General features: G+C 40.0%; 12 protein-coding genes and 3 pseudogenes across 15 annotated transcripts in view; 10 read left to right on the top strand and 5 right to left on the bottom strand.

Moving 5' to 3' along the window:
* The window catches only part of LOC110069137 (N-acetylneuraminate (7)9-O-acetyltransferase-like), an 18,638-nt gene extending 9,289 nt beyond the window's left edge, over positions 1-9,349 (bottom strand). Inside the window, exons 1-13 of the mRNA XM_020776607.2 lie at positions 9,109-9,349; positions 6,832-6,925; positions 5,358-5,481; positions 5,062-5,106; positions 4,572-4,634; positions 3,914-3,958; positions 3,115-3,160; positions 2,661-2,786; positions 2,038-2,128; positions 1,719-1,830; positions 1,399-1,523; positions 846-913; positions 122-254 (exon numbers count right to left, since the gene is read on the bottom strand). Of these exons, the coding sequence (XP_020632266.1) occupies positions 122-254; positions 846-913; positions 1,399-1,523; positions 1,719-1,830; positions 2,038-2,128; positions 2,661-2,786; positions 3,115-3,160; positions 3,914-3,958; positions 4,572-4,634; positions 5,062-5,106; positions 5,358-5,481; positions 6,832-6,925; positions 9,109-9,310 (1,274 nt within the window). The 5' untranslated portion in view covers positions 9,311-9,349. The remainder of the gene's footprint in view (positions 1-121; positions 255-845; positions 914-1,398; positions 1,524-1,718; positions 1,831-2,037; positions 2,129-2,660; positions 2,787-3,114; positions 3,161-3,913; positions 3,959-4,571; positions 4,635-5,061; positions 5,107-5,357; positions 5,482-6,831; positions 6,926-9,108) is intronic.
* A 1,313-nt stretch (positions 9,350-10,662) lies between these two features.
* Positions 10,663-24,824, bottom strand: LOC110069123 (uncharacterized). 2 transcript variants are annotated; one of them, XM_020776585.2, is made up of 8 exons: positions 24,745-24,824; positions 23,560-24,138; positions 17,895-18,191; positions 16,069-16,728; positions 14,762-14,974; positions 13,799-14,147; positions 13,085-13,191; positions 10,663-11,491 (listed from the first exon to the last, which is right to left on the bottom strand). In XM_020776585.2, exons 2-8 carry the CDS (start codon positions 23,882-23,884, stop codon positions 10,971-10,973), a joined length of 2,472 nt encoding a protein of 823 aa, XP_020632244.2. In that variant the 5' UTR covers positions 23,885-24,138; positions 24,745-24,824; the 3' UTR covers positions 10,663-10,970. The 2 variants fall into 2 exon arrangements, with proteins under 2 accessions (XP_020632244.2, XP_020632243.2); XM_020776584.2 differs by lacking the exon at positions 24,745-24,824 and adding an exon at positions 24,274-24,715.
* A 2,355-nt stretch (positions 24,825-27,179) lies between these two features.
* LOC110068993 (uncharacterized) lies at positions 27,180-38,669 on the bottom strand. 2 transcript variants are annotated; one of them, XM_089287835.1, is made up of 6 exons: positions 38,228-38,669; positions 36,449-36,741; positions 30,573-30,853; positions 30,270-30,439; positions 28,718-28,955; positions 27,180-27,844 (listed from the first exon to the last, which is right to left on the bottom strand). In XM_089287835.1, the coding sequence occupies exons 1-6, from the start codon at positions 38,327-38,329 to the stop codon at positions 27,696-27,698; spliced, it is 1,233 nt and encodes a 410-aa protein (XP_089143961.1). In that variant the 5' UTR covers positions 38,330-38,669; the 3' UTR covers positions 27,180-27,695. The 2 variants fall into 2 exon arrangements, with proteins under 2 accessions (XP_089143961.1, XP_089143962.1); XM_089287836.1 differs by lacking the exon at positions 38,228-38,669 and adding an exon at positions 37,324-37,462 and having other exon boundaries at positions 30,573-30,845; positions 36,441-36,741.
* Positions 31,206-32,953, bottom strand: LOC149113081 (uncharacterized; annotated as a pseudogene).
* A 10,751-nt stretch (positions 38,670-49,420) lies between the features above and the next one.
* On the top strand, positions 49,421-58,208 carry LOC149113080 (uncharacterized; annotated as a pseudogene).
* Positions 58,209-59,201: 993 nt separating this feature from the next.
* On the top strand, positions 59,202-68,411 carry LOC149113079 (uncharacterized). The gene is made up of 6 exons (XM_089287834.1): positions 59,202-59,444; positions 60,049-60,343; positions 60,895-61,173; positions 64,264-64,430; positions 65,613-65,850; positions 66,965-68,411. Exons 1-6 carry the CDS (start codon positions 59,340-59,342, stop codon positions 67,111-67,113), a joined length of 1,233 nt encoding a protein of 410 aa, XP_089143960.1. The 5' UTR covers positions 59,202-59,339; the 3' UTR covers positions 67,114-68,411.
* Positions 68,412-72,058: 3,647 nt separating this feature from the next.
* On the top strand, positions 72,059-74,602 carry LOC149113078 (tripartite motif-containing protein 2-like). Its single transcript, XM_089287832.1, has one exon. The coding sequence runs from the start codon at positions 72,948-72,950 to the stop codon at positions 74,574-74,576; it is 1,629 nt and encodes a 542-aa protein (XP_089143958.1). The 5' UTR covers positions 72,059-72,947; the 3' UTR covers positions 74,577-74,602.
* A 4,659-nt stretch (positions 74,603-79,261) lies between these two features.
* Positions 79,262-82,792, top strand: LOC149113077 (E3 ubiquitin-protein ligase TRIM45-like). The gene has a single exon (XM_089287831.1). The coding sequence runs from the start codon at positions 79,262-79,264 to the stop codon at positions 81,620-81,622; it is 2,361 nt and encodes a 786-aa protein (XP_089143957.1). The 3' UTR covers positions 81,623-82,792.
* Positions 82,793-83,543: 751 nt separating this feature from the next.
* LOC149113076 (islet cell autoantigen 1-like) lies at positions 83,544-93,469 on the top strand (annotated as a pseudogene). The gene is made up of 9 exons (XR_016206665.1): positions 83,544-83,658; positions 85,180-85,286; positions 86,023-86,251; positions 86,718-86,790; positions 87,679-87,802; positions 89,307-89,505; positions 89,938-90,537; positions 91,188-91,301; positions 92,444-93,469. The product of XR_016206665.1 is annotated as an islet cell autoantigen 1-like (transcript).
* A 2,192-nt stretch (positions 93,470-95,661) lies between these two features.
* LOC149113075 (uncharacterized) lies at positions 95,662-98,283 on the top strand (the record flags this gene model as incomplete). The annotated part of the gene is made up of 4 exons (XM_089288485.1): positions 95,662-95,899; positions 96,530-96,871; positions 97,468-97,647; positions 98,027-98,283. Coding segments are annotated over exons 1-4 (1,017 nt in total), but the record flags the coding sequence as incomplete, so codon positions are not given.
* Positions 98,284-98,443: 160 nt separating this feature from the next.
* LOC149113074 (uncharacterized) lies at positions 98,444-99,781 on the bottom strand. The gene is made up of 2 exons (XM_089288523.1): positions 99,435-99,781; positions 98,444-98,853 (listed from the first exon to the last, which is right to left on the bottom strand). The coding sequence occupies exons 1-2, from the start codon at positions 99,615-99,617 to the stop codon at positions 98,527-98,529; spliced, it is 510 nt and encodes a 169-aa protein (XP_089144649.1). The 5' UTR covers positions 99,618-99,781; the 3' UTR covers positions 98,444-98,526.
* Positions 99,782-116,863: 17,082 nt separating this feature from the next.
* On the top strand, positions 116,864-121,197 carry LOC110069090 (uncharacterized). Its single transcript, XM_089287833.1, has 6 exons — positions 116,864-117,180; positions 117,781-118,075; positions 118,424-118,702; positions 119,314-119,456; positions 119,885-120,122; positions 120,823-121,197. The coding sequence occupies exons 1-5, from the start codon at positions 117,076-117,078 to the stop codon at positions 120,005-120,007; spliced, it is 945 nt and encodes a 314-aa protein (XP_089143959.1). The 5' UTR covers positions 116,864-117,075; the 3' UTR covers positions 120,008-120,122; positions 120,823-121,197.
* Positions 121,198-121,912: 715 nt separating this feature from the next.
* Positions 121,913-130,432, top strand: LOC149113073 (uncharacterized). The gene is made up of 6 exons (XM_089287830.1): positions 121,913-122,236; positions 122,837-123,131; positions 123,693-123,971; positions 127,048-127,214; positions 128,396-128,633; positions 129,754-130,432. The coding sequence occupies exons 1-6, from the start codon at positions 122,132-122,134 to the stop codon at positions 129,900-129,902; spliced, it is 1,233 nt and encodes a 410-aa protein (XP_089143956.1). The 5' UTR covers positions 121,913-122,131; the 3' UTR covers positions 129,903-130,432.
* A 4,446-nt stretch (positions 130,433-134,878) lies between these two features.
* On the top strand, positions 134,879-138,159 carry LOC149113072 (tripartite motif-containing protein 2-like). The gene has a single exon (XM_089287829.1). The coding sequence runs from the start codon at positions 135,771-135,773 to the stop codon at positions 137,397-137,399; it is 1,629 nt and encodes a 542-aa protein (XP_089143955.1). The 5' UTR covers positions 134,879-135,770; the 3' UTR covers positions 137,400-138,159.
* A 3,942-nt stretch (positions 138,160-142,101) lies between these two features.
* Positions 142,102-142,394, top strand: part of LOC110068970 (E3 ubiquitin-protein ligase TRIM45-like) — a 3,500-nt gene continuing 3,207 nt past the window's right edge. Inside the window, exon 1 of the mRNA XM_089287828.1 lies at positions 142,102-142,394. This exon is cut by the window's right edge and continues 3,207 nt beyond it. Within this exon, the coding sequence (XP_089143954.1) occupies positions 142,184-142,394 (211 nt within the window). The 5' untranslated portion in view covers positions 142,102-142,183.

Raw genomic sequence — 142,394 nt, 5'->3', positions numbered from 1 at the left:
AAAATTTGACAGCACATGGAAACGGTGTTACCAGCTGATCAGATGGTTTTCTTTATCCCATCACTTGTCTATTTGATGATGCGTTGATATTGTAAGGAAATTTAAACGTTAAAGAACTGACCTGTCACAGAGGTAAAAGTAAAACATTATGAGGCCCATTTTGAACAAACTCTTCATAACAGGGTACATCCTGTCTGAATAGACCCAGCGTAATGAGGAACTGGGACGGCCTCCAGGTGTGGTTGGTTCAGCACCTGTAAATGACCAATACATTCAGATTGCATTACGTGGACAACGATTTCAGCCTCAAGAAAAAGGATTCAGTAACCTAGACATCTAAGTAGGCCAAGTTAATATAGGCTGAAAAACTGGTAGGCTCAGAGAGCCCTTCAAAATTAAAATCTGCGAGCCTAGAAAAACAACCACTAGCCACTCCAGGATATCAGGTGTGACTGCCACAACCCCTTAATTTTCATGTACTGTATGTCATTCTCTAGCTAGTGCGAACAGGCTCCCTAGTAGGGTATAGGGCAAAAGAAAATGGGCGAGTTGAGAATGATTGTATCAGATCTTCCTTCCCAGATCACACTTAGCTCATTTGCTTACAGATGATTTCCGTCTTTACCAATCAAGAGAGTCTCTTCAAAGACTAGTCAGCCATAAACAGACACAAACATCCCAATATCCCCTTGATTGTTCATCAATTCATGTCTTTGATATTCATCTATAAGACTAAGTTAACCTATCATTTTGAGGTTCCTTTATAAATTTGGAAGCTTAGTTAATTTGTACATGTATGATAAAAACAATGTCTTAAAATTCAGAGATGAAATATTCCTTCTTACCACCAGATCCTTTGGGTTCTGCTGGCCACAGATGTTGACAGACAAACATAATCAAAAACAGCACAATGCTGTCAAGAAAAATGAAAAGCAGAACATTGTCACCATACTACCACACAGTGTTCCAGATAAGTATGGGGTCTCAGGTCAAAAACCTGGCAAGGTCAGATACATGACCCAATAAATTAATAGAAAATGTATAGTGATTTGGTGGGAGCAGTGGGAATTGACCTGTTGGAATTCCTTATTGACACCCTGCATTGAAAAAATTATCTGGAACCCTGCTACCACAGTGTACAACATCAAGTAAAAACTGAAATTATTGTTGAGTAGGAGAGTGTCACTGAAATTATTGCAGCCATAAATTTAAAAGAACCAAGTGCAGTGCACTCTGTGCTAAGCAAGTCACTGAAATATAATGCTTAATATGTAAGTGTGGTTGTGAGAAACTTGTATAACCAGAAATTAATAAAACCTGCTCTGCCAGAAAGTGGACCACCCTAACTAAACTAGAATGTTCCACAATCACTTGGAAATAAAAACAGGCACATCTCACCATGTGATAAAAACTGCAAATGTGTTCCGCTGCAGATGTGTTAGTCTCGGTGCTGGCACACAACAGGTAGCATCAGATACTTGAAGATATTGATTACAGTAATAATTCAATATCAAATTCAGCTCCTAAAAGAGCAAGAATAAAATAAATAATTAACAACACAAAAAGGGTGGCAAAACTATTTGAACTGAACTTCTACTAATGGTAAAACTTTCCTCTACATAGTCAAACTGGTGCCTGGCCCTTTCCTGAAACCCCTGATATAGCTTTACTACATTGAGAAACTCAAATAATTTGTTTGTACATGAGTACATAACTACCAGGCTTGTTATTGATGGTCCATAGTGAAGTCCATCTGTTGATATCTCAGGCTTTTTCTCAGCTGCATGAAATGATGTCCACATCACAGTCACAGAGGAGTTTTCTTCCTGGCTACAGTAAAAGACAATTTTAATATTAAAATAATATATATATATATATTAAATAACTCAGTCCCTCGTTATGACATGTCAAATTTCTGTCTCTAAAGGACTTAGATGACCTAAAGAACAACTGCAGTGCACAACAGAAAAATTAACCTAAACTTGTTAAAACATTCGGTAGATGTTGAGTTTCATCTACATACATGACTGAACTTACAACATTTCTCCAGCAATAGAATTAAATAGTTCAATCTTTTCATTTGTAATCATTTTGCGTGCCTCATGGAGCTTTGATTCCACAACTGGCTCTGCAACAAGAATGATAAATTAAATTAAAAGGAGGTCTACATAACTGACTAACATAAATGTTGGTATCATGCTAGCATGACAAAGCAGTTTGCTTCTATGATCAAATTTCTAATCCTTGCAATTTTAGGGGTATCAAAGTCTAGACACTATTCACTTACAATACAATGACATCAGCTGTATTGTTGAACACTGAACCCTACATATTTGCCCAAAAACAGATATGGTCTGCTCAAAACTGATAAGACTGCTTTTCAACTAATCAGGGCAAAAACAAAACTAGCAAGAACACGACTGTGTTATCCAGAAGAGTATTCACAGGAGGGTGCATATCTTTTGACAAAAAATTGAGAAAGTTTGGTTGAAACCAAATGGATCAGTCTGGTCCAACCAGAAAATTTACAGACAAAAAGACTATACCTTACAGTACTCCTTCTTAATTTAAGTCCTCCACTTCAATTTATGGACCATAAAATGTTGTTTGAATTTAACATCTGATCCTCCAGGCAAAACTAATCAAAATTGTGTCAATACCTTGCTGAACCCAGACAATTACTGGAGAAGGTGGAAAAGGACTTGTTTTCTTGAGCAGCATTTGGCTTTCATTTCTTTTTTTGGCCACTAACGCCTCCATTGACCCTTTGACCTTTGTTAAATTATCTGTAAAATGAAAGTATCAGAGAGATTCTATAATACATGTACATTAATATTTTATAACTATTTATTCAATTATTATTTCCAACAATGAGAGATCTACAGCACTTCTTGTGATGGAATTGTATGACCACTGAGTCAGACATGATTTGTTAATTAAAGGCATTGCTTAGGTGCAGCCACCCAGTCTCTAATTTGTTGGCTAAAATCCTAAAGAAAGCATAGTCTTCCAAATGAAACTATTGTCTGAGCAGTACTTTTGAGTGGTACTGTTTATTATACTGCATAAGGAGGTTCATCTATCACTTTCTCATTTTAACTAAATCAAACTCACATCCATAATTCATGACTGCATCTAGTCCTTGGTGTTTTATAGTCCACTGAAACAAGCCAAAAAGAATAATAAGTAATAACAATCTGAAACAAGTCCACTGTATACACTACTAATAAATGCAGTCACAGGTTTAAGTAAAGAAGGAAGTGACTGTCACTGATTTAATGAGACCTTCATGGCATCTTAGACTTATACATCCAGTCCCAATATGTGTGAAAATTGTCCAGCTAGGGTGTGAAATAGACTGGATACAGAAAAAACTAAGGGTATTTAAAGCAGGTTCCGTTTTCTTCTTTGCTCAAAAATTTATAAGATGCAGTATTATTTGGTATTAAAGTCACACAATGTCTTAATTTCTAAAGGGCCCATAATTCAAAACACCCCATGAGTTGAGGGTACTTTTGCAACATCTGCCTCAAACATGTATTACAAATAAATGCTCTCTATTTTGATAAGGTTACTGTGCTCTTTGAGTGTTTGTAACAAATGTAATGACTTCATGTTTTTGAGTAGAAAATGACCTGTTTTATTTTCAGAAGGTTCAAAGCTTGCTATTTGGGCACTTCAGAGGTATCAAGGGTGAAATATAAATATCAAGGTGACCCTGTCCTGAAGGAATGCTTTTCAGAGAGTAACACTTAAAAGTTATAAAAATAATGATCTTGTTGCCATTCCTTGAGCTCACAAAATTTAGTATTAAGTGCCCATGTACTGTGCTTGTTCAAAGTTTTATTTTACAATTCATTTGAGGTTTTGTAGTCTGATATATAGTGTTATACAATAGTTACGGCAAACTTACTGTTCCACTTCCACTAATAATGAGATGAGGGCATTTGTTTGGATTCTACAGGAAAATGAAAGAGTGTGAGTCAATTATTGTTCTCATGGTATTATGTACTTAACAAATTAAAGTTTCAGCCCACTGTTCAGAGGCAAGACACTTAAAATTTATCATTCTCACAGTGCTGGATCCTAACAAAAATAAAATGAAAACCTGAAAAGATATTGAGGAAGGTTTGGGGGGTGGGGTGGGGGGGGGGAGGAGAAGAGGAGGGGAGAGGAGGCAAGGGATTAAGGTATGATGGATTAGCACACCATCAAGAAGTAACAGTAATGGCTCTTATTGAGCATTATGCTACAGTGCAACATTGATTTAACAAAGTCACTGTGATCTACCTTTTTATGTTCAACATTCACTAACATTACATCTGGTTAAAAAGAGCCATTACAAGACTGGTTTTGATAAAAAGTAACTTCTATCATCAATGATGTTTTTGAAAATGCATTGACAAAAGAAAGAAATTTTAAATCAATTTAATAGCAGCTACAACCTGCAATATTTATTTAATAATTTATTATCAAATCACTTCAAATTTAATTATAATTTGTTCTAAATTATATTTTGAAAATTGAATATAATTATTAATAATTAATTAAGTAATTAACATAATGATTACCTTGGTCCAATCATCATACAATCCCTTCATAGATAGATTGACCATTGGTTGCCAGTAGAATGACTGTAAGAACAAATTAAAACAACTTTTTGCTAGAATGCTTTCAATAGGAAGGTAAGATCTCTTAACTGTTGTCTTTAAATAAGAGAAAAAATATAATGAAAAAATACAACAACATCATAGTTGCTACATGACCTCTCAAACTCATTAATAATTCATCAAGTCTAAACAAAGGAAATCATGACTGTGACAGTGTTTGGATATCTGATCTTAATTAGCATAGATTTTTACCATTTAATTTTTCCATTTTCTCCTTAGTTATAGTTTCAATTGAGAAGATTTATCAAACACTCACAACAGTGTTTGACCACATTTCCAAACACCTCGAAGTTTGTCAAAAATACTCCGCTCCGCGTCATATTTTCAACTCTCTTCTTGGTGTTTGGAAATGTGGTCAAACACGGTCTTTCGTGTTTGATATATTACATACCACACTTGTATTGCTTGTCTTGTCACGATAAAACAAATCATGGTGCTGCAAAAAATAATTATAATATTATCTTGGATGTAAGTAAAGAGAGAGTAGGAACACAATGCTAACAGGAGCAAAAATAATGTACCCTATTTAAGAATCGGGAACCTTGACCATACCCTAAATCCCATAGAAGAAACCTATATAGCCAATATATGGAAGTAAACAATCCCTCTCCCCCTTCTGGCGCTGTCACACCTGCCTAGTTGTTTCAAGCACTAGTGTCAGATTTTTTTTTTTCTCTAAAAACTTACAGGTTTTTCTTCTTCCGTAACTGAATGCAAGCTAACCGTCTTTACCAGTTCATAGTACAAAGTTCTTGTTCTGGAATCTCCTATAAAGGCCACAGGGTGATTGTGTAAACAAGTCCTCATTTCACTGGAAGCAAACAAAGTTTATTTCACAGGCATGACTAGAAATTAAATGCGTAGCATTTTTCTATGTTGTGCATGTGGGCTAGCATACACTAAGTCCTCTTGATAGCCTGACTGAAAATTTGAATCAAGAACTTAAAATTTGAAGTACTACATGTACTGTATCTGTTGATCATGTAGAGTATTATACCATAAAATTCTAAATCAATTTATTAAATCCCTTGAAAATCTCAAATGCAATTTAACTCTTCCTAATAATACATGTATTACAGTTCACTCTTAAGGTCATTCCTCACATTTGCATTGCGCATCCTTCCTGCGCATAATTTATGGCGTCATTAGCGTGCGCTTGTGCACGCGCATATTGAAAACATGACAGATTTGCCTTGATATTGAGCTCTTTCAGTTGAAAAATGGCTCTAGCTCACCAACGAGCACGGGCACCCCAATTTTTTTCCAGTCATTGTAATCAACTAATCATAAGCTTCGCATGAGGAAAGACTGATCTAATTTCTATTGCTGAAAATTGAATAAATAAGAAAAATAGCAGATACACTGTGGTCTTTTCTATTTTACAGTCGGTAACCACGTCAAGAAATTTGGTTCAAATTTTTAATCAAGGATTTAGCTTTCTGTCTGAATCAAACTTAAAATGCTTATTTGTGTCCGACACAATGTATTGACTGTAGTGTAATGCGTTTTCTTATGAGTCTGGGCTCACAAAGATTTTACAATTACTGGGAATGCATTTTTATAATAAGCATTAAATAATGCCAAAATGGGGCATTTTCAATGCCTCACTGCTCCTTAATGAGCATGGGCACCCCCCTTTTTTATTTCAAAATTGAAGTTATCATATGACAAATATTCAGTGGACAAAGTTTGAACAAAAATCTATTGTCACTTTTATTTCAGAGGAATTACCTTAAATGATACCCAAAACTCCATCTGACTCCCCTTCTTGATAATACATATTCCTCCCCTCCCCCCCCCCCCGAGAAAAAGAGAACAGCCTACCAAAATTAATAATAAACCAGTTTTGTTTTTAACAATGGAATTATCCAATTGATTGCTTATATAGTAAATGTCCAATGTACAATGTGTAGTTTCAGAAAATATCTATACTTCTCCCACAGAAGGGATTTTTTTCTAAGACACTCCCACACCCCTTTGGAAATTGCAATTAAACTTCCCACATTTCTTCACATTTTTGGTCTTACAGACCCCCACCCCACCCCACAGACATATACACGTGCACAAAAACTATCACGCTGGCTTGAAATATTTGAAATCAAAAACAAAATTTAACTACAGCAACAACTTAGCCATAATGTATGACAAGTTCTTAACAGACCTTGATGTATATGAATGCATCATACAGCCATGAGGTTGCCAAAAGCTTCCCCTCCATCGACCAGACTGAAACATTCCAGGGCAAGTACTAGATCCTGTTTGCAAAAGATCAAATGTTGAGAATTTTTATCTTTTTGTTAAAAGCATAAAAATCAAACAGCACCTCATGAAAATACTCCTTACTGCATATTAATTCTCAAACGTTTGCAAGAACCTAAAACTTTAGAAATAGTGTAATTACTGGGTCATGAGAATATACAATGCCTAACTCATCATCATCCTCAACTTCATCATCATCATCATCATCATCATCATCATCATCATTTATTTGCCACACAAATACTTATTTGCCACATAAATACCACTTCCACTGCTACTGACACTGAAATCCAAAATAACATGTACATGACAGCTTGCAGGGCCATCATATATTAGGTTTTGATACATCTGTAGTTTTGATTTTCACATCCATAACAAACTTGTTACTTTATGGGTGAATCAACTACAGGCAAGTTCACTTGTAACATCAAGGGCCCATCAAACACACTTAGCCGTAACTGGTTCTCTGTGTTATGGCCCTTATTGACAGCCCTGTGAAGACATGGCAACCTAAAGGTGCAGTTACAATTGTAATGGTTTAACCATGTTAGAATCTGAATTGAGCAATCCAGGTTCAACACTAGGCTGGGTAACTTTGCTGTGTTCTTGGGGAGGATACTTAACTGTCATAGTGTCTCATATTCCAAGAGTATAAATGGGTAGTGACTGACAAACTATCAAGACAACATGACAAAATGTTGATGCCGAGGGGTATATAGCTCACAATGGACTAGCATCCCATCATGGGGAAGTGGCAAAGCTGCCAGTTACATCATTTTACAAAAATCAATCAGTGTGCAATCCCTTTGACCCAAGTGCAGTCTAATACTTCACCTTAGCTTTGAGCAAGCTAAGAAAAGGCCTGTCAACTTTTTTTTTTCTTTTTTTTCAATGGACCGGGGAGATGAGCAGTTCAACAAAACTGAAATATTTATTCTCCGGTTGCATCAGTGAACAGATCACTTCGCATGACCAGGAAATAAAATGAAAATACTGGAAAATAAAAGCCACCGACAATGTAACTAGTGGAGCCTTAAAGTGCCTATGAAGTAAAAAATAATTGCTGCTGATTTGAAAGGCTTTTCAAAGTAAAGACGGATGGCGTTTTCCTTTTTGGAATATCTTTTTTCGTTTTAGAGATATTCATGTTTTTGTATTATAAGTGATGACGTCATAGGTGGTTCCACTAAAACAGTTCAACACTCAATCAAGAATATCTCTAGAAATATTAAAGCAGTGTTCTTTAAACTTGGCACCTGAAATGTAAATCACAAAAGAATCAAAATGACACCCGTTGTGCCGTCACCATGACAACAGTTAAGCCGCTGGTCCTGTTTTAATTAAAACTAACATTACCAGATTTTATCTTAAACAAGGATCATCCACTCCCAACAATCTAATGGGGAGAGTTAAGACAATATGGGAATCACGTGTGTTCCGAGCAAGACCCTCTGTCCCTTTTCGAAGGGTTGCAAATTGGCATATTTGGTTTTTCACAGAAAGAGACTGGAACCAAAAGTGTTGCCATGGCAACAACACAGAAGGTGTCATTCTGTTTCTTTTGTGATGCACATTTGTGGTGCCAAGTTTGAAGAACACTGCTCCAATATTTCTAGAGATATTCTTGATTCAGTGTTTTACTGTTCAAGTGGAACCACCTATGACGTCATCACTTTCCTCATTTGCATAATACAAAAACGTAAATATCTCTAGAACGAAAAAAGATATTCCAAAAAGGGAAACGCCATTCTTCTTTACTTTGAAAAGCCTGTCAAATAAGCAGCAATTATTTTTTACTTCATAGTCACTTTAAAGTATACGTTTCTTTTCATTATTTTTTAAGAAGAAAATCGCTTAAGCAGCATAGAAAATGCGATCGAAAAAAATTAGTCAGCAATGCCAGGTGCTTAAAGATCTCTTTCTCATACAAAATTGCAGCCGTAAACCAATTAATTTTACAGCGCAAATTCGAAATGTTTACACAAATTTCGGCGACACGTGTCAAATGCTCTACAGTAAACAATATCAACAGATAGGATACCTCTCAAAATCTTATTTAGAATGTAAATGTCTTCTGAAGCAATTTAACTATTTCGATCATCGGTACTTAGCGAACAACCACTGCTATGGTCTGCTATGGCATGACGATGTTTCGGCCGGCCTGTCAGACAATACTTACCTTCTCGAATAACCCGTGCCAGATGAACACACACCAAACACAACACAATGAGAAAAGCCAGGGTTTTACAACATATTTCTGTCCTGGAAGTCGTAGGCTGTTGTTTTGAGGCTTCTTTTCCGCGTTCGTCCATTTCTTTGGGGTTTTTCTCAATATCAGAAAGATGCAAAGTCGCGCCGGTCCGCTCCGAATCCGCCGCCATCTTTTTAAGAAATGTCGTCACCAGGGTCTTTCAGTCCACGGTGAGGAGAAGTGCCCTGGACTGGGGCCGTTTCTAGGTCCCGGCAATTGGTCCCGGCCCGAAAAGTTTCGCACCAGGAAAGCCGTGGCAAAATCTCAAACCTTATGAATATAGAGCTGTTTTATTAACATATTCTTAATATAAACAAAGGTTCCATTCCGTACAGCAAGTTTCAGGCGTATACACCTCTCTGCCTTTAAATACCGATTAACTAAAAATGGCTTTTCGGGCCCGAAAAGTTTCCGGGACTTTCAAGAAACAGGCCCCTGGTCAGATTTCTTTCGCCAAAATTTTTAACTCGTGAGTTACGGGTTGTAGTGGGGGGAGTCAGATTATGCAAATCAGGGGTACAGCATTTCGCAATTTTACTGTTTTGCGGATGTATATATCGTTTGGCATGTCTAGGACAGTATTATGCTTTCGGGTGTGCGTCGTACGCGCCCAACGGTGAAGTAGATGCGGCAGCATTTTCACCGGTTTTAATTATCATAAAAACTTCATACCTAATATTTCTGAATTTAACTTTGTTTCCTTCTCACCGTAGTCAAGCCAGCGAGCGTGTGAGGGAGCGAGGACGAACACAGAGCGGGCAAAAAACTTTGATGTTATCCTAACTCACCTCCCAAACCTCTTGTGATCGAGCTCGTTCAATCCCTGGAGGCTTAAATAAATACTGCAACCTCGTTCCCAGGGCCTTTCGAGGTTGTTGGTACTGACCAAACGTCAACGCGGGGAAAAAAAATTGAAAATTGTCTAGGAATGAACGAGCGCCATTTCAAGATGGCAGGTGTGTGTTAAAGAGATATTCTTTTTATTAAGGAAAAGGAGAACCGAGTGTAGACAGACTGCAGATTAGAGTGAGCTGATTTTCGGTACGGGGTTGGGGTGGGTAGCCTGATTCTCAGACGGTCCAGGTCGTTCGTAGCCACGCAGAGAGAGTGCGAGGCCGCGAACGACCTGGACAGTCTGAGAATCAGGCTAAGGGGTGGGGGGTTGGGGAGCTTCAATTGGAACTATTCAGTATGTGTTATAACTGGTTCCGGAATCCGAGAAATCTCCAATAATAATTACTCAATCCAATTAGAAATAGAGAATATATCTGATGCTGCTGGTGAATAATTTCTATAATAGACAACATGTATATCTTCTTATGCAAATAAACACTATATATATAGGTCATCATTTACATTAGCATTATCTTTGCCATTGCTTCAAAAACTTTCTAAAAGCTTTTTCCGTGCAGCCTGCCATATTCGTACACTTTCGTCATAATAACTTCACTTATCAAATCTATAAGAAAAAACTCGAACATCTTCTTTAAACACGATAGTGGTATATCTTTTATTTACCGGATTGGAATTCGAGCAGCTTAGGTTAACAGTGTCCAATCTCCAATACCGGATAACATTTGAGCAGCGTGCTAATATCGCAGCCATTGAGATAACACAGATTACACTAAAAGTAACCTTGTTGTTAGCCTTGTGTTCCATATGCAGATTCCACTCTTGAAATAAAGTATAAAACCTCCTTCAGTTTTCCATAACATTACAAAAATTTCCGCTGTAGTGTATTTAGTTTTTGAAGTTCTTTTTTATATATAAAACACACGTCATTTTCGTTGTTAAAATTCATGTATATCAGGCGCAAAGTAAAACTTCTTTAAATCATCCCATTCAAATTCAGAATCGTATCTCTTTCCGCTAAAGAAAAGTTTTCTATCGTTCTCTGCGGTGAAAAATTGTTCACAGCCAGTGGCAGTTCCATTTAGCGTACACTGCACGTAGTAATCAATCCGATTGGACACGTAACCAAGGGGCCCAGGCCCCTGTGACAACAGGTAGAAGTGAAAGTCCCGTATGTCAAACATTGGTCCCAGTCTCCTTTCTGCGTTTTGCCGGATGTCTATAAAAGTCTGCTGACCTATCATGTACGCGGTCGCCTGGCCAGGACCGCTCTGGTAGCGTGTCACTTCTTTTCGCGCCACATCACTGTCGTCCCACGCGTAGTCGTCGAAGAGCTGAATGGCTTGGTCACGTGTCATGCCCTTGAAGTGAAGACCTGTATCCACAATAAGACGAAGTGCACGCCATATCTGCCATTTGAGCATTCCATAAAATCTGAGTGGACTGTGGACGTAAACATCTTAGAAAGAAAGAGATAAGTCAGAAAAAATTAATGTGAAACTCAGAGAACCGTGAACCATTCATATAAAATGTGTTCTGCCTACAAGTTCATTTTCGTGCAAATCAAACTCATTTTCATATGAAAGGTTTTGCACCAAGACTCGTTTTGAAACAGAGGCACAAGGTAACCCGGAAATGGCCTATTAGATGTGAGAAGCTAAATCGTAAATGGCAATGGTAATTAAGTTGGTTTGTGGTTTTCAAGTTTGCTTGCGTGTCGTGAACTTTATTGCAACTGGTCAGTTCATAAATGACCTGTCAGAATCAAATCAAAGTGTTACCATTTTTTGACTTGCACAGTAAAAATGTGACACCAGGGGTACTTGTTGACGTATTATGCCCCCCAGGGGGTGTAAAAGATTGATGATAATGATTTAATTTCACTCTGCTAAAACTGACTAAGGCTTATAGAGGAAGGAAAATATGCCTTCTTGCTTATCATACATTAGTCTTGAAGGGTTATAAGTGAGAAACCAGAAACGACAAGGGACCTCATACGATAAACGCTACCAGCGTAGGATCTACAAGAGATCTGATCAGCCAAAAAAATGTATGAAGACAAGCAATAGACTGCAAGGCTGATACTACGTGAAAAACGTTTCGGGACACCAACATGGCAAGAACCGATAAAGTAGGATCGCAACAGTGGACAGCTGTTTCGCCCTTCTTGGGGCTCGTCAGCACTGTGTAGCGAAGATATGTAACGCCAGCCCAACAGCCAACGCACATAAATTGCAAAATGACCCGTATTTTCGGACCGTAGGTCTTTTCAGATCCGATACGTTGCGTTTTTTAAGCATGGTACTGGTCATGCGGTTGAATGTTTAAATGTTTAGGCTGTCCTTGTCCAGCCACATTTATTCTTTTGCTTTTCGAGACACCAATCTTTACACTTTGTCTCCTTGCGCCCCGAAACACGTGATGTGGCAACGCGTGTTTCGGGGCGCAAGTGAGTTCAAAGTACGGAACTTGATATAGTGCACGGGTCATTTTGCAATTTATGTGCGTTGGCTGTTGGGATGGCGTTACATATCTTCGCTACACAGTGCTGACGAGCCCCAAGAAGGGCGAAACAGCTGTCCAGTGTTGCGATCCTACTTTATCGGTTCTTGTCATGTTGGTGTCTCGAAACGTTTTTCACGTTGTATCAGCCTTGCAGTCTATTGTTTGTCATACATACATACATACATACATACATACATACATACATACATACATACATACATACATACATACATACATACATACATACATACATACATACTTTATTTAACGTGGAAAAGTACACACTTAGCTCTTCGCTAGTTTCCAGGTGCTCCACGATTTAACTTAAGTAATGTGCAACATTATAAAAGCGTTAAAAAAAGGTATTTACATCAAGCTAATTTAAAAATCACTTAAAAAAAAAAACGAGCTAAAAGCGATAAAATATAATCAAAGTGTATTAAACATGAAAATAAGTGAGTTTGTGAATAACTTGCTTTGTAAAGGCAAGCAAGGTGAAATTTCGTGCTTCCATTTACCGGACAGGTACACTTGAATTATGTCTTACCCGTTTCTGCGGCAACGAGGGGATTCTCTGCGTACAGTGCCCACCCCTCAGAGAAAGCAATGTATCTGCTTTTGACCAACGCACTTACTATTGGACCGCACCAGTCCCTAGAAGGGCAAAACGTGGCAAACGTTACGTGACATCAAAGTTAATTCCTTCCAAAAAAGCATGATATATGCACGAGATCCAAATATTCAGTGGCCTGTATGGCCACCTGTGCAAGTCCTGAACGATTCAAGCGGTTTAATTGGTATAAGACTCACACAAGTCAGTGACACACTCGCCCAGCGGCTCGTGTGCCACTTTTTGGTTCTTACGACTTTTTGACGTCACCTGTGATCTATTACTGAACAGACTAGCCTCGCACGGCAACATGGAATCTATTTGTTGAATAGAAACTGTGTTTTAAAAGAAAGTACACGAAAAACTTAAAAGAAAAGCCGTTTTTGTAGGCCTAGCTGCTCATAAGGCTCGAAGTGTGCTTAGCCACACTTCACATAGGAACGTGACAAAAACATTCCCGCCAGTTCGAGTAAACGGGAAGGGATTGCCTCAATTCTAGGCTGCAGGTACCGTTTGAGTTGAAGACTATAGGCCGAGCTGAAATAGGAAAAAGATGCGGTGGAAAAAACCTAGCCAGGCGAGTCTCTAAAAGGTAATCAAAAAAATGTTCTATCGCTAAGTTTGAATATCTGCAATTAATATTTGACTCACAAGAAATTCTCCACGTGCCCCTGAGACTGCAAATGATGGCCCGGCCTGGCTTCGTGAGCGCTCGTTGTCCACTCGGAATACTTCGGGCCCATTCGGTCCAAGAAGAAAGGAATTCGGTACATGGCCGGCTGTTTGCAGCTGCGAAAACTCGAGGTGTAAGTCTGAGCTGAAGTGGTCGGCATAAAGTCAATTGCTATAGCAACAGGGCAAACCGGGGTGGTCTTTAAGGGTCCCAGAGGCCAGTGAAACATTCGTAAGAGTTTGGGCTCCAGTTGACTGAGAGTGCTGCGAGAAAATTCGAACCAGCGCTGCATGGCGGCATAGCGAACGGGACAGAATTCTCTTGCAGCTAAAATTTTAGAGAATAGTTGCATTGGTAAGACAGTAAACGGCGACTAATAATTATCAACTGCATATAGTGTGATATGAACGCCATGCAAATAAAAGCGAGAAGATACCCATGTCCTTTGCCAAGCTTCAAATTCATATAACGATAATTTAAATTAAAATTTAAAAATTCTAACCACGGCTTCAACTTGTTTTCAGTGTTTTCTCTAAATGTTCGCTCTGGTTAACTAGGCTAATCAGGATGGAGTTTAAAATAGAATTTTATATGTCATTTAAGAAACAGTTAAATTCTTCGCTCCCTAGGGGATCTCTTTCTAAATCAAAAACACAAAGGTGTTTTGAAAGTGGTCACGCAAACTTTAAAGGAGAATTTTCAGAAAATGTGTTTTCTGGCCAAACAAATGGTTCTATAAGGCTTTCACAGAGAGAGCCTATCAATAAATGACTTTGCCTGGTTTCACTTCTATCGTTAGAAAACTTCTGTATATGGAACTGTTGAGAGCTCACTCTTTGCCAAACAATTTGAGAAAGCAAAGAAAAGCACTATTTTATAAGAGGTATAAAATGCTGCATTAATGGCCCCATACCATGTTGCTGTTGGCGCCAATATCTTACCTTTTTCATTGCTGCACCACCTATGCGCTCTTTCGTCAGATTCGTTTCGAGGGAAGGGCTCTTCGTTGAAGTACATAGATGGTGAGTGGATAAGCTTTCGGAACGATTCCACAGCTTTCGTTTCGTTGTCAAGTCCAGTGATTGACTTAGCTATAGTCAAAGCTTGAGGATAGAGCCACTTCAACAATGACCAACCAAGCTGATGAACAGATTCTATGACCGTAAAAAATAAAAAAGATGTCAGAAAAATACCAATATTTGGTTCGCTATCAGATTAAAATCGAGTTTTAGAATTCACCGGCCGACCAACTGTTAGTCTTGACAGGAAAAACTATCACCATCGAAAATATAATACCTTAAAAGATAACTGCTAAACCTCAAAATAATAGATTACTATGGTAGACACTGCTGTTGTGATTATAATAAAAAAAACAATTGGATCAAGTATCATAAAGATTATATTGAGGGAGAATTTTAAAACAACTCCGAACTTGAAAAAATTTGGGCTATGTATTACTTTTAATCCGTGTTTTAACTCTTTAACACCCAAATTTTCACCAAAAAATGCTGTTTTAATCCCCAGTTTTTTTGGCTGCCATGACGCTAAATGGGCCTTACTTTTGCTCAGAAAGCTATCTTTTTTAACAAAGAGATAGATTTCCCTAGGATAAGTTACAAAAATGTACAATATTTTAATTTGGTGCTTGCGCACAAGCCAAAATTTGGTATAATGGGCCATTCTACCACCATTTTCGCACCAAAACTGCTAACGCTGTTTTTGAATTTGCTACGTTAGAATGTCGTCGATATCCAAAACCTTCTGTTGCGCGGATAGGTCTGTCCTAGCTCTGCTGTCTGCTTATCAAGACTATCTAGTGACATTTAAATTGATGACTTCACAATTGGTACAAAGAGCACGACCACTCAACGCCAGTATATGTGATCTTGGGCGGAAAAGGGTTAAGCTTGTTAGGTTTCCTCATAGTCAGCGTGCAAGAAAGCCAATCATTTAATTTGCTAGTGATTCTTGATTATCAAGAAATTCTAAGCCAAAGACTCATTTCAGGTTATACATTGCCCAAAAATTAACGCCTATTCTACTCTTGCCAACCGCTTCGAGATTTTCCCGCGCTCGTCAACAACTGCGCAACTTTTCCCGCGATTTTGTCGCTTCTTTATTTGATTTCATGGCCTTCGCATACAAGACTTTGCTACGAATTTTAAAAGAAGAGTAAACTCCGTTTTCTCTAGGCGTCACTGAAAGTAGCAAAGCAAATCAAAATGAAAACAAACGGGCCTTCACTTACCAGCCGTATGATTGGTTGTTGTAAAAAAACGCATAGTTCTCTCATACCCAGCCTTTCCATCGATCATTTCACCGCTGGGCAACTTCATAGTCGCGGGCTCAGACACATTAGGTACTCCGTTATAGTAGACATAACGCAACGGGCGATTGAAAAGACCGCTGGAAACATTACTAGGTACGCAGTGCTTCATGTGATCCGTCGCCAAGTATCGCAGCAAATTAACTAAAGGAACACCTACGTAGGTTATCAAGCTGTCCGCCATTGATTGGTCTAAAGATATATTATACTTCTTAAACCACAGTCTCGACGTGTTTTGAAATCGCAAGATAAACGCTTCAGTTAGAAATGGATTCGCAAACGATTCCATCATAATGTCTTCTTCTCGTAAGCTGTCTGAAATTTTTGGGTATCTTTGATTCAAGCAATCAAGTCCAACCCTACATTCTTCTACAGAACCAACCATTCCAACTTTGACTCCAAGCTCGATATTTTCTCGGTATCGCTTTATTCCTTTTCCAAAGCTTTTTAAAGCTTCAATGATGGCCTCCATATCTTCCACGGTCTCTGGAGACAACATCTTTAGAAACGCTCGAAAATGAAATGGCAATCGGACGATATTCTTCGTGTAACAGAATCTGTTGGGACCAAGCATCCATTGACCTACAAGACATCAAGGATGAGAAAATGACAAGGTTATTCTTTCCATCTACCTTAGATCAGTTTCCAAATAAAACATCATGAACATATCTCGTCTTTCGCAGTCTAGTTGTGTCAGTAACAGCACTAGTTTTCCTCGTCCTTGCCGTCATGATGGTATGGTAGTGGTGGCGATGCATGGTAATAGAGAATATCGTTCCGACTTTTAAACAATTATCTCCGTTACAAGCCATTGACGAATCTATGACCTCTACAAATCATTATCTCAGTATTCAATTAGCAAAATTCATTTCATTTTGTTTTGATCTACGCAATATTGCTTTTTCAATAATTAATCAAACCGATGTAACTTGATTGATAGTTATATCCTAACCTTGTTGTGTGTTCACGATAATCACTATTGTTTTAGTTTTAGTTTACAAAAGCTTTTTTATTATATAAAAGCCAGTGGTATACCGAGTGGTAACAAATTGACAAAAACGATATGATATCCTCGCATCATGTGTGAAGATATGATAGAACTAAAACTGGTGTATGCTCCGTGCTGTTGCACCCCCCCCCCCCAACCATCATCACCAGTTTAACTACCACTGCTACTGCCATTACCACCACAACCACCACTTTCACCGTCACTTCTATTTCCACTACCACCATCACTACTGCTACTGTCACCAGCTCAAGAGTAGCACAGTAGAATCAGTTGCCGTAGCAGTAACAGTAGCTGTAGCAGTTTCAATAGTAGTTGTTGCAAAAACAACAGTAGCAGTGGCAGTAGGATTCAGTGTGATAGCTGAAGTCGAAGTTGCAGCCGAAGCTGAAACAGCGGGAGTACCGACACGATTCGCTCGCCTTTAGCAACAATAAATCTACAATCATGAACAAAGGTCTTAGGACAAATTTGCACTCTTGGAACATTTGCCCACACGCCAGATGAGAATACAACTTTACCTGCCCAGCCTCTTCCCCCACCTCTCATACAATGTTGAAAACTGGTACCTGCAATTTCTCCGCAGTTTTAACATTATATTGGAACATGGGAACAGCAACGCTTCTTAAAAGAATAGCAGCGCCTTTTTAAACTTCAGTCAGTAAAACACAGATAATTCGTTGCATTACATCAGTATTCCAACGATTTTTGCCCATGACTGTAGTCTTCAGTTGATAATTACCTGAATAGTAGTCAAAGTCATACACATTGCCAAAACTATGTTCCAAGAAATGCTTCAATTCCGCCACTGCCTTTGCCTCTCTCGTCTTCAGAAGCACTGTATTAACACGCAGCTTGTTAAGCTCTTGTAACAGCAATTGCCCAGAGTCTGTGATGCTCTTGATGTTACTTGGTAAAGGATCAAAAGCTTTAAAGCTTTTCCTAACTTCGTCCGGTGATACTCGAGGTTTGTATGGCACTTCGTACGGGTGCAACTGGTAGAACGTCACCTTCAGTTTGTTTACAAATTTCAAGAGACCTGAAAAAAAAAAAAAAAAAATGTACCATGACAACAAAGTTTAATATACTGTCATTCACCATGCAATGGTTTTCTGATTGGCTGAGTCGCAGCCTGGCAACAACCAATCAGAGCAGCTAAATCATGACTGTGAAATATTCGGAGTGATTCGTTCGAACTCGAGGGAGGAAAAGAATGGTGTTCCCCATCTCAAGACTATTACATAAGGGTTCAATTGAGCTTCCACCCGTGACATTATCACTAGCATTTTTTAACTCAATAATATTGCTCAATTGTCGCCTTTCTAAACTAGATCTGTTACTCTATGGCTTATTTAACCTTTTGTCTTGTCCTTTCATTTTTCACTTTAATTAATCCGTCAGTTCGAGTTCTCCTTTCAACGTCGCATAAAATGACTCTTCACACTCCTATATATATCGAGACATCTTGATTCGTTTAACTTCCACCGCATAAATTCAAACTGATCTAAGTAACGTTACTATCCTGTCGTTGATTCCCTTTCTGTTAAAGCTATTTTGGTCTTCAATGTGTATGGTGAAAGAAATATCATAAATTGTATGACAGGGTCATGCATTGCTGGTCTCATTGTGTCAGTAGATGTTCAAAGATATTGATCATTCCACATATAGGAAAACAAAAGCTTTGACACTAAAAATTGCTTCTCCGTGTTTACTTTGTGAGTCAGTATAGCTAACTTTCCATTAGCAGCAGTAAAGTAAATAAGCCAATTAACGAACCGAGGGACTTAGAAAGGTGATAAGTTAAAGTTCAGGTTTAAGTTTCGATGGATCAGTCACTATAGAGATAGGCGAGATTACTAGCAGTATCACACACTGCTGAAGCACAGATCATGCATGAGAACAGAAATAAAAATCGTAAACTACAGGATACTGTCTTTAACTTTTTTTAGGTTAACTTCAACTCATTAGTCTCTACCACAAACTATCAAACTATCGATTTAACCGACAGTTAGGCTCTGCAATGCACACTGCTAAATTCTTATACTATAGCTTTAAGCGAAATCCACAGAATTTGGTAAGGAGAATGTGTATTTTCATTTGAGAAACAGGTGAATAAACCTTCCATTTAAAACATTTTTCGATGTTGTTAATCGTTTCATTTAAATCTTTTCCACATTTTATTTCTCCCATTTTCTTGCTAATTTCGCTCCGAAAATCCAGCTGCAAGTTGTTTTGCATGTTTTATTAACAAAACCATGCTGTAACTTTCATTACGTCATCTTAATTGACCAATCAGGTGTCTTACCTATAATAGTCTCGCAGTGCGAGCATGCGCTAAAATTAGATTGGAAAAATTACCCATGTGGTCTCCTGGATCATCGTCCCTAGTCTTCGCCAGAATATATTCTGATACGAAAAAATTGCAGTAGCCTGTATTATAACTGATTCTAGAGAATAATGTATCTCCAGCATCAAATTTTAAAGCTCTTTAGATACTTTGAGACATAGCTCTTAAAGTAAGCTATTTATGGAAAAAGTCCATTGTTAATAATATAAAACAATCATTCGTGACATTATAATGTTTTGAATAAAGGTCTAACACGATATCAGTGCTGTTACATTCTATGAAAACCGCAAAATGGCAGCTAGTGATTCAGCATACTTAAGTCAAAAGAACCGTGCCTATATATTAATTACAACGTTAAGGTCACTTAGAGATTGCTACAATTCTTTTCAAGTGCAATGAAGCTTCGAGAAACACTTGGCTTCCCTAATGAACTCGTTAATTAGAAGAAAAAGCAATCTCTTGGTTTGATAATGACTTCACGATAGCCATCAAGAGCACATGCCATTCGACATGACAAAGTTTTTTCTATGGAAAATGTACACTGATTTTATCGAGAAAGCTTGGCTTACATGGGTCTGTGGAAAAAGGAGCACGTACATTCTTTGAAGGTGTAGTCAAGTATATCGCTGGTCTTAAAACAACGACGACTTTCCACATGCAGTTCACTACCAACTCGTTCACTCTGTCAGCAAAGACTAACATCATTTCATTTTAACTGTGATTTTAAAATTTATAAATAAAACCTGTGTGTGACCATAATGAAAATGCAAAGAGGTACTTAAATGCCCCTCTATCCTTGTACTTCTTGTTTTTTTATATTTGGATAAACGAAATTTTACAGTGATTTTTGTTCATTTTGAACTTGGCCTCTCTTAGAAAGAAGCTTTTTAAAAGCCATAATATTCCAAGTACGCTGCGGTAGAGATATTTGAAGGGAAATAAGTCGGCTTCTCTATGTACGTGATATCCTTATCAAGTCGTTTATCGTGTTTGTTGATTATGAAATCAATATTCACGCCCCACAGTCGAGAGGATAACTTGGATGTCGGCACGCTTGGGCGTGATATCGGCCACACGGGATGGCTTAATGCTGTTTCGCTCAGTTGCACTGGACTTGCCTCTGCATCAAATTTGTATGAAACAATTTTAGACTTCTCTTGTTTAATGAAAGTTAGTTTAAACTCAAGAATTCTGTCACTACTTACCTTCTGAACCAGAATAAAGTTTTAGGATAAGAAATCGTGTTCAAGGCTATAACATCATAATTCTATGTTTGATGAAGGCCCTTGGAAGTTACTCTAACAAGAAAATGCTTTCTAAGAGTTTGTTCTTTATGTGAGAGTGTGCAACTTCATTTGAGCGGTACGGTTCGCGTTTACTTTAAACGTGAAAAATTTCCCCTATTTTTATGACAGATTTATTTACTCTTAATTTGTAAAACGAGAAACAGGACTGACTTTTCATTTGCTATTTGTGATATAACGTGGGCCTAAATAATGCTCCTACTCATATCGTGATTTTTCTGATCCGATGAATGGTCACGCCAAAATTGTCTTTAGTCTCGCCATCTAAAAGAAATTTTGATTTTACGTAAGGGCTCCAGTTTTTTCTGAATGTAATTCAAACTATGCACAGTGGTCTCGGCACTTGGGCCTCTTAAACTGTCCCGTATTTTACCATTATACCCCGTCACATTGGGCAAAAGTTCTCTTACTACTATTTTTAATGCTGAAACTTTAGAGACAGGTAGCAAAACTTTTCGGCTGTGTAAGATCTTCGTCAGTTCGTCTACCCAAGTTTTTATATGCCCTGGGCACCAAGATTGTATTGATATTCTCATCTGTAGGGAAAACTGTGTTCATTTTCGCTCCATGCTTTTTAAGAATGCAACATTGAAAGAAAAGACAGTCGATCAACTTTACTTTTTGAGGGAGATAAACACGAAACACTAAGAAGATGTGGCTCTTCATGAGTGTACACCGGTGTTAAGACTAAATTAAGAGTTAATATTTAAAATAGCCAAATGCAAACATAACAAAAAGCAATATCGTTCGATATCGTTAAAAATAGAACACGAAATTTTCGGCTTTGAGGAAATTATGTGACTGTAGATCTCAAGTCAAATTTTGTGAAAAATCACACCGAAATTTAAACTTTTAAACGCTCGCTGATTCGAGCTTTGATAATAGCGAGTGTCATTGAACTATTCTTACAGAAACGTTAAAATATTTGAGTTAATTAGATTACTCCGTTTCTCGCACGTTTTCACTGCGGGAATTGATCATTGATGCTAGCAGAAATTCAATAACGCTCGAGTTCAAGTATTTCTTTCTGTCCACAAACTCTTTTGACTAAGGCCGGGCCTGACAAAAAGTGAGTTTCCATCAATCTCTATCATTGACTTGTTGGGCGGATTTTTTTATTTGATATGATCTTATTTGACTTTTTTAATTAAGTCACGAAAACTCGGGATTAGTCGCAAATTCCGAAAATTGCGAGAAGCTGAGTCATACTCCATAAGGAGAAAAGATATTAAACGAATTCTTAATAGCAGACAACTTTCTTTTGAAAATAAGGACCTTTTCCTGATTATAATTATCCACTTTGGTCAGAATATATGTCAATGACTATAGAATGTTACTAATTTTCATTACTAATAACAAGCCTGTTTTACGCGATTTTGAGGTTTTGATATAAAAAGAACGCGGATTTGACGGTTTTTGCGCAGGAATCCTATTGGCCAAAAAACATGCTAGTGTCTGACCAGTGGCGTTGGATTGGGTGTTTCAGTGAATTAATTCGAGATTATCAAAACACGAATTCTCTGCTATACACTTGTTACGTGGATAATATAAAAAGCTGAGGACACCTGCGAAATAAATCTAGCCTGTTCTTAAAATCACTATTTTCATTTCAAATTTCAAAGAACGTCAATACAATCTTCCGTTTTAGGACAGTATGAGGCATTTTAATACCTTTTTCAATTCAAGATCTTAAAAGAGACTCACAAGTTTGAACCACGAACTAACTTTTTTCCTAAGAAGAATGAAAATTACAAGTTTTACTCAAAAGAGTATTTGGAATCGAAGTTACAATGTATCATGGATTTCGATGGCTGGTTTTCCCTTACGAGTATTATTTGACTGTTTGTAATGCCGTTGCTCTTTTCAAATTGCAAGGAAATTGTTCCTGCGTTCGCGAAAACTATCTGCGTAAGTATTATTTTCTGGTGCTTTTCCGTCCCTTATCATTTCGAATCGAAGAAAATGTTCACGATTCCAGTGGTAACAAGTGAGCACAAAAAAAATAGAGTGCGTTCTTGGATTCAAGCTGCAAAGGGCAGTCAAGTTCACATTTAATAATCAAGAAAACTCAACGAAACGAAATGTTGATGACTATATCTAATGATAAACTAATCACCGATTTGTTGACTTTTACTCTTAATTTTCCTGACGTTTTAATGACAACCAGCTATTAGCTCGAGGATACACGGAAAATCTGCATTTTTTATTGCCGTTTCGTAGAAGGCCGGAAGGCGCGGAGGAAATGTACACTTCCTTTCAAAAGGACAAAAGTTATTTAATTTCTGAAAGAATGATTTAGTTTTGATCATTGAACTTCCTTTCACAAAAATAGTTCTTGTGAAATTACTATAATTCTTGCAATCAAATGCAATCTCATAAAGACCACCTGAACCTCGTGTAAACATTTTTCTACCACATTTTTTTCATATAGAACGCTTTTTCTGAAGCCTTTAGAGATCTTAACAATTATATTAACACAAATAAGTGTTGTATTAATTTCGGGATAAGTTTCCAAAATCTCCCGTCTGACCTCTGACCACATAATTGACAAAAAACTACCTTACGCCTCTGTTAGAATGAAGATATAAACTGATCTTTTATTTGAATTGTAAAGCATCTAATCAATTGCTCGTAGAGTAGTCGTTCACGGTTGAAGAAACTCAGTCAGCTTAAATGGGTGGGCCGAAAGAGTTTCGCATCTATGTTTTAGCAGGTTTTAGCGCATGAAATCCAACAAGGAGGTAACATTTATGTACCTGATGCCTTGAACTCTGTTGAATAACTGCAGCTGTCGGTGAAATTCCTGGTCTTCGGTGTTATGATCGACTTTCCTTCACATTCCAATTTACTGTCGCCGTCCGGGCTCAGAGTGGAGTTCGTCTTATCCGATCTGTTCATTCGAAGCAAGGCGATTCCAATCACCAAACAAACTATCCCCATCACCGCCACAGTAGAAGCAAATACCAGAATTTTTCGCGATATCTGCCTTTCTTTCCGCAGCGCTGGGTCTTCCGAATGTTCCAAGCCCTCCGGAAAATGATTGCCTCGAAGGAACTGCAATTCATGGTTCATTGAGCTCATATCTACAGAGTGCGTTGCGCTTTCCAGCAGCGCTTGATCCTGCTGAGGAATTGTGGCTAAGATCTACAGGTTGAAGGAGCTGCAGCTCTGTTCAGCTCCCTCTGCGTCACAACGATCCTTTAATAACTGCTTGTAAAAATGGCATCGACCTAGGTCGAAGCGCTAGCTTCAGCAGTTTACGACTAATCCTTTGTCAAGCGTGACCAATAACTACCTCCAATGGTCATTGACTCAGTTGCTGTCAATTTTGTGCCCTGCAAAACAAATGAAACGAAGATTGAAGGGCCTACCGTATTCTTCGAACAAATCCTTACCAACAAGACAATTAACTTAATTGCACAATAGGCGGCACAGAAAACACACATGATGGGAAGCGAATTTAAGATCACCTTTTTCGCAAGGACAAATCGACGAAAAATCTTGTTGCGTTTAGTGGAAATCGCGCTTAGTGGAAATTTTTGTGAGAACAAGAGACTTACGTGCCGACCGTACGCTCGCGCGCGCTGAAAAACATCCGCTTAATAACATATTATCGAGCTATCTGCCGTAATGGCTCTACTGTCTATTTTGGTGCGGTGGTGCTAATATAATTTCGCAAATCTGGCAAAGAGAACTTCCACTGATTGTCTATGTCAGGCGACAAAAGCAAAAGCGCGACAAGATATTGGCTGGGGAGCTCATGTAAATTTTGTGTTCATTTAAATCCGAGGCAAAGATTGATTTCACGACGATAAAAAACCGCCCAGAAATATCGATGTTAATGCACACTTTTAAGCACTAAGACCAGCTCTAGACAGTTTCACGCGGAAGACACAAGAGTTCTCAGCAAAAATGGTAAAAATTCACTGAAAATAACTTACACTTGAACCTTGCGCGTTATTCCTTTGTGATCAGTGGCATTTATGCGAATTTGAAGTCCTTAAGGTTCATTCCGTTTTAATTGCTCGAAAACAAAAGCCTGACACATGTAAATTTGGACTTCAGAGGCCCTCGATACAATTGCCTTTATTGAAAAAAACACGCGAAAAGATAACATCTTCGAATGGGAAATAATTACTGCTTGCGCAAAGGGCCGAAATCTTGGATCAGTGCGTCACTAAAGTCTATAATTCAGATTTTCACACAGTTTAATTTCCTAAGGCTGACTTTTTAGCGGCAAAAAATTCAATAAAAATCAAAATTGCAAGGCTCTGTAAGAAACTGGAAAGCCATGTTGTGTATAGAAGAATATAAAAACAAACAGTTAATAAACGGTATGAAAGAAATTTGACATTGCAATGGTAGCGTCAACATAAGGTTTGTACGCACGTAATTTTCATTTTGTGCGCGTTTTTCAGTAATTAAACCTTTTACGTCAATCTCTCCGATTACAACACACAAAAATAAACTTTCATTGCTATCGATATTGTTTCATGATGTTATACACAAAGCAAAATAATTAACTTTACGCGCTACACAAGCCTTTGCCCGTAAATTAAACTACGCTTGAGTCTTGTTGCTGATCTCGACGCAACTCCGTAATTAGCGGCCAGTTTGAATAGCCACAAAGAAAATTCCGCAGCAAATATATAACAATTGTGTATTTTAAACTTACCTGCGGATATTAACTGGAGTTATTGGCCAAGTTTGACCAACATAATGTCAAAAATATATGTTGACTTATTAGCTTTTGAATGTTTTGTCTTAATCATCTTATATTTGTCATGAGCAAGTCAACAGCTTTCTGCGTACACGGCTGAAGATTTTGCGACGCAATCTGGCGCGTGTGGCAGAAAAACATCATTTATCTACAAACAAAAGCTTTGTAACCATTATCAGTCGACTCTCTGTACCATTTTAATACGAACTGGGATAAAAGTCACTGGAAAACTTGCGTTTCTACCTTGTTTCATTTCGCTTGAATCTTTCCCCGGTCTAGACAACAAATGATTTAATAGCGGAAAAGTAATTTTCTTCTGTAGCTAAATTCAACCTGTCTTTCTTGTGACATTAATTTCCTTTGTTAGACAAACGTGAAGCGAAACATGTTTAGGGTTTTGGTTGATGTTTTTTTTTTCTATATTTCGGAAGGAAATTAAGAGAGGTGTTTGATTTCTCAGATTGTTCGAATGCGGGTTATGTTTCATTTTCGTTGAGTTATTAAAATTGTTGTTTTAGCTTTTCTAATATATTTAGCCTCGAGTTAGGATTTGATAGTAGATCATCACACTTCTCTACATTTCCACAAACAATCCTTTCCTTCTACAGCGGTCAAACATTCTGCGCGTGCGCGGTTCCATCCGTCATTCCCGCCATTCTCGTCTCCAGAGGCCGCGCTCCTTTTGGTCAGCACCAAGAATCGAGACCTTTGGCCTTTGGCCCGACCCGGTTTTCTGAACATGCGCAGACTATTCGTTTCGTATTCTCAGCTAATCAGATTTGTTAGATTTGACGGATAGTCCGTGAATCGCGGACTTCCGGTGTTGGACCAGCCCAGAGGTCGCGATTCTTAGTGTTGACCAAAAAGAGCGCGACCTCTGGGGACGAAAATGCGTTCCCACCAAAAGTACCTCTTCATGTCTCAAATTTCCGAAAGTCTCCACTTTCATCAAGCCAAAAGTCGGTAAAGCAGTCACTGAAAATTTAAGCTTTATACACTGCATATATGCATTTAGAATTTGCCAATCCTAATTCATCTTGTTTATCGGCTCGTAATTTGATTCTCAATCCCGTTACTCGAGACTTCGTTCCTTGCTGCGCAAACTTGATGGACTGTTCACAGCTTTCCATTTTCCCATATTTTTATTCGATCGTTGAAAGCGCGGATTAAATCGCGAGAGAACTGGACGCCAGTGGAAAACAATAGCCTTGACTAGGTACGTAGCGGGTGGGGACGCTTCGCTCGCGTCCCACCCTCCCTCACTTTTTCCTTCGCGTGGGTTAAAAAAATAGAGAGGCTTTGAACAGTTTTCTAGCTTGCGAAACGAGTGACTCTCGAGAATTCCATTCCAGGCTTGAATTTGATTTGAGTTTCATCGCTGTGAATCCTTTCCGTAATTTTATATACGCTGTTTTCTCCGAAATATCAAAATTCTAACCTCTGATTCAGGTTTTCAGGACCCACAGGACCTGAAACTCGTTTGCCATTGACAGAGTAAGATTGTGAACTGAGAACGCTGTCGCTTTGTTTACCCTAACCCATAAAGTATTTACAATGTGAAATATAACCTTTGGTATATACAGGTTGAATTATGGGGAAATCACTGAGGATAAACACGACAAACGCTTTGTTTCTGTCAAAAAAATTACGCAGAAATGGCATTACAGTCATGTATTTATTAGATATTATCGAGTAAAGATATTGTTTCCCGACTCTTTAGTTGACTTAACCAGAAACAAGATACCGAACAGAGAAGCAAACAACTTCAGGGGGAGAATTCGTGAGGCCTTGGAAATTCTGTGCCAGTCCTCGACAAATTTGAATTTCCGGCCCTATACGGGGATGTTTTGGCGCCTAACTTGGTTCACCCAAGCTTCAACTTCACTTTAGTTTGCACTTACATTTTGAATTACAATATTAGCATAAAAAAGAAAAAAAACAGATACATATAAAACGATTAAAGGTGACAATGGTACATAGTTTGTGCATGGAGGCTAATAGGGTATATAACTCGAATGATTCAGAAGCAATCCTTAAAACAGCATGAGAAAAGTAAATGTGACGTAAAGCTGTGTAAAGCAGAACTTTATAGTAGCTTAACGCCAACATTACGCCAACTTAAATTTGCCTTTTCATGCTGCATGTGTAAATAGTCTTTTATTTTTTCATAGACTATGATTTTTCGATGATAATGAATGCATTCCTCATCGCGAGTAGCATGTAATACTCTGGAGAACTCAATAGCTCTTCCTCCAAACGACAGAAATATTCGTTTAGAATTTCCTTTTTCTGTTCAGGAGTGTAACGCTGGCCATCAAGGGCTGTCAAGGGAAAATAAAGTATGAGAAGGTGATAATTACTTGCACAGTGTACAATACAAGAAGTGTTTTTTTGTTCGTTGAGTTAGCAGATGCAACGAAAGAAGAGAAATCTGGCCTGAATCGTAGTATCCAAACGCTTTTTAGGTGGTTAGAGAAAAAAAGTAAATAGCCCATTTCTGAGTTACCTTGTGCCTGTGTTGTAAAACGAGTCCTCGTGCAAAATAATTCATATGTAATTGAGTTTGTTTTGTACAAACATTAACCTGTAGGGCGAACACATTATCATATGAATGGTTTCGCGCGAAGACTCATTTTGACACAGAGGCAAAAGGTAACTCCCATTCGCAAATGCTCTCCCGGCCGGGGCTCCCTACAATGGCTTATACTTTGTAGAGTACCCACCCCCAGGAAATGGCCTATTAAGCTCGCTCTATCCTAGCACGACCCAGGTGCAGCATTTTCAAGCAATGATGTCACTTTCATCCGATGAGTCAAACCGTGGAGCACTGAGAACTAGACGGATTGGTTCATTCCTTTGTCATCCGCCATCTTTGATTACTGTGGCAAGTGAGAATCTTGTAGTATCGGCCATCTGCTTGTATTTCTAGTTGTCACACTCTATTTTTTCAACGCATCTTTTTACAAGAATATTGTGGCTAAAAGTGGCAAAATTTTAAGAATATGTTAAAAATATTCCCATAGCCGAGATTTCGCTCAGAACATTTTTTTACGTGTTAATGGAAAATGACAAACAAATTATATCATAGATGTTTTCTTTGCACGTTTCGGTTTGTACTGATTACTTGAAATTCGAAGCGACTGTTTTTAGCACCGAAAGACTTTCTTATAGATCTAATTTAACATTCGACTTACTTGATAAAAACATGGAATTACTCCAAGCGCGAGTTTGTTCTGTCTTAAATCTCGCAGCTAATTTCGCGTCTCCGGTTTCCAGCAAAATCTTTGTTTCTGGAAATGGAAACTCTTTCATTTCCACCGAAACAAGTGTCAAGCCGGCTTTTCGGACTGGAGATTCGTCTGACACAAAAGGCTTTGTAAGTTCCTTCTGCGTTCTGAAATATTCCGGGAGCGTCATTTCCACAACTTCATTCTGCGGTAAGAAAACAATTCTGGTGTAAGCTACCAAGAATCTGCCTTAGGGACGGGCCATTATTTTTGAGGGAAGTGCGGGGGGGGGGGGGGTGGGGGGGGAGGTAGTTGGGAAATTTCCCAATAAAAATATGGCTAAACCTGCTAAAAAAAAAAAACTTGTAAGGGGAACCATGGGAAAAAAATCGAGCAAGTATTTCTACTCTCCACATCCTGTATTTGACTTTAAAAAATTCTAGCATAAGCTATTGCCCATCAAAAAGCCCCAAAATTTTACCAGGGGTAATATTGAACTTTAGAAAACAGCGCTAATAAAATACGCGCTGATTGGTTAAAAATCGTGTTTCTACTTAACAAATTGACGCCAGTTTTTTGTGCGTCTGTCCTCTTATTGATGATAAATTGCGTCATAACGTTGTCAAGGTGGCTGTTGAACCACGAGCCGCAGGTACATGTTTTCTATTTCTTAAATAACATGAACAAAAAGAAAAGTTTCTTTGTGAGAAAACATTACGACTAAAATAAAGAGGTTTAGAAAAACGTTGATCTTGATAATGATGATAGTAATGATGATGATGATGATGATAAAACTTTATCAACGTGTCAAACCATGCAGCCTGGGAGAAATCCATACTAAAAAGGAGACACAGGCTAATACAACATACAAAACTGAGAAGACTAAAATGTCTACACTTAAATATTAATAGTCTAAAATGTTTTAAAGATAAAGCTAAACATTGTAGGTAATGTATCGATAGCTGATCTAATGTAAAAAATCTATTAATTTTACTAAATAAGGTTTAAGAGTGTCATGTTGAGCAGAGAATACAACCCTTGCAGCCGGCTTCTGTGAACTTAGTTATATCTTTGCCACGAATGCGCCTTTTTAACTCATTTTAAAAAAGTGTTTTGGATGATCTGTCATCTGTAGACAGAATCACCCTGGGCGTTTTGATTGGCTTTAACATCATAAGAATTTTTGTTGTGGTCAATACTATCTAACTTTTGTTTGCCGGCTCGGAGGACGGTATAGTGAAAAACGGTGACCGAGGTTTGTCAAGTAGTCTTCAAGTCCAAGTTCAGAGTTTCTCACGAATACGGACCGACCCTAAGCCGTTAAATAACTTATTTATTTTTCCCTCTCCCTCTCAAATCACTTTGATAATTGTGGACCTTTTCCACACAGACATCGCGTGTGCGTTGCGGTGACCGCAGGGAGAGATGGGAAAATCCGGACCGCGCTTAGAACCAATCCGATTGCAGGATTCGTTACCAGGCCCTTCTCTTGGTGATCAATGCTATACTGTTATATTACCTGTGTGATGATGTTGTCTTTTGCCATGCCCTCCCAAACCTTGTACAGTGTACTGTACGATAGGAAACACAAAGGGGTATTTCTCTGAAAGTTGTTCCTTTTTTCAGTGTTGGTGACGTTACTGTTGTAATCTACTTCATCCACAGGAACAATCAGAGCCAGTCTTCCTCCTTTGATGTAGAAATCGAGAAAAAGGGTGGCGAGGAGTTAGTTCAGTAAAAGTTCCCTTATAAGAGCCTTGTTACACTTCAGTGGCAACTTTTATCGTTTATTGCACGTTTTCTCACAGTTCTTTTGCCTTACCTTTCGATAGTTCTCTTGCTCTCATCAACAGAAACCGTTCCCAGTCCTTTTCTGCTTGTTTACGGAACTTGCTTGTCTCATCAGGGACTTCAGATAAACAATGTAGGACTGCTTTTGTTAAGTTGCAAGGCTTTTGGCTCAGCCACTGAGCCGCAAAGCAGCAAAATCCGAAGTTAACAAACCCACTGGGAAAACACTGATCGTAGAAGTTGGTTCCCGTCGCAGATACAAAAACATTTGAGAAATCGGCGAGGTAGCTGGATGGAGCTGGAAGTAAACCTATAAACAAAGCAGATGCTTGGATTGCAATTGAAAGTTAATCGGTGGTTTAGTTTCGTTCTGTTCTTTTTTTCCTTTTTTTTGGTGAGGGATACCACAGTGCCCTATTGGTTAGTTTAGTCCTTGTATTTACGGTGAGATCGCCGGGCGCTTTTTGCAAATATATGTATATATATATATATATATATATATATGGGCAATTGTGGAAAACGAGGACGGACAACTTCGAGCGAAAAAAAAATATATATACAGTAAAAAGTCTAAGAAATCTAAAAAAAAGTTGAAAAATTTAATAAAAATATACCTTTCGGTCAAAGACCTTCATCAGTTGCAGTGCCTTAGATTTCTTAGACTTTTTACTGTATATACATATTTTTTTCGCTCGAAGTTGTCCGTCCTCGTTTTCCACAATTGCCTACAAATTTCATTACTCGAGGTTTGGACTACGAATCCTTTTGGATCCTTCTGGCGCGTGGCATCCCTGTTGGCTCGAAGCATCTTAACTTTTTATATATACATATACATATACATATACATATACATATACATATACATATACATATACATATACATATACATATACATATACATATACATATACATATACATATACATATACATATACATATACATATACATATACATGTGTAAACGATGTTGGTTTGCCAACGATGATGCCTTGGAGAAAAGGATCCAGTGGATACAGAACACTTCTTTAAATAATTATAGGTTGAATAAACAGAAGAAGATGCGAACTTTTCTCGTAGGAGGTCTTTAATTCAAGTGGACGTTTCGCCCATTCGGGCTTCTTCAACACTAAGAATATCAATACTCGGAATAAAATTTACAAAAAGTGAAAAAGCCTTAAATAAGTTACAAAACAATAACTTACAAAGAGAACAAAGAAATAAAACTTTTTTTCACCTAAGATTACATAAGAATTACGTAATAATAAAAATAGCAAAACGCCCGCTAAAAAGCAAATCAAATCAAATCAAATACAGCAGCAAGATGGTGTTAATTGTAGCGAATCCTATTGCTGGAATTAAACTCGCACCTTTTGTTGAGTCCATGAGGTGTGAGGGTGCATAATTGAGCACACCAAAAGGCCTCTCTTGTGAGCAAACGGTCATCAAGACTATTATTATTGACACTAAGATTACACAGCTGTTCAATAATTAAAAATTCAAAATCTGCCAGAGCATGAGGCTCTTTGTTAAAATGAATAGCAACTTCATAAGTACGTTTTTTGGTGATCATAGAAGACTTGTGGTTGCGGAAACGAATTTTAAATTCGTTACTTGTGGAACCAACATATTGCACATTGCATTTCTTGCACGTAACCAAGTAGATGACATTTTTAGATTTAGAATTAAGAATCTGCGTAATAGGAGTACGTCCTGCTAGTACTAGTGCTAGTAAAGCAATTAGATTCCTTTAAATAATTGCGACATAGATCACATTTGGCTGTGCATTTAAAGCAACCCCGCTGATTATCGGGCGTGCGATGTTGCTCACGAGGCTTACTGCTCAAGATTTCTCTGATGTTTTTAGTTCGACGAAAAGCAGGAATGATGGACCCTACCGGAAAAATCTTTTTAAGAGATGGTGAATCATAAAGAAGGTGCTTGTATTTCCTAATAATTCTACCAATACTGGGTAAGCGAGGGTTGAAATCAAGCACAAGTGGAAAAATTTGTTTGGACTCCTTAGGCTGGGGTTGAAGTAATGTTTGTCTAGGAATAGACTGAGCTTTCTCAAACTGTTGTGAAACCAAATTAGGGTTATAACCCCGGTTATATAGATAACCCTTATACTCAGAAGAGCGTTTACTAAATGCCTCATCAGTAGAACAATTCCTTCGGATCCTGGTAGCTACTCCATAGGGAATGGCCCTGGTAACATGGGCAGGGTGTGCGCTATTCCGTAGCAAGTAAATATGGTTATCCGTAGGTTTGGTCTTCTGTGATCTATGATCACCAAAAGTTCGCATCTTCTTCTGTTTATTCAACCTATAATTATCTAAAGAAGAAGCGTTCTGTATCCACTGGATCCTTTTCTCCAAGGCATCATCGTTGGCAAACCAACATCGTTTACACATGTATATATATATATAGATAATAAACGATGGTAGCAAGACTTCAATTCATCGTTTTATTGCAATAAAACGATGAATTGAAGTCTTGCTACCATTGTTTATTATCTACACTGTTCCTCTCAGAGTCGAGCGTTCTATAAATTTATTCTGTTCAAGTTCAGGAAGTATATATATATATATATATATATATATATATATATATATATATATATATATATATATATATATATAAACGGTTATAAAATGCCTCAAGCCAACAAAGAATGCCACTGCGTCAGGAGGATCAATCAAGATTCACAGTCCAAGCCTCACCGCAAAAATGAATTTAAAAACGTTTGATAAAGCAAGGACGGACAACTTCTGACGGTAAAAAAAGTTAAAAAGTTAAAAATTTAATAGAAAAACGTTTCGGTCTTAGACCTTCATCAGTTACAAGAGAGAAAGGACGAAAACTAAGTTTAAATACGGTTACAGTGTGGGAGATTACGTAACGAAATGAAAAATACAATATTGTGCTATTAATACAACGTGATTAATACAATACAGGAAGAAACTGCAAAACGAGAAATACAATGCTGTACTATAAATTGCGTCATACAGGGTGATAATTAATAGACCAAACGAAAAGAATACAATACTGTGCATGAATTACATTATAGAGCGTGATAACTGCAGAACTAGGTTAAATTCAACCTAAAAACTAAAAGAGTTAAAATAGATAAAACGGACTCTTGCAATGCGGTAAATATAACGGGAAAAATAGTTTGCAAAGATAAGCAGTTGAAAAAGAAAAAAAAAAACAAAACAAAAAAAACCTACGTTTACGTTGGACAAGGTAAATAACAAAATCCCAAATCGAGGCCTTTGGAGCATTAAAGGGTTGACAAACAACAAAATCCCTGGAGGGGCCCTTAAACAATAAGCTGTAATAAGATCCCAGGCAGGGCCTTTGAGCATACCTAACACCCAAAAAGCTGACAAAATCCAAGGAAGGGCCTTTGAACTGCCTTATGGCGCGAACGCAGATTTACACAAGAGAAAGTTAATTATAACAAATTCTGTTTTTGGAGTGAAATTCTTTTCTTTTATTTAAGCCATGGGGAGCCAAAGAGAACAGTTGAGCACTCCAATAAGCCTCTTTCGTAATTAAAAACCTATCGATATCGTAATTAAAAACCTATCACTTGCTCGTAAATTACCATCATTTATTAAGGACACCACGGATTTGCTTAACAAAATAGGAGATCTTAACACGAGTGGCCCTTTTCCAACTGGCACCTTACTGGTTTCGTGGGATGTGGTTTCAATGTTCCCCAACATCGATAACAAACTTGGTCTTACTGCAGTTAGGAAAGCTTTGAATGCTAGGGAAAACAAAACTCCGTCTACATCTTGCATATTAGAAGCCGTAAAAATCTGTTTGATAAGCAACCATTCTGTTTTTAAGGAGAATTTCTTTCTTCAGATTCATGGCACGGCCATGGGTCCAAAAAATGCATGTAGTTATGCCGATCTAGCCATGGGTGAAATTGATCTTAAAGCTAAGTTTTCCGGTCCGATAAAGCCGTCCTTGTGGTGGCGTTATCGTGACGATGTCTTTGATCTTTGGCAGCAAGGCCTTCCTGCCTTAAATCAATTTACTGATTACATTAATTCTCTATACCCTACCATTAAATTCGAGTTAGGTTTTTCTGAACGTGAGCTTCACGTACTTGATCTTACTTTACATCTTGTGGATGGGTTTATTAGAACTGATGTTTATTCTAAACCTACAGATAGTCATTTATATCTTCCACCTTCTAGCTGCCATCCCAAGCATGTCTTCAAGGCTATTCCTTTTGGAGTAGCGACTAGATTGAAGAGAAATTGCTCTGAAGAAACTTTCCTTGCCGAGAGAACAGTTGAGTACAAGGGTTATCTTGTTAATCAGGGTTATCCTTCCAAATTAGTTGACGATCAATTCTCCAAAGCCTCCACCATTTCTAGGAATGATTTACTACGGCAACGCGGAAAACAATCGAAGAAATTATTTCCATTTGTTCTCACATTTAATCCTAATTTGCCTAATGTGAGTAGCATAATTAGAAAGCATTTGTTGATTTTGCAATCCAACCCTAAATTGAAAGAACTTTTCCCTCAAGGCTCTATCATACCATCTTTTCGTAGAACAAAAAACCTGAAAGAATTATTAGCACCATCTCGTTTTAAAACCGCCGATGAGGGACAAACATTCAGCCAAACAATGGCTGCTTTAAATGTGAAAGAAATAGATGCGATCTCTGTCGAAATTTCTTTGTTGAATCTAAATCATTTCTAAGTTTTAAAACGGGCAGGAAATACACCATTCATTCAAGGCTTTCTTGTGATTCTAAAAACGTGATCTATTTAGTTTCCTGCAAGAAATGTCGTTTACAGTACATAGGATCAACTACCACCGATTTTCGGGTTAGGTTTCGTAACCACAAGTCTGCTATGCTCACAAACAAAACCACTTGTGAGGTAGCAGTACATTTCAATAAAATTCCACACTCCTTGGATGATTTTGAATTCCAATGCATTGATCAGGTGCAGGCCCCTAATGACTCAGACGAGATCGATAGGTTTTTAATTACGAAAGAGGCTTATTGGAGTGCTCAACTGTTCTCTTTGGCTCCCCATGGCTTAAATAAAAGAAAAGAATTTCACTCCAAAAACAGAATTTGTTATAATTAACTTTCTTTTGTGTAAATCTGCGTTCGCGCCATAAGGCAGTTCAAAGGCCCTTCCTTGGATTTTGTCAGCTTTTTGGGTGTTAGGTATGCTCAAAGGCCCTGCCTGGGATCTTATTACAGCTTATTGTTTAAGGGCCCCTCCAGGGATTTTGTTGTTTGTCAACCCTTTAATGCTCCAAAGGCCTCGATTTGGGATTCTGCAATTATCACGCTCTATAATGTAATTCATGCACAGTATTGTATTCTTTTCGTTTGGTCTATTAATTATCACCCTGTATGACGCAATTTATAGTACAGCATTGTATTTCTCGTTTTGCAGTTTCTTCCTGTATTGTATTAATCACGTTGTATTAATAGCACAATATTGTATTTTTCATTTCGTTACGTAATCTCCCACACTGTAACCGTATTTAAACTTAGTTTTCGTCCTTTCTCTCTTGTAACTGATGAAGGTCTAAGACCGAAACGTTTTTCTATTAAATTTTTAACTTTTTAACTTTTTTTACCGTCAGAAGTTGTCCGTCCTTGCTTTATAAAACGTTTATATATATATATATATATATGTATGTATGTATGTATGTATGTATGTATGTATGTATCACTGAAATGGCCTAGAAAAAGGCCAGAGAATAATCGAGAATATACGTAGCAAATAGCTGTGGTCACTTGGTCGCAATTTAGTGTTGACAAACTACCTAGCATTGACAAACTACATGGTCTTTCGAGGAGCCTGGGCTCCTGGTCTTTTCCATTGCTTGGATTGGAATGTATTTCACTCATTTGTTTTTTGAAGAAAATAAAAGAGCGACTTGAAGTCATTGTCCGGTTTGTCCTCGTAATTAACGTGCACCTCTAACTCATTCCCATACAAACTCCTCAGTTCCTTTACGCATGCGTACATCAGTGGCATGGAGGTGCCTCCATCTGCACAACCATACTCAGCGATGGTGAATGTATCACCGACCTTTACAGGAATGGACTTGACAGACTCGATGGTTCGAGGACAAATGAATTTTATGCTTTCCTCGGAAATAGAGAATTTCGACGTGAAGTAGCCAGCTCCTAAACCGATGCACTCTGTCTGTGTGAACGAATATATATGGACAAGAGAGTTAGACAACGTCCACACTACGCCAAACAAATTAATTTGAAAACGCAGGTTTATTTCAAGGTTACCGTGCACAGTAATCCGTCACGAAAGCGGAACTTTTCGAAAACGCTCTTCAAACTCGAGGAATTTGAAAACGCCCGCGGCCTTTAACGCGGAATTTCATTTTCTAGTGGTAAAACCGTATTTTATGAGCGAACGCAACTTTGAGTTCTTAATGAATTTTTAATTATCACTTGCGGTATTTCTTATTGTTATTAATGGTGCAACAAAAGATTAATTAACTCTTGAACTAAACAAAGAGTTCTTTTTTATGAAACTTTGTTACGATATTGTATCGCGGAATAAATTGGTGTAAGGTATGACTTGTCATGATCTTTATTTACGAGGTTCACGGCAAACTAGTTGTGTAGTGGTGAAGACCTCGTCCCTCGTTTTTATGCACGCGAATTTGACGCGATCATGCTTGAACGAAGCCGCCAGCTGACCCAGATATTTTATGCTGATTAGCATGCCTACTAGGCGTGTCGGGAAGGAAGCCAAGTAGGTGAGCACCTGTAGTGCGGCCTTTAGCGGGTTAAATTTGTTCGTAGACTTATTTTCCGTAGTTGATATTGGATCCAGTCCCACCACAAGACATGAAGACATGTTTGCATAAGCATAAGCATAAGCATAAGCATACACGAAAAAATTTAAGCCAATCAGCGAGCACTTTACGTAATATATCAAATACTAGAGGCAGTGTTTCATCGGGATATCCAAACACCGAGACTGAAGAGAGTTGAAAATACGACGCGAGATTCGAGGTGTTTGCGGCCGATGAAATACTGTCTCGGGTGTTTGATATATCTTCTTAATCGAAACAAAAATTAAGGAGTAAACGGAGAAGCAAAATTGTCAAATTCTATGCTAATTAAGACTGGGTATCCAAGCCTCCTTCACAGTTGTGTTTTTCTATGTTTTCGCTTGAAGAATTATTTATGAGTTTGAGAAGCTTATGTCAACATGTCCTATCTGAACATAAGCATAAGAATGAGCATAAGACGAGCGCTTATGCTTATGCTTATGTCGCGGCTGTCCTCACTAGCGCATTAAGCCTCTTATGCTTATGTTTGTGCTCATGCTTGAGAGGGTTTACCGCACTAGTAACTGGTCCATAGAAAGAGCAGTCGGCAACCAATATCAATTAACTCATCGCATCGCAGAATAAGCTGGTGTAAGTTATGCTCTTTGCCTATCAGTGGCTTACGGCAAAATAGTATTGTAATGGCTAACAAATCGGCCCTCGTTTTTATACACGCTAATTTTGAGATGGTACGCAATCCAAAGAAGCCACCTGGTGACACAGGCAAGTTCTGCTCATACCGACTAGCGTGCCTAGTATGCGTGTCAGGAATGACAACAAAATATCATGCAAAATGATAGAATAGTATAGAGCGATATTAAAAGGCATAAGAACCTGTACTGTGGGCTTTGATGAGCTGACATTGTTTGAAAACGTGGCCGTTGTTGATGTTGGATCCAGTCCCACCACATTTACCGCCGCTTGGTCACTTGCCATGCTTCAATCGTTGTTTGTTGTTCTGATTTGACAGCTGATTTCTGTAGGAAGGGAAGAAAGCCGATATACACTGTGATCCTGATGTCTGAACTAGCGAGAGTATACGACGTATCTATTAGCTGTGTGCCTGAGTCAGGACAGTGATCAGGTGCTGTTTAGATGCTTGGTTCGCTCAACCACAGAAATAATTTATGTGTCTGACTGCAATACAACTTGGTACGCGTCGAGGCGTTCAGCCTAGGCACAGTCAGACGACATCGTACTCGTCCCAGGGCGCTTATCCACTATTTGAAGAGGAAAGTGCCCTGGAGACGAGATTAGGACGTCGTTCTACATGCTATTTACACAGTCGGAGCAATCTCGGCTAGATTTCAAATTGTTATCATTTTAAGTTTTGACTCATAAGGTTGCAATATTCCTCTTGAAGCTCTAATCCAAGACTCCCCATTTCTACTTTTAGGCCACTATGGGCCAAATAGATGTGCCGAGTAATGTTTATTATTATTATTATTATTATTATTATTATATTATTATTATTATTATTATTATTATTAAGGAACTATTTCTTAGGAGATTAAATGTTCGTTTACACCGGGCGTACACTCGCCAACTATCCTTTGGTTATTGAAGGGAATTCCAATGTGTGGTGATCTTCGATCAAGAGTTAGCCAGGAGCGGCGGAACTGAAGAATTGAAAAGAAAGACTCGGTCTAGTTTTTAGAAGATATTTTTTTCGAGCAGAATTTGATAGATATATTTGGCGTTTCAGACGTCTCACAGAGAAACGTTCTACACCCATTTACTGCTAACTAGAGAATGTGCTGTTTGACACTAAGGTTGCAGATTTTACAGATTGCAGTTGTATCTCCCTCTGCAACCAGTCCTGTTTAAATTCTGCAAGCAAAACAAGCAAAGCATTTGAAATGTGTTGAAAGATATCATATCTTCATCATATCCAAATCTGAGCCATGAATTGTTTATGCCAAAAAAAACAACATTTACTTTATACCAAAAAGGAAATAATGAGGTTTACATAAATTTTGAAGCTTAAAAATAAAGCATTAGCTGCCTATAGCAACCATACGGCTTATAGGATACAATGAATAAAATTACGGTCATGTGTATTAAATATAAACCAAAAGTAACTTAATAAATAAAGATACAAACATATATAACAAAGTTAAAAGCTGATATTGCAACAAGGCACGAAAAATAATAATAATAACTGATGAACGAGGAGCGGTTTTTGATATTTCAAAGTTCCCAAAATGTCACTCGCTGCGTTTAATTTATCTCAAATACCTCTAGAAACCGTGCTATTTCCTATACAAATGCAGCCTATATTGTTAACAATGATTATAAAATAACCTAGATGCCATGTGCACGTAGTGGGACTGGATTCAACATCGATAACGGCGACGTTTTCAAACAACGTCAGTCCATCAAAGCCCACAGTACAGGTTCTTATCCCTTTTAATATAGCTCTGTTTATTTATTCACCATGTAAGTCCGAATTCAAATTTTGCCATTTTGCTTGCATGATGTGGTTATTCCCGACACGCATACTAGGCACGCTAGTCGGTATGGGCAGAACTTGCCTGTGTCAGCAGGCGGCTTCTTTGGATTATGTACCATCTCAAAATTCGCGTGAATAAAAACGAGGGACGAATTCTTCACCACTAGAGTACTATTCTTCCGTAAGCCAAATAGGTAAAGAACAGAACAAATCACAACTTCCGCCAACTTATTCCGCAATAAGATATGGTGAGAAAGCTTCCTTAGAAAAGGCAACTCCTTGTTCGGTTTAAGAGTTAATAAATATTAGTTGCAGAACGCTCTTTCTATCGGTTTACTGGTGCGATCAGGGGTGAGAGATTCTCGTCCATATCAACTTTCTTTTCTCTCGTAAGTTCTCGCGCGTTTAGAGATGCGCCACACTCGTGTTTTAGGTGCAGGGATCCCAACCAATGCTTACCTAACTTTTTAAAGATGCTACTTTTAGCCCTCCCTCAAATCTACATACGTGTATTTCATTTGTGGAAAACTGTCGATTTGCACAGTGTTTGGGTTGGCGATTCTCGCCCATATCAACTTTCTTTTCTCTCGCAAGCTCTCGCGCGTTTAGAGATGCGCCACACTCGCGTTTTAGGTGCGGGAATCCCAACCAATGCTTACCTAACTTTTTAAAGAGCTAAGCTACTTTTAGCCCTCCCCCAAATCTACACACGTGTATTTTATTTGTGGAAGTCTTTCAATTTGGACAGTGCTTGGGTGAGAGATTCTCGCCCATATCAACTTTCTTTTCTGTAGTAAGTTCTCGCGCGTTTAGAGATGCGCCCCACTCGCGGTTTTGGTGTCGGGATCTCAAACTATGCTTACTGGAGTTTCTAAAGATGGTAGATTAAGCCCTTTCTGAAATCTACACACGTGTATTTCCTTGTGGTAGTCTGTCGCTTTGGACAATGCTTGGGTTAGAGCATCTCACCCATTGATATTTTCTTTCACTCGCGTGTTTTCGCGCGTTTAAAGATGCGCCACACTCGCGATTTCGGTGTCGGCATTTCAAACTATGCTTACTGGACTTTTTGACGATGCTAGATTTGGCCCTTTCTCAAATCTACACACGTGTATTTCACTTGTGGAAGTCTATCAATTTGGACAGAGTTTGGGTTAGACATTCTTGCCCCCTATTAACTTCCTTTTCTCTCGTAAGCTCTCGCGCGTTTAGAGATGCCCCACACTCGCGTTTTAGGTGCAGGGATCCCAACCAATGGCTACCTAACTTTTAAAATATGTTACTTTTAGTCCTTCCCCAAATCTACACATGTGTATTTCACTTATGGAAGTCTAGCGATTTGGACAGTGCTTGGGTAAGAGATTCTCGTCGCTATTAACTTTCTTTCCTCTTGTAAGTTCTCGCGCGTTTAGAGATACGCCACACTCGCGTTTTACGTGCGCGAATCCCAACCAATGCTCACCTAACTTTTTAAGATGCTAGATTAAGCCCTTTCTCAAATCTACACACGTGTATTTCACTTGTGGAAGTCTATCAATTTGGACAGTGTTTGGGTTGGAGATTCTCGCCCATATCAACTTTCTTTTCTCTCGTGAGTTCTCGCGCGTTTAGAGATGCGCCACACTCGCGTTTCCAGTACTGGGATCCCAATCAATGCTTTTCTAACGTTTTAAAGATGCTACTTTTAGCCCTCTCCAAAAGCTATATATGTGTATTGCACTTGTGAAAGTCTAGCAATTTGGATAGTGCTTGAGTGAGAGATTCTTGCCCCTGTCAACTTTCTTTTCTCTCGTAAGTGCTCGTGCGTTTAGAGATGCTCCACACCCGCGATTTCGGTGTCGGCATCTCAAACTATGCTTACTGGACTTTTTGAAGATGCTAGATTTGGCCCTTTCTCAAATCTACACACGTGTATTTCACTTGTGGAAGTCTATCAATTTGGACAGAGTTTGGGTTAGACATTCTTGCCCCCTATTAACTTCCTTTTCTCTCGTAAGCTCTCGCGCGTTTAGAGATGCCCCACACTCGCGTTTTAGGTGCAGGGATCCCAACCAATGGCTACCTAACTTTTAAAATATGTTACTTTTAGTCCTTCCCCAAATCTACACATGTGTATTTCACTTATGGAAGTCTAGCGATTTGGACAGTGCTTGGGTAAGAGATTCTCGTCGCTATTAACTTTCTTTCCTCTTGTAAGTTCTCGCGCGTTTAGAGATACGCCACACTCGCGTTTTACGTGCGCGAATCCCAACCAATGCTCACCTAACTTTTTAAGATGCTAGATTAAGCCCTTTCTCAAATCTACACACGTGTATTTCACTTGTGGAAGTCTATCAATTTGGACAGTGTTTGGGTTGGAGATTCTCGCCCATATCAACTTTCTTTTCTCTCGTGAGTTCTCGCGCGTTTAGAGATGCGCCACACTCGCGTTTCCGGTACTGGGATCCCAATCAATGCTTTTCTAACGTTTTAAAGATGCTACTTTTAGCCCTCTCCAAAAGCTATATATGTGTATTGCACTTGTGAAAGTCTAGCAATTTGGATAGTGCTTGAGTGAGAGATTCTTGCCCCTGTCAACTTTCTTTTCTCTCGTAAGTGCTCGCGCGTTTAGAGATGCCCCACACCCGCGATTTCGGTGTCGGCATCTCAAACTATGCTTACTGGACTTTTTGAAGATGCTAGATTTGGCACTTTCTTAAATCTACCGTCGTGTATTTCACTTGTGGAAGACTATCAATTTGGACAGTGTTTGGGTTGGAGATTCTCGCCCATATCAACTTTCTTTTCTCTCGTAAGCTCTCGCGCGTTTAGAGATGCGCCACACTCGCGTTTCAGGTGCAGGGATCCCAACCAATGGTTACCTAACTTTTAAAATATGTTACTTTTAGTCCTTCCCCAAATCTACATATGTGTATTTTACTTATGGAAGTCCAGCGATTTGGACAGTGCTTGGGTAAGAGATTCTCGCCGCTATTAACTTTCTTTCCTCTTGTAAGTTCTCGCGCGTTTAGAGATGCGCCATACTCGCGGTTTTGATGTCAGGATTTCAAACTATGCTTACTGGACTTTTTAGAGAAGCTGGATTTGGCCCTTTCTTAAATCTACACACGTGTATTTCACTTGTGGTAGTCTGTCGCTTTGGACAATGCTTGGGTTGGAGACTTTCACCCATTTATATATTTTTTTCTCTTGCATGTTTTTGCGCGTTTAGGGATGCGCCACACTCGCGATTTCGGTGTCGGCATCTCAAACTATGCTCACTTGACTTTGTGAAGATGCTAGATTTGGCCCTTTCTTAAAGCTACACACGTATATTTCACTTGTGGAAGTCTATTGATTTGGACAATGTTTGGGTAAGAGATTCTCGCCTATATTAACTTTTTCTTCGTTACTAAGTTCTCGCGCGTTTAGAGATGCGGCGTACCCGCGGATCCCAAAGTATGCTTACGGGCTCTTCAAAAACGCTAGGTTTGACCCTCCACCAAATCTACAGAAAGGTATTACACTTGTGGAAGTCTATCGATTTTGACAGTGCTTAGGTTTGAGATTCTCGCCCAAATCAACTTTCTTTTCTCTCGTAAGGTTTCGCGCGTTTAGAGATGCGCCACTTTCACGTTTTAGGTGCGGGGATCCCCACCAATGGTTACCTAACTTTTTAAAGATGCTACTTTTAGCCCTCTCCCAAATCTACACACGTGTATTTCACTTGTGGAAATCTTTCGATTTGGACAGTGCTCAAAGTCGCCGAGAGCGGGCGACTTTGGCGTGATTGTATCCAACTTTGGGTCGATTTCCAGGATTTTGGGCGATATTTCCGAGTCCCAGGGACTCTAAACTAATTAGAGAAGACTTTGGTTTTTAGTGAAATGGAGAGAGGAAATATTTTTGAACTCCTGATTATGAGTAGTCTGGCCGAAATGTAGCCACTTAGTGACTAGAAAGTCGCCGAGACCGGGCTACGCGCAACGTGATTTTGACCAACTTTGGGTCGATTTCCAGGAATTTGGGTGATGTTTCCGAGTCCCAGGACTCTAAACTAATTTGAGAAGACTTTGGTTTTCAGTGAAATGGACAGAAAAAATGTTTGAACGCTTGGTTATTAGCAATCTGCCCGAAATATAGCCACTTAGTGACTAGAAATTCGCTGAGACTGGGCTACGCGCAACGTGATTTTGACCAACTTTAGGTCGATTTCCAGGAACTTGGGCGATATTTCCGAGTCCCAGGGACTCTAAACTAATTCGAGCAAACACGCGAGTGAAAAAAGGATATAAATGGCCGAGAATCTCTAACCCAGGCATTGTCCAAAGCGACAGATTTCCACAAGTCAAATGCACGTGTGTAGATTTGAGAAAGGGCCAAATCTAGCATCTTTATAAAGTCCAGTAAACATATTTTAAGATCCCGACATCAAAACCGCGAGTGGGACGCATCTCTAAACGCGCGAGAACTTAGTAACGAAGAGAAAGTTAATATAGGCGAGAATCTCTTACCCAAACACTGTCCAAATCAATAGACTTCCACAAGTGAAATATATATGTGTAGATTTAAGGGAGGGCCAAAAGTAGCATCTTTAAGAGTTAAGTAACCATTGGTAGGGATCCCCACACCTAAAACGCGAGTGTGGCACATCTCTATACGCGCGAGAGCTCACGAGACAAAAGAAAGTTAATATGGGCGAGAATCTCCAACCCATACACTGTCCAAATCGATAGACTTCCATACGCGTATGTAGATTTGAGAAAGGGCCAAATCTAGCATCTTCAAAACGTTCAGTAAGCATAGTTTGAAATGCCGACACCGAAATCGCGAGTGTGGCGCATCTCTAAACGCGCGAAACCACGCGAGTGAAAAAAGAAATAAATGGGCGAGAATCTCCAACCCAAGCATTGTTCAAAGCGAAAGCCTACCAAAAGTGAAATACACGTGTGTAGATTTGAGAAAGGGCTAAATGGTAGCATCTTTAAAAGGTCCAGTAAGCATAGTTTGAGATCCCGACACCAAAAACGCGAGTGGGGCGCATCTTTAAACGCGCGAGAACTTACGAGAGAAAAGGAAGTTGATATGGGCGAGAATCTCCAACCCAAGCACTGTCCAAATCGATAGACTTCCACAAGTTAAATACACGTGTGTAGATTTGGGGGAGGGCTAAAAGTAGCATCTTTAAAAAGTTAGGTGACCATTGGTTGGGATTCCCGCACCTAAATCGCGACGGTGGCGCATCTCTAAACGCGCGAGAACTGACGAGTGAAAAGAAAGTTGATATGGGCGAGAATCTCTCACCAACACACTGTCCAAATCGATAGACTTCCACAAGTTAAATACACGTGTGTAGATTTGGGGGAGGTCTAAAAGTTGCATCTTTAAAAAGTTAGGTAAGCGATGGTTGGGATCCCCGCACCTAAAAAGCGCGTGTGGCGCATCTCTAAACGCGCGAGAACTTACGAGAGAAAAGAAAATTGATATGGGCGAGAATCTCCAACCTAAGCATTGTCCAAATCGAAAGACTCCCACAAGTAAAAAATACACATGTGTAAATTCAAGAGAGGGCCAAAACTAGCATCTTTAAAAAGCCCGGTGAGCATAGTTTAAGATCCCGACACCAAAAGTTCGAGTGTGCCGCATAGCTAAACGCGCGAGAAAAGACAAAGGAAAAGTAAATTGACATCGTTAAAAATATCCACCTAAGCACTGTTCAAATCGATAATCTTCCACAAATGAAATACACGTTGGAGATTTGGAAGAGGGCTAAAACTAGCATCTTTAAAAAGCGAGGTAAGCAAAGTTTGGGATCCCCACGTCTAAAACTCGAGTGTGCCGCCTCGCTTAACGTGCGAGAACACGCGGGAGAAAAGAAAATTGACATAAGAAAGAATATCTAACCCAAGCACTGTCCAAATCGATAGACTTCCACAAGTAAAATACACTTGTGTAGATTTGGGGGAGGAACAAAACTAGCATTTTTAAAGAGCCCCGTAAGCATAGTTTGGGCTCCCCACACAAAAAAACGCGAGTGTGCCGCATCGCCAACCGCGCGAAAACACGCGAGTGAAAAAAAGATATAAATGGGCGAGAATCTTTAACCCAAGCATTGTCCAAAGCGACAGACTTCCACAAGTGAAATACACGTGTGTGGATTTGGGGGAGGGCTAAAAGTAGCATCTTTATAAAGTTAAGTAAGCATGGGGTAAGATCCCCGCACCTACATCGCGAGTGTGGCGCATCTCTAAACGCGCGAAAACTTACGAGAGAAAAGAAAGTTGATATGGGCGGGAATCTCCAACCTAAGCATTGTCCAAATTGATAGACTTCCACAAGTGAAATGCGTTTGTGTAGATTTTGTGGAGGGCCAAAACTAGCATTTTTAAAGAGCCCCGTAAGCATACTTTGAGATCCCCACACGAAAAACGCGAGTGTGGCGCATCTCTAACCGCGCGAAAACTTACTAGAGAAAAGAAAGTTGATATGGGCGAGAATCTCTCACCAAAGCACTGTTCAAATCGAAAGACTTCCACAAGTGAAATACTTGTGTGTAGATTTGGGGGAGGGCTAAAAGTAGCATCTTTAAAAAGTTAGGTAAGCATTGGTTGGGATCCTCGCACGTAAAACGCAAGTGTGGCGCATCTCTAAACGAGCGAGAGCCTACGAGAGAAAAGAAAGTTGATAGGGGGCGAGAATCTCTCACCTAAGCACTGTCCAAATCGACAGACTTCCACAAGTGAAATACACGTGTGTAGATTTGGGGGAGGGCTAAAAGTAGCCTCTTTAAAAAAGTTAGCTAAGCGTTGGTTTGGATCCCCGCAGCTAAAACGGGAGTGTGGCGTATCTCTAAACGCGCGAGAGCTTACGAGAGAAAAGAAAGTTGATATGGGCAAGAATCTCCAACCCATACACTGTGCAAATCGATAGTCTTCCAGAAGTGAAATACGTGTGTGTAGATTTGGGGGAGGGCTAAAAGTAGCCTCTTTAAAAAGTTAGGTAAGCATTGGTTTGGATGCTCGCACGTAAAACGCGAGTGTGGCGCATCTCTAAACGCGCGAGAACTTACGAGAGAAAAGAAAGTTGATATGGGTGAGAATGTCTCACCCCATGAGGGGACGCAAATGACTTGTACTGTGAGTATATCTACCCGGTGTTTTTTTTTTTTTTTTTTTTTTTTTAATTCTATGAGAACAGGGCTGTATTCCTCTAAGGCTGTGGATGTAATTCGTTAAAACACTGAGTTCTTATAGATCGTTAAGGAATTCTTCGTTCCAGTTCAAATTTATGTTGCTGGCACATCGGTGGGCAGTTTATATGTAGACCGTGATGTAAGATACCTTAAACTATTTTTACTGTTCATGATGCACTGCTACGTTAGTCTGCTTTATAAATATTTAACTGCTTTGGTCGAGTTTTTAATTTCAACGTGATTAAACGTTCTTTTTATTCGTTCCTGTTAAAAATGATGCGAAGTTGTCAATTTTAGTAATTTCAATTTGTAGAAAAAGTCCTGTTAGTACCTTCTTTTTACTTGATGAAAATTTTGCGGGGTTTGTTTTACCAGGGCGCTTCATGACGCCTCCTGGAATAAGCTATACCTTCCCTAGTTGAATCGTCATCAGTTTAGCGTACGTTATTCAGGTTTTTGATTGGAGAAATAATTATACTTTTGAACCTTAGTTCCTCTTTTTTCAGGGGATGGGGGGGTGGGCTCACTTCTTTCGGAGGTCGTTACTTTGACGGACTTTAACGATTCATTGCGTGTACGAGCCATTGGTCAAGCGATTGGCCAAGCCATTGGTAGCCGTGCATGGTCACCTAAAGCACTGACAATCTATCTTAGATGTGTGATTGTGCAATATTTTCTACACAATAACTTCAATTGCCGAACATGATAATATTGCACGTGGCTCCCACTGCCAACGACATACTCAGAGATCATCTGGGTTTTCATTATTCCTAAGATCGGTTTAAGATTAATTAACCAAACGCTCCTTTATGCCCGGAGAAGCATCTCGATGCAAGCTCGGAGTTTATTGTGATGGCTTTCATTGGGCTAACAAGACATTTACGTCTGTTCGCCGCGCTCAACATCCATTCGTAGGTATTTTGGTATCTTTAAGTTCAGTTCGTAGATCTGAACTTGGTTCAGGGGGAGAAGCAAAGGAAGGTTCATGTTGTGTAATTCGTTCATCATTGCGGGATTACTTGATTTATCGGTATTCCCCGGTTTTGTCTGCTCACGTTTTTTCCTGCCCAAGTCTTTCTTCACGTGTGTTTAGACGTGATTCGATAGATAATGACCTTACTGTTTTGTTCCAGATTATTGGCGTCGGTGGAGTCCGCCATCATTTGAAAGCATCGGGAATGACTCAAACGCACTATTTACTTTTAAAGCACTATTATTATCGTGACTTCATTTTAAAACTTGTCTCATATTCCATCGGCCCTTTCTGGTTTATTTTTTATTTAATATCATCGACATGTTACCGAAACAGATTATGACGCCTTCCCTGGCCGCAAGACGAAGAACCCTAGTGAGAGCATGTAAGGAATGCTAGGAAAATTTCCTACCATTTCTCTGCGGTACTTACAGTAGAAGCCCCGTGCGTCCCGTCATGAACCCACATGGGATGTGGGGAGAACACTAGACAAGCTTGTAAATCACGAACCGTCAATAGTGCTAGTTCTCGGAATTCTCTAATTCTCTCGTCGTGCTGCCATATCAGGAACCGTGTGTTAAGATATATTAAAAAATGCTTTTGACCAATCAGAGCGCGCGTAGTATCTCAGTTATTTTATAAACGGTAATTAAAAATAGGCTGCGTTTGCTTAGGATATAGCACGGTTTCTGGGGGTATTTAAGATAAATTAAATACAGCGAGTGCGGTTCAGAGCCACCTTAAATTTTCAAAACTTTAAGGTGGCTCTGAACCCCATGTACAGATTTTTTTAAAAACTTCGCCAAAAGTTGCGTCTTATCATGCTTATCAAAATTTGATAATATAAAAAATTCACCGCGCCGTTTATAGTAAATTATAAGCCCCTAGGGCTATAATGAGAGGGTGTTTTTAGCAGATCATACTGCTGCTATGATAACCTATTGTGTCAAGAAAATTATAACAAAGTGTTCACCAATGATTGGGCAGTTTTTTGACACCATGATTCGGTAGCATCCAGTTATAAAGAGTGGTTACAGTGGTCCATCAAAATCTAAGCGCTGGAAACTGTTTTGAGCCACCTTAGTAAGCACCCTGGGAGGAGTTTAATGACGTCCGACTGGTTAGACTGCTACACGCCAGACGCTCTCTCGTCGCGCAGTCTTCCGAAGCATTTGTGTAGGAGGCTAGCTGTCCGTAGGCTGAACGACTCGACGCGTACCAAGTTGTATTGCAGTCAGACACATTGTTTCCGCGGTTGAGCGAACCAGGCATCTCTGCAGGACCTGATCACTGTTCTGACTCAGGCACACAGTTAGTAGATACACCGTAAACTCTCGCTAGTTCAGGCAACACGATCACAGTGTATATCGGCGTTCTTCCCTTGCTACAAGAATCAGCTGTCGAATCAGAACAACAAACAACGATTAAAGCATGGCAAGTGTCCAAGCGGCAGTGGATGTGGTGGGACTGGATCCAAAATCAACAACGGCCACGTTTTCAAACAATGTCAGCCCATCAAAGCCCACAGTAAAGGTTCTTATCTCTTTTAATATCGCTCTATACTATTCTGGTTGCGTTTTCACTAGGCCGATTAACTAGCTGAACATTCTTTCTGGGTGTTTGTTTACAGACCAACATTTGCTAGTTAAATGTGACATCTGTTTCCACTGGAAATTTAACCCAGAATTTAACCCGCTGACTCAGAAGATTCAAATTACAAAAGCGCGCAACTTTCAAAAATGGCTGACTTCTCTTGTTTTGATTCTAGCTATTTTTATACGAAGGAGATCGAGAAGGCATTTTTTCCAGAGAATGCGGTTAATGTCCCCAGAAATGAGGAAGATGCGACGAAATGTTGTAATGCAGGAACTCGTTCTGCACGGCGACGCCGTGTCATAGGTACGGTCCTGGCCGAGGAACAGGAAAATCTAACGGGACCGTAGGAATGGTAAACCGAAATAAATGAGAAGGACTGTTGAACTCGTTTGCCATTTTAAACGTTCCGTTTCGCAAACTGAACCGTGATAGGAGCGTCTGGTAAATACTATTGCCTGATTCTTTGGCAGGCGTCTATCACTACGCACAATGTGATTGGCTGCGGCATTTACCAGGACAAGTTATACCATCTCGCGAGGTAGTATAACTTGGCGTGAATTTCCGGTCATACAGGCGAGATAATCGCGTATTTTCTGGTGAAAATAGCGTGCATTTTTAACTCGCTAAACTCAGGACGAACTGTTTTCAAAGTATTTCTGGACTTTTCCGACTTTATCTAGTCAAAATTGTCCTAGTGAAAACACAGCCTCTATCATTTTGCATGATGTGGTTATTCCCGACACGCATACTAGGCACGCTAGTCGGTATGAGCAAAACTTGCCTGTGTCACCAGGCAGCTTCCTTGGATTGCGTACCATCTCAAAATTAGCGTGTATAGAAACGAGGGACGAATTGTTAGTCATTACAATACTATTTTGCTGTAAGCGACTGATAAGCAAAGAGCATGACCAATCATATATAACTTTATACACCAACTTATTCCGTAATACGATATCGTGAGAAAGCTAAGAGTTAATTAATCTCGGTTGCCGACTGCTCTTTCTATATGGACCAGTTACTAGTGCGGTAAACCCACGCAAGCATAAACATAAGCATAAGCATAAGCATGAGCATAAGCTCTCTTCTTTTGCGTATGCTTATGCTCAGCGTTGATATAAGCTTAAAGTGCTCGCTGATTGGCTCATAGTCTTTCGCTTAGGCTTATGCTCTGTATGCTTATGCTTATGCCAACATGTCCTCACTGGACACAATAACGTCATAGGCGTAAACATAAACATAAGAAGAACGCAAGGTTTTAATATTCTGCTTATGCTTTTGTCGCGGCCGTCCCCACTAGCGAATAAGCTTATTTTATGTTTATGCTTGCGTCTCTAGTGAGGACCGAGCTTAATTTTCACGTGTATAGTGCTGCAATATCGGGAACCATATGTTAAGCACTGTACAATAAACAATAAGTTTTTGACCAATCAGAGCGCGCGTGGTATCTCAATTATTTTATAAAGAGTTATTACAACTAGACTGCATTTGTTTAGGAAATAGCGCTGTTTCTAGGGGTATTTGAAATGAATTAAATACAGCGATTGCGGATATTTTAGGAGATTTGAGTTATCAGGAGCCGCTGTTTATCCCAAATATCGCTCCTCGTTTATCACTTCACGGTTCACATTTGATTTTTAGGTGAACAACACCTTCCACTAGTTTTGAAGTTTTGCTCGCAGAAATTAAGAAAAATTGCTGTGACCAGAGTTTTGGCGAGGGTCTTTGCATATTTACCTTCTTTCATTTCCCAGATTCTGGACTTTATCTATTGACCGGTTTTGATTTTTATCTTGATCTATTTTGAATTGCGTGACACTGAAAACCAGCAATAGGCAATTCTCAGTGTCAAACAGCACATTTCCAAGTTAGCCAAAAAACTATCAGAGAATGTTTCTTTTTTTGGGGGGGGGGGGAGGGGAGGGTGGATAGTGTTAATGTCTACAGACGAGCCAAGTGGCCCATAAGGCTGGAGCTCATCCCGGTTTCTGTAGCATGAAGCGACTAGGAGTATTTCTACTCCCCCCTGGATGGGATGCTATCCATCACAGGGTTACTCCCAGCATTAAATTTGTCAGTACCCACTTATACACCTGGGTAGAGAGAGGCACAGTGAGAGTCTTGCTCATTGAAGAACACAACACGATGTCCCCGGCCAGGGCTCGAGTCCGGACCACTCGATCCGAAGTCAAGCGCACTAACTATGAGGCCACCGCACCTCCAACAGGACGTTTTAGATTAAGGGTTAATTAAAGAAAACTTTCTGGCGGACAATGTAGTAAGTTTCCCTCGGTGAAAAAAATTAAAAAGAAGCGTTGAAACTGGGGACGAGATGCTTCGACGTTTATCGTCACCTTTTGCAGGAAAGTAAAGATCGTAGGCTGGCAACTAAATAGAGGCAGGCGCTCTCATAAGGGACGGCTGAAAAGAATTGAGAACTGTGACAGATAAATTCTGACAGAAAAAGTCAGATTATTCAAGGGAATCAGCGTTACTTGTTTATGACACTAGCCCAGTTTACAACAAAATCCGCGAAACAAAGCCAAAAGAAACGTGCACACGGATATGCAGCCCGGGGGGTTACTCAAACATAAAAAGGTCGGGGACGGTTCGTCGTCTCGCTTAGGGGTATGAATCAAGGATTCTACTCTCACTTAGGGTGTTCATGACGAAACTCCACTATTTTAGCCGTCAAAGTAATTTTAAGGGTCCACTCGAAGAAATAATTAAAAACTGCTGTCTTTTCCGTTTTAAATGGTATCTAAAGCTCGAGCCACGCCCGTAGAGGTCTAGTTCTCAAGGGGCTTAATTCAAATTTGCCGACGAGCTTCCCCGATCTTTTCATTTGGGAGTTTCCCCTAGGGGTGTTCGCGTCGCAAGTGGGCAGGACGTGAATGTCCGGTCATGATCGTGACTCCTTTCATTTATATTTTCTTCTCTTGACAGCTCTCAACGGCAAGCGTTCCAGCCAGGAGAAAGGAGGCATTGTGAACGAGCTTTTTGAACGTTTGGAATCCGAGATACTGCGTTCCCCAGAGGTTTATTTGGCCAGTTTTTGGAGCACATTTTTAGTTATTGACAAATCAAGGAACTGATATACACGGCTTTAGGGTAATTGCGAATTTCGGTACGGTTTAATATATAAATGAGCGTATCTAATGAGCTCATTATTTTCAAGGAGTATTCAAAAGCAATGTAAACGGCGTGGCTACAAGTGTTTACAAGTATGTGCCGGATCTAGGGTCAGGAATAAAGTCTCTGTACAAGATATTGTAAGTGAAAGCTGCTTTATGTAATAAATCTGTTTGTTGTTGTCTATGATCTTGAGTCTTGTCTACGAAGTAGATGCTCAACTGTGAGGTTTCAGGGGTTTTCGGGATATTTCGGTGAACAAATTAACGGGATACAGGACATTTTGGGGGAACATTAATGGGATATCCGATATTTAGAACAGACATCCCGGGATGTTGAGTAGGAGATAAGTTTTGAAATTGGAATTAATGAGTTACTGAATATTTAAGCCAAATATGTAAGGAATAATCAGGCACCACCCCCCATAAATCAATTCCGGAATGTTGATATCTGAACTCGCCATTCCAGGTTCTTGGTCAGAAGGACGATCTAAAAAGCAAGCAGGTGAAACTAAAGCAGGAAAATAGGATAAAGGGAAATATAACAAGCAGTTATTCTTCGAGCCCCCGTTGAATACGAGGTGGTCCGACTGTTTGTAACAACTAAACGACTCGCTGCGTGAAGTTGTATTATAATGTCAGACACATTATTTGTACAGTTGGGCAAACCAGGCATCAATGACTGTTCTGACTCACGCACACAGTTAATAGATACACCGCATACTCTGGCTAGTTCAGACATCAGGATCACAGTGCGTAGCGGCATTCATATCAACAAAATTTGCAGCCATGAATAGCTAAGCGTATGACGCAATAAACTTGTATTGTATTGCGTTGTTGTATTGCTGTGACAGTTTTACGTCTATGACGCATGCGCGCTGCTCAGTAAATAAAATCTCGAACTCGCATTCGTATTCGGTGTCGGAATTAAACGTGTCGAATTATTTCTGCGGTTGAACGAACCAAACACTTGATCAGTGTTCTGACTCAGGCACATAGCCAATAGATACACCGTATACTCTCCCTTGTTCAGACATCAGGATCACAGTGTATATTGGCGTTCTTACTTTATAGAATCAGCTGTGAATCAGGACAACGAACAACGATTGCTAGCATGGCAAGCGTCCAAGCGGTAGTACATGAGGTGGGACTGGATCCAACATCAACAACGGCAAATAAGTCTACGAACAAATTTTACCCGCCAAAGGCCGCGGTACAGGTGCTCACTTCTCTTACTATCTTTCTTTCCTATTCTGCCATTTTGCATGATATAAGTTCATTCCCGACACGCATACTAGGCATGCTAATCAGCATGAAATGTCAGTGTCAGCTTGCGACTTCGTTCAAGCACGATCGTCAAATTCGCGTGCATAGATACGAGGGACAAAGTCTTCACCACCACGATACTATTTTACCCTGAGCCACGTAGATAAAGATCATGACAAATCGTACTTTACACCAATTTATTCCGCGATGCGATTCCGTGACAAAGTTTCTTTGAAAAGGAACTCTTTGTTCAGTTCAAGGGTTAATTCATCTTTTGCTGCCACAATTTAAATAACAATAAGGTTGTATTTGTACAGGAAATACCGCAAGTGCTTCGTTAAAAACTCAATGTTTTGTTCGTTCGTGAAATATTGTTTTTACCACTCAAAAATAAAATTCTCCGTTAAAAGCCGACATTTTCATACTCTCCGGTTTCTTTCATACTCTGACGGTTTAAAGCTGTGTTTTCAAATTTCTCCGGCGTAGTGTGGACGTTGTCTAACTCTCTTGTCCATATATATTCGTTTACACAGACAGAGTACATCGGTTCAGGAGCTGGCTACTTCACGTCGAAATTCTCTTTTTCCGAGGAAAGCATAAAATTTATTTGTCTTCGAGCCATCGAGTCTGTCAAGTCCATTCCTGTGAAGGTCGGTGATACATTCACCATCGCTGATTATGGTTGTGCAGATGGAGGCACTTCCATGCCACTGATGTACGCATGCGTAAAGGAACTGAGGAGCTCGTATGGGAATGAGTTAGAGGTACAAATTAATTACGAGGACAAACCAGAAAGTTACTTTAAGTCGCTCTTAGGAGGAAACTTGTGAATTAAAATCATAGCAGAAGCTTATAAACCTCTGTTTGTACTGAAGAATAACCTTTTACATCCAACTTCTCGTTTCAAGAAAGTATGGGCGGATGTACGCATGTAGAGGTCACAACCAGTGATCCATTGTAAAGGATGGCTGCAGCAGAATGAGTTTTCTTTCCAATGCAAATCACCCATTGTCAAGATGGTCGAATGAAAAACCTCAGACCTCAGTGTTTTAGCAACTTTCACAATATCTCCTTGCAAACACCATCTCGCCACCTAGACTAAAGGGAAACACCATATTAAACGTTGGCATGTAATCCGAACATTTTCTGTGTCTTGTAGGTTTACTTCCAGCCCCATCCGGCCAGCGACCTCACCGATTTCCCAAATGTTTTTGTGTCCGCGACGGGAACCAACTTCTACGATCGGTGTTTCCCAGTGGGTCTGTAAACTTTGGGTTTTCCTGCATGGCGGCTCATTGGCTGAGCCAAAGGCCCTGTAACCTAACAAAAGCAGTGCTGCACAGTTTCTCTGAAGATCCGGATGAGAGAAACGAGTTTAGTGTACAAGCCGAGAAGGACTGGAAAAGGTTTCTGTTGATGAGAGCAAGAGAACTATCTTAAGGTAAGACAAAACTACCAGGAATATTTCGTTATTGAAAAAGAGATAGCATTTTCCGTTATATAAACATGATTGGAAGTTTGGGAGTGCGAGAAATTATGTGGAAATATTTAGTTTCGGGGAGACATATGAGTGAGTTCATAGCTGCGTGACGCTGCTAGAGGCTGTTTGTTGTCTTAGTTTGGAAATGTCCCTGTGAGCTTTGAAAAGAGATCGAAAAGCTTCGGAGGCATTGCATAAAATTGTTGTCCTCCCTGTAATTCTAATTTAACGCAGAGATGAAGAGGATCCCGTCGTAATGTTAATTGCAGTTCTGTTAGATCAGTTTTCAATTGAGTGTCGAAGGTAATTAGACAATTACTTTGGTTTTGGTTTTACTTCGGTTTGAGATTTGCTGAGTAGTCTAACAGTGGTACGTAATTGATTTGGTTTTGGTTTTACGACACTCAATTGAAAACCGCTCTAATATTGAAAACGATTAATTCAACGCACTTACGTTACGTGTGTTCAAGAAACCTCGTTCCTAGGGTTTAGTCCTTCTTTCTCTTCTGTAGCTGTATCTTTAGCCTTGCCTAGTTCCTAGTCCTCAATATTTTGCCTCGGTCAATCGGTTTCGAGTCAGGTGGTTCGTCTCGGATACGTCTCTGAAATCAATTGACAGTGAAGGCCTGAAAGAAACCGCGCAGTTTAGCCGGGGTAACCAAGTCTTTTGAATTTGGACGTAACAAGAAAACACAAATTTGAGATTTCTAGAAGTACCGTTTCCTTTGTTTAAAAGGTGGAAAGTTGGTGCTCATTATGTTTATGCGGGATGATGAAGATGGCTACGATGATGTTGACGGGGGTACTTCGCAATTTCCACTCTACAGTGGACTGTACAAGGTGTTGGAAAGCATGATAAGAGACGACATCATCACAGAGGTAATATAGGTGTATACAATTTCCACGTTTTTATCCCTCATCATACGAACAAGAACATCATCATGGTGACTTAAAATAACCAGTACCACAGGAAAGTTCTGCTGGATAGCTTTCATTTGAATTATCACACACTAGGGTCTCATTCGCAGACTTAAAAGTTAGAACCACCTTGTACAGCATAATAAACAGTACCACATCAAAGTACTGCTCAATAACTTTGATTTGAATGGTTACACTCTAGCATTCCACCTACAGCCTTAAAACATAGAACTAAATGTTTGAATTAAACGGTCGCAGTCAAGAGTCACAATCACAATATATAACCATCCTTTACAGCGTAATATTAAACGTTGCCACGTGAAAAAACACGAAAATGGTGCGCCACTAGCGTGACCCACCCCATTCACCTTGATCGCTTTCCCAACACAGGATGAGATGAAGGAAATGACAATCCCCGAATACTACCGAACATGGAAAGAACTGATTAAGCCATTCATATCAGATGAATCGCCAGTCAGAAAAGCAGGTCTGACCCTTGTCTCTGTGGAGTCAAAGGAGTTTCTATTGCCAGAAACGAAGCTATGGCGAGAAACTGGAGATGAAAAGCCAGTCTCGAGAATGCTGACCGAACAAACACGCGCGTGGAGCAATTTTATGCTTTTATCAGATCAGTAGAGTTAGTGTTAAAAAATGTGATTGAAAATATGTCGTTACTGGCTTTAAAAACTATTACAGAATGTTTTTTTGGGGGGAAGGGGAGGGTGGATAGTGTTAATATCTACAGACGAGCCAAGTGGCCCATAAACCCGATTTCTGTAGCATGAAGCGGCTAGGAGTATTTCTACTCCCCCCTAGATGGGATGCTCCCAGCATTAAATTTGTCAGTACCTACTTATACACCTGGGTAGAGAGAGGCACAATGAGAGCCTTGCTCATGGTGGAATACAGCACAATGTCCCCGGCCAGGGCTCGAGCCCGGACCACTCGATCCGGAGTCGAGTGCACGAACTATGAGGCCACAGCACCTCCAACAGGACGTTTTAGATTAAGGGTTAATTAAAGAAAACTTACTGGCGAACAATGTAGTAAGTTTCCCTCGGTGAACTTAAAAATAAAAAACGAAGCGTTGAAAGTAAAGATATATCATTCGTAGGCTAGCAACTAAATAAACGCAGACCCTCTCATAAGGGACGGCTGAAAAGTATTGAGAACTGTGACAGATAAATTCTGACAGGAAAAGTCAGATTATTCAAGAGAATCAGCGTTACTTGTTCATGACACTAGCCCAGTTTACAACCAAAAACGCGAAACAAAGCCAAAAGAAACGTGCACACGGATATGCAGCCCGGGGGTTTACTCAAACATGAAAAGGTCGGGGATGCTCGTCGTCTCGCTTAGGGGTATGAATCAAGGATTCTGCTCTCACTTAGGGTGTTCATGACGAAACTCCACTATTTTAGCCGTCAAAGTAATTTAAAGGGTCCACTCGAAGAAATAATTAAAAACTGCTGTCACTTCCGTTTTAAATGACATCCAAAGCTCGAACCACGGCCGTAGAGGTCTAGGTCTCTCGTAGGGGCTTAATTCATATTTTCCGACGAGCTTCCCCGATCTTTTCATATGGGAGTTTCCCCTAGGGGGGTTCGCGTCACAAGTGGGCAGTACATGAATGTCCGGTCATGATCGTGACTCCTTTCATTTATATATACTTTTCTTGGGAGCTCTCAACGGCAAGCGTTCCAGCCAGGAGAAAGGAGTCATTGTGAACGAGTTTTTTGAACGTTTGGAATCCGAGATATTGCGTTCTCCAGAGGATCATCTGGCCAGTTTTTGGAGCACAGTTTTAGTTATTGATAAATCAAGAAACTGATTTACACGGCTTTAGAGTAATTGTGAATTTGGGTACGGTTTAATATATAAATGAGCGTATCTAATGAGCTCATTATTTTCAAGGAGTATTCAAAAGCAATGTAAACGGTGTATACAAATATGTGCCGGATCTAGGGTGAGGAATAAAGTCTCTGTACAAGATATTGTAAGTGAAAGCTGCTTTATGTAATAAATCTGTTTGTTGTTGTCTATGATCTTGAGTCTTGTCTACGAAGGAGATGCTCAACTGCGAGATTTCAGGGGTTTTTGGGGATATTTCGGTGAACAAATTAACGGGATACAGGACATTTTGGGGGAACATTAATGGGATATCCGATATTTAGAACAGATATCTCGGGATGTCGAGTAGGAGAAGTCATAAGTTTTGAAATTGGAATTAATGAGTTACTGAATATTTAAGGCAATCATGCAAGGAATAATTAGGCACCACCCCCCATAAATCAATTCCGGAATGTTGATATCTGAACTCGCCATTCCAGGTTCTTGGTCAGAAGGACGATCTAAAAAGCAAGCGGGTGAAACTAAAGCAGGAAAATAGGATAAAGGGAAATATAACAAGCAGTTATTCTTCGAGCCCCCGTTGAATACGAGGTGGTCCGACTGTTTGTAACAACTAAACGACTCGCTGCGTGAAGTTGTATTATATAGTCAGACACATTATTTGTACAGTTGGGCAAACCAGGCATCAATGACTGTTCTGACTCACGCACACAGTTAATAGATAAACCGCATACTCTGGCTAGTTCAGACATCAGGATCACAGCGCATAGCGGGATTCATATCAACAAAAATTTGCAGCCTTGAATAGCTAAGCGTATGACACAATAAACTTGTATTGTTTTTTGTGACAGTTTTACGTCTATGACGCATGCGCGCTGCTTAGTAAATGAAATCTCGAACTCGCAGTCGTATTCGGTGTCGGAATTAAACGTGTCAAATCATTTCTGTGGTTGAACGGACCAAACACCTGATCAGTGTTCTGACTCAGGCACATAGCCAATAGATACACCGTATACTCTCCCTTGTTCAGACATCAGGATCACAGTGTATATTGGCGTTCTTACTTTATAGAATCAGCTGCGAATCAGAACAACGAACAACGATTGCTAGCATGGCAAGCGTCCAAGCGGTAGTACATGAGGTGGGACTGGATCCAACATCAACAACGGCAAATAAGTCTACGAACAAATTTAACTCATCAAAGGGTGCAGTACAGGTGCTCACCTCTCTTACTATCGTTCTTTCCTATTCTATCATTTTGCATGATGTAACTTCATTCCCGACACGCATACTAGGCATGCTAATCAGCATGAAATGTCTGTGTCAGCTTGCGACTTCATTCAAGCACGATCATCAAATTCGCATGCATAAAAACGAGGGACGAAATCTTCACCACCACCATACTGTTTTGCCGTGAGCCACGTAGATAAAGATCATGACAAATCATACTTTACACCAATTTATTCCGCGATACGATTCCGTGACAAAGTTTCTTTGAAAAGGAACTCTTTGTTCAGTTCAAGAGTTAATTCATCTTTTGCTGCCACAATTTAAATAACAATAAGGTTGTATTCGTGCAGGAAATACCGCAAGTGCTTCGTTAAAATCTCAATGTTTTGTTCGTTCGTGAAATATTGTTTTTACCACTCAAAAATAAAATTCTCCGTTCAAAGCCGACATTTTCAAAATCTTCCGGTTTCAAGAGCGTGTTTGAAAAGCTCCGTTTTCGTGACGGTTTAAACCTGCGTTTTCAAATTAATTTGTTTGGCGTAGTGTGGACGCTGCGTAACTCTCTTGTCCATATATATTCGTTTACACAGACAGAGTACATCGGTTCAGGAGCTGGCTACTTCACGTCGAAATTCTCTTTTTCCGAGGAAAGCATAAAATTTATTTCTCCTCGAGCCATCGAGTCTGTCAAGTCCATTCCTGTGAAGGTCGGTGATACATTCACCATCGCTGATTATGGTTGTGCAGATGGAAGCACCTCCATGCAACTGATGTACGCATGCGTAAGGGAACTGAGGAGCTTGTATGGGAATGAGTTAGAGGTGCACATTAATTACGAAGACAAACCGGACAATGATTTCAAGTCGCTCTTTTATTTTCTACAAGGTAAGGGAAAGGCTATAAAATCGAATAAGTAAGGGATAGGAGTTATAACCATTTAGATGGACGGTGCCAGCTTTTTACGACCTTTACTGCGACTAAAATATGGAATGAAGTGGCTGTGATTCTTGTTCTACATTTTTAATTCTTCATTCAGAGAGGAAATGTACCATTAAATTGTCTTTACGAAGAACGACGACCTCACAACAACGAGCTCTATTTTCCTTTGTTCTCACAGATATATTTTTACAGATATTTCATATTAATAGAGTTAAAGTTAAGTTGAGAGTTAAAAAGGCAGGCAGGCAGGTGTAAAGATATATTAATACAAGTTTCAGGTCGAGACATAGATACACACCCACACACAAACCAATACACATGCAACACAAACCACGTAGTGAGCGCTAAATAAGTACTCTATTAGAACATTTGGCAATGCTATCGAATAGAAGGAAAGTAGAGCAAATAGAACCTAATGGAAAGAAAAACTAAAAAAAAAAAGACAAAACAAAACAAAAACTCCGTAACTTTCAAACGCAATTCTGCTTTGTTTGTAGGTTCACTTCCAGCTTCAACCAGCTACCTCACTGATTTTCCAGATGTTTATGTGTCTGCGACGGGAACTAACTTCTACGATCAGTGTTTTCCCAGTGGGTTTGTTAACTTCGGATTTTGCTTCTTTGCGGCTCAGTGGCTGAGCCAAAAGCCTTGCAACTTGACAAAAGCAGTCCTGCATTGTTTATCTGAAGTCCCGGATGAGAGAAACGAGTTCGGTAAACAAGCCGAGAAGGACTGGGAACGGTTTCTGTTGATGAGAGCAAGAGAACTATCGAGAGGTAAGACAACAACATTGTGAAAAAAAACTTGCAGTGAGGGATAACATTTGCTAATGGTAGCAAGGCTCTTATAAATGAATGAGGTTACTGAACTTACTCATCGCCACTCTTTTTAGTGCAGAGTGCATTACTGGGATAATTTGGGTGTCTGCCTTTCGCTATCAATTAATTAAGGACGTTCGAGTATTTTTTCCTGCGCATCCTTACTGCGTACGCAAATTCACATGCCACCTCATTCATCGAGCGCGCGCTAAGTAATAAAATGAGCAATGATAGGGCAGCTGGCCATTGCTATAGCTTTGCCTACATTTAACGATCTTGGACGTTCGGTGACCCCTATTTTTCTTTTGATGGATCATTTTCTGTACCGATTTTCTACGTTTAGCGAAAAAAATGAAGAAAATCTATCTGGTAGAAGTTCAGTGAATTGTTTGCAAAATGCATCATTGAATTCCGTTCTTTTTCAGCTCTTCGTTTATCTGCGCGGCGGTTTCAAATGCCTCTTGAATGGTTAAGTTTTGTGAAAACGTTGGCAACATTTGGAATTATTTACGCAACAGACCCACTTCTTCAAAATATGACTGAGATCGTTTGCCTCCGTTGGCTCACCTTCGATATTTTTAGCGGAGCTCTCCCGGCCTGAAGAGCCGCCAAGCGGAGCCCCATACCCATATAGGAAAGAAAGGAAACCCATGAATTGATTTTTTCATGGTTATCATGGCTAGCGGTACTGCTCGTGGGCGCGTACGCACGACGACGACGGAGTCGCGCAAGATAGGGGCCATACTCCAGCTAATAGGATGACAGAGACATGCACCCTAGGTTTATAGCGTCCTTCTTTGATTATTGGACATCCATGTTATGGTCAATCGACGCCTGTCAAACAAGGTATCCACTGACTGATATCACTTGACTATATCGAGGGCTCAAGTTTAGAGCTCACCGAGGATACGTGTTTTTTGCAGTTGACCGCTGACCAAAAGCTAGTTTGCGATTGGATCTCGGGCTCATGTCAGGTTACCCTGTTGTAAACAATGCCGGGTTGTTAACGCTAACCCAGGATTACAAAAACATATTTAAAAGCTAGAGGTATTATATGAGTTCGATGTACTTTTTCACACGAAAGTGGGGAAGTCCAAGTTGTCATGTTTTACTGACTGTACAAAACACACATCGGCGGGCGCTGTTATTCATCGACAACAGACGTATTGGATTTTTACACAAACAAAACTGAGCAGCATCTACAGACTTAAACTTTACTGTCACTTATTGGGCCCTGATAAAACATCAAGAATTGCTTACAATTCAGGCGAAACGCAAAGTTGCAATTATTTTTTTTTTTACTGTTCGGTCGAGATAGACTCTGGCGAAATCCTGGTAAGCGTGTGGCAAGAAGAGGGAAACTTTGAAGTCCTGAAACACTGCTATATCAAAATGTATCCAACTAGTTTTTTGCTGTTTTCTGGAAAAGCTGTTAATTTTCAACATGTGTGAAACTTAGAGTGGAGTAATGTGGAACTCTTGTAAAAGAAGCAGCGGAACGCAACTTGGTCAGTGATATCATAAAGCGGCACATAACTAAATTCGACACTGTCTTACTTCACTCAGACTGAAGCAGCTTACGACGAAAATACTGAAGTAAAATTCCAACAGACATGAACGTATTGAGTTGTGGGCCAAAAGCTTCAAACATTTCGGGAATTTCGGACTCCATCTCCCCGTATTACATCCGCAAAAATCCTCGCAGCATGTACGCGCGTGTGCCGCACGGGTTGGCGCAATTTGTTCTAAAAATAGAAAAATTGTCCCATATCATAGGGACAGCCTCAGTACTAGAAATGGCGCGCGCTTACGGTCTCCGTCCCCTATTAAGGCTCCTGCTAACGTTTAACAAATTGACGTCAGTTTTTTATGCGTCTGTCCTCTTATTGATGATAAATTGCGTCATAACATTGCTAAAGTGGCTGTGGCTCGTGGTTCCGCAGTAAACTTGACGAAATTTACCATCAATAGGAGGACAGACGCATAAAAAAACTGACGTCAATTTGTTTTTTACAATAACAAGACCCCAAAACGGTCAAATGCCGGGAATAAATGAGGGGAAAAGACGCCGTAAACTTGCCGTAAACCAAGATAAGTGAATGTTATTCAAAATGACGCGAACATTGTCAAATAGCTTTTCTCGCTTTTTGATTGGTTACTTAAAAAAGTCCATAAAATCTCATTGGTTAAAAAGTTGACAGTTTGACAGCTGAAAATTGAACTTAAAAGCTTGCATAAATGTTGCATAAATTGAAATTTCGTCCGTCTGTACTCTTATTGACAATAAAAATGAGCCAATCAGCGCGCGAGAAATTAGACAGTTATTGTAAAATACCTCTTTTACAATATTACAAAGTTATATATAATTTTCCGGAAAACCGTGGCACTCCTTGTGGTACTAGTCTCTTAAGAACAAAGGCAATTTGCTCTAAACGCATACGCGGATTAGTTAACATTAGAGTCGACTTTATATAACGTGGAAGATACATTTTATATGGGATCGCACACAAACGTTGAGTGCTTTCCTTGTGGCAGAACACATATAAGACGCATGCGTTGTAGCATCTACTGGGCTTCGCCGTATTTTATATGTCGTGTGGTTTTACCGGGGATAGAGCGTATACACGCACGTGCTCAGCAACAATGCAAATTTATTGGAACAAAAGAAAGTGTTAACATAAGAAAAGGGTTGAACTCCCACAGAATTGGCTTGGTACACCAACATGGCCGCCGTTTCATTGTTTCGGAACACCAATATGGCTGCCATGACGTCATAGTTATATTGCGGGAAACGTGACTTCTCCTTTTTTATTGCAAAGAACGCTTCTGTGACTGTGTATCTTTTGGTTCGTTTCAAGAAATGTAGTCTTCTTTTATAACTTGCAAGTTATTGTGTTTGCTTATTCATCGTATTATTGAATTTAACTGAAATGAACGAAAAACGAAACGCCACAGTAAAATTCAAAGCTGTCTTGACAAACGACAATTGTAAGCACTTCGCACTATCTAAGATTGTTTCACTTGTTCTGGATTATTTCAATATCAAAGGAGGAAGACTGGCTCTGATTGCTCCCGTGAGTGAAGTAGATTACAACAACAGCACCAACATCGAAAAAAGGACCAATTTTGTGAGGAATACGTCCTCGTTGTCTCCACTCTACAGTGCAATGTATAAGGTTTGGGAGGGCATGGCAAAAGACAACATCATCACAAAGGTAATATGAAGTATTTACAACACAACCTTATAAATCACATCCAGTTTGAATGTTCCTCTTTTAAATTATCCAACTTTTGAAAGTAGAATGATAACGACCGCTGCAGAACACACTCGATAGGAAATTCGTAGTATATTTTGAGCAGGGCATAAGGGAAATACAGAATCGGATTTTCTTTTTGTACATATAGGAAGTGGAAGGGGAGAGAAAGGTATGATAATTTGCAATTATTAATTAATGAATATAAGTAATAGTAATTGGACCGAGTGGAGTACATTTCAGGGAGTAATCGCGCGAATAATTTCAAAATCGGACGAGCGCGAAGCGCGAGGCCGATTTGAAGTTACGAACACGATACTCCCAGCATTGTACGACACGAGGTCCAATTACTAATTAATCGTATCTATAACAAATTTCGGAATTAAAAATATCTTTTGAGAACTTCTTTTGAGCGAAAACGTCTGTAGCGCGTTTCACAAGTTTTGAAAACTGTAGGAAACATTGGAAAGAAAGACAATAAAACGCGCGTAATTGACGTGCGAATCACGTGGCCAATTACAAAAAATTCAAATTGGATACCTGTAATTGGACACCCACGTGATCACGCGCCGATTACGGGGCAAATAGGCGCGCGGAGAACCAATTACGATCGTTATAGATACGATTAACTTCTTAATCAAAACTATCACAAAATTTTCGAACGTGATTGGCTATCAGCAGCCCGATTTGAGCATTAATTGGACACTGTACGCGTCATACTTGTAATTAGACATTGTAATAGGACAGTGTACGTGTCATGCCTGTTTAACTGGACAGTACGCGTCATTTTTGCGCGCGCTGTTGCGGTGCACTTTGTTGAGTAAACTACTGTGTTTTTCAGCATTGATAACGACGTTTAATCGTTCAGCGCTCAATCGATGGTTTGTTCGTTTCTCGATTTTTGTCATAGTTTTGATTAATTGGTAACAGGGCTTCGCGTCGTCCAATTCAGTCTGTAATCATACTCGTGATTGACAAATCGGACTCCCGCTTCGCGGTCGTCCGATTTTGTTAATCACTCGTATGATTACAGACCGAATTGGACTCCACTCAGTCCTATTACCCTTATTAATAGATAGGAAAAAAAATCGATTCAATATCAGGTTCTTGATCGTTTTTACCATAATTGTTTTTCTTCCACAGTACGAACTGAAGGAAATGACGCTCCCGGGATATTTCAGAACGCAGGAGGAACTTACAAAGCCATTCATGTCAGACGATTCTCCAGTCCGAAAAGCTGGCTTGACACTTGTTTCAGTGGAAATAAAAGAGTTCCCGTTGCCAGAAAAGAAGCTTTTGCTAGAAACTGGAGACGCCAAAATAGCTGCGAGATTTATGACTGAGCAAACTCGCGCTTGGAGTAATTCCATGTTTTTATCAAGTAAGTCGAATGGTAAATTAGATATGAGGAGTATTTTGGTTTTAAAAAACAGTCGTCCTGAATTGCAAATAGTCAGTGCAAAGAAAACATGTACGAAAACATCTTCCAATATAATAGTCTGGCTCAATCAAAACAAGTCTACATGTTATCTATGTAATGAGTTTGCAAGCTTTGGCCATGCTTTGAACACATTTTATGTTAAGGCCAGCTCCACGGGCGAGCAGGATGAATCAAATCCCATGCTGTGATTGGTTACCCGAACGGGCAAGATGGAGCAGCCTGAACTGGCCGCTCGGGATTACCCGCTGTTTCCCGCAAGAAAATTGTGTTCTTTCTACCGATACAATGAATCCTTTATTGACTAAGCTTATTTCAAGTCATGACCGCCATATTGACCTCACGCTTCGTCAGTAGCTCATATTTCTCATATGGCCGTGTCCTGCAAGGATGGGAACTACCAAAGTTACGAACATGATTATGAGCTAACTGATCGATATTGACTGCCATTTTGTCTGTTCGAACTTAATTTTGGCCGAGCGGTATCTGTCAATCATTTTAAATCACACCATTTTGCACTGATTTGAGATTAATTGACATGCACGTAGTTAATCAGAATACAGAAATTGTTGCTGGGAACTGAACCATGCATGAAATAAAACTGTATGTTGTTTGCATCCTGTCTGAGAGCACGTCAATTAATATCCGACCCCGTCCAAATTGCGCCGGAGAAATTTGAAAATGCATCTTTATTTCTTCGGTTAGGCCTACTGTCCACACGAATCCGAAACCGGAAAACGGAGTTTTTCTGACCGAGTTTTCCTCAAACACAAATCCAGAATGACCGCAGATTGTTGGGTTTTCAAATTTCTCCGGTGTAATGTGGACGGGGCTCAAACAGTGTAAAAAGTTGAAATTCCTTACACACTAAACAGGAGGAAATGCTGCGCCTGGGTGGTACTGTGATGAGACGAGCTTAATTTCTTTTTCCTCTCTAGCGACATAAAAATCGGCTGGCCACGATTAAGGCCGATATTTCTTTTTCCTCCTCGCACTTAATATAAAGACTTCGATACAAGTCATTATCATATTCTCATACTTTATTTTCTCTTGACAGCCCTTGATGGTCAGCCTTATTCTCCTGAACAGAAAAAGGATATTCTGAACCAATATTTCTATCGTTTAGAGGAAGAGCTGTTGAGTTCTCCAGAATATTACATACTACTCACGATGTGGAATGCATTCATTATTATCGAAAAGTCATAGTCTGTGAAATTAGGACTATTTATAAGGATTGCTTCTGGATCATTCGAGCTATACGCAGGGATTTGGAGAGCCCAAAAGGCGCGCACACGTTGCTAGTGTTGCTAGAATATTTTTCAAATACTGAGGTATTGATACACATCAACCATGCTACATGTATTACATCAATCGTGTTTTAGTATAAATCTACTAGCATTCTATCGTAAAAGTCGTTCTCTTATTGGCTATCCTACTCACTATCCATTCTGTTGTACACCGAGTTGTACAACTGTAGCGTGTAATCTGGCCGTGTGCGGTTGTTAACAAAATGGCGGCCGTTTCCTTGGTTTTCAAAGTGTCCGTTAAGAGGATACAGATCAATCTTTTAACGATTAGAAGATTTAGGCCAAGACTAGTAAATTTATAAATTTATACTTGAACGACTAGTAGATTTATACAATTTCAATGCGTAATGGAAATCTCCAGCCTATAATCTAATAGTTGTTAAATAAAACACGAGTAGAAGTTTGTTAGAACGAGAAACGTTGTAGGTTTTAAAAAGAGGTAAGCATCCCCGTTCTTTTTATATGATGGTTTCCCCGGGTCGACTAGAAAAGAGCATATATGTGTATATTTTGCGTCTGGGGGGGGGGGGGGGGGGGGATAGAAGTACCAGCATTTTGCGATATCCTTTTCTTAAGTAGTACAATTATAACCTTGCCGGCCCCGAGAGATTACTCGCGTTTAGTTTTACCTTTTCAATGCCAACCTGGAAAGTCATTTAAAAAGAAAGTACCTCAAAAGCATAGTTAACTACGGTCAAAAGTAGAGAGAGAGTAGACAGCCATATTATAGGAAAGACAATTTTGTTTAATTTTGAAACACATGTTAGCACTGTCCCTCCGGACTGGCTATACCTCCAATTCTATCAGGTGAAATTTTTCTACCTAAATTTGACTCTGTTTGGAGAAAAAGTCACGCGGGTTGTGTCACGTGATCTGTTTGGCTTTTTGTCGTGGGATCTTTGTAGTATATATTAAGTTTGGCTCTTCGGAGATTTTATATTGTTGTTTAGTTTTTAACGGGTACAAACATTCACAGTTATGAAAACGTGAAGTTGTTTTGCTCTTGTTTGCTAGAGTTAAGTGATAACGAGCTATTAATTTGCCTATCTCATAATCCCGCCATTGTTTATATCATATAACTGACTCCTTTGCTGTGGATAGTTCATACGTCAAGAATGCTGGTTCATAGTAACTCTACGATGCAAATGAAGTAAAGTTTGCTTGCGTTATTTTTTTAATAAAGCAGTCCTAAGAAAATACGCGTGCTCATTGGTTAAATATCGTGTTTCTCAGTATTAAACAATTAGATTTTGAGCTCGAGGTTTCTATCGCGTGATTGCGCCCTCGTGTCACGCATAGAAATCGAGAGCGAATAAATCGAGTCGTTCAAAACTTTATCTTACTCCTCTTCATAGAGACTTCGAAAAAGCCAAGAAGCAGCCGTAATTTTGTTAACAAGGGCACACTGCTACGCTATTTACAATCTATCACAGAATAGATAGTGAGTAGCTTAGCCAATCAGAGAACGGCATTCGTGATAGAGCGCTAGCAGATTTATACTAAAACTAGATAGAAACACAGTACATGTTTTCTATTTCTTAATCGCATAGTGCAGTGGAACCCCGTTAATCATGTCACCACACCCTCTATAATTAAGCGGACACCAGCCTGAGTCCCAAACTTTTCTTCCCACATTTGCTGTAAACTAAACCTGTATTCAGCGGACACCTCTGTTAAGCGGACGCCGACACCAATATTAAGTCATTTTGTTGAACAAAACCTGCAATAAGCGGACACTTCAAGGGCATTTTACCTCTAAAAGTTCAGCTGAGACTCCTTTAACATTGTTCAGCGATGTCGTTTAAAGCTAAGTGATTATTCTAGATTGATGCATTGACTGACTGGACATTGTGCTATGAGCAGTCTTTGATCTTACACTGTGTTACACTGTGTTACAAAAGCGTTAATAATTAACTATTATTGCACAACATACATATAGTAGACCTGTTTTGAGCGGACACCCTGTATTAACTGGACACTAATGAGGGTCCCAAGGGTGTCCGCCTAATACAGGTTTCACTGTATACTAATTAATCTTTGGTTGCCACATTAATAATAAAAAGGCTAGACTAAGAGTAATCCCACTTTCGCTTAATACTTCGAGCGTGAAGAGAAAAAAACAATTCAAAGCGCGAGAAAAAATGGCTGCGCTAGACCTTGGAGCGAGAACGAGCTTCTCATCCCTAGATTTAGCGCGGCCAATTTTTTTTTTTTTTTGGGGGGGGGGGGGGCTTTTTTTGCATCACCCTCGATGGACTAAGCGAAAGAGGGACCACTTGTAGTCTACAATAAGGTTACATTTATCTGTACTGATTAAGAGGGTAATTATTTTTTCAGATTTTTTCTTATTCGCAAGATAATCCGTCTCAAAGTACGTGTTACCATGTGAGTTTCGTAGATGTTTCCCAGGCGCCGCTTAAGATGTTCACAAGAGTGGAATTGACTTCACTTGATTGGCTAATTCTAGATATTTCTGAGATTTTTCTGAAGCCCGGACGTTTTCGATACGACGGCAAATCGGGCGAAATGGCGTCCTTGACGAGACGAGGACGGCAGAGAGAGGCGTTTTGAGTTCTCGTTCGCATACCTGATCGTGTAAATTTACTGTCGGTAGCCGTCCCAGCTCGTACTGTCCTGATATCTCAATAATAAGGCCCATATGGGGGATTAACTCTCTTTTTCATATATATTTGTGCTGATTTGTGCCCACAGACCGAGTTCTTCGGTTCAGGAGCTGGCTACTTCACTTCGAAGTTCTTTATGTCCGAGGAAAGCATAAAATTTATTTCTCCTAGAGCCATCGAGTCTGTCAAGTCCATTCCTGTGAAGGTCGGTGATACATTCACCATCGCTGAGTATGGTTGTGCAGATGGAGGTACCCCCTTGCCACTGATGTACGCATGCGTAAAGAAACTGAGGAGTTTGTATGGGAATGAGTTAGAGGTGCATATTAACTACGAAGACAAACCAGAAAGTGACTTCAAGTTGCTCTTTTATTTTCTTCAAGGTAAGGGCAAGGTTATGAAAACAACTAAATATAGCACATTTTAATTCAAGGAATGGAAAAGACAAAGTGCCCAGGTCCCTCGAAAGACCAGGTAGGCCATAAAGTTTTGAAAATTTAAGGTGGTTCTTCACCTTATGAATAGGAACTTTTTAAACTTTACCAAAAGTTGCATTTTAGCTTTCTTATCAAAATTTGGAAAATATTAAAACATTTCACCGTGCCGTTTTTGAATTATAAGCCCTTAAAGCTATAATTAAGGTTGCTTTTTGCAGGTCATATTGTTGCTATGGTAACCTATTATGTCACGATAATGATACCAACCAGTTCTCCAACAATTGGGCAGTTTTTTGATACCATGATTGAAGCATCAACTGATAAAGTGTTGTTATAATGACCCATCAAAATATAAGTCTTCGAAAGCGCAGAAACTGTTTTGAGCCACCTTAATTGCACTTTGATCAATTTGGTATAAAACGACCTCGATGATTGTGCTGCATTCTCGATTCTTCAGTAAGTTACTATGATTATCAGTTGAGTAAGGCCCGACGAAAGTTTGGTGACCAGGTTTTAACGTTCAACTTGTGTTGTTGTCATGGGCATCTGGCTCCGTTTCCAGTTGCAACTTGTCGGCCTTTGACGTCATTGGCAGCAAAGCGCGCGAAATTGCCGGGACGATATTGTTACCATTGGAAACGGGGAAAGTTGCCCGTGGCAGCACCGTGATTTCAGTGCAAAACTTTGTCACCAAAGCTCTTTCTTTAACCTTTTTGTAGCCAATTTCTTCGATAACTAGATTTTATATTTCTGCTACGTTCGCAGAGGGGAAATGTATCAATAAAGTATTTTTAAGGAGAAAACATGTACACACGTACGCCCGGTGACCTCAACTGAAATCCAAGGACTGCACTAACCATTACGCCACAACGCATCCCCAAAGCAAAATCCGCGATTAACGTTCATTTTAAGGATCTTTGTTTGTAGGTTTACTTTCAGCTCCATCCAGCTACCTCACCGATGTGCTTGTGTCTGCGACGGCAACCAACTTCTACGGTCAGTGTTTTCCCAGTGGTTTGTTAACTTCGGAGTCGAAGCACAAAACTGTACTTTGGACTCTTCTTTGGTCTTTCCCACACAATCAGATATTCTCGAAGCGTCAACAGTCAACATTTACCTTATCTGGTAAACAATTTCTCTCATCGTCTCGATTTTCGACTCTCGAATCACAATGAGAGAAAAAGATCAGGAAATACTCGTAGTCTGCCCGTTTATTAATTTTGATTCATTATTTTACCTTTTATTACTGTATGTATCGTGGCATCATATCACATCAGCGCACAGGTTTGTTTGTGTGTGTGTGACACAGGCGCATGTGTGTGGTAAGCGCGCGTGTCTGGCACTTGCGCGCGCTCGTGTGTACGTGTGTACAAGATAAAAATAAAATGACATGCCTCCTGCCATGGTATGCTGCTCCTATGTACTCGTATGTACTCTGTGTTACTCGTATGTTACTCGCATGTTACTCGTATGTACTCGTATGTAACTCGTATGTACTCGTATGTACTCGTATGTTACTCGTATGTACTCGTATTTTACATGCATGTTACTCGTATGTACTCGTATTTTACATGTATGTTACTCGTATGTTACTCGTATGTACGTGCTTGTGTGGTGTTTTAGTCGCGATCCTTTTATATTGACAACATTAAATGCATCCAGTCCTTGTGTTTACTTCACGTTACGTATATTTATTTGTATGCACTCTACTTTGCGACTACGTGTCCCTAAACAAGCTGTGTTACTTTGATAAATGTTTTCCGACAGATTAAGTCTATTCAGAAAGGAAGAAATTGAAATGACTTGCAAGCATTGTGCTGTGATCAGTTTGAGTGACATCTGATCAACGGGCTTAAACGGAGTTCCTCAGGGTCACATTCTTAGGAATCAGTATCCAAGACAAAATGACAAAGGCCCTTTAAAGAACGTTCCATGATTGGTTTGAACAAGCGAAAAGATTATCATAATAAACAGCCACGATTCCAAAAAGACCTAAAAAAAGAAAGTCACAAGACTTCATTGTTTCGAGCTGAGTTCGGCGAAAACCTTGCTTTACTCACTTGTTTCTGAACACGACATGGATATCAAAACGTTGCTCCATAATCTCCGTGAAGAAGTGTCCTGATCAGTGAGTTCGGACATATTTACCGATCCAAAACAGCTGCCATGCTTACACAGTTTCTGTCTGCACTGCTTGAAACAATGGCATAGGACGAGCCATGGCCGCGACACCATCAGATGCCCGAAATGTCAACTTGTTAGCAAAGTACCTGAAAGTGGTGATCTGAATGGCTTGATTGATGTGCTGGCAATAAACGAGTGCCGAAGCAGCCAAGTGAGATGTGGGAACTGCGAGAAGAAAAGCTCCGAGACTTCTTACTGTTTCCACTGTTGCATATTTTATTGTCAAGAGTGCGTAACTGGACACAACATCATGCGAAACAATAAAGATCACCGTGTTCTGGCGCTGAATGACTTTCAAGACATGGACTATGAGGATGTGCTAAAGCGACGTACCTGTGTTCTGTGCAAAGCAACGGCACGAGAAAGAAGAGCTAAAGTACTTTTGTAAGAACTGTGAACTGGCGGTCTGCCAAACTTGTGTCACCCTCAGCCACAGCGGCCATGCTTTAAAGCACATAGAAGAAGAAGCTGAAAGACAAAAGATTGAAATGAAATCAATGATTGAAACACAGAGGCGTAATTTACAAGCAAAGATGGACGCTGTTACTAAACTTGATGAAGACTACGCGAAGCTGATACAACAATGCGAAGAGGTGAAGAGAGACGTTCAGGGAACTGTGGACGATTTAATTGCCAATATTGAAGCGGAGAAGCAAAATATTTTTGCAGCTGTGGAAGACCAAACAAAGAAATCACTCGACAGTCTAACAACCCAAAAGAGCGAAAGCGAGAATCAAATAGAGGAGATCAAATCATCGTTGGATAAAGCTGACAAAGTTTTGACACGAAGTGCAAACGCTGAAGTCGTTCAAGTGAAAAAGTCATTACAAACAATCTTGAAGGGAGTCGATCAAACTACTAAGCCATCTAAGCGTGATCTCAAAGGTCTGCCCATTTTGGTTTTCGTGGAAAATCAAAAGATGTTAGAGACTGTCAACGCCGAAGAAATTGGAACACTAAAACTACTGCAGCAAACTGAAGCCAGTCATTCTGTCGCTGAGGGCAAAGGACTCGAAGAAGGAACTGTTGGAGGTGAAGAACAGTTTGTTGTGACCACAAGAAACGCAGAGGGAGAGCAGTGTTACGGTAAACATGACCGTGTAACGGTAGAGATCACGGACGAACAAGGACGAGAATGCGCGACGGAAGTACGAATAAATGACAATAAGGATGGAAGCTACAAAATCTCTTATTCACCCAAAGATCAAGGCAAATACAAAGTGACAGTAAAGGTAAACGGAAAACATATTTGTAAAAGCCCCTTTTCTCTTCAGGTTAAATTGTTTCACTTAAGACCTGTTCTATCTTTTGGAAAACAAGGTTCGTCTGTGGGAATGTTTAATTATCCCTGGGGGGTGGAAGTGAATGTCAGAGACGAGATAGCTGTAACGGATGGTTTAAACCAGAGGGTTCAAGTCTTTAATAGTGATGGAAAATACTTAAGATCCTTTGGTCGGGAGGGACACAACGCGGGTGAATTTGATTATCCTACCGGAATAACTTTCCATAAAAATGGAAATATTTTCGTAGCAAACAACGGAAAACATCGCATCCAGATTTTCAGTGGGGAGGGTGAGCACGTGGGTATGTTTGGTGGGTATGGAAGCCTTGATAGTCAGCTCTCTAATCCTTGTGGTTTATCTGTAGACAGTGATGGAAATATCATTGTTGCTGATGCAGGTAACAAACTCATTAAAATCTTTTCTCCTGATGGCAAGTTTTTAATGAAGATAGGTGGGCAGGGCTCTTTTACTTATCCTATCCACTGTGTTCAGTGTGATAGATATCTCATAGTGCCAGACTACGAAGAACATTGTATAAAGGTTTACGACAGATATGGAAACTTTCAGTACAAGTTTGGAAAACAGGGTGGAGGGGACGGGGAGTTAAATAAGCCCTGTTTTTTGTCAGTGAACAAGTCAGGACAGCTGATGGTCTGTGATTCAGGTAATAATAGAATACAAGTGTTCGAACTGAATGGGAAGTTTGTTGGTAAGTTTGGAACAAAGGGCAGTAATTTAGGAGAATTTGGTTCCCCGCGGTCTGTAGCAGTTCTAAGTAATGGCCGAATTGTTGTATGCGAATGGCTTAACCATCGCCTTCAGTTGTTTGAGTGAAAATTTAGTTGTTCTTTTCAAAAAAAGACGAGACTGTGGCTAACAGAGGGGAATGGTTATGAAACCCGACAACGTTTTTTGTTGTATGTTTTTGTTCTCTTTTTTTTACCTTGACTGAGCACAAAACATAATAGTTGTTTAGTACTGACTGAGGAACCAACCAACAGAAACGTTTTGGTTACGTAATTCATGCATAGTGTATGACGAAAAACAAAAGATTGTACGTAGGCGTGGACCATCCAAAACTGATAAATCTTGGCATCTTTGTTTTTTCCTTTGATTTTTTGCGAGATTCATAGTCATTCCCCTCTTTCAACTTTGATGAGACTGACCGGCTATTATTTGGTTGTTCAAAATAGATTCATATTTATGTTAGGGTTTTATTTTTAAATGTCATGGTTGTTTAATTAGGATGTGACACCTCTCTGTAACAGAACTGATGAAACCAACCCTGGAGAGTTATTTTGCCTCCCCTGGGGGAATTTTGACGTACCTCTTCTCTGGGCAGGGTCTCTCTGGGCCCCTACAACTTTTTTAAAAAAAAATCCCAGGTCAGTTATATTTCTTCCTATATATGGTGTAGAATGAAATATTAGTTTCCCTCGAGGGGCGTTTTCCCCTGCAAGAAAATGCAACGAGTTTGCCAATGATTCCGTTCTTGTTTCTTCAGGTATACAAAAAAACAAGCACATAAATTACGGTCAATTTTCCGAACTCTCAAATGGCGTTTCAAAGCATCAAAATATTCGGGGAGGGGGGGGGGGGAGGGGACATATCCCGAGGGGACATGCCCCAAAGAAGGCAAATTTGCGGGAAACCCTTGTATTTGGTTAGGATGAGTAGCTACACCCTCTTGCCGTTGCAAGAGCTAGATCTGATTAGAAAATTAGTATTACTGTAAACGTTTTTCTACCTGAAGTATTACGTTTCAAAGCATCAAAATATTCTGCGAGGGGCTGGGGGGGGGGGGGGGACATGCCCCGAGGAAGACAAATTTGTGGGAAAACCCTGTATTTGGTTAGGATGAGTAGCTACACTCTCTTGCTGTTGTAAGAGCTAGATCTGATTAGAAACCTAGTATTACTGTAAACGTTTTTCTACCTGAAGTAAGTTTTATTATATGACAAAAGACGGAATTAAATTAAAGCAGTTCACGCGAGTAGTAAAGATAAACGACCATAGATTTATTGTTGAGAAAAAACCTCTGCCAGGAGTTGAAACATAATACTCTAAGGGCAGTCACGTGCTATCAATTGATTTTAAAGGAGCAACTGTATCGGTTTTGTTGCCTTTAGCGTGATTTCCGAGCATATCTAAGCTTTCAAGAATTTTCTCGGTTTAAACAAGAGAAGTTTATAATTGTTTTTCAAAGGTCAGTGGATTTCTTTGACATTTAGCTGTCTTGACGATCTCTAAGTAAGAAATTTGCTTAAGTGATTAGCGGGTGATAATCTAGCAGTTAGCGCTTTTATCTGAGTGTAGAAAATAGTAATAATAATGATAAAAACAATATTTACGGAGGATATCACCAAGCTAACACTAAGTTAATTAGGGTGGTCCTCTATCTACATTAATACAATTTACTATGCGGAATTAAAAACGTAGCTCGCGTTCGTTTGTATTCACTATGCACAGTGATTGGCTTAGAAAACTCGCACCATTTTCTCGTCCAATCAGACTGAAGTAAAACGAAAACCAATCATGAATTTTGTCTCATATATAGTTAAAGATGGGCTTATCATGTAATTGTTGGAAACAAATTTATTTTGAGCTGTTAGGTCTAACTTCTAAGTGATTCTTTTGTAGGGGTTGGAGCGGAGCAGGCAAATGTGAAATTCTTGCATGTTTTTTTTTTAGGATAGACAACCAGTACCGCGTCCACACTAAGCCAAAAAATGTTCAGTTTGATCGTAAATCAAATATATTTTACTGCGAAAAGTGTTCACTCCATATCAGGTGGTGTACTGGGAAATAAGGATCGAAACAAAAAAGTGCACAGCGTGTATATTGAATAAATGTATATATTGCTTTTATTAGCTTACAGATCCAATACTTGCATGCATTGATCAGTGATAGACAGCGGAACTCATTTTTGTGATTAAGAACGTTTCTGAGTTACAGTAACGTGACATTACGCTTTACGGAGCCCCGCTAATACAGACAGCTAGTTATGATTAAAGGAAAGTGGTTTCGGTCCTTAGCTATAGCAGTTGTTGTTCTTAAGTCCGAATATAAATACGGACACCCCCCTCCCCCTTGGTTAATTTAGACAATAGCTGTGGCCCTTACGTTTTCTGTATTAACGGGGTTCCACTGAATTTGCTAGTTAAAATATATCTACATCTACATCTACATTTATTAAGTTGATAAAATCTTGGAAGACATCACATCAACTGTACATAAGAACTAAGATAGTATATATATATGTATATATATATATATCAGGGGCACCTAACGGATCGTTTCGGTAAATTATCTGTTCGGAAGGTCTTTAATGCCCTTTGATTTTCTGAAGAGAGTTGTCACCTCGGACTTTCGTGATATGAGAAATTTAATGTCTGTTGTCTTCGGATTGTTAAAAATGTCGTTTTGGGTACGCTAAAAAGGTAAGCTATCATTTTCGGAAAGGCGATAAGACCTAAGGGTTTCGGGAAATGGACCAAAAAGCCCTAATAAATTCGACAATACTCAAGTTTCCCTAGAATAACCGAACAGATAAAAATTTTTTTAGCGCAACCTAAAATTAACTTACAGAGCTTTAAAAGTACTCTACGTAGCCTAAAACAGCGTTTTAAAGCATACGAGAGAAAACGGTCGTTGGGTGCCCCTGATATATGTACATATGCAAAAGTTAGATAAAAATAAATGTGTCAAAATACCACGATAAATAAATAGTAATTCCTAGTTACAAGTTACTTTACTTATTTCACATATTTCAAATATTCAGATATTCAAAAATTTCAAATCTTCATTAATGGATTTAGTTAAATGTACTGAGGTTATAATTCAGCTTCCTTAATTTATTAATTAAATTAAATTATCAATTAAACAACGTGTGAATTAAGCAAGGTTGTTTGATGCTTTGAGTTTATATAGATTCTCGGTGAACCAATTGCTTTGTTTAATTTTAAATGTGAAAAATGGAAATAAGCAAGCCAAAAGTAAGGTCCACCCTAAATATACAAAAAAACGACCGTGAGCAATACTTTTTTCCGGTTCAGTCGAACTGGCATTTTTGTTACACGTTGCTTCTTTTACAACTTGCTTGTAAATCCCTCAATGCTTGACTTTGTTTTGGATCCAGGAAAGCCTAACCTGCGTAGCAGGCACCCTATCCGAGCAATAGGGAACGAGCGAGGCGCTTATATGTAGGGCGGCCTTTTTCCGCGAGAACACGCGCGCACGTGTAGAAACGCGAGCGATAGGAAAGAGCGCCTGCAAGAGAAGGCCAATGAAATTCATTTCCTTCCCCGAACACCGCTCAAACTCACCTTTTGTTACTCAAATACCCCCTGTTATCACTCAAGCGCGTGCTATGCAGATAATGAAACCGGAGTTACTAACAACTTGCATGCTCATTAATGCATTTCAAAAATCGTCTATTCCCACGCGAGCCCTAGTCTCATTTCTCTCTTTGAGTTGTTTAGTGGCTTTTTTGAAGAACCATAAAGTTCACTTCAACCCGATCAAATAAGGGACTGCACAGAGGCTGAACTGAATTGTTCAAAAAGCCTGAAAACATCAACAGAGGCGGGAATGCACTGCAGTTTAGCGCTATATTGATGTCATTAAATTTTCATTCATCCCAAGCGACAAAATCATAAATGGAGAACTGCATGGAATCACTAAGTATTCGCCAATTGGTAAAAACGGGCTAATTGGGTACTACATCGGTACAGGATGCTTATTTTACTTGCATCTTAACTTGTTGTTTTCGTGGTCGGTTAGTCGACTGCCTTATTTAGAATATATTTAGAATATTTGAATTGCTCAATCAAATTAAAGAAGGCCGGTATATTGTAAAGCGCACGCATTAAAATGAGTAGCCATCATGGCAAAAAAAAGCTCTTTGACTGACTTAGGGCTTTTCAATCAAAGGGACTCCAGATGTACTATCGCGGGTAAATACAGTACAGGGATATGGGATCACAGTAAAACTCGGAGAAAGGCTAAAAAGGAGGACGAAGCCGCAATCATTAGTGGTCACCTGTTTTATACCCAAGAGAGACGAGAGACGAGAGACGAGTAAACTGACTGACGAGGTCACGAAAGTTATGAGGAAAAGGATTTCTAACCACAACTCGGTCTTGCATATTGCAACGCGTATTGTTATTCGTAGTCACGCTATAGGAGCCACGTCGTTGTCAGTTCCCAGTTTTCTGAGAACAACTCCGCGAGACCACGTGACTATCCGTTAACCCGCACTGAGACGGACAAACTCCGGTGATGCTGACTTGTGTGATTTAACGCCCACACAAAAACGGTCTCTTGTAAGGAAATGCTACGAGTCTTTTTAGAAAGAAAATAATTGAAATAAAGACTTGCAAGTAGTACATTTTTGTTGAGATTAGTGATTGAGTGACTTCTGAACAGCGAGCATGAACACATCTGTTACGTCAGAGTTACATTCTTGGGAGTCACGATCAGTTTCCAAGACAAAATGACAATGGTTAAAATATCGCTCCATGATTGGTTTGTACAACGAAAAAGATTATCATATTAAAAACAGCCGATCCTTAGAAAAGCCAAGGACAAGAAGGCAGCGAGAAACATTACTTCGTTCTCTTGTTTCTGAAGACAAAATGGATATCAAAACGTTGCTCCATAATCTCCGTGAAGAAGTGTCCTGCTCGGTGTGTTCCGACATATTTACCGATCCAAAACATCTGCCATGCTTACACAGTTTCTGTCTGCGCTGCTTGAAACAATGGCATAGTACGAGCCATGGCTGCGACACCATCAGATGCCCGAAATGTCAAGCCGTTAGCAGAGTCCCTGAAAGTGGTGATCTGAAAGATCTTCCAACCAGTTTTTATCTGAATGGCTTGATTGATGTGCTGGAAATAAAAGAGTGCCGAAGTAGTCAAGGAAGATGCGGAAATTGTGAGAAGAAAAGTTCCGGGAATTCTTATTGTTTCCAGTGTTGCATGTTGTGTTGTCAAGAGTGCGTAACTGCGCACAACATCATGCGAAGTAATAATGATCACCGTGTTCTGGCGCTAAAAGATTTTGAAGAGAAGGACTATGAGGATGTGCTAAAGCGACCAGTTTTTTGCGCAAAGCAGCGGCACGAGAAAGAAGAGCTCAAGTATTTTTGTAAGAACTGCGAAAGGGCAGTTTGCCAAACTTGCGTTTTAATAGATCATCCTGGTCACGCTTTGGAGCACATAGAGGAAGAAGCCGAAAGACAAAAGTTTGAAATGAAATCAATGATTGAAACACAGAAGCATAATTTACAAGAAAAGATGAACGCTGTCAGTAAACTTGATGAAGACTACGCGAAGCTGATACAACATCGCGAAGAGGTGATGAGAGACGTTCAGAGGACTGTTGACAATTTAATTGCCAATATTGAAGCGAAGAAGCAAACAATTTTTGCAGCAATGGAAGACCAAACAAAGAAGTCTCTTGAAAGTCTAATAACGCAAAAGACCGAGATCGAGCATCAAATAGAAGTGATCAAAACATTGTTGGATAAAGCTGATAAAGTTTTAACACGAAGTACAAACGCAGAAGTCGTTCAAGTGAAAAATTCATTAGAAACAATCTTGGAGGGAGTCGATCAAACTACTAAACCAGCTGAGCGTGACCCGAAACGTCTGCCGATTTTGGTTTTCGTGGAAAATCAAAAAATGCTGGAGATGGTCAACACCGAAGAAATTGGAACACTAGAAATACTGCAGCAAACTGAAGCAAGTCAATCTGTCGTTGAAGGCAGAGGACTAGGAGAAGGAACTGTTGGATGTGAAGCACAGTTTGTTTTGACCACAAAAAACGCAGAGGGAAAACAGTGTCACAATAAACACGACCGTGTGATGGTAGAGATCAGGGACGAACAAGGACGAGAATGCGCGACGGAAGTGCGAATAAATGACAATAAGGATGGAAACTACAAGATTAGTTATTCACTCAAAGATCAAGGCAAATACAAAGTGACAGTAAGGGTAAACGGAAAAACCATTCGTGAAAGCCCTTTTTCTGTTGAGATGAAATTATTTCAATTCAGACCTGTTTTATCTTTTGGAACAGAGGGTTCGTCAGTTCGAATTTTAAACTATCCCTGGGGCGTGGCAGTAAATGCCAGGGACGAGATAGCTGTAACCGACTGTTTAAACCACAGAGTTCTAATCTTCGATAGTGATGGAAATTACTTAAGATCTTTTGGTCGGCAAGGTAGCAATGCGGGGGAATTTAAGTTTCCAAGGGGAATAACCTTTTCTAAAAATGGAAATGTTTTCGTAGCAGACAAAATTAACCACAGGATCCAGATTTTTAGTGGGGAGGGTGAGTACGTGGGTATGTTTGGTGGAAAAGGAAGCCTTGATAGTCAGCTCTATAATCCTTTAGGTCTATCTGTAGACAGTGATGGAAACATCATTGTTGCTGATACAGGTAACAAACTGATTAAGATCTTTTCTCCTGATGGCAAGTTTCTAATGAAGATAGGTGGGCAGGGTTCTTTTACTTTTCCTATCCACTGTGTTCAGTGCGATAGATATCTCATAGTGTCAGACTACCAAGAACATTGTATAAAGGTTTTCGATAGAAATGGAACCTTTCAGTACAAGTTTGGAAAACAGGGTGGAGGGGACGGGGAGTTTAATTATCTTAGCTGTTTGTCAGTGAACAAGTCAGGTCACCTGATGGTGTGTGATACAAGTAATTACAGAATACAAGTATTTCAACTGAGTGGGAAGTTTGTTGGTAAGTATGGAAGAGAGGGAAGCAGTCTTGGAGAATTTAAGTCTCCACAGTCTCTAGCAGTTCTTAGTAATAGTCGGATTGTTGTTTGTGACAGGAATAACAATCGTATTCAGATATTGTAGTGAGAATTTTCCTGTCCATACAAAAAAAAAAAAAACGAGTTTTGTAGTTGGTTAATTTGCATTGTTCTGAAGTGATTCAAAACAGTTTTTTTTTTAGTTTTCAGTTTGTTAATCCGCTTGAGAAGAAGTTACAGATGCGGGTATCATATCATGTTATTGTTGGAAACAATTATAAAGATTTATTTTAATGTAAGCTGGTAGGTTTAACTTCTCAGGGATTTTCTCTTTGTCAGGGGTGGAGTGGGGAAGGCAAGTCCGAAACTTTCGCTTTTGGTTAGGATGGATAACTAGTATTGCGTTCACATTAGGCCGAAAAAGGTTGAGTTCTTGCTTCCGGGAAAGTGTTCACTTTGCTGTAGCAAGCGTTGCCGCACGAAGAGCTTTTACCGCATCCTGGCCGCGCGCAAATTGGAGTGAGAGCAAAACAATCGACGAAGCAAACGTTGGTACCACCCGGCTTCGTCGATTTTTTGCTCTCGCTCCAATTTGCGCGCGGCCAAGCTTGTTTCTAGTGATAAACTTGTTTTTAATTTAGAGATAATTGATTATCAATTCATTAATAACCAGTTATGCCTGGTAAAATATGTAGCTTGCAGTGAACAACGCTTTTGTTAACTTACCGCTTCAATACTTGCTTTGTAAGATAACGGAATTCATAAGGAGTTTTCTGAGTTATAGTACCGAAGTGGAACCCCGCTTTATGGGGCCCCAGACATAAGTGTTTCTGGTGTCGGTCAGCCAGCTTCTCACGCCAAAACCTCCTTCTTACCTGGGCCCCTCGGGGGTTAAGCGCGAGAAGACCGCTGACACTTTGGACTTTTCTGGACTCTATGGTCGGCCAGCTCTAACTTTTCTGTCCCCAAGTCAGAATATTTAACTAGGGAAACACCCTCAGACAGACAGGCACTAGGCGTGGTCCTTATAATTACGGTTTTCTGTCAAACGGAGTTCGACTGTAATTTAATTAATGTGTTTCAAGAACTGATTTATAGCGGTTGAGTTTAATTTACTGGAACTGTAATTTAGGTCTTAATAATGAAGCGTCTTGTAGAAAACATTGTCAGCAATATCAATAACAGTAGTGAATGAGCTTTTAATATGACTGTAATTGCTCTATGAAATCTTCATTTTTTTCTGACAATGTAAATAAACAGTGGGTAAGTAAGTGAAGCCAGGTTTGATGTGTTGAGTTTATATCGTTTCAGTCGGGAAATTATATGATCGTATATAGTTCTTCAGAAGCAATCACTGTTCCAGACCGCTCAGTTGGTTAAAGTTGCGCGAGTAACAAGAAACCCACAAGGACGTTAACAGGATAAATTCCATTACTTTGTCAAGTTTTAAACACAGTCACAATGCAATGCTACTGTTCATCACGGATACTCCCCCATCTAACGTAAACTCTTCTCAGCTTTGGCCGGCTCTCGGCAGCAAATTCTATGTTTACCTCCTCCCCCCCCCCCGGCTCCCCGGCCCCCGGCCCTTCCCACGTCAGTTAACCCTTGCCAAGGACGAGTGATTGAGTACGTGAAAAACACCTCGTAATAGAAGACGCCATGTAAAGACAAAAGACGCTTTGCTTCATCTTTTCCGGCCGGGGTAAGTCATGACATCTCGGCGTTCAAGTTACCATATTATACTTGTATGAAGCTGAGCGAGACTGTACGTAGGCTTTAACGGGGAAAAAGTTAAACTACAGTATTTTCTCTTTACCCGGGCAGTCCCACCCCAACTCATCAAGCTTGAGATCGTTTCGGAACCCCACGATTTAAGGTTTGCTTGATCTCTCTTCGGTCTTCCCCGTCTTCTCCTTCTTCCACCTCAAATTGTAAAGAATAAAGTAAAAGTTGGACAGAAAAGCCTGGACAAGATATTCCCCATAATGCATGTCGAACAATAAGTTGTTTTTCCTGATGCGCGCGCACTTGGCAGCCATATTTGTTCCGTAATTGTGAACTGACTGAAAGAAGATTGTCGCCATTTTATTCATGGAAAAAATTCGTGAAGGCTTCCTTTCGCGGCACATAACAAGATAGGTAATGTATTTCAAATTACATTCATTTATAACTTTAAAAGCTCACATTTCGATTGAATAGGACGAGGAGACTTTCCCCTACCTTCGCTTTATTCCGCCATGTTGGTGTCGTGTCATTGTATTCACCTGTTTTGATAATATTGTATGATAATTTTCGTCGCTATTAGATCACAATTTAATTTTTTTAGCAGTTCTAGATTCTAGAGGCGCAGATTTATCTTTATACGAGGGAATGTTCGTATTATTCTCTACAGAAACTATTGCAGCGTATATAAAATCAGATTAGGGTCACGGTCGATCGTTAGTTTGATCTTTTTATGTAAACTTTTGAAAATCGCAGAAACGAGAAAATTTTCGTCCAAGTAGAGACAACGGCTAAAACGAACCGTTTGGCGAGTATTGTTGCGTGATGTTTTGATTAAGAATCCTGTAAGCGCCCGAAGGACTTGTAATGTTGTATACAAAGCGATAAACGAGCGACTAAGTTTTAATAAAAGAAACAAGGCCATCTAAATATTTTATGTCCTTTGAATATGTCCACGTTCCGTGTCACTACAGATCATCAGGGCGAGTTGTGTGCTTAGTCAAACCTTTTTGGCTGTTGCAATCAGTTTTTGGATTAAATAAGTCCATGTTTGAATTTTTCAACATTTCTTTTACGAAGGTTAAACTGAATTTTCACAGCTCATTTAGTGTAATGGACTCAAGCACAACCTTTCTTTCAGAAACCTCAATAACCCTTTGTTACAGTTTTAGAAAGGCATCTTATTTCATGATAGTTTTGTCTTTTTTGTTAGGTCACTTTAAAACCTTAACTTTTGTCAGGGAGTAAACTGTATTTTATGAGCATGTAATTACAATTTGATTGGAAGAAGAGAAGCATACAGTTTTTTTTGTCAACATGAACTTTTCAAAATATCATTTCTCCTTTTTGAATTTTTTTAAAGTTTCTTCTAATGGTTATGAAGAGAATTGAAAGTTTCATCAAGGCATTAGGACACATAGTCTTGCATAATTCTTTATTGTTCTTGCCTATGATACTATGTTTGACAGTGCATTGTATTGTATGTGTGGAGAAATGAGATGTTTAATCATTCTTAATCTCAGATTAAGCATTCCCTAGTTTACTCCAGGGCCCAACTGTTCAAAGGCTGGATAATGCTATCCGCACCGGATAAATCGCTACTCAGTGGATAAGTGTTAACAAAACAAACCATGCAAACTGCTGGAGAGTAATTTTTCCGGTGGATCGTACAGTGTATTATCCACCTTTTGAACATCCTAAGCCACAATAAGAGTTATGAAAATCTCAAGCAACATCAAGCACTGTGATGGGCAACAGCTAATTATAAATTGTGATTATGTTATTATAGTTCTCAGGCAAGTCTACCTGACGACTTTTCAAATGGATTATTGTAAGAAATACTTTACTGAACAATGAACTTCAATTTAGCATTTCTCCACAGCTTTTCAGTGGAAGTCACTTCATGCCTAATCAACAGTTTTCTTTTTGCTTTTCAAGGTTCGCAGGAATCAAGTTTTGCCAGTTTGTATCAAAGTAGGAACTGATTGAAAACTGTTTATAATGAACAGTTCTTATCAGCAAGTGTCGCAAGACCCAGATGAAAGGTGAATACTCTGGATTATCATACATGGCACCTTATCAGTCATGGCTCTGTGAAACAGGGTACAAAGAAAACCATTTTCAGGCTTGCCCTTTGGACAACTTGTTACCATGATGCAGCAGTCCGAGAGCCATTCTCGCTAGCCTAAAAAAAAATTCATCTCTTCCGTGCAGTACTTCTGTAACTTGAATTTTCTTAAAGTGTTTTCCAAGACATTTTATTTGCTAGTGAAGGACTGCATATACAAGCCCAAGGCACGTTTTAAATCTACTAGTCCTGGGCCATGACTTTCTTTGCACGCTGTGATACAATCCTATAGAAATCAATGCTGCAACTTGACTGATTTCTCGCACAATATCATTAACTTAGTTCAAAATTTGTTATAAGAAAAGAACTTAATGACTGAGTAAGGCTATATCAGACAGGAAAAAATTTTCTTTCAGTCATTTTGAATTGACTTTGCCTTGCTCAGTCTGCATGCCATGGCTATGAGTCAAATATTTCCCGTCTAACCCTTCCACTCAGTTGATATTGACTCTTAAAAGGTTCTTGGCAGAAATGCTCATTTGGGGATATTGTTATCAGAGGATCTCTGTAATGCTGTCTAAAATGCATCTGTCAACCTGGCAATGAATTTGAATGTAAAAGTAGACAAGAATCAGTTTAAGTCCTATTCACACGAAGTATTGTTTCAAGGAAGTTCAAGAAAATAATGCCAAAATTATTTTTTCTCATCTTAGTGATGATCGTCACAGATCTTACCAACCATACCATGATGATGAGGAGGGTTATGAAGGAAACTGTGGTTATAACTACGGCTACAATCCCTATCGGCCACCATCTGGGGGAATCAAAGGAAAAGTGGAGCAGAAATACTGGCATACAAAACAAACTGTGATCCAAAAATTAGGAAAGGAACAAGATAGTTATGTTGTAGCAGGAGACTCTGAAGTTGACGCACGTCTTGAAGTAAGAAAATTAAATTAGTTACATGGTAATGTTATGGAAATAGTAAGTCAAATATTATTCTTGCATTTTGGTTGATTCTTACTTATGATCTACTAGAGGACAGACATGCATGATTGTATGATTTTTTAACTGGTAGATTCCATGTTGCTGTGGATCTGTTCAGTAATACAATGTAGATTACAGATGATGTCAAAATATAGTTAGAACATCAGTGACACACTGACCTACTGGTTTGTGTGCCCCTTTTTGTTCTTACCACATTTTGACATCATCTGTGATCTATGACTTGACAAATGTACAGCAACATGGAATCCATCATTTAATAAAAAATGATAAATTAAAATAATCTGACTGTATAGTCACCTCTTTAGATGGTCTACATGTATTTGTTAGTATTTGTAATATCCATTGTAGAATTTACGTGTTGTTTAACATTATGCATGCGTTATTTTATTATTTTTTATAGGCTTTTAGACACATACAAAAGACTTGTATGGACATACTGAAGGCAGTCGAAATCTATCAAAATAGGATATTTGGTATGATTAATTCTCTTTATTCTTACTTGCTATCTTTTCCCTTCAGGGAAACAGGCTTTTAGCCAAGATTTGGAAAGTAGGCATCCAAAATGTGCTACATTTATAAGGCCTGCTCAAATTAACAATTTATAAGGCAGCATATGAAAAATAAAACAATTTCGTTTAATAAGTGGTCTTCCACAGGAAGGCTGGACATCCATCTGGCTAAAAGCCTGCTTAGAAAGTTGATCACACTTCACAGGCAGCAGTTGAATTGATTGCCTGTGAACATTACTTGTGGCACCGCAACCCTATTTCTTTAAAAAATAATATTTTATTTATATATTAAGTTGCTGTGGAAAACTCCTCTCCTGCTCTATCATGAAGCCCTTAGTTTTCTTTGATTCCCTGTGGTTTAGCTCACACACTGCTGTTGTACTGCTTAAAGAGGACCATACCCAAGCATTGATGAAACAAACCAGTCCTGTAATTACATACTATGATAAGCAATGGCAGGGTTGCGTGGTCAGGGAAATGTCGGAGAAAGTCATATATTTTCAAAGTCAGGGAAGGCTTAGGGAATTTTCTATCAGGTCAGGGAATTTCTAAATCGCTGTTCAAAGTCAGTGAAAAGTCAGGGAATTTTACCTTCAGGTTGCTGCAGTATGTTATTAGGACTTTTCTCTGTAGACAAGGCAATTGTGTTTCAAAAGTTATCTTTAAACCATCTCTATTGTGGGTGATTCACAGTCGGAATAATTATCCAGTGTGGTCAGTAAAAATTGCTTTGCAGTCAGTGAAGAGTCAGAGAATTTTATTTACTCCATTGGGTGACAGCGCTGATTGTGAAAGTAGAAAGCTTCACAGAAGAATTGTAATTTTACTTCTTGTTGTTGTCATCTCCTTCAGCTTTGTCTCAAGATGAGAATGAAATGGGTCGTTTTCTGCGAGAGCAAGGTTCCCAGGATAAATCCAAAGCTGGAAAGATGATGATCGCTGTAGGCAAGGCTCAGAGTTACTCTGCTCAACAAAGGTATGCTGTATGCATGTCTAACATAACTGTATCAGCAACTGAACATCATTGACGAAATGTTGTCAATGTTAACCTTGAAGTACTATTCAAACAATCTGCACTTGAGATAATGTATGTATACTTGACTCTACACTTGTATAATCTTTAGATTTTTTTTTCTAAGGGATGATGGTTTCAAAGCTAAAATAATTTTTTAAAGGGAAATATTGTGCTGAAGACTTGAATTTCATGAGCAGTGTGGGTTCAAATCAAAAACCACTCTGTGGAGGAGGTGCTGCTCTATGAATGTTTTTTGAAACATGTCATCCAAGTCATGTACATGCAGTTAATTACGTCAAATAATAGTTTGAAAAATAAGTTTTATATTGTACTGGAAAGTGAGCACATTTGAAATGGAATATAATAAAAACATTGTGAGAGACTGTGTTTCATCACACTTCCAGATACCATAAAGGAGTAACTTACCATGCAATGCTCAGAATGGTGTTTTTGATTGAATTGAATGTGTTTGAAAATTTGATAAAACATGTACTGTACAGTACATGTGTTAGGGTGATAAACTACAAATGTGAACGCTGGGAAATACTGTTCTTGTTAATCCATTGCAGCTCAAAAATTGCTTTTATGATCTTACCATCTTTCTTAGTTTCTGAAAATTTCTGATCCCTGAAAGGACGATCCAGGAGATCACCAATTTTACCTCTTCGTCCCTAAAAAAGAGTTGTTCAAAGTTGAACTCGGCCAATTCAACCACAAAAGGCAGCAAATAAGCAAAATGCAAAAAATCAGCCTAAATATGTGTGAAAAATTTGGTTTATTTACTTTTCTGCATATCTGGGAGATTTGGCGACTCTTACAGAAGGCTGGTAGATTTTGTTTGTATCTGACAGACTTCTGGATAATCTGGGTGAGTTGGCATAGATGCTAAATCCATTGTCAGATTCCAAGGGATGATGCAAAAAATGTTTAAGATCTAACAAAACTAAGGTCATTAATTGTGTGAAGGCTGTGGATGTTGCTCCTGATCTCATTGAAAAACTACATTGAACTACCTTTTCTTTGATAGAGATACAGAGCTTTGATTGGTTAGAATGTATGTACTTGTAGTTCCTACAGGTCCTAGTCAGAGGGTTTCTATCTATATTTTGTGTATGTCGGGCTTTTGACCTGAGCCCTCCCCGCTCCCCTCCACCCTATCTGGAACACTGCCAGCAGCATGATGTACTTAGACATATATTGGTTTTGCCCCCCTCCCCCCCTCCCTAATTCCCCCCGCCCACCTCCACCTCCTCACAGTCTTTCTCATCAATACATCAGCACACAAGTAAAACATGTAACCTTACCAACGTAAAGTCAATGGTAATTTGGTTGGCATAGTGAGTTTAAAAAAGCTGATGTTTCAAGGTTGCCCCTCATCAGGGCAATATTCATCATGTTTTGGCAGTATTTTGACATTGTAAAGAGAAATTACATGTAGGTCTTGACTATCGGTGCAATTTAACAGGTTGAGTCTTAGAACTCCTCTTGTGAGGCTGTATCAAGAGGTTGAAACCTTCCGATACCGTGCCAGCTCGGATACTTTCCAGACAGTTAATCGAATGGAACTGGCAAGAACAGACTACAGAGCTGGCCTCTTGTGGATGGCTAATATATCTAAAGAACTGGATCCTGAAGAATATAAGAGATTAGACAAATTTAGAGAGGTCAATTCTACATTGTATTTAATAGTACTTAGCATTTTAGTTGTGAAGTGATTTCTACATAATACACATAATTATACTATATTGTGGAAGAAAATTTATTTTGGTGACAAAGAGTTTTGAAAAATTTGAACAAAATTTGGAATTTTTCAAACCAGTTTGACTTCTATTATTTTTCTTTCAGATTATGATTGTGAATAATTACGAGGTGGAAGAAAATAAATTGAAACAAACTGGTTTGGCATTTTTTGAATCAAAAGTAATTTCAATTAAAAGAAGAGTGAATTTGGAACATTACATGTACTTTTGTGGTACATTTTGGTGAACATCAAGATGTTATAATTCCCTAATTAACTATCTTCGTTAATGTTACTTTTTTGCTTAACAACAGATTGATTAGGTTACAAGGAGTTATCTTTTGATCATTCTTTTCAGGTTCAAGGGCAGGTTCGAAAGGGAAAAAGAAATTTGAAAAGCTGAAGGTTGATGTTATGCAGAAGATAGATCTTTTGTCTGCAAGTAGGTGCAACTTACTATCAAGTACACTTGCTGCGTACCAGCAGGCACTGCTAAAATTTTGGGAGAACACTTCTCGGACTATGACTCAAGTATCTGAACAGTTCAAAGGATTACCGACATACCAGTTTCAGATGTTAAAAAGCCTTAATCCTCTAACCCTTGATGGTAGCGACAGGGAAAAGGATGAAGAAGGAAAAGAAGAAAAGCAGGACAAAGAATCTGATGAAGCCAAAAAGGAGTTGAGAAACGGCGATGAAAAGAAGGAAACATCTAAGGAAGATGACGATGACCAGCTAATATCATTGGATCATTCTCCATTAGAGGAGAAGAATTCGGCAGCGGCAGCGGCAGCAGGCAATAAGAATGATAATGACGACGATGATGAGTCGCTTCTAGAAACAGATTTGCTTGGGGATGATGAAGTGTCCAATGGAAATATTGATAAGAATGACAAGCCAGGTGCTTTTATAGATTTGCTGGGCGATGATGATTTACTTCCACCAAAACATCAATCTGGTGAGTATGCATCTGTTTAACATGGTGCAGTACAAGTCCTGTTTGTGGGAGCGCAGTGGCCTCATGGTTAGTGCACTCGACTCTGGATCAAACGGTCCGGTTTGAGCCCAGGCCGGGGACATTGTGTTGTGTTCTTGGGCGAGACACTTTACTCTCACAGTGCCTCACTCCACCCAGGTGTATAAATGGGTAGCGGCGAATTTAATGCTGGGGGTAACCCTGCAATGGACTAGCATCCCATCCAGGGGGGAGTAGAAATACTCCTAGTCGCTTCGTTGTAAGGGAAACCGGGTTAAGCCCTGGCTTGGTGGGCCGCTTGGTTCGTATGCAGACGTTACTTTTTTTTTTACCAGTACAATTGCTGTAGCTATTACAACTTTAAGTCTATGCTTCAGGGCTAAGGTGCAGTGTTGCAGGGGTTTCATTAAGGGCTGGGCAAATTGACCAGCTGTCAGGATTATTTCGCCTGCCTTGTTATTCCATCTAGAGGAAAGTTCTTGTTATAAAGAGGTTCACTTTCACTGTGAAAACCAGTTACCCTCCAGAGGCAAATAAGAAACAAGTGACTGACGTGTTGTTTATACATGTACACTAGCTTTGCTGGCTTTGTTGTTGCGAGGCATTTAAATGTTCTTGTTCTTGTATTACAGCTACAGATGACCTTCTTTCATCCTTTGAGAGTCCTCCAAACAGTAATGGTCTCAAAAGTCATGATTCAATCATGCCACCCAGCTATGAGGCAGCAAAGCAAATTCCAGCGTCTGGTATGTAATGCATTAAACATGAAAGACTGTGTTTGACCACATTTCTAAGCACCGAGAAGAGAGTTGAAAATACGACGCGTAGTGGAGTATCTTTGACCAACTTCGAGGTCTTTGGAAATGTGGTCAAACACTATCTTGAATATTTGACATATCTTCTCAATCGAAACTAAAACTAAGGAGAAAGTGGAGGAACAAAATGCTAAAAATCTATGCTAATTAAGATCAGAGTTCCAAGCACCGTCACGGTCATGATTTCCTTTGTTTAAACTTGATGCATTATTAATGAGTTTGAGAGGGCATGATGCTAGAATCTTGAAATTACGATTTTAATAATACTAGAAATTAATTCTCACAGCAGAATAGACCATTGATTTTTTGTATTTGTGTTATTAGACTGGAACTACGTTGCAATGGAGGTTTGTGTGGGGGAATATTGTTGAAAAGAGATGAATGTCATTTGCATTTGAAAAGACTCCCCACATTAGCTGCAATTGTGACCTTCTTCCATTCCAATACTAAGAGTACAAAAATGGCGTATTGAGAGGCTAGGATATTGTGAGTAACTCAGAATTATTTAAACAATGGAAGTATTGTCTGACTACTATTTATATCACAACTACAAAGATCTCATGAATACCCAGATTACTGTGGCAAGAAATTTAACAATAAACAGTGATGCACTGTAGAAATTGAATACCATAAAATATGCGGTACTTCAACAGGCAAACTGTTGTTGTAATGATTTTCATGTAATCACCGACATTTTTGCTGCTAGTCAACCTTAGAGAGAAAGGCCTTTTCCCAAAAAAAATATTTCAAGGCATGTAGGGTAAAATGGATAGAGTCTGCATAGGAGCCAGTTTCTGTAGCATGAAGCAACTAGGAGTATTTCTACTCACCCCTGCATGAGATGCTAGTCCATTGCAGGGTTACCCCCAGCATTAAGTTTGCCAGTACCCATTTATACACCTGAGTGGAGAGAGGTACTGTGAGAGTAAGGACACAAGACAATCTCCTTGGCCAGGGTTTGAATCCAGACCGCTCAATCTGTAGACGAATACACTAACAATGACGCCACCACACCTCCCACTTAGGATATGTAGGACCAGTCACTAAATAATATTGTTTTATTTTTGCCCAAGGTTCAGGTGAAACTAATCCATCAATGACAGCTGATGACTTGCTGTTCGGATCCCCGACCAGAGAGGACAGAGGAACAGAGAGCAAGTCAGACCTGGATATATTGAATGAGATCCTTGGCTCAAATGGCTCCTCTGCTATGCAAGGCGCAGAAAACGACAACAGTTTCAGCAAGACGTGGAAGGACATGTTTGGCGATGAGCCGCTTGAGACCGCTCAACCAACTCAGGAGCCGAACCAGTCGTGGTCTAAAGGAGGGGCTAATTTTATGATGCCATCTGACCTCCTAAACAGCATGGCCAAGTTTGACCCATTCGGGGAGGTACCCTCAGGTGCCCCACCTCAGCAAAGCTCAGCCATGCCTTCAAAGTCATTAGGGCTGCTTAATACTCCACCAGCTGCAGGAGGTAAGCGTCCACATAATCCTCCGCCATCGCAAGCTAAACAGGCTCCAATTCTTCCAGGAAAGGGAAGTGAAAAGGGAAAAGCGAAAGGGAAAAAGGGTGCAGACATGTCCGCTTGGTTCAGCTTGTTTTCTGACTTGGATCCTCTGGCTAACCCTGACGCCATAGACAAACAGAACAAGAAGAGTGAAGAGGATAGACAATGCTGAATGAGACTTAAATTTAATCTTAGTATTAATTTATCTTGGACAGTTTTAAGACTTGCATTGTTGACCTCTATATTGTCAGATTTAGATTGTAGAGAATGGGTACAGATGTAACTAAGGGCAAGGGCGATGGGTTTGCTGTCAATAATCATTGAAACCCTAATGCAATAAGCAGGTGTACTGTACATCACTGCTCACTGATGCACTATTATTTTGTTTTCTATGTTATGAAGACAATATCTGTACTGAGAAATTGGTCAGTGACAATATTTGTGCATGTTAAATTTTCTGGGGTTGTTCTTATCATGTAATCAGTATTTAAAAGGCATAGCAACTAGCCAGTGTTATAAAAATGCAAATTGTAAGTAGACTTAAAGTAAAAATAAATCCTCATAAAAATAAAACAGGTAAAAGGTGATATCAAAGTTATTGTAAGTTATTCAGGGTCACATATTGTTAAGTACGTTTTCTAAATGTGTCACATGTACATAATAGTCACGACTAAACTAGCCTGTGAACAGGCTCTGGCTAGACCGACTGCGGCTGGTAGGGCCGAGAAGGAACTCGCGGAGAGGGAAGTGACCGAGTGGCTGTTCACAGACTACAACTAAACCTTCTTAATACAGACACAGTTTTTTTTTTGACGGTTAGACCTGCCGTCCATACTAATCCGTCGCGAAAACGGGGCTTTTCGGTAACTCGCTTCAAACCGGAGGAACTTGAAACACTTCCTTTTTGATGAAGTACTGGGAATTTTGTTACAGTTCTGCAACCAGTTCTGGAACAGTGCGAGCAGAATGAAGTTAACTGGGCGTGGTTTCAGATATTCTGGGAATGTCGCTGAATTTTCCGGGAATTTTCACAAGCCTGATATTCTTTTGGGAACGGAGTCAAGAGAAAAGATGAGGTCTTACATGGAAATAATTCTTTTTTCCAAGGGACGATTTTTGAAACAATCAAGGTTAGTGAAAATAGACGTCTTATATTTGTACTCGACATTCGAACTCTTGAGCAAATGGTTTAATTCTGAACACAACCGCTGGTAAACTCGGCTCTAGGGAATAAAGGGGAATGGAAAAGCAAAACAAATTATTGCTACGGTACGTAATCATTCATCAGACTCAAGCCAAAAAGTTTAATGGGTCGAAGATACCTAAATTTGACAGCGAATGTGGATCATATATGCTGCATGATTTTAAGAGGGTTGATAAAAGTATCTTTAACTGAGACCTACATTTTCTAGGTAATAACTGAGAACCCGCCCTCCCCAGCTCCCTCCTTTGTAGTTTAGCTGTCTTATTAATGGTAATCGTAATTTTCGCACAAAGCTCGGGTATGCAACTTGCTTTAGGAAATTACAGGAATGGTTGTTATCCTTGCACTGTTTCTGGTTGCTTTAAATATGTTAAACTGAGCTTGAAAGTATTTTTAGCTAAACGATAATTATCAATGATTTACATCTCGCCATCTGCATTTTCCTAGTGCAATTAGTTAAGCTTAATACAAACGCATTATCTGTCAATATATATGTATATATATATATAATTTGCTATTTTTGAGGAAGTCAAATTAGTCCATCCTGTAACCAAACTAGCTCCAAACTGTAGCAGACGAAGGACTTAAAGGACCACAGAGGGAATTAAAAAAGCTTACTCACTCCATGTGCATGCCTGAAGTCCTGATAAGTTGTAATATTACATATTTTAAATGCCTATAACAGGATGATATCGATGTATTTATTCTAGATGTGCACTGATACCTGCACTAAAGAGGAAGACTAACTACACGCGGGAAGGGGAACATATTAAAACAGTGTTCCGTTTGGCGTGCTCACGGCAGATTGATGATACAAAGGGCATTCAATCCGCGAGAGCTTGGAACAGGCTAAATAATTATAGAAAATAAGCGTTCTTATAAGAGCTCATGATTGATAATACACACAATACCTTAGGCTCCGGTTTTTTTGCAACTAGAGAATCGCTTATCTTTTAGCCCGGTATAAAAATGTATTAGAAAACGAATAAATTCTATAATAAGTGTTGACTAGACAAAAGGCGGGGCAGAGGACTGACTACAGAGGTATTTCAGATATTTGAATGAGTTTACTTATTTCATTCCTTTTAAAATAATTAAAAATAGATTATCTCAGTTGCTTTCCAAGAAGACCTAATGATACAGTTATGTTCTCAGAAAAATTTAAAAAATCGTTTTCAAACTTTTATCAAGTGTGTCGCCCCATCGGCAGTCTTGCTACATCGCCCAGCAGGGTTCGAAACCAGTTGCTTGTCGAAACACAGAATGGTTAAGCGAAAAAAAGCTACTTTCCTACTTTTTTTTGGTTGCGGTACTGATCAAACCTACTCATACGAAGATTAGTGTTTCACAAAATTATATTTTTAGAAATTAATTAATGCTCTATCATGCAAGATAGCCATTCCAGAAATTTTTTTACATGTTTAATGAGCCGAGCAGAAAACCTGACAGGTGCCAAAGCCCACCTCTTTTACCGGGAAAAAAAGGATGTTATAAGTCCCTATATAAGTGTCAAAATTTTCCGCTGTCCTTCCATAGGATCGATACCTCGGTTTTTCCACAGAGCGCGCGCCAATGATGATGCTATATTACACTCTCGTTTTTATATCCCTTGCAAACGCTTGTGTCACTGGTTTGGTTCTCAAGCCCAACTGCACGGTGCAGACATTTTCTTGTCCTTGCGATCAGAGCAGCGGATTTGGAGCAACAGATCTTGGAAAAGTGAGTTTGACTAGTTGCGTGACCGATGGAAGCCATTCCAAAAACGCCTTGTGCTCGAGTGAAGACGTTGGAGCAAAATGTCACGAAGTGCAAGGTTTGTTGCAAGATCTAGCGTGATTTTTCGCACAACTCTTGTTCTTCTTCCTTTTTAATCCCTCTAATAAGCTGCATGAATCCTGTGGGTTTAGTTCTACCTTCTAAATTGCACCTTGGTTCAACCTGTCTCCTCGACTACTGTCTCTTGTTCGCAAACAAATTTGATTTTCCGCGAAACCTGTTTGCAAGAAAATCGTTGCCCAAACAATCAACAGCTACTTTATGCGGCTATGCAAGAAACTATGCAAATGTGATCATCTTCTAATTTCTTGTAGAACATGGGAAACCAGTTTTTACTCGGTAAATATTGATTTTCAGTTTCGCCAACTGTGGCAATTTCCATGTCGGGTTAAAATGTGAGGATTTAATGAAAGTCGGTGACTTTTGTAATTTTCTTTAACGGATTGGTCTGGAAAAAGTTGCACCTGTCTTCGTAATTAACTCATTTAGCATAAAAATAGAACATATAAACTTCAGATCGACGAAGATTACCGAAGGGCCACCGAAGATTCCTAAGTTGAACCGAGAACTTCGGATCACCCGAAGATGTCGGAAGATTAACGACCACTCTCGAAGACTTCGAATCACTGTAATCGGAATGACAGGGGAAATTTCTGGTAACTCCCTGATTTTACCATTAACTCTTTTATTTTCTGTTGTTCTGCAGTGAAACAAGCACGTCAGCCTTTTATTGAAAGCTTTGGTCTTCAGGAGAACGACATCGTCTACCCTAGAAGCCAGATCAACCTTACCTGCAAGACGAAAAACGCCCAAGCCGCTATTTTCCTCAAGTCTGGCGTAGCAGTGAGAGAAGGCGGTCGATATAAGTACATACATGTAAACTCTGCGCATAAGCGACTCGACAGTAGTCTTGAAATCACGAATATCACCAAAGAGGACGAGGGAAACTACACTTGCTATGCTTATAACAATGGTATTCTGACCTCCGCAAGGTATTCTTTGAAAACAGGTTTGTGACTCTGACTTCGGTAAAATCATTGCTAATTACAATCAGTCGTTGTCTTTTTTCACCTAGATTGTGGGTGAAAATCACAGAAAGAGTTCCCACCTAGCCAGTCTTAATCCAAGTTGTCAGAACTGATCTGCCCCAGACTCTAAAGGTGGCGGCCAAAATAAAACGAGGAAATTGTAAGGTGCTGGGTAGAGTACTTTTACTGTTTCTCTCCCCAGTTTTTCTTTTCTTTCTCTTTTAAGCACGGCCCGTTATGCCCTGCACTCTAACAACCTGGATAAGAGCCGCGAGGGGTGGGGCAGGGACTGAGCTTACAAAAGGTCTTCATGTTTATCTACTTTGTCAAAAAACTACAAAAATCTTTGAAGGAAGGAGAAGTGCTCAGGCTAGTTTAAACTTACATGTAAATAGGTTGAGTGAGTCGCTATAATTCCATTAGCCCAAAGGGTGTGTGCTTTAGACTCTTCTAGCTGATGGTTTTCATTCTTCTCATTACTTGGCTGGTCGACTATTTACTAATATGGTAAGGAGAAATCAGGTATCGATCAAACTTGGCAACTATTATGTTTAATAGTCTTACACATCTCTTTTAGTGCCTTGTCCTGCTGGCTATTTTTGTCCTTTGTTTTCAAACAAAGCGTTACCTTGTGAAGCAGGGACATACAGAGAACAGTCCAGCAACTTGACACACAAATGTACCCCCTGTCCCAAGCCTCTCACCCTGCAAGGAGGACGGAAGACTGGGTCTAAGTCAGTGAGCGATTGTTTCACAGGTGAGGCTTGTAGTTCAAAGTTGCTGTTTTGTTGTTAGCGTGCAAGACTGCTGAAACTATTCTTTTCGGGTTAAAATGTAAGGATTTTTATGACAGTTGGTGACTTGTAATTTTCTTTAACGGATTGGTCTTGAAAAAGTTGCACTTGTCTTCGTAATTAACCCCTTTTAGCATAAAAATTGAAGATATAATGTTCAGATCGACGAAGATTACCAAAGGGCCACCGAAGATTCCTAAGTTGAACCGAGAACTTCGGATCACCCGAAGATGTCGGAAGATTAACGACCACTCTCGAATCACTGTAATCGGAACGACAGGGAAAATTCCTAATAAATCCTTGATTTTACCATTAACTCTTTTATTTTCTGTTGTTCTGCAGTAAAACAAGCACATCAGCCTTTTATTGAAAGCTTTGGTCTTCAGGAGAACGACATCGCCTACTTTGGAAGCCAGATCAACCTTACCTGTAAGATGAAAAACGCCCAAGCCGCCATTTTCCTCAAGTCTGGCGTAGCAGTGAGAGAAGGCGGTCGATATAAGTACATACATGTTAACTCTGCACATAAGCGACTCGACAGCAATCTTGAAATCACGAATATAACCAAAGATGACGTATATATATATATATATATATATATATATATATATATATATATATTTATACATATATATATATTTATTGTTGCTGCTGTTGCTGTTGCTGTTGTTGTTGTTGTGTATATATATATATATATATATATATATATATATATATATAATCGAGAATATATGTAGCAAATAACTGTGGTCACTTGGTCGCAATTTAGTGTTGACAAACTACATGGCCTTTCGAGGAGAATGGGCTCCTGATCTTTTCCATTGCTTGGATTGGAATGTACTTCACTCATTTGTTTTTATACCCTCTCCCTTACCTTGAAGAAAATAAAAGAGCGACTTGAAGTCATTGTCCGGTTTGTCCTCGTAATTAACGTGCACCTCTAACTCATTCCCATACAAACTCCTCAGTTCCTTTACGCATGCGTACATCAGTGGCATGGAGGTGCCTCCATCTGCACAACCATACTCAGCGATGGTGAATGTATCACCGACCTTCACAGGAATGGACTTGACAGACTCGATGGTTCGAGGAGAAATAAATTTTATGCTTTCCTCGGAAATAGAGAATTTCGACGTGAAGTAGCCAGCTCCTGAACCGATGCACTCTGTCTGTGTGAACGAATAATATGGACAAGAGAGTTAGACAGCGTCCACACCACGCCAAACAAATTAATTTGAAAACGCAGGTTTATTTTAAGGTTACCGTGCACAGTAATCCGTCACGAAAGCGGGACTTTTCGAAAACGCTCTTCAAACTCGAGGAATTTGAAAACGCCCGCGGCCTTTAACGCTGAATTTCATTTTCTAGTGGTAAAACCGTATTTTATGAGCGAACGCAACTTTGAGTTCTTAATGAATTTTTAATTATCACTTGCGGTATTTCTTATTGTTATTAATGGTACAACAAAAGATTAATTAACTCTTGAACTAAACAAAGAGTTCTTTTTTATGAAACTTTGTTACGATATTGTATCGCGGAATAAATTGGTGTAAGGTATGACTTTTCATGATCTTTATTTACGAGGTTCACGGCAAACTAGTTGTGTAGTGGTGAAGACCTCGTCCCTCGTTTTTATGCACGCGAATTTGACGCGATCATGCTTGAACGAAGCCGCCAGCTGACCCAGATATTTTATGCTGATTAGCATGCCTACTATGCGTGTCGGGAAGGGAACCAAGTAGGTGAGCACCTGTACCGCGGCCTTTAGCGGGTTAAATTTGTTCGTAGACTTATTTTCCGTAGTTGATATTGGATCCAGTCCCACCACAAGACATGAAGACATGTTTGCATAAGCATAAGCATACACGAAAAAATTTAAGCCAATCAGCGAGCACTTTACGTAATATATCAAATACGAGAGGCAGTGTTTCATCGGGATATCCAAACACCGAGACTGAAGAGAGTTGAAAATACGACGCGAGATTCGAGGTGTTTGCGGCCGATGAAATACTGTCTCGAGTGTTTGATATATCTTCTTAATCGAAACAAAAATTCAGGAGTAAACGGAGAAGCAAAATCGTCAAATTCTATGCTAATTAAGACCGGGTATCCAAGCCTCCTTCACAGTTGTGTTTTTCTTTGTTTTCGCTTGAAGAATTATTTATGAGTTTGAGAAGCTTATGTCAACATATCCTATCTGAACATAAGCATAAGAATAAGCATAAGACGAGCGCTTATGCTTATGCTTATGTCGCGGCTGTCCTCACTAGCGCATTAAGCCTCTTATGCTTATGTTTGTGCTCATGCTTGAGAGGGTTTACCGCACTAGTAACTGGTCCATAGAAAGAGCAGTCGGCAACCAATATCAATTAACTCATCGCATCGCAGAATAAGCTGGTGTAAGTTATGCTCTTTGCCTATCAGTGGCTTACGGCAAAATAGTATTGTAATGGCTAACAAATCGGCTCTCGTTTTTATACACGCTAATTTTGAGATGGTACGCAATCCAAAGAAGCCACCTGGTGACACAGGCAAGTTCTGCTCATACCGACTAGTGTGCCTAGTATGCGTGTCAAGAATGACAATAAAATATCATGCAAAATGATAGAATAGTATAGAGCGATATTAAAAGGCATAAGAACCTGTACTGTGGGCTTTGATGGGCTGACATTGTTTGAAAACGTGGCCGTTGTTGATGTTGGATCCAGTCCCACCACATTTACCGCCGCTTGGTCACTTGCCATGCTTCAATCGTTGTTTGTTGTTCTGATTTGACAGCTGATTCGTGTAGGAAGGGAAGAAAGCCGATATACACTGTGATCCTGATGTCTGAACTAGCGAGAGTATACGATGTATCTATTAGCTGTGTGCCTGAGTCAGGACAATGATCAGGTGCTGTTTAGATGCTTGGTTCGCTCAACCACAGAAATAATTTATGTGTCTGACTGCAATACAACTTGGTACGCGTCGAGGCGTTCAGCCTAGGCACAGTCAGACGACATCGTACTCGTCCCAGGGCGCTTATCCACTATTTGAAGAGGAAAGTGCCCTGGAGACGAGATTAGGACGTCGTTCTACATGCTATTTACACAGTCGGAGCAATCTCGGCTAGATTTCAAATTGTTATCATTTTAAGTTTTGACTCATAAGGTTGCAATATTCCTCTTGAAGCTCTAATCCAAGACTCCCCATTTCTACTATGTTTATTATTATTATTATTATTATTATTATTATTATTATTAAGAAACTATTTCTTAGGAGATTAAATGTTCGTTTACACCGGGCGTACACTCGCCAACTATCCTTTGGTTATTGAAGGGAATTCCAATGTGTGGTGATCTTCGATCAAGAGTTAGCAGGAGCGGCGGAACTGAAGAATTGAAAAGAAAGACTCGGTCTAGTTTTTAGAAGATATTTTTTTTGAGCAGAATTTGATAGATATATTTGGCGTTTCAAACGTCTCACAGAGAAACGTTCTACACCCATTTACTGCTAACTAGAGAATGTGCTGTTTGACACTAAGGTTGCAGATTTTACAGATTGCAGTTGTATCTCCCTATGCAACTAGCCCTGTTTAAATTCTGCAAGCAAAACAAGCAAAGCATTTGAAATGTGTTGAAAGGTATCATATCTTCACCATATGCCTATTGAGCCATGAATTGTTTATGCCAAAAAAACAACATTTACTTTATACCAAAAAGGAAATAATGAGGTTTACATAAATTTTGAAGCTTAAAAATAAAGCATTAGCTGCCTATAGCAACCATACGGCTTATAGGATACAATGAATAAAATTACGGTCATGTGTATTAAATATAAACCAAAAGTAACTTAATAAATAAAGATATAAACATATACAACAAAGTTAAAAGCTAATATTGCAACAAGGTAAGAAAAATAATAATAATAACTGATGAACGAGGAGCGGTTTTTGATATTTCAAAGTTCCCAAAATGTCACTCGCTGTATTTAATTCATCCCAAATACCTCTAGAAACCGTGCTATTTCCTATACAAATGCAGCCTATATTGTTAACAATGATTATAAAATAACCAAGATGCCATGTGCACGTAGTGGGACTGGATTCAACATCGATAACGGCGACGTTTTCAAACAATGTCAGTCCACCAAAGCCCACAGAAGAGGTTCTTATCCCTTTTAATACAGCTCTATTTATTTATTCACCATGTAAGTCCGAATTCAAATTTTGCCATTTTGCTTGCATGATGTGGTTATTCCCGACACGCATACTAGGCACGCTAGTCGGTATGGGCAGAACTTCCCTGTGTCAGCAGGCGGCTTCTTTGGATTATGTACCATCTCAAAATTCGCGTGAATAAAAACGAGGGACGAATTCTTCACCACTAGAGTACTATTCTTCCGTAAGCCAAATAGGTAAAGAACAAAACAAATCACAACTTGCACCAACTTATTCCGCAATAAGATATGGTGAGAAAGTTTCCTTAGAAAAGGCAACTCCTTGTTCAGTTTAAGAGTTAATAAATATTAGTTGCAGAACGCTCTTTCTATGGGTTTACTGGTGCGATCAGGGGTGAGAGATTCTCGTCCATATCAACTTTCTTTTCTCTCGCAAGTTCTCGCGCGTTTAGAGATGCGCCACACTCGTGTTTTAGGTGCAGGGATCCCAACCAATGCTTACCCAACTTTTTAAAGATGCTACTTTTAGCCCTCCCTCAAATCTACATACGTATATCTCATTTGTGGAACACTGTCGATTTGGACAGTGCTTGGGTGAGAGATTCTCGCCCATATCAACTTTCTTTTCTCTCGCAAGCTCTCGCGCGTTTAGAGATGCGCCACACTCGCGTTTTAGGTGCGGGAATCCCAACCAATGCTTACCTAACTTTTTAAAGAGCTAAGCTACTTTTAGCCCTCCCCCAAATCTACACACGTGTATTTCATTTGTGGAAGTCTTTCAATTTGGACAGTGCTTGGGTGAGAGATTCTCGCCCATATCAACTTTCTTTTCTGTAGTAAGTTCTCGCGCGTTTAGAGATGCGCCCCACTCGCGGTTTTGGTGTCGGGATCTCAAACTATGCTTACTGGAGTTTCTAAAGATGGTAGATTAAGCCCTTTCTCAAATCTACACACGTGTATTTCCTTGTGGTAGTCTGTCGCTTTGGACAATGCTTGGGTTAGAGCATCTCACCCATTGATATTTTCTTTCACTCGCGTGTTTTCGCGCGTTTAAAGATGCGCCACACTCGCGATTTCAGTGTCGGCATTTCAAACTATGCTTACTGGACTTTTTGACGATGCTAGATTTCGCCCTTTCTCAAATCTACACACGTGTATTTCACTTGTGGAAGTCTATCAATTTGGACAGAGTTTGGGTTAGACATTCTTGCCCCCTATTAACTTCCTTTTCTCTCGTAAGCTCTCGCGCGTTTAGAGATGCCCCACACTCGCGTTTTAGGTGCAGGGATCCCAACCAATGGTTACCTAACTTTTAAAATATGTTACTTTTAGTCCTTCCCCAAATCTACACATGTGTATTTCACTTATGGAAGTCTAACGATTTGGACAGTGCTTGGGTAAGAGATTCTCGCCGCTATTAACTTTCTTTCCTCTTGTAAGTTCTCGCGCGTTTAGAGATACGCCACACTCGCGTTTTACGTGCGTGAATCCCAACCAATGCTCACCTAACTTTTTAAGATGCTAGATTAAGCCCTTTCTCAAATCTACACACGTGTATTTCACTTGTGGAAGTCTATCAATTTGGACAATGTTTGGGTTGGAGATTCTCGCCCATATCAACTTTCTTTTCTCTCGTGAGTTCTCGCGCGTTTAGAGATGCGCCACACTCGCGTTTCCGGTACTGGGATCCCAATCAATGCTTTTCTAACGTTTTAAAGATGCTACTTTTAGCCCTCTCCAAAAGCTTTATATGTGTATTGCACTTGTGAAAGTCTAGCGATTTGGATAGTGCTTGAGTGAGAGATTCTTGCCCCTATCAACTTTCTTTTCTCTCGTAAGTGCTCGCGCGTTTAGAGATGCTCCACACCCGCGATTTCGGTGTCGGCATCTCAAACTATGCTTACTGGACTTTTTGAAGATGCTAGATTTGGCACTTTCTCAAATCTACCGTCGTGTATTTCACTTGTGCAAGACTATCGATTTGGACAGTGTTTGGGTTGGAGATTCTCGCCCATATCAACTTTCTTTTCTCTCGTAAGCTCTCGCGCGTTTAGAGATGCGCCACACTCGCGTTTCAGGTGCAGGGATCCCAACCAATGGTTACCTAACTTTTAAAATATGTTACTTTTAGTCCTTCCCCAAATCTACACATGTGTATTTTACTTATGGAAGTCCAGCGATTTGGACAGTGCTTGGGTAAGAGATTCTCGCCGCTATTAACTTTCTTTCCTCTTGTAAGTTCTCGCGCGTTTAGAGATGCGCCATACTCGCGGTTTTGATGTCAGGATTTCAAACAATGCTTACTGGACTTTTTAGAGAAGCTGGATTTGGCCCTTTCTTAAATCTACACACGTGTATTTCACTTGTGGTAGTCTGTCGCTTTGGACAATGCTTGGGTTGGAGACTTTCACCCATTTAAATTTTTTTTCCTCTTGCATGTTTTTGCGCGTTTAGAGATGCGCCACACTCGCGATTTCGGTGTCGGCATCTCAAACTATGCTCACTTGACTTTGTGAAGATGCTAGATTTGGCCCTTTCTTAAAGCTACACACGTATATTTCACTTGTGGAAGTCTATTGATTTGGACAATGTTTGGGTAAGAGATTCTCGCCTATATTAACTTTTTCTTTGTTGCTAAGTTCTCGCGCGTTTAGAGATGCGGCCTACCCCCGGATCCCAAAGTATGCTTACGGGTTCTTCAAAAACGCTAGGTTTGACCCTCCACCAAATCTACAGAAAGGTATTACACTTGTGGAAGTCTATCGATTTTGACAGTGCTTAGATTTGAGATTCTCGCCCAAATCAACTTTCTTTTCTCTCGTAAGGTTTCGCGCGTTTAGAGATGCGCCATTTTCACGTTTTAGGTGCGGGGATCCCCACCAATGGTTACCTAACTTTTTAAAGATGCTACTTTTAGCCCTCTCCCAAATCTACACACGTGTATTTCACTTGTGGAAATCTTTCGATTTGGACAGTGCTCAAAGTCGCCGAGAGCGGGCGACTTTGGCGTGATTGTATCCAACTTTGGGTCGATTTCCAGGATTTTGGGCGATATTTCCGAGTCCCAGGGACTGTAAACTAATTGGAGAAGACTTTGGTTTTTAGTGAAATGGAGAGAGGAAATATTTTTGAACTCCTGATTATGAGTAGTCTGGCCGAAATATAGCCACTTAGTGACTAGAAAGTCGCCGAGACCGGGCTACGCGCAACGTGATTTTGACCACTGTTTGGGTCGATTTCCAGGAATTTGGGTGATGTTTCCGAGTCCCAGGACTCTAAACTAATTTGAGAAGACTTTGGTTTTCAGTGAAATGGACAGAAAAAATGTTTGAACGCTTGGTTATTAGCAATCTGCCCGAAATATAGCCACTTAGTGACTAGAAATTCGCTGAGACCGGGCTACGCGCAACGTGATTTTGACCAACTTTAGGTCGATTTCCAGGAACTTGGGCGATATTTCCGAGTCCCAGGGACTCTAAACTAATTCGAGCAAACACGCGAGTGAAAAAAGGATATAAATGGCCGAGAATCTCTAACCCAGGCATTTTCCAAAGCGACAGATTTCCACAAGTCAAATGCACGTGTGTAGATTTTAGAAAGGGCCAAATCTAGCATCTTTATAAAGTCCAGTAAACATATTTTAAGATCCCGACATCAAAACCGCGAGTGGGACGCATCTCTAAACGCGCGAGAACTTAGTAACGAAGAGAAAGTTAATATAGGCGAGAATCTCTTACCAAACATTGTCCAAATCAATAGACTTCCACAAGTGAAATATATATGTGTAGATTTAAGGGAGGGCCAAAAGTAGCATCTTTAAGAGTTAAGTAACCATTGGTAGGGATCCCCACACCTAAAACGCGAGTGTGGCTCATCTCTATACGCGCGAGAGCTCACGAGACAAAAGAAAGTTAATATGGGCGAGAATCTCCAACCCATACACTGTCCAAATCGATAGACGTCCATACGCGTATGTAGATTTGAGAAAGGGCCAAATCTAGCATCTTCAAAACGTTCAGTAAGCATAGTTTGAGATGCCGACACCGAAATCGCGAGTGTGGCGGATCTCTAAACGCGCGAAAACACGCGAGTGAAAAAAGAAATAAATGGGCGAGAATCTCCAACCCAAGCATTGTTCAAAGCGAAAGCCTACCAAAACTGAAATACACGTGTGTAGATTTGAGAAAGGGCGAAATGGTAGCGTCTTTAAAAGGTCCAGTAAGCATAGTTTGAGATCCCGACACCAGAAACGCGAGTGGGGCGCATCTCTAGACGCGCGAGAACTTACGAGAGAAAATTAAGGAAGTTGATATAGGCGAGAATCTCCAACCCAAGCACTGTCCAAATCGATAGACTTCCACAAGTTAAATACACGTGTGTAGATTTGGGGGAGGGCTAAAAGTAGCATCTTTAAAAAGTTAGGTGACCATTGGTTGGGATTCCCGCACCTAAATCGCGACGGTGGCGCATCTCTAAACGCGCGAGAACTGACGAGTGAAAAGAAAGTTGATATGGGCGAGAATCTCTCACCAACACACTGTCCAAATCGATAGACTTCCACAAGTTAAATACACGTGTGTAGATTTGGGGGAGGTCTAAAAGTTGCATCTTTAAAAAGTTAGGTAAGCAATGGTTGGGATCCCCGCACCTAAAAAGCGCGTGTGGCGCATCTCTAAACGCGCGAGAACTTACGAGAGAAAAGAAAATTGATATGGGCGAGAATCTCCAACCTAAGCATTGTCCAAATCGATAGACTTCCACAACTGAAATACGTTTGTGTAGATTTTGTGGAGGGCCAAAACTAGCACTTTTAAAGAGCCCCGTAAGCATATTTTGAGATCCCTACACCAAGAACGCGAGTGTGGCGCATCTCTAAACGCGCGAGAACTTACGAGAGAAAAGAAATTCGATATGGGCGAGAATCTTTTACCCAAGCACTGTCCAAATCGAAAGACTCCCACAAGTAAAAAATACACATGTGTAAATTCAAGAGAGGGCCAAAACTAGCATCTTTAAAAAGCCCGGTGAGCATAGTTTAAGATCCCGACACCAAAAGTTCGAGTGTGCCACATAGCTAAACGCGCGAGAAAAGACAAAGGAAAAGTAAATTGACATCGTTAAAAATATCCACCTAAGCACTGTTCAAATCGATAAACTTCCACAAGTGAAATACACGTTGGAGATTTGGAAGAGGGCTAAAACTAGCATCTTTAAAAAGCGAGGTAAGCAAAGTTTGGGATCCCCACATCTAAAACTCGAGTGTGCCGCCTCGCTTAACGTGCGAGAACACGCGGGAGAAAAGAAAATTGACATAAGAAAGAATATCTAACCCAAGCACTGTCCAAATCGATAGACTTCCACAAGTGAAATACACTTGTGTAGATTTGGGGGAGGAACAAAACTAGCATTTTTAAAGAACCCCGTAAGCATAGTTTGGGCTCCCCACACAAAAAAACGCGAGTGTGCCGCATCGCCAACCGCGCGAAAACACGCGGGTGAAAAAAAGATATAAATGGGCGAGAATCTTTAACCCAAGCATTGTCCAAAGCGACAGACTTCCACAAGTGAAATACACGTGTGTGGATTTGGGGGAGGGCTAAAAGTAGCATCTTTAAAAAGTTAAGTAAGCATGGGTTAAGATCCCCGCACCTAAAACGCGAGTGTGGCGCATCTCTAAACGCGCGAAAACTTACGAGAGAAAAGAAAGTTGATATGGGCGGGAATCTCCAACCTAAGCATTGTCCAAATCGATAGACTTCCACAAGTGAAATGCGTTTGTGTAGATTTTGTGGAGGGCCAAAACTAGCACTTTTAAAGAGCCCCGTAAGCATACTTTGAGATCCCCACACGAAAAACGCGAGTGTGGCGCATCTCTAACCGCGCGAAAACTTACTAGAGAAAAGAAAGTTGATATGGGCGAGAATCTCTCACCAAAGCACTGTCCAAATCGAAAGACTTCCACAAGTGAAATACTTGTGTGTAGATTTGGGGGAGGGCTAAAAGTAGCATCTTTAAAAAGTTAGGTAAGCATTGGTTGGGATCCTCGCACATAAAACGCAAGTGTGGCGCATCTCTAAACGAGCGAGAGCCTAGGAGAGAAAAGAAAGTTGATAGGGGGCGAGAATCTCTCACCTAAGCACTGTCCAAATCGACAGACTTCCACAAGTGAAATACACGTGTGTAGATTTGGGGGAGGGCTAAAAGTAGCCTCTTTAAAAAGTTAGCTAAGCGTTGGTTTGGATCCCCGCACCTAAAACGGGAGTGTGGCGTATCTCTAAACGCGCGAGAGCTTACGAGAGAAAAGAAAGTTGATATGGACAGGAATCTCCAACCCATACACTGTGCAAATCGATAGTCTTCCAGAAGTGAAATACGTGTGTGTAGATTTGGGGGAGGGCTAAAAGTGGCCTCTTTAAAAAGTTAGGTAAGCATTGGTTTGGATGCTCGCACGTAAAACGCGAGTGTGGCGCATCTCTAAACGCGCGAGAACTTACGAGAGAAAAGAAAGTTGATATGGGTGGGAATCTCTCACCCCACGAGGGGACGCAAATGACTTGTACTGTGAGTATATCTACCCGGTGTTTTTTTTTTTTTTAATTCTATGAGAACAGGGCTGTATTCCTCTAAGGCTGTGGATGTAATTCGTTAAAACACTGAGTTCTTATAGATCGTTAAGGAATTCTTCGTTCCAGTTCAAATTTATGTTGCTGGCACATCGGTGGGCAGTTTATATGTAGACCGTGATGTAAGATACCTTAAACTATTTTCACTGTTCATGATGCACTGCTACGTTAGTCTGCTTTATAAATATTTAACTGCTTTGGTCGAGTTTTTAATTTCAATGTGATTAAACGTTCTTTTTATTCGTTCCTGTTAAAAATGATGCAAAGTTGTCAATTTTAGTAATTTTAATTTGAAGAAAAAGTCCTGTTAGTACCTTCTTTTTACTTGATGAAAATTTTGCGGGGTTTGTTTTACCAGGGCGCTTCATGACGCCTCCTAGAATAAGCTATACCTTCCCTAGTTGAATCGTCATCAGTTTAGTGTACGTTATTCAGGTTTTTGATTGGAGAAATAATTATACTTTTGAACCTTAGTTCCTCTTTTTTCAGGGGATGGGGGGTGGGCTCACTTCTTTCGGAGGTCGTTACTTACGGACTTTAACGATTCATTGCGTATACGAGCCATTGGTCAAGCGATTGGCCAAGCCATTGGTAGCCGTGCATGGCCACCTAAAGCACTGACAATCTATCTTAGATGTGTGATTGTGCAATATTTTCTTCACAATAACTTCAATTGCCGAGCATGATAATACTGCACGTGGCTTCCACTGCCAACGACATACTCAGAGATCACCTGGGTTTTCATTATTCCTAAGATCGGTTTAAGATTAATTAATCAAACGCTCCTTTATGCCCGGAGAAGCATCTCGATACAAGCTCGGAGTTTATTGTGATGGCTTTCATTGGGTTAACAAGACATTTACGTCTGCTCGCCGCGCTCAACATCCATTCGTAGGCATTTTGTTATCTTTAAGTTCAGTTCGTAGATCTGAACTTGGTTCAGGGGGAGAAGCAAAGGAAGGTTCATGTTGTGTAATTCGTTCATCATTGCGGGATTACTTGATTTATCGGTATTCCCCGGTTTTGTCTGCTCACGTTTTTTCCCGCCCAAGTCTTTCTTCACGTGTGTTTAGACGTGATTCGATATATAATGACCTTGTTTTGTTCCAGATCATTGGCGTCGGTGGAGTCCGCCATCATTTGAAAGCATCGGGAATGACTCAAACGCACTATTTACTTTTAAAGCAGTATTAATATCGTGACTTCATTTTAAAGCTTGTCTCATATTCCATGGACCCTTTCTGGTTTATTTTTTATTTAATATCCTCGACATGTCACTGAAACAGATTATGACGCCTTCCCTGGCCGCAAGACGAAGAACCCTAGTGAGAGTATGTAAGGAATGCTAGGAAAATTTCCTACCTTTCTCTGCGGTACTTACAGTAGAAGCCCCGTGCGTCCCGTCATGAACCCACATGGGATGTGGGGAGAACACAAGACAAGCTTGTATATCACGAACCGTCGATAGCGCTAGTTCTCTGAATTCTCTAATTCTCTCGTCGTGCTGCCATATCAGGAACCGTGTTTTAAGATATATTAAAAGATGTTTTTGACCAATCAGAGCGCGCGTAGTATCTCAGTCATTTTATAAACGGTAATTAAAAATAGGCTGCGTTTGCTTAGGATATAGCACGGTTTCTAGGGGTATTTAAGATAAATTAAATACAGCCTGTGCGGTTCAGAGCCACATTGAATTTTCAAAACTTTAAGGTGGCTTTGAACACCATGTACAGATTTTTTAAAAAAACTTCGCCAAAAGTTGCGTCTTATCATGCTTATCAAAATTTGATAATATAAAAAATTCACCGCGCCGTTTATAGTAAATTATAAGCCCCTAGAGCTAAAATGAGAGGGTGTTTTTAGCAGATCATACTGCTGCTATGATAACCTATTGCTGGTTTTCAGTGTCACGCAATTCAAAATAGATCAAAATAAAAGTCAAAACCGGTCAATAGATAAAGTCCAGAATCTGGGAAATGAAAGAAAGTAAATATGCAAAGACTCTCGCCAAAATTCTGGTCACAGCAATTTTTCTTATGCAAGATATGCGGAGAAATTTTTTACCCAAATTTATAGAGATTTGTATGGAGACGCCATGCTGGTGCCCATCCGTATGGGCACCAACATGGCGGCCGGAAACCAACAGAAACATCTGTCACTGAGTTTTGCTACAAAAACGTGAATTTATCCCTCGAGAAACTCAAAAATATTAAAATAGTACTTTTTCTAAGACATGAACTGTTCAGATAGCCAAGTTCCCCGAAATAAGACACGTTTTTAACCATCATGACAGCTCTCTAGGCCCGGGGGGGCGGGTACTTGGGTCAATCTTTGTTGGGTATGCGCCGCTGGCCTCTCAGAACCCCTACCCCATTATAGTCATATTCTATGGCCAATTATAGACCCCATCTTAGTCACTTTTGGGTAAATGTAATTTTCACGACCCCAACTTAGTCACTTTCTGTTTTTGCGTCTACCGTATAAATCCTTTTAACTAAGTCTTTCTAAAATGAATTGACACATTTAATAAACTGAATAAAGAACACTTTACTTTACAACTACACTTTAAACATTCTGGTACATTTGCTTACCATAAACATTTAAAACATACCGTCATAAATAGTTGAAATGCAAACATTCTTCTTTAACGGTAACATTACACTAGCACTGACATTATAATAGCACTTTTGATGTGGATAAAAGCAATTTGTAGAACTTTCAGATCAGAAAATTCATAATCGTAATAAATGTCACGTTTAAAGCAAACAAGTCCCAAGCAAAGGAGATCAAACGCTTATTACAGCGAAAGAAGATCCAAGTTATCTGAACTTCGTTGGACGCAGAATAGCAATTAAATACCGTAACACGAATGTGGACTTTGTTCTGGACTATTGTGCAACTGGTTAATGTTTAAGTTACGATTTCAAGGCCGGAAATGTAAGGGGAGCCGTTTGTCAAATATTAAACAACAGCAATAAATACGGTAACACTTTTTTTTTAGGCGAATCTTTCCGTTTATAAATCACAACTTGCCAGAATTTTCTTAGTCTCAAAATCCCGGAAAAGTGTGACCCCATTCTAGTCACCCTATAAAAAATGCTTGAAAAGGCGACCCCATTATAGTCAGTCCAGTCGTGAAAATGCGACCCCATCCAGCGGCACATCCCCATTAGCCCATTTATAGGAAGTGCCCCCCCCCCCGGTCTCTAGGCCGTCACGTAAATGCCGCGTCACGCAAAAGCTTAGAAATTCAAGCGTAGTTCATCACAAAGCCAAAAACCCATTCGGAGCGAAAATTTGTATGAGTATTAGTTTTCAGCTGCTCTTATACATCGATCATTTAAGTAAAATCTCAGGAAGATCAATAGTTTTGTAGTTTGAATTTTAGTGACGTCATGTGAAAACCAGCTATTGTGTCAAGAAAATTATAACAAAGTGTTCACCAATGATTGGGCAGTTTTTTTGACACCATGATTCGGTAGCATCCAGTTATAAAGAGTGGTTACAGTGGTCCATCAAAATCTAAGTGCTGGAAACTGTCTTGAGCCACCTTAGTAAGCACCTTGGGAGGAGTTTAATGACGTCCGACTGGTTAGCCCGCTACACGCCAGAGGCTGTCTCGTCACGCAATCTTCCGAAGCTTCTGCGTAGGAGGTTAGCTGTCCGTAAGCTGAACGACTCGACGCGTAACAAGTTGTATTGCAGTCAGACACATTATTTCTGCGGTTGAGCGAACCAGACATCTCTGCAGCACCTGATCACTGTTCTGACTCAGGCACACAGTTAGTAGATACACGGTAAACTCTCGCTAGTTCAGGCAACACGATCACAGTGTATATCGGCGTTCTTCCCTTCCTACAAGAATCAGCTGTCGAATCAGAACAACAAACAACGATTAAAGCATGGAAAGTGTCCAAGCGGCAGTGGATGTGGTGGGACTGAATTCAAAATCAACAACGGCCACGTTTTCAAACAATGTCAGCCCATCAAAGCCCACAGTAAAGGTTCTTATCTCTTTTAATATCGCTCTATACCATCCTATCATTTTGCATGATGTGGTTATTCCTGACACGCATACTAGGCACGCTAGTCGGTATGAGCAGAACTTGCCTGTGTGGCACCAGGCGGCTTCTTTGGATTGCGTACCATCTCAAAATTAGCGTGTATAGAAACGAGGGACGAATTGTTAGTCATTACAATACTATTTTGCCGTAAGCGACTGATAAGCAAAGAGCATGACCAATCATACATAACTTTATACACCAACTTATTCCGTAATACGACATCGTGAGAAAGCTAAGAGTTAATTAATCTCGGTTGCCGACTGCTCTTTCTATATGGACCAGTTACTAGTGCGGTAAACCCACGCAAGCATAAACATAAGCATAAGAAGCTTAATGCACTAGTGAGGACAGCCGCGACATAAGCATAAGCATGAGCATAAGCTCTCTTCTTTTGCTTATGCTTATGCTCAGCGTTGATATAAGCTTAAAGTGCACGCTGATTGGCTCATAGTCTTTCGCTTAGGCTTATGCTCTGTATGCTTATGCTTATGCCAACATGTCCTCACTGGACCCAATAACGTCATAGGCATAAACATAAACATAAGAAGAACGCAAGGTTTTAATATTCTGCTTATGCTTTTGTCGCGGCCGTCCCCACTAGCGAATAAGCTTATTTTATGTTTATGCTTGCATCTCTAGTGAGGACCGAGCTTAATTTTCACGTGTATAGTGCTGCAATATCGGGAACCATATGTTAAGCACTGTACAATAAACAATACGTTTGTGACCAATCAGAGCGCGCGTGTTATCTCAATTATTTTATAAAGAGTTATTACAAATAGACTGCATTTGTTTAGGAAATAGCGCTGTTTCTAGGGGTATTTGAAATGGATTAAACACAGCGATTGCGGATGTTTTGGGAAATTTGAATTATCAGGAGCCGGTGTTTATCCCAAATATCGCTCCTCGTTTATCACTTCACGGTTCACATTTGGTTTTTAGGTGAACAACACCTTCCACTAGTTTGAAGTTTCGCTAGCAGAAATTAAGAAAAATTGCTGTGACCAGAGTTTTGGCGAGGGTCTTTGCATATTTACCTTCTTTCATTTCCCAGATTCTGGACTTTATCTATTGACCGGTTTTGATTTTTATCTTGATCTATTTTGAATTGCGTGACACTGAAAACCAGCAATAGGCAATTCTCAGTGTCAAACAGCACATTTCCAAGTTAGCCAAAAAACTATCAGAGAATGTTTCTTATTTGGGGGGGGGGGGGGGGGAGGGGAGGGTGGATAGTGTTAATGTCTACAGACGAGCCAAGTGGCCCATAAGGCTGGAGCTCATCCGGTTTCTGTAGCATGAAGCGACTAGGAGTATTTCTACTCCCCCCTGGATGGGATGCTATCCATCACAGGGTTACTCCCAGCATTAAATTTGTCAGTACCCACTTATACACCTGGGTAGAGAGAGGCACAGTGAGAGTCTTGCTCATTGAAGAACACAACACGATGTCCCTGGCCAGGGCTCGAGTCCGGACCACTCGATCCGGACTCAAGCGCACTAACTATGAGGCCACCGCACCTCCAACAGGACGTTTTAGATTAAGGGTTAATTAAAGAAAACTTTCTGGCGGACAATGTAGTAAGTTTCCCTCGGTGAAAAAAATTAAAAAGGAAGCGTTGAAACTGGGGACGAGATGCTTCGACGTTTATCGTCACCTTTTGCAGGAAAGTAAAGATCGTAGGCTAGCAACTAAATAAACGTAGGCGCTCTCATAAGGGACAGCTGAAAAGAATTGAGAACTGTCACGGATAAATTCTGACAGAAAAAGTCAGATTATTCAAGAGAATCAGCGTTACTTGTTCATGATACTAGCCCAGTTTACAACCAAAAACTCGGAACAAAGCCAAAAGAAACGCGCATACGGATATGCAGCCCGGAGGATTACTCAAACATGAAAAGGTCGGGGACGGTTCGTCGTCTCGCTTAGGGGTATGAATCAAGGATTCTGCTCCCACTTAGGGTGTTCATGATGAAACTCCACTATTTTAGCCGTCAAAGTTTATGGGTCCACTCGAAGAAATAATAAAAGCTGCTGTCACTTCCGCTTAAATGGCATCTAAAGCTCGAGCCACGCCCGTAGAGGTCTAGGTCTCTTATAGGGGCTTAATTTAAATTTTCCGACGAGCTTTCCCGGTCTTTTCATATGTGAGTTTCCCCTAGGGAGGTTCGCGTCACAAGTGGGCAGTACGTGAATGTCCGGTCATGATCGTGACTCCTTTCATTTATATTTTCTTCTCTTGACAGCTCTCAATGGCAAGCGTTGCAGCCAGGAGATAGGAGACATTTGTGAACGAGCTTTTTTGAACATTTGGAATCCGAGATACTGCGTTCCCCAGAGGATTATTTGGCCAGTTTTTGGAGCACATTTTTAGTTATTGACAAATCAAAAAACTGATATACACGGCTTTAGAGTAATTGTGAATTTGGGTACGGTTTAATATATAAATGAGCGTATCTAATGAGCTCATTATTTTCAAGGAGTATTCAAAAGCAATGTAAACGGTGTGACTACAAGTGTATAAGGGGGGCGTAAGGGTTTGCGGTGATGCGGTTTTGCGTTATTTTTGGTGCGGTTTTGCGGTAATTTTCGTTTTAACTCGGGGTATTGCGGTTTCAAAACACTAAACGGTTTGCGGTTATTACAACCTTTAAGTCGCGGTTTTCGGTGAAAGAAAATGTCTGCGGTGATAACACTCTTTAGAACGGTCGGCAGGCGGTCGGCATCCGGTTGTTTTGCAAGCGCGAGACAAGTGTTTTGTTTTACAACGCATCAGGGTTCATTATGTCAGCTTACAATTTAACTCTGTGGTTTGCAATTACGGCCTTTCCCAGTTAATACTTAATGTGATTAACCGTTTTGGTCGTTTTGGCGAATGATGCGTCGATTTCTTGAAATTCCATGCCGGATGTTAGCTCGTACAGCCGTACAGCCTCGTGTTCTCGTTGCTTTGATTATTCAATGCGCGACAATGGCAACTGAAGTCGTCGAGGTCGCCGAGGTCGCAACTGAAAGCGAAGAGGACGTAGTAATTAATTGCGAGGCAATCTTCTATGAAGAAGGAAAGGAAGGGGAGAATTTCAGAAAAAAGAACAAGTTTCGTTATAAGGTAAACAATCGTCTTCTCCACTGAACGTGAACTCTTTTTACGAGACAAGAAGGTCACAATTCCAGAAGTAACATTTATTCCGCGTTCCACAACTAGCACAGGGTCGTCCAAGGTAGTCAGTCACCCAATGCAAGATGTACAGGATCAGTGACAGAGTTTTTCAAAGTCAAGGGAGATATCAGTACTCGTTCAAGTACATGACCCACATACTTGGCATTTGGTTAGTAGTAAACAGAGTATAATAGTATAGTACAATATACCGTTAGCGTTATAATGGTATGTTTAATATTAACGTACAATGTTATCAGAATATATCACAAGTCTTGCTGACGTCAGCTTTCATATTGTGGCCCCTATATACGTGCGGTTTCGGTATTCGAGAAAAAAATCCGATGCGGTTTGCGATTTTTGGCGTATTTCTGTGCGATTTTGCGGTTTTCGGGCCCCCCTTACGTCCCACAAAACTGCTTTATGTAATAAATCTGTTTGCTGTTGTCTATGATCTTGAGTCTTGTCTACGAAGTAGATGCTCAACTGTGAGGTTTCAGGGGTTTTCGGGATATTTCGGTGAACAAATTAACGGGATACAGGACATTTTGGGGGAACATTAATGGGATATCCGATATTTAGAACAGATATCCCGGGATGTCGAGTAGGAGAAGTCATAAGTTTTGAAATTGGAATTAATGAGTTACTGAATATTTAAGCCAAATATGTAAGGAATAATCAGGCACCACCCCCCATAAATCAATTCCGGAATGTTGATATCTGAACTCGCCATTCCAGGTTCTTGGTCAGAAGGACGATCTAAAAAGCAAGCGGGTGAAACTAAATCAGGAAAATAGGATAAAGGGAAACATAACAAGCAGTTATTCTTCGAGCCCCCGTTGAATACGAGGTGGTCCGACTGTTTGTAACAACTAAACGACTCGCTGCGTGAAGTTGTATTATATAGTCAGACACATTACTTGTACAGTTGGGCAAACCAGGCATCAATGACTGTTCTGACTCACGCACACAGTTAATAGATACACCCTATACTCTGGCTAGTTCAGACATCAGGATCACAGTGCATAGCGGCATTCATATCAACAAAATTTGCAGCCTTGAATAGCTAAGCGTATGACGCAATAAACTTGTATTGTATTGTGTTGCGTTGTTGTATTACTGTGACAGTTTTACGTCTCTGACGCATGCGCGCTGCTCAGTAAATAAAATCTCGAACTCGCAGTCGTATTCGGTGTCGGAATTAAACGTGTCGAATTATTTCTGCGGTTGAACGAACCAAAGACCTGATCAGTGTTCTGACTCAGGCACATAGCCAATAGATACACCGTATACTCTCCCTTGTTCAGACATCAGGATCACAGTGTATATTGGCGTTCTTACTTTATAGAATCAGCTGTGAATCAGGACAACGAACAACGATTGCTAGCATGGCAAGCGTCCAAGCGGTAGTACATGGGGTGGGACTGGATCCAACATCAACAACGGCAAATAAGTCTACGAACAAATTTTACTCGCCAAAGGCCGCGGTGCAGGTGCTCACTTCTCTTACTATCTTTCTTTCCTATTCTGCCATTTTGCATGATATAAGTTCATTCCCGACACGCATACTAGGCATGCTAATCAGCATAAAATGTCAGTGTCAGCTTGCGACTTCGTTCAAGCACGATCGTCAAATTCGCGTGCATAGATACGAGGGACAAAGTCTTCACCACCACGATACTATTTTACCCTGAGTCACGTAGATAAAGATCATGACAAATCATACTTTACACCAATTTATTCCGCGATATGATGCCTTGACAAAGTTTCTTTGAAAAGGAACTCTTTGTTCAGTTCAAGGGTTAATTCATCTTTTGCTGCCACAATTTAAATAACAATAAGGTTGTATTCGTGCAGGAAATACCGCAAGTGCTTCGTTAAAATCTCAATGTTTTGTTCGTTCGTGAAATATTGTTTTTACCTCTCAATAATAAAATTCTCCGTTAAAAGCCGACATTTTCAAACTCTTCCGGTTTCAAGAGCGTTTTTGAAAAGCTCCGTTTTCGTGACGGTTTAAAGCTGTGTTTTCAAATTTCTCCGACGTAGTGTGGACGTTGTCTAACTCTCTTGTCCATATATATTCGTTTACACAGACAGAGTACATCGGTTCAGGAGCTGGCTACTTCACGTCGAAATTCTCTATTTCCGAGGAAAGCATAAAATTTATTTGTCCTCGAGCCATCGAGTCTGTCAAGTCCATTCCCGTGAAGGTCGGTGATACATTCACCATCACTGATTATGGTTGTGCAGATGGAGGCACTTCCATGCCACTGATGTACGCATGCGTAAAGGAACTGAGGAGCTTGTATGGGGATGAGTTAGAGGTGCAAATTAATTACGAGGACAAACCAGAAAGTGACTTTAAGTCGCTCTTTTATTTTCTTCAAGGTAGGAGGAAACTTGTGAATTAAAATCATAGCAGAAGCTTATAAACTTCTGTTTGTACTGAAGAATAACCTTTTACATCCAACCTCTCGTTTCCAGAAAGAATGCGACGGATATACGCATGTAGAGGTTACAACCAGTAATCCATTGTAAAGGATGGCTGCAACAGAATGAGTTTTCTTTCCAATGCAAATCACCCATTGTCAAGCAGGTCGAATGAAAAACCTCAGACCTCAGTGTTTTAGCAACTTTCACAATATCTCCTTGAAAACACCATCTTGCCACCTAGACTAAAGGGAAACACCATATTAAACGTTGGCATGTAATCCGAACATTCTTTGTGTCTTGTAGGTTTACTTCCAGCTCCATCCAGCTACCTCACCGATTTCCCAAATGTTTTTGTGTCTGCGACGGGAACCAACTTCTACGATCAGTGTTTTCCCAGTGGGTCTGTAAACTTTGGGTTTTCCTGCATGGCGGCTCATTGGCTGAGCCAAAAGCCCTGCAACTTAACAAAAGCAGTGCTGCACAGTTTCTCTGAAGATCCGGATGAGAGAAACGAGTTTAGTGTACAAGCCGAGAAGGACTGGGAAAGGTTTCTGCTGATGAGAGCAAGAGAACTATCTATAGGTAAGACAAAACTACCAGGAATATTTAGTTATTGAAAAAGAGATAACATTTTCCGTTATATAAACACGATCGGAAGTTTGGGAGTGCGAGAAATTATGTGGAAATATTTAGTTTCGGCGAGACATATAAAAGTGAGTTCATAGTTGCATGACACTGCTAGAGGCTGTTTGTTGTCTTAGTTTGGAAATGTCCACGTGAGCTTTGAAAAGAGATCGAAAAGCTTCGGAGGTATTAAATAATTCTAATTTAACGTGGAGATGAAGAGGATCCCGTCGTAATGTTAATTGCAGTTCTGTTAAAATTGAAAACGATTAATTTAACGCACCTGCGTTACGTGTGTTCAAGAAACCTCGTTTCCAGGGCTTGGTCCTTCTTTCTCTTCCGTAGCTGTATCTTTAGCCTAGCCTAGTTCCTAGTCCTCAATATTTTGCCTCGGTCAATCGGTTTCGAGTCACGTGGTTCGTCTCAGATACGTCACTGAAATCAATTGACAGTGAAGGCCTGAAAGAAACCGCGCAGTTTAGCCGGGATAACCAAGTCTTTTGAATTTGGACGTAACAAGAAAACACAAATTTGAGATTTCTAGAAGTACCGTTTCCTTTGTTTAAAAGGTGGAAAGCTGGTGCTCATTATGTTTATGCGGGATGATGAAGATGGCTACAATGATGTTGATGGGGGTACTTCGCAATTTCCACTCTACAGTGGACTGTACAGGGTGTTGGAAAGCATGACAAGAGATGACATCATCACAGAGGTAATATAGCTGTATACAATTTCCACGTTTTTCTCTCCCTCATACGAACAAGAACATCATCATGGTGACTTAAAATAAACAGTACCACAGGAAAGTTCTGCTGGATAGCTTTCATTTGAATGATCATACACTAGGGCTTCATTCACAGACTTAAAAGTTAGAACCACCTTGTACACTATAATAAACAGCACCACATCAAAGTACTGCTCAATAGCTTTGATTTGAATGGTTACACTCTAGGATTTCATCTACAGCCTTAAAAGTTAGAACTAAATGTTTGAATTAAACGGTCGTAGTCAAGAGTAACAATCACAAGTTATAACCACCTTTTACAGCATAATATTAAACGTTACCACATGAAAAAACACGAACATGGTGCGCCACTAGCGTGACCCACCCCATTCACCTTGATCGCTTTCCCAACACAGGATGAGAAGAAGGAAATGACAATCCCCGAATACTACCGAACGCGGAAAGAACTGATTAAGCCATTCATGTCAGATGAATCGCCAGTCAGAAAAGCAGGTCTGACTCTTGTCTCTGTGGAGTGAAAGGAATTTCTATTGCCAGAAACGAAGCTATGGCGAGAAACTGGAGATGAAAAGCGAGTCTCGAGAATGCTGACCGAACAAACACGCGCGTGGAGCAATTTTATGCTTTTATCAGGTCAGTAGAGTTAGTGTTAAAAAATACGATTAAAAATATCTCGTTACTGGCTTTAAAAACTATTACATAATGTTTTTTTTCGGGGTGGGGTGGGGGGGGGGGGGGGTGGATAGTGTTAATGCCTACAGACCAGCCAAGTGGCCCATATAAGGCCGGAGCTCATCCCGGTTTCTGTAGCATGAAGCGACTAGGAGTATTTCTACTCTCCCCTGGACGGGATGCTATTCATCACAGGGTTACTCCCAGCATTAAATTTGTCAGTACCCACTTATACACCTGGGTAGAGAGAGGCACAGTGAGAGTCTTGCTCATTGAAGAACACAACACGATGTCCCTGGCCAGGGCTCGAGCCCGGACCACTCGATCCGGACTCAAGCGCACTAACTATGAGGCCACCGCACCTCCAACAGGACGTTTTAGATTAAGGGTTAATTAAAGAAAACTTTCTGGCGAACAATGTAGTAAGTTTCCCTAAGTTAAAAGAATAAAAAAAAGGAAGCGTTGAAACTGGGGACGAGATGCTTCGACGTTTATCGTCACCTTTTGCAGGAAAGGGGGCTTAATTCAAATTTTCCGACGAGCTTCCCCAATCTTTTCACATGGGAGTTTCCCTAGGGGGGGTTCGCGTCACAAGTGGGCAGTACGTGAATGTCCGGTCATGATCGTGACTCCTTTCATTTATATATTTTTCTCTTGACAGCTCTGAACGGCAAGCGTTCCAGCCAGGAGAAAGCAGACATTGTGAACGAGTTTTTTGAACGTTTGGAATCCGAGATACTGCGTTCCCCAGAGGATTATATGGCCAGTTTTTGGAGCACATTTTTAGTTATTGACAAATCAAGAAACTGATATACACGGCTTTAGAGTAATTGGGAACTTGGGTATGGTTTAATATATAAATGAGCGTATCTAATGAGCTCATTATTTTCAAGGAGTATTCAAAAGCAACGTAAACGGTGTGGCTAGAAGTGTATACAAATATGTGCTGGATCTAGGAGGAGGAATAAAGTCTCTGTTCAAGATATTGTAAGTGCAAACTGCTTTATGTAATAAATCTGTTTGCTGTTGTCTATGATCTTGAGTCTTGTCTACGAAGTAGATGCTCAACTGCGAGGTTTCAGGGGTTTTCGGGGATATTTCGGTGAACAAATTAACGGGATACAGGACATTTTGGGGGAACATTAATGGGATATCCGATATTTAGAACAGATATCCCGGGATGTCGAGTAGGAGAAGTCATAAGTTTTGAAATTGGAATTAATGAGTTACTGAATATTTAAGCCAAATATGTAAGGAATAATCAGGCACCACCCCCCATAAATCAATTCCGGAATGTTGATATCTGAACTCGCCATTCCAGGTTCTTGGTCAGAAGGACGATCTAAAAAGCAAGCGGGTGAAACTAAATCAGGAAAATAGGATAAAGGGAAACATAACAAGCAGTTATTCTTCGAGCCCCCGTTGAATACGAGGTGGTCCGACTGTTTGTAACAACTAAACGACTCGCTGCGTGAAGTTGTATTATATAGTCAGACACATTATTTGTACAGTTGGGCAAACCAGGCATCAATGACTGTTCTGACTCACGCACACAGTTAATAGATACACCGTATACTCTGGCTAGTTCAGACATCAGGATCACAGTGCATAGCGGCATTCATATCAACAAAATTTGCAGCCTTGAATAGCTAAGCGTACGACGCAATAAACTTGTATTGTATTGTATTGCGTTGTTGTATTGCTGTGACAGTTTTACGTCTCTGACGCATGCGCGCTGCTCAGTAATAAAATCTCGAACTCGCAGTCGTATTCGGTGTCGGAATTAAACGTGTCGAATTATTTCTGCGTTTGAACGAACCAAAGACCTGATCAGTGTTCTGACTCAGGCACATAGCCAATAGATACACCGTATACTCTCCCTTGTTCAGACATCAGGATCACAGTGTATATTGGCGTTCTTACTTTATAGAATCAGCTGTGAATCAGGACAACGAACAACGATTGCTAGCATGGCAAGCGTCCAAGCGGTAGTACATGGGGTGGGACTGGATCCAACATCAACAACGGCAAATAAGTCTACGAACAAATTTTACCCGCCAAAGGCCGCGGTACAGGTGCTCACTTCTCTTACTATCTTTCTTTCCTATTCTGCCATTTTGCATGATATAAGTTCATTCCCGACACGCATATTAGGCATGGTAATCAGCATAAAATGTCTGTGTCAGCTTGTGGCTTCGTTCAAGCACGATCGTCAAATTCGCAGGCATAAAAGCGAGGGACGAAGTCTTCACCACCGCAATACTATTTTGCCGTGAGCCACGTAGATAAAGATCACGACAAATCATACTTTGCACCAATTTATTTCGCGATATGATGCCGTGACAAAGTTTCTTTGAAAAGGAACTCTTTGTTCAGTTCAAGAGTTAATTCATCTTTTGCTGCCACAATTTAAATAACAATAAGGTTGTATTCGTGCAGGAAATACCGCAAGTGCTTCGTTAAAATCTCAATGTTTTGTTCGTTCGTGAAATATTGTTTTTACCTCTCAATAATAAAATTCTCCGTTAAAAGCCGACATTTTCAAACTCTTCCGGTTTCAAGAGCGTTTTTGAAAAGCTCCGTTTTCGTGACGGTTTAAAGCTGTGTTTTCAAATTTCTCCGACGTAGTGTGGACGTTGTCTAACTCTCTTGTCCATATATATTCGTTTACACAGACAGAGTACATCGGTTCAGGAGCTGGCTACTTCACGTCGAAATTCTCTATTTCCGAGGAAAGCATAAAATTTATTTCTCCTCGAGTCATCGAGTCTGTCAAGTCCATTCCTGTGAAGGTCGGTGATACATTCACCATCGCTGATTATGGTTGTGCAGATGGAGGCATCTCCATGCCACTGATGTACGCATGCGTAAGGGAACTGAGGAGCTTGTATGGGAATGAGTTAGAGGTGCACATTAATTACGAAGACAAACCGGACAATGATTTCAAGTCGCTCTTTTATTTTCTACAGGGTGAGGGAAAGGCTATAAAATCGAATAAGTAAGGAATAGGAGTTATAACCTTTTAGATGGACGGTGCCAGCTTTTTACGACCTTTACTGCGACTAAAATATGGAATGAAGTGGCTTTGATTCTTGTTCTACATTTTTAATTCTTCATTCAGAGAGGAAATGTACCATTAAATTGTCTTTACGAAGAACGACGACCTCACAACAACGAGCTCTATTTTCCTTTGTTCTCACAGATATATTTTTACAGATATTTCATATTAATAGAGTTAAAGTTAAGTTGAGAGTTAAAAAGGGCAGGCAGGCAGGTGTAAAGATATATTAATACAAGTTTCAGGTCGAGACATAGATACACACCCACACACAAACCAATACACATGCAACACAAACCACGTAGTGAGCGCTAAATAAGTACTCTATTAGAACATTTGGCAATGCTATCGAATAGAAGGAAAGTAGAGCAAATAGAACCTAATGGAAAGAAAAACTAAAAAAAAAAAAAGACAAAACAAAACAAAAACTCCATAACTTTCAAACGCAATTCAATGATCTGCTTTGTTTGTAGGTTTACTTCCAGCTCCAACCAGCTACCTCACCGATTTTCCAGATGTTTATGTGTCTGCGACGGGAACTAACTTCTACGATCAGTGTTTTCCCAGTGGGTTTGTTAACTTCGGATTTTGCTTCTTTGCGGCTCAGTGGCTGAGCCAAAAGCCTTGCAACTTGATAAAAGCAGTCCTGCATTGTTTATCTGAAGTCCCGGATGAGAGAAACGAGTTCGGTAAACAAGCCGAGAAGGACTGGGAACGGTTTCTGTTGATGAGAGCAAGAGAACTATCGAGAGGTATGACAACAACATTGTGAAAAAAAACTTGCAGTGAGGGATAACATTTGCCAATGGTAGCAAGGCTCTTATAAATGAATGAGGTTACTGAACTTACTCATCGCCACTCTTTTTAGTGCAGAGTGCACTACTGGGATAATTTGGGTGTTCGCCTTTCGTTATCAATTAAGTAAGGACGTTCGAGTATTTTTTTTTTGCGCATCCTTACGGCGTACGCAAAGTCACATGCCACCTCATTCATCGAGCGCGCGCTAAGTAATAAAATGAGCAATGATAGGGCAGCTGGCCATTGCTATAGCTTTGCCTACATTTAACGATCTTGGACGTTCGGTGACCCCTATTTTTCTTTTGATGGATCATTTTCTCTACCGATTTTCTACGTTTAGCGAAAAAATGAAGAAAATCTATCTGGTAGAAGTTCAGTGAATTGTTTGCAAAATGCATCATTGAATTCCGTTCTTTTTCAGCTCTTCGTTTATCTGCGCGGCGGTTTCAAATGCCTCTTGAATGGTTAAGTTTTGTGAAAACGTTGGCAACATTTGGAATTATTTACGCGACAGACCCACTTCTTCAAAATATGACTGAGATCGTTTGCCTCCGTTGGCTCACCTTCGATATTTTTAGCGGAGGTCTCCCGGCCTGAAGAGCCGCCAAGCGGAGCCCCATACCCATATAGGAAAGAAAGGAAACCCATGAATTGATTTTTTTATGGTTATCATGGCTAGCGGTACTGCTCGTGGGCGCGTACGCACGACGACGACGGAGTCGTGTAAGATAGGGGCCATACTCCAGCTAATAGGATGACAGAGACATGCACCCTAGGTTTATAGCGTCCTTCTTTGATTATTGGACATCCATGTTATGGTCAATCGACACCTGTCAAACAAGGTTCCTGCTGACCAATATCACGTGACCATATCGAGGGCTCAAGTTTAGAGCTCACCGAGGATACGTGTTTTTTGCAGTTGACCGCTGACCAAAAGCTAGTTTGCGATTGGATCTCGGGCTCATGTCAGGTTACCCTGTTGTAAACAATGCCGGGTTGTTAACGCTAACCCAGGATTACAAAAACATATTTAAAAGCTGGAGGTATTATATGAGTTCGATGTACTTTTTCACACGAAACTGAGTGGGGAAGTCCAAGTTGTCATGTTTTACTGACTGTAAAAGACACACATCGGCGGGCGCTGTTATTCATCGACAACAGACGTATTGGATTTTTACACAAACAAAACTGAGCAGCATCTACAGACTTAAACTTTACTGTCACTTATTGGGCCCTGATAAAACACCAAGCATTGCTTACAATTCAGGCGAAACGCAAAGTTGCAATTATTTTTTTTCTTACTGTTCGGTTGAGATAGACTCTGGCGAAATCCTGGTAAGCGTGTGGCAAGAAAAGGGAAACTTTGAAGTCCTGAAACACTGCTATATCAAAATGTATCCAACTAGTTTTTTGCTGTTTTCTGGAAAAGCTGTTAATTTTCAACATGTGTGAAACTTAGAGTGGAGTAATGTGGAACTCTTGTAAAAGAAGCAGCGGAACGCAACTTGGTCAGTGATATCATAAAGCGGCACATAACTAAATTCGACACTGTCTTACTTCACTCAGACTGAAGCAGCTTACGACGAAAATACTGGAGTAAAATTCCAACAGACATGAACGTATTGAGTTGTGGGCCAAAAGCTTCAAACATTTCGGGAATTTCGGACTCCATCTCCCCGCGCTACATCCGCAAAAATCCTCGCAGCATGTACGCGCGTGTGCCGCACGGGTTGGCGCAATTTGTTCTAAAAATAGAAAAATTGTCCCATGTCATACGGACAGCCCCAATACTAGAAATGGCGCGCGCTTACGGTCTCCGTCCCCTATTAAGGCTCCTGCTAACGTTTAACGAATTGACGTCAGTTTTTTTTATGCGTCTGTCCTCTTATTGATGATAAATTGCGTCATAACATTGCCAAAGTGGCTCTGGCTCGTGGTTCCGTAGTAAACTTGACGAAATTTACTATTAATAGGAGGACAGACGCATAAAAAAACTAACGTCAATTTGTTTTTTACAATAACAAGACCCCAAAATGGTCAAATGCCGGAAATAAATGAGGGGAAAAGACGCCGTAAATTTGCCGTAAACCAAGATAAGTGAGTGTTATTCAAAATGACGCGAACATTGTCAAATAGCTTTTCTCGCTTTTTGATTGGCTACTTAAAAAAAGTCCATAAAATCTCATTGGTTAAAAAGTTGACAGTTTGACAGCTGAAAATTGAACTTAAAAGCTTGCATAAATGTTACATAAATTGAAATTTCGTCCGTCTGTACTCTTATTGACGATAAAAATGAGCCAATCAGCGCGCAAAATACCTCTTCTACAATATTACAAAGTTATATATAATTTTCCGGAAAACCGTGGCACTCCTTGTGGTACTAGTCTCTTAAGAACAAAGGCAATTTGCTCTAAACGCATACGCGGATTAGTTAACGTTAGAGTCGACTTTATAAAACGTGGAAGATACATTTTATATGGGATCGCACACAAACGTTGAGTGCTTTCCTTGTGGCAGAACACATATAGGACGCATGCGTTGTAGCATCTACCGGGCTTCGCCGTATTTTATATGTCGTGTGATTTTCCCAGGGATAGAGCGTATACACGCACGTGTTCAGCAACAATGCAAATTTATTGGAACAAAAGAAAGTGTTAACATAAGAGAAGAGTTGAACTCCCACAGAATTGGTTTGGTACACCAACATGGCCGCCGTTTCATTGTTTTGGAACACCAATATGGCTTCCATGACGTCATAGTTATATTGCGGGAAACGTGACTTCTCCCTTTTTATTGCAAAGAACGCTTCTGTGACTGTGTATCTTCTGGTTCGGTTCAAGAAATGTAGTCTTCTTTTATAACTTGCAAGTTATTGTGTTTGCTTATTCATCGTATTATTGAATTTAACTGAAATGAACGAAAAACAAAACGCCACAGTAAAATTCAAAGCTGTCTTGACAAACGACCATTGTAAGCGTTTCGCACTATCTAAGATTGTTTCACTTGTTCTGGATTATTTCAATATGAAAGGAGGAAGACTGGCTCTGATTGCTCCCGTGAGTGAAGTAGATTACAACAACAGCACCAACATCGCAAAAAGGACCAATTTTGTGAGGAATACGTCCTCGTTGTCTCCACTCTACAGTGCAATGTATAAGGTTTGGGAGGGCATGGCAAAAGACAACATCATCACAAAGGTAATATGAAGTATTTACAACACAACCTTATAAATCACATCCAGTTTGAATGTTCCCCTTTTAAATTATCCAACTTTTGAAAGTAGAATGATAACGACCGCTGCAGAACACACCCGATAGGAAATTCGTCGTATATTTTGAGCAGGGCATAAGGGAAACACAGAATCGGGTTTTCTTTTTGTACATATATGAAGAGGAAGGGGAGAGAAAGGTATGATAACTTGCAAGTATTAATTAGTGAATATAAGTAATAGTAATTGGACCGAGTGGAGTATAATTCAGGGAGTAATCGCGCGAATAATTTCAAAATCGGACGAGCGCGAAGCGCGAGGCCGATTTGAAGTTACGAACACAATACTCCCAGAATTGTACGACACGAGGTCCAATTACTAATTAATCGTATCTATAACAAATTTCGGAATTAAAAATATCTTTTGAGAACTTCTTTTGAGCGAAAACGTCTGTAGCGCGTTTCACAAGTTTTGAAAACTGTAGGAAACATTGGAAAGAAAGACAATAAAACGCGCGTAATTGACGTGCGAATCACGTGGCCAATTACAAAAAATTCAAATTGGATACCTGTAATTGGACACCCACGTGATCACGCGCCGATTACGGGGCAAATAGGCGCGCGGAGAACCAATTACGATCGTTATAGATACGATTAACTTCTTCATCAAAACTATCACAAAATTCTCGAACGTGATTGGCTATCAGCAGCCCGATTTGAGCATTAATTGGACACTGTACGCGTCATGCTTGTAATTAGACATTGTAATAGGACAGTGTACGCGTCATGCCTGTGTAACTGGACAGTACGCGTCATTTTGCGCGCACTGTTGCGGTGCACTTTGTTGAGTAAACTGCTGCGTTTTTCAGCATTGATAACGACGTTTAATCGTTCAGCGCTCAATCGATGGTTTATTCGTTTCTCGATTTTTGTCATAGTTTTGATTAATTGGTAACAGGGCTTCGCGTCGTCCAATTCAGTCTGTAATCATACGCGTGATTGACAAATCGGACTTCCGCTTCGCGGTCGTCCGATTTTGTTAATCACTCGTATGATTACAGACCGAATTGGACTCCACTCAGTCCTATTACCCTTATTAATACATAGGAAAAAAAATCGATTCAATATCAGGTTCTTGATCGTTTATACCATAATTGTTTTTCTTCCACAGTATGAACTGAAGGAGATGACGCTCCCGGAATATTTCAGAACGCAGGAGGAACTTACAAAGCCATTCATTTCAGACGATTCTCCAGTCCGAAAAGCTGGCTTGACACTTGTTTCAGTGGAAATAAAAGAGTTCCCGTTGCCAGAAAAGAAGCTTTTGCTAGAAACTGGAGACGCCAAAATAGCTGCGAGATTTATGACTGAGCAAACTCGCGCTTGGAGTAATTCCATGTTTTTATCAAGTAAGTCGAATGGTAAATTAGATATGAGGAGTATTTTGGTGTTAAAAAACAGACGTCCTGAATTACAAATAATCAGTGCAAAGAAAACATGTACGAAAACATCTTCCAATATACATAATAGTCTGGCTCAATCAAAACAAGTCTACATGTTATCTATGTAATGAGTTTGCAAGCTTTGGCCATGCTTTGAACACAATTTATGTTAAGGCCAGCTCCTCGGGCGAACAGGATGGATCAAATCCCGTGCTGTGATTGGTTACCCGAAGGGGCAAGATGGAGCAGCCTGAACTGGCCGCTCGGGATTACCCGCTGTTTCCCGCAAGAAAATTGTGTTCTTTCTACCGATACAATGAATCCTTTATTGACTAAGCTTATTTCAGGTCATAGCCGCCATATTGACCTCACGCTTCGTCAGTGGCCCATATTTCTTATATGGCCGTGTCCTGCAAGGACTGGGAACTACCAAAGTTACGAACGTGATTATGAGCTAACTGATCAATATTGACCGCCATTTTGTCTGTTCGAACTTAATTTTGGCCGAGCGGTCTCTGTCAATCATTTTAAATTCCACCATTTTGCAATGATTTGAGATTAATTGACATGCTCTTACTTAATCAGAATACAGAAATTGTTGCTGGGAATTGAACCATGCATGAAATAGAACTGTATGCTGTTTGCATCCTGTCTGAGAGCACGTCAATTAATATCCGACACCGTCCACATTGCGCCGGAGAAATTTGAAAACGCATCTTTATTTCTTCGGTTAGGCCTACCGTCCACACTAATCCGTAACCGGAAAACGGAGTTTCCCTGACCGAGTTTTCCACAAACACAAATCCAGAATGACCGCAGATTGTTGCGTTTTCAAATTTCTCCGGTGTTATGTGGACGGGGCCTCAAACACTGCAAAACGTTGAAATTCCGTACACACTAAACAGGAGGAAATGCTGCGCCTGGGTGGTACTGTGATGAGACGAGCTTAATTTCTTTTTCCTCTCTAGCGACATAAAAATCGGCTGGCCATGATTAAGGCCGATATTTCTTTTTCCTCCCCGCACTTAATAGAAAGACTTCGATACAAGTCATTATCACATTCTCATACTTTATTTTCTCTTGACAGCCCTTGATGGCCAGCCTTATTCTCCTGAACAGAAAAAGGATATTCTGAACCAATATTTCTATCGTTTAGAGGAAGAGCTGTTGAGTTCTCCAGAGTATTACATACTACTCACGCTGTGGAATGCATTCGTTATTATCGAAAAGTCATAGTCTGTGAAATTAGGACTATTTATAAGGATTGCTTCTGGATCATTCAAGCTATACGCAGGAATTTGGAGAGCCCGAAAGGCGCGCACACGTTGCTAGTGTTACTAGAATATTTTTCAAATATTGAGGTATTGATACACATCAACCATGCTACATGTATTACATCAATCGTGTTTTAGTATAAATCTACTAGCATTCTATCGTAAAAGTCGTTCCCTTATTGGCTACCCTATTCGCTATCTATTCTGTTGTACACCGAGTTGTACAACTGTAGCGTGTAATCTGGCCGTGTGCGGTTGTTAACAAAATGGCGGTCGTTTCCTTGGTTTTCAAAGTGTCCGATTAGAAGATTTAGGCCAAGACTAGTAAATTTTACTTGAACGACTAGTAGATTTATACAATTTCAATGCGTAATAGAAATCTCCAGCCTATAATCTAATAGTTGTTAAATAAAACACGAGTGGAAGTTTGTTAGAACGACAAACGTTGTAGGTTTTAAAAAGATATAAACATTACCATTTAGTAAATCATCATCTGTCGTTTTCGAAGTGCTATCTTTGCCTAAGAGGTAAGCATCCCCGTTCTTTTTATATGATGGTTTCCCCGGGTCGACTAGAAAAGAGCATACATGTGCATATTTTGCGTCTGAAATTGGGGGGGGGGGGGGGGGGTGGGGGGAATAGAAGTATCAGCATTTTGCGATATCCTTTTCTTAAGTAGTACAATTACAACCTTGCCGACCCCGAGAGATTACTCGCGTTTAGTTTTACCTTTTCAATGCCAACCTTGAAAGTCATTTAAAAAGAAAGTACCTCAAAAGCACAGTTAACTACGGTCAAAAGTAGAGAGAGAGTAGACAGCCATATTATAGGAAAGAAAGTTTTGTTTAATTTTGAAACACATGTTAGCACTGTCCCTCCGGACTGGCTATACCTCCAATTCTATCAGGTGAAATTTTTCTACCTAAATTTGACTCTGTTTGGAGAAAAAGTCACGCGGGTTGTGTCACGTGATCTGTTTGGCTTTTTGTCGTGGGATCTTTGTAGTATATATTAAGTTTGACTCTTCGGAGATTTTATATTGTTGTTTAGTTTTTAACGGGTACAAACATTCACAGTTATGAAAACGTGAAGTTGTTTTGCTCTTGTTTGCTAGAGTTAAGTGATAACGAGCTATTAATTTGCCTATCTCATAATCCCGCCATTGTTTATATCATATAACTGACTCCTTTGCTGTGGATAGTTCATACGTCAAGAATGCTGGTTCATAGTAACTCTACGATGCAAATGAAGTAAAGTTTGCTTGCGTTATCTTTTTAATAACGCAGTCCTAAGAAAATACGCGTGCTCATTGGTTAAATATCGTGTTTCTCAGTATTAAACAATTAGATTTTGAGCTCGAGGTTTCTATCGCGTGATTGCGCCCTCGTGTCACGCATAGAAATCGAGAGCGAATAAATCGAGTCGTTCAAAACTTTATCTTACTCCTCTTCATAGAGACTTCGAAAAAGCCAAGAAGCAGCCGTAATTTTGTTAACAAGGGCACACTGCTACGCTATTTACAATCTATCACAGAATAGATAGTGAGTAGCTTAGCCAATCAGAGAACGGCATTCGTGATAGAGCGCTAGCAGATTTATACTAAAACTCGATAGAAACACAGTACATGTTTTCTATTTCTTAATCGTATAGTGCAGTGGAACCCCGTTAATCAGGTCACCACACCCTCTATAATTAAGCGGACACCAGCTTGAGTCCCAAACTTTTCTTCCCACATTTGCTGTAAACTAAACCTGTATTCAGCGGACACCTCTGTTAAGCGGACGCCGACACCAATATTAAGTCATTTTGTTGAACAAAACCTGCAATAAGCGGACACTTCAAGGGCATTTTACCTCTAAAAGTTCAGCTGAGACTCCTTTAACATTGTTCAGCGATGTCGTTTAAAGCTAAGTGATTATTCTAGATTGATGCATTGACTGACTGGACATTGTGCTATGAGCAGTCTTTGATCTTACACTGTGTTACACTGTGTTACAAAAGCGTTAATAATTAACTATTATTGCACAACATACATATAGTAGACCTGTTTTGAGCGGACACCCTGTATTAACTGGACACTAATGAGGGTCCCAAGGGTGTCCGCCTAATACAGGTGTCACTGTATACTAATTAATCTTTGGTTGCCACATTAATAATAAAAAGGCTAGACTAAGAGTAATCCCACTTTCGCTTAATACTTCGAGCGTGAAGAGAAAAAAACAATTCAAAGCGCGAGAAAAAATGGCTGCGCTAGACCTTGGAGCGAGAACGAGCTTCTCATCCCTAGATTTAGCGCGGCCAATTTTTTTTTTTTTTTTGGGGGGGAGGGGCTTTTTTTGCATCACCCTCGATGGACTAAGCGAAAGAGGGACCACTTGTAGTCTACAATAAGGTTACATTTATCTGTACTGCATAGGAGGGTAATTATTTTTTCAGATTTTTTCTTATTCGCGAGATAATCCGTCTCAAAGTACGTGTTACCATGTGAGTTTCGTAGATGTTTCCCAGGCGCCGCTTAAGATGTTCACAAGAGTGGAATTGACTTCACTTGATTGGCTAATTCTAGATATTTCTGAGATTTTTCTGAAGCCCGGACGTTTTCGATACGACGGCAAATCGGGCGAAATGGCGTCCTTGACGAGACGAGGACGGCAGAGAGAGGCGTTTTGAGTTCTCGTTCGCATACTTGATCGTGTAAATTTACTGTCGGTAGCCGTCCCAGCTCGTACTGTCCTGATATCTCAATAATAAGGCCCATATGGGGGATTAACTCTCTTTTTCATATATATTTGTGCTGATTTGTGCCCACAGACCGAGTTCTTCGGTTCAGGAGCTGGCTACTTCACTTCGAAGTTCTTTATGTCCGAGGAAAGCATAAAATTTATTTCTCCTAGAGCCATCGAGTCTGTCAAGTCCATTCCTGTGAAGGTCGGTGATACATTCACCATCGCTGAGTATGGTTGTGCAGATGGAGGTACCCCCTTGCCACTGATGTACGCATGCGTAAAGAAACTGAGGAGTTTGTATGGGAATGAGTTAGAGGTGCATATTAACTACGAAGACAAACCAGAAAGTGACTTCAAGTTGCTCTTTTATTTTCTTCAAGGTAAGGGCAAGGTTATGAAAACAACTAAATATAGCACATTTTAATTCAAGGAATGGAAAAGACAAAGTGCCCAGGTCCCTCGAAAGACCAGGTAGGCCATAAAGTTTTGAAAATTTAAGGTGGTTCTTCACCTTATGAATAGGAACTTTTTAAACTTTACCAAAAGTTGCATTTTAGCTTTCTTATCAAAATTTGGAAAATATTAAAACATTTCACCGTGCCGTTTTTGAATTATAAGCCCTTAAAGCTATAATTAAGGTTGCTTTTTGCAGGTCATATTGTTGCTATGGTAACCTATTATGTCACGATAATGATACCAACCAGTTCTCCAACAATTGGGCAGTTTTTTGATACCATGATTGAAGCATCAACTGATAAAGTGTTGTTATAATGACCCATCAAAATATGTCTTCGAAAGCGCAGAAACTGTTTTGAGCCACCTTAATTGCACTTTGATCAATTTGGTATAAAACGACCTCGATGATTGTGCTGCATTCTCGATTCTTCAGTAAGTTACTATGATTATCAGTTGAGTAAGGCCCGACGAAAGTTTGGTGACCAGGTTTTAACGTTCAACTTGTGTTGTTGTCATGGGCATCTGGCTCCGTTTCCAGTTGCAACTTGTCGGCCTTTGACGTCATTGGCAGCAAAGCGCGCGAAATTGCCGGGACGATATTGTTACCATTGGAAACGGGGAAAGTTGCCCGTGGCAGCACCGTGATTTCAGTGCAAAACTTTGTCACCAAAGCTCTTTCTTTAACCTTTTTGTAGCCAATTTCTTCGATAACTAGATTTTATATTTCTGCTACGTTCGCAGAGGGGAAATGTATCAATAAAGTATTTTTAAGGAGAAAACATGTACACGCGTACGCCCGGTGACCTCAACTGAAATCCAAGGACTGCACTAACCATTACGCCACAGCGCATCCCCAAAGCAAAATCCGCGATTAACGTTCATTTTAAGGATCTTTGTTTGTAGGTTTACTTTCAGCTCCATCCAGCTACCTCACCGATGTGCTTGTGTCTGCGACGGCAACCAACTTCTACGGTCAGTGTTTTCCCAGTGGTTTGTTAACTTCGGAGTCGAAGCACAAAACTGTACTTTGGACTCTTCTTTGGTCTTTCCCACACAATCAGATATTCTCGAAGCGTCAACAGTCAACATTTACCTTATCTGGTAAACAATTTCTCTCATCGTCTCGATTTTCGACTCTCGAATCACAATGAGAGAAAAAGATCAGGAAATACTCGTAGTCTGCTCGTTTATTAATTTTGATTCATTATTTTACCTTTTATTACTGTATGTATCGTGGCATCATATCACATCAGCGCACAGGTTTGTTTGTGTGTGTGTGACACAGGCGCATGTGTGTGGTAAGCGCGCGTGTCTGGCACTTGCGCGCGCTCGTGTGTGCGTGTGTACAAGATAAAAATAAAATGACATGCCTCCTGCCATGGTATGCTGCTCCTATGTACTCGTATGTACTCTGTGTTACTCGTATGTTACTCGCATGTTACTCGTATGTACTCGCATGTAACTCGTATGTACTCGTATGTACTCGTATGTTACTCGTATGTACTCGTATTTTACATGCATGTTACTCGTATGTACTCGTATTTTACATGTATGTTACTCGTATGTTACTCGTATGTACGTGCTTGTGTGGTGTTTTAGTCGCGATCCTTTTATATTGACAACATTAAATGCATCCAGTCCTTGTGTTTACTTCACGTTACGTATATTTATTTGTATGCACTCTACTTTGCGACTACGTGTCCCTAAACAAGCTGTGTTACTTTGATAAATGTTTTCCGACAGATTAAGTCTATTCAGAAAGGAAGAAATTGAAATGACTTGCAAGCATTGTGCTGTGATCAGTTTGAGTGACATCTGATCAACGGGCTTAAACGGAGTTCCTCAGGGTCACATTCTTAGGAATCAGTATCCAAGACAAAATGACAAAGGCCCTTTAAAGAACGTTCCATGATTGGTTTGAACAAGCGAAAAGATTATCATAATAAACAGCCACGATTCCAAAAAGACCTAAAAAAAGAAAGTCACAAGACTTCATTGTTTCGAGCTGAGTTCGGCGAAAACCTTGCTTTACTCACTTGTTTCTGAACACGACATGGATATCAAAACGTTGCTCCATAATCTCCGTGAAGAAGTGTCCTGATCAGTGAGTTCGGACATATTTACCGATCCAAAACAGCTGCCATGCTTACACAGTTTCTGTCTGCACTGCTTGAAACAATGGCATAGGACGAGCCATGGCCGCGACACCATCAGATGCCCGAAATGTCAACTTGTTAGCAAAGTACCTGAAAGTGGTGATCTGAATGGCTTGATTGATGTGCTGGCAATAAACGAGTGCCGAAGCAGCCAAGTGAGATGTGGGAACTGCGAGAAGAAAAGCTCCGAGACTTCTTACTGTTTCCACTGTTGCATATTTTATTGTCAAGAGTGCGTAACTGGACACAACATCATGCGAAACAATAAAGATCACCGTGTTCTGGCGCTGAATGACTTTCAAGACATGGACTATGAGGATGTGCTAAAGCGACGTACCTGTGTTCTGTGCAAAGCAACGGCACGAGAAAGAAGAGCTAAAGTACTTTTGTAGGAACTGTGAACTGGCGGTCTGCCAAACTTGTGTCACCCTCAGCCACAGCGGCCATGCTTTAAAGCACATAGAAGAAGAAGCTGAAAGACAAAAGATTGAAATGAAATCAATGATTGAAACACAGAGGCGTAATTTACAAGCAAAGATGGACGCTGTTACTAAACTTGATGAAGACTACGCGAAGCTGATACAACAATGCGAAGAGGTGAAGAGAGACGTTCAGGGAACTGTGGACAATTTAATTGCCAATATTGAAGCGGAGAAGCAAAATATTTTTGCAGCTGTGGAAGACCAAACAAAGAAATCACTCGACAGTCTAACAACCCAAAAGAGCGAAAGCGAGAATCAAATAGAGGAGATCAAATCATCGTTGGATAAAGCTGACAAAGTTTTGACACGAAGTGCAAACGCTGAAGTCGTTCAAGTGAAAAAGTCATTACAAACAATCTTGAAGGGAGTCGATCAAACTACTAAGCCATCTAAGCGTGATCTCAAAGGTCTGCCCATTTTGGTTTTCGTGGAAAATCAAAAGATGTTAGAGACTGTCAACGCCGAAGAAATTGGAACACTAAAACTACTGCAGCAAACTGAAGCAAGTCATTCTGTCGCTGAGGGCAAAGGACTCGAAGAAGGAACTGTTGGAGGTGAAGAACAGTTTGTTGTGACCACAAGAAACGCAGAGGGAGAGCAGTGTTACGGTAAACATGACCGTGTAACGGTAGAGATCACGGACGAACAAGGAGGAGAATGCGCGACGGAAGTACGAATAAATGACAATAAGGATGGAAGCTACAAAATCTCTTATTCACCCAAAGATCAAGGCAAATACAAAGTGACAGTAAAGGTAAACGGAAAACATATTTGTAAAAGCCCCTTTTCTCTTCAGGTTAAATTGTTTCACTTAAGACCTGTTCTATCTTTTGGAAAACAAGGTTCGTCTGTGGGAATATTTAATTATCCCTGGGGGGTGGAAGTGAATGTCAGAGACGAGATAGCTGTAACGGATGGTTTAAACCAGAGGGTTCAAGTCTTTAATAGTGATGGAAAATACTTAAGATCCTTTGGTCGGGAGGGACACAACGCGGGTGAATTTGATTATCCTACCGGAATAACTTTCCATAAAAATGGAAATATTTTCGTAGCAAACAACGGAAAACATCGCATCCAGATTTTCAGTGGGGAGGGTGAGCACGTGGGTATGTTTGGTGGGTATGGAAGCCTTGATAGTCAACTCTCTAATCCTTGTGGTTTATCTGTAGACAGTGATGGAAATATCATTGTTGCTGATGCAGGTAACAAACTCATTAAAATCTTTTCTCCTGATGGCAAGTTTTTAATGAAGATAGGTGGGCAGGGCTCTTTTACTTATCCTATCCACTGTGTTCAGTGTGATAGATATCTCATAGTGCCAGACTACGAAGAACATTGTATAAAGGTTTACGACAGATATGGAAACTTTCAGTACAAGTTTGGAAAACAGGGTGGAGGGGACGGGGAGTTAAATAAGCCCTGTTTTTTGTCAGTGAACAAGTCAGGACAGCTGATGGTCTGTGATTCAGGTAATAATAGAATACAAGTGTTCGAACTGAATGGGAAGTTTGTTGGTAAGTTTGGAACAAAGGGCAGTAATTTAGGAGAATTTGGTTCCCCGCGGTCTGTAGCAGTTCTAAGTAATGGCCGAATTGTTGTATGCGAATGGCTTAACCATCGCCTTCAGTTGTTTGAGTGAAAATTTAGTTGTTCTTTTCAAAAAAAGATGAGACTGTGGCTAACAGAGGGGAATGGTTATGAAACCCGACAACGTTTTTTGTTGTATGTTTTTGTTCTCTTTTTTTTACCTTGACTGAGCACAAAACATAATAGTTGTTTAGTACTGACTGAGGAACCAACCAACAGAAACGTTTTGGTTACGTAATTCATGCATAGTGTATGACGAAAAACAAAAGATTGTACGTAGGCGTGGACCATCCAAAACTGATAAATCTTGGCATCTTTGTTTTTTCCTTTGATTTTTTGCGAGATTCATAGTCATTCCCCTCTTTCAACTTTGATGAGACTGACCGGCTATTATTTGGTTGTTCAAAATAGATTCATATTTATGTTAGGGTTTTATTTTTAAATGTCATGTTTGTTTAATTAGGATGTGACACCTCTCTGTAACAGAACTGATGAAACCAACCCTGGAGAGTTATTTTGCCTCCCCTGGGGGAATTTTGACGTACCTCTTCTCTGGGCAGGGTCTCTCTGGGCCCCTACAACTTTTTTTAAAAAAAATCCCAGGTCAGTTATATTTCTTCCTATATATGGTGTAGAATGAAATGTTAGTTTCCCTCGAGGGGCGTTTTCCCCTGCAAGAAAATGCAACGAGTTTGCCAATGATTCCGTTCTTGTTTCTTCAGGTATACAAAAAAAACAAGCACATAAATTACGGTCAATTTTCCGAACTCTCAAATGGCGTTTCAAAGCATCAAAATATTCGGGGAGGGGGGGGGGGGGGGGGAGGGAGGGGACATATCCCGAGGGGACATGCCCCAAAGAAGGCAAATTTGCGGGAAACCCTTGTATTTGGTTAGGATGAGTAGCTACACCCTCTTGCCGTTGCAAGAGCTAGATCTGATTAGAAAATTAGTATTACTGTAAACGTTTTTCTACCTGAAGTATTACGTTTCAAAGCATCAAAATATTCTGCGAGGGGCTGGGGGGGGGGGTGGGGGGGGGGGACATGCCCCGAGGAAGACAAATTTGTGGGAAAACCCTGTATTTGGTTAGGATGAGTAGCTACATTCTCTTGCTGTTGTAAGAGCTAGATCTGATTAGAAACCTAGTATTACTGTAAACGTTTTTCTACCTGAAGTAAGTTTTATTATATGACAAAAGACGGAATTAAATTAAAGCAGTTCACGTGAGTAGTAAAGATAAACGACCATAGATTTATTGTTGAGAAAAAACCTCTGCCAGGAGTTGAAACATAATACTCTAAGGGCAGTCACGTGCTATCAATTGATTTTAAAGGAGCAACTATATCGGTTTTGTTGCCTTTAGCGTGATTTCCGAGCATATCTAAGCTTTCAAGAATTTTCTCGGTTTAAACAAGAGAAGTTTATAATTGTTTTTCAAAGGTCAGTGGATTTCTTTGACATTTAGCTGTCTTGACGATCTCTAAGTAAGAAATTTGCTTACGTGATTAGCGGGTGATAATCTAGCAGTTAGCCCTTTTATCTGAGTGTAGAAAATAGTAATAATAATGATAAAAACAATATTTACGGAGGATATCACCAAGCTAACACTAAGTTAATTAGGGTGGTCCTCTATCTACATTAATACAATTTACTATGCGGAATTAAAAACGTAGCTCGCGTTCGTTTGTATTCACTATGCACAGTGATTGGCTTAGAAAACTCGCACCATTTTCTCGTCCAATCAGACTGAAGTAAAACGAAAACCAATCATGAATTTTGTCTCATATATAGTTAAAGATGGGCTTATCATGTAATTGTTGGAAACAAATTTATTTTGAGCTGTTAGGTTTAACTTCTAAGTGATTCTTTTGTAGGGGTTGGAGCGGAGCAGGCAAATGTGAAATTCTTGCATGTTTTTTTTTTAGGATAGACAACCAGTACCGCGTCCACACTAAGCCAAAAAATGTTCAGTTTGATTGTAAATCAAACATATTTTACTGCGAAAAGTGTTCACTCCATATCAGGTGGTGTACTGGGAAATAAGGATCGAAACAAAAAAGTGCACAGCGTGTATATTGAATAAATGTATATATTGCTTTTATTAGCTTACAGATCCAATACTTGCATGCATTGATCAGTGATAGACAGCGGAACTCATTTTTGTGATTAAGAACGTTTCTGAGTTACAGTAACGTGACATTACGCTTTACGGAGCCCCGCTAATACAGACAGCTAGTTATGATTAAAGGAAAGTGGTTTCGGTCCTTAGCTATAGCAGTTGTTGTTCTTAAGTCCGAATATAAATACGGACACCCCCCTCCCCCTTGGTTAATTTAGACAATAGCTGTGGCCCTTACGTTTTCTGTATTAACGGGGTTCCACTGAATTTGCTAGTTAAAATATATCTACATCTACATCTACATTTATTAAGTTGATAAAATCTTGGAAGACATCACATCAACTGTACATAAGAACTAAGATAGTATATATATATGTATATATATATATATCAGGGGCACCTAACGGATCGTTTCGGTAAATTATCTGTTCGGAAGGTCTTTAATGCCCTTTGATTTTCTGAAGAGAGTTGTCACCTCGGACTTTCGTGATATGAGAAATTTAATGTCTGTTGTCTTCGGATTGTTAAAAATGTCGTTTTGGGTACGCTAAAAAGGTAAGCTATCATTTTCGGAAAGGCGATAAGACCTAAGGGTTTCGGGAAATGGACCAAAAAGCCCTAATAAATTCGACAATACTCAAGTTCCCCTAGAATAACCGAACAGATAAAATTTTTTTTAGCGCAACCTAAAATTAACCTACAGAGCTTTAAAAGTACTCTACGTAGCCTAAAACAGCGTTTTAAAGCATACGAGAGAAAACGGTCGTTGGGTGCCCCTGATATATGCACATATGCAAAAGTTAGATAAAAATAAATGTGTCAAAATACCACGATAAATAAATAGTAATTCCTAGTTACAAGTTACTTTACTTATTTCACATATTTCAAATATTCAAAAATTTCAAATCTTCATTAATGGATTTAGTTAAATGTACTGAGGCTATAATTCAGCTTCTTTAATTTATTAATTAAATTAAATTATCAATTAAACAACGTGTGAATTAAGCAAGGTTGTTTGATGCTTTGAGTTTATATTGATTCTCGGTGAACCAATTGCTTTGTTTAATTTTAAATGTGAAAAATGGAAATAAGCAAGCCAAAAGTAAGGTCCACCATAAATATACAAAAAAACGACCGTGAGCAATACTTTTTTCCGGTTCAGTCGAACTGGCATTTTTGTTACACGTTGCTTCTTTTACAACTTGCTTGTAAATCCCTCAATGCTTGACTTTGTTTTGGATCCAGGAAAGCCTAATCTGCGTAGCAGGCACCCTATCCGAGCAATAGGGAACGAGCGAGGCGCTTATATGTAGGGCGGCCTTTTTCCGCGAGAACACGCGCGCACGTGTAGAAACGCGAGCGATAGGAAAGAGCGCCTGCAAGAGAAGGCCAAACACCGCTCAAACTCACCTTTTGTTACTCAAATACCCCCTTTTATCACTCAAGCGCGTGCTATGCAGATAATGAAACCGGAGTTACTAACAACTTGCATGCTCATTAATGCATTTCAAAAATCGTCTATTCCCACGCGAGCCCTAGTCTCATTTCTCTCTTTGAGTTGTTTAGTGGCTTTTTTGAAGAACCATAAAGTTCACTTCAACCCGATCAAATAAGGGACTGCACAGAGGCTGAACTGAATTGTTCAAAAAGCCTGAAAACATCAACAGAGGCGGGAATGCACTGCAGTTTAGCGCTATATTGATGTCATTAAATTTTCATTCATCCCAAGGGACAAAATCATAAATGGAGAACTGCATGGAATCACTAAGTATTCGTCAATTGGTAAAAATGGGCTAATTGGGTACTACATCGGTACAGGATGCTTATTTTACTTGCATCTTAACTTGTTGTTTTCGTGGTCGGTTAGTCGACTGCCTTATTTAGAATATATTTAGAATATTTGAATTGCTCAGTCAAATTAAAGAAGGCCGGAATATTGTAAAACGCACGTATTAAAATGAGTAGCCATCATGGCAAAAAAAAAGCTCTTTGACTGACTTAGGGCTTTTCAATCAAAGGGACCCCAGATGTACTATCGCGGGTAAATACAGTACAGGGATATGGGATCACAGTGAAACTCGGAGAAAGGCTAAAAAGGAGGACGAAGCCGCAATCATTAGTGGTCACCTGTTTTATACCCAAGAGAGACGAGAGACGAGTGAACTGACTGACGAGGTCACGAAAGTTATAAGGAAAAGGATTTCTAACCACAACTCGGTCTTGCATATTGCAACGCGTATTGTTATTCGTAGTCACGCTATAGGAGCCACGTCGTTGTCAGTTCCCAGTTTTCTGAGAACAACTCCGCGAGACCACGTGACTCTCCGTTAACCCGCACTGAGACGGACAAACTCCGTTGATGCTGACTTGTGTGATTTAACGCCCACACAAAAACGGTCTCTTGTAAGGAAATGCTACGAGTCTTTTTAGAAAGAAAATAATTGAAATAAAGACTTGCAAGCAGTACATTTTTGTTGTGATTAGTGATTGAGTGACTTCTGAACAGCGAGCATGAACACATCTGTTACGTCAGAGTTACATTCTTGAGAGTCACGATCAGTTTCCAAGATAAAATGACAATGGTTAAAATATTGCTCCATGATTGGTTTGTACAACGAAAAAGATTATCATATTAAAAACAGCCGATCCTTAGAAAAGCCAAGGACAAGAAGGCAGCGAGAAACATTACTTCGTTCTCTTGTTTCTGAAGACAAAATGGATATCAAAACGTTGCTCCATAATCTCCGTGAAGAAGTGTCTTGCTCGGTGTGTTCCGACATATTTACCGATCCAAAACATCTGCCATGCTTACACAGTTTCTGTCTGCGCTGCTTGAAACAATGGCATAGTACGAGCCATGGCTGCGACACCATCAGATGCCCGAAATGTCAAGCCGTTAGCAGAGTCCCTGAAAGTGGTGATCTGA

This window comes from Orbicella faveolata, unplaced genomic scaffold (genome assembly GCF_042242905.1).
Source record: "Orbicella faveolata isolate gen_17 unplaced genomic scaffold, um_ofav_v1 contig_15, whole genome shotgun sequence".
Taxonomy (NCBI): domain Eukaryota; kingdom Metazoa; phylum Cnidaria; class Anthozoa; order Scleractinia; family Merulinidae; genus Orbicella; species Orbicella faveolata.
This window is presented reverse-complemented; position numbering and strand designations above follow the sequence as displayed.

Bases quoted from the DNA above. Each gene is read 5' to 3' on its own strand.
- LOC149113072 (XM_089287829.1), top strand. From the start codon at position 135,771: ATGAAATCAATGATTGAAACACAGAGGCGTAATTTACAAGCAAAGATG.
- LOC110069123 (XM_020776585.2), bottom strand. From the start codon at position 23,884: ATGAGCTCAATGAACCATGAATTGCAGTTCCTTCGAGGCAATCATTTT. The intron at 14,975-16,068 runs GTAAGTGAAGGC...TTACGGTCATAG, and splicing joins AACAACCAATCATACGGCTG to AATCTGTTCATCAGCTTGGT. The intron at 11,492-13,084 runs GTAAGACATAAT...TTTCTTTCTAAG, and splicing joins CCTCGTTGCCGCAGAAACGG to ATGTTTACGTCCACAGTCCA.
- LOC149113073 (XM_089287830.1), top strand. From the start codon at position 122,132: ATGGCAAGCGTCCAAGCGGTAGTACATGGGGTGGGACTGGATCCAACA. The intron at 122,237-122,836 runs GTGCTCACTTCT...TCGTTTACACAG, and splicing joins CGCCAAAGGCCGCGGTACAG to ACAGAGTACATCGGTTCAGG. The intron at 127,215-128,395 runs GTAATATGAAGT...TTTCTTCCACAG, and splicing joins AAGACAACATCATCACAAAG to TATGAACTGAAGGAGATGAC.
- LOC149113074 (XM_089288523.1), bottom strand. From the start codon at position 99,617: ATGAAACACTGCCTCTCGTATTTGATATATTACGTAAAGTGCTCGCTG. The intron at 98,854-99,434 runs GTGCTCACCTAC...TCGTTCACACAG, and splicing joins CGCTAAAGGCCGCGGTACAG to ACAGAGTGCATCGGTTCAGG.
- LOC110068993 (XM_089287835.1), bottom strand. From the start codon at position 38,329: ATGGCAAGTGACCAAGCGGCGGTAAATGTGGTGGGACTGGATCCAACA. The intron at 36,742-38,227 runs GTTCTTATGCCT...TCGTTCACACAG, and splicing joins CATCAAAGCCCACAGTACAG to ACAGAGTGCATCGGTTTAGG. The intron at 30,854-36,448 runs AAAAACAAATGA...TGCTTTGTTTAT, and splicing joins TCGCTCTTTTATTTTCTTCA to AGGTTTACTTCCAGCTCCAT.
- LOC149113078 (XM_089287832.1), top strand. From the start codon at position 72,948: ATGAAATCAATGATTGAAACACAGAGGCGTAATTTACAAGCAAAGATG.
- LOC149113077 (XM_089287831.1), top strand. From the start codon at position 79,262: ATGATTGGTTTGTACAACGAAAAAGATTATCATATTAAAAACAGCCGA.
- LOC110069090 (XM_089287833.1), top strand. From the start codon at position 117,076: ATGGCAAGCGTCCAAGCGGTAGTACATGGGGTGGGACTGGATCCAACA. The intron at 117,181-117,780 runs GTGCTCACTTCT...TCGTTTACACAG, and splicing joins CGCCAAAGGCCGCGGTGCAG to ACAGAGTACATCGGTTCAGG. The intron at 118,076-118,423 runs GTAGGAGGAAAC...TGTGTCTTGTAG, and splicing joins GCTCTTTTATTTTCTTCAAG to GTTTACTTCCAGCTCCATCC.
- LOC149113079 (XM_089287834.1), top strand. From the start codon at position 59,340: ATGGCAAGCGTCCAAGCGGTAGTACATGAGGTGGGACTGGATCCAACA. The intron at 60,344-60,894 runs GTAAGGGAAAGG...CTTTGTTTGTAG, and splicing joins GCTCTTTTATTTTCTACAAG to GTTCACTTCCAGCTTCAACC. The intron at 61,174-64,263 runs GTAAGACAACAA...TCAATATCAAAG, and splicing joins AGCAAGAGAACTATCGAGAG to GAGGAAGACTGGCTCTGATT.